General features: G+C 38.8%; 1 protein-coding gene across 5 annotated transcripts; it reads right to left on the bottom strand.

Moving 5' to 3' along the window:
- Positions 1-34,446: 34,446 nt before the first annotated feature.
- On the bottom strand, positions 34,447-138,936 carry LOC131039365 (serine--tRNA ligase, chloroplastic/mitochondrial). 5 transcript variants are annotated; one of them, XM_057972084.2, is made up of 10 exons: positions 138,582-138,936; positions 138,353-138,498; positions 80,145-80,238; positions 79,865-80,013; positions 79,692-79,784; positions 37,465-37,644; positions 37,089-37,255; positions 35,174-35,308; positions 34,997-35,090; positions 34,447-34,883 (listed from the first exon to the last, which is right to left on the bottom strand). In XM_057972084.2, the coding sequence occupies exons 1-10, from the start codon at positions 138,841-138,843 to the stop codon at positions 34,590-34,592; spliced, it is 1,614 nt and encodes a 537-aa protein (XP_057828067.2). In that variant the 5' UTR covers positions 138,844-138,936; the 3' UTR covers positions 34,447-34,589. The 5 variants fall into 5 exon arrangements, with proteins under 5 accessions (XP_057828067.2, XP_057828066.2, XP_057828070.2 ...); XM_057972083.2 differs by having other exon boundaries at positions 138,353-138,513; positions 138,582-138,923; XM_057972087.2 differs by having other exon boundaries at positions 80,145-80,245; positions 138,582-138,722.
- Between the last annotated feature and the right edge of the window lie 5,243 nt (positions 138,937-144,179).

The following is a 144,179-nucleotide window of genomic DNA, read 5'->3' as shown; positions in this document are numbered from 1 at the left end:
TACAAAATATGTTAGATGTTGGATTCATTAGTCCAATTGATTATCATAAGTGGGTCTCCAACATTGAACCTATTGGCAAGCCCACTAGGAGCATAAGGATTTGCACAGACTTCAGGGACCTCAACAAAGAAGGTACTAAAGATGATTTCCCCTTACCCAAAACAGACATGATTGTAGACCTAATAGCTGGACATGAGATGATTTCCTTAAGGAATGATTTCTCTAGATAAAATCGAATCAATATCACTAAAGAAGAGCAACATAAGATAGCATTCACCACCCCTAGTGGAACATTTTTTAATCATGTCATGCCCTTTGGGTTAAAGAATGCAGGTGGAACTTAGCAAAGAGCAATGATAACCATTTTCCATGACCTCCAACATGACATTATGGAAGACTATGTGGATGACCTCCTAGGCAAGTCTGTGACACATGAAGAACGTATCGTTATCTTGAGAAGATTCTTTGAAAGACTAGAGAAATACAAGCTACATCTTAACCCTAAGAAGTGTGTTTTTGGGGTCACGTCTAGAAAACTATTGGGATTCATAGTGTCTCGTAGAGGAATTCAAGTGGATCTAGCTAAAGTCAAAGCAATCATGGAAATGCCTCCCCCTAAGAGACTCGGGCAACCTCATAGTCTACAGGGTAAGCTTCAATCCATCTGCCAGTTTATAGCATAACTTGCAAACAAATGACATCCTTTTGCACATATCCTATGCAAATATACCAAATTTAAGTGGGGATTCATGTGTGTATGAAAAGTGGACCTGTATTTGTATCTGAAAACACAACACTTCAATTAAGTCATTAGATGCATGGTTGGTAAATCAATAATCAATGAATAATAAAACCATTGCAAAGCGACCTATTGCCTTCTAGTAGATGTGAGTTTTAGTCTTGCTCTTAGATTTCTTTATGCAATACCAATTAATAGACAACACCTAAACGAAGGATTTAATCTATATGAGTATGAAATTGAGCTAAATGGATGCAAGATTAAGCTAGATGAATGAATATTGAGCTAGATGAATTAAACTAATCATGATTAAACTAATATGCAATAAACTAAGATGTAATATTCTCAATGCACAAAATTTCTATGATCCTAAAGCAAAAACAGCATAATAACGATAAATCTCCAGGTTCTTCTGAATGAGAGATGAGAGCCTGAATTTATAGAAAATCCAGAGAGAGACCAACAGTCCAAATCGATCAATAATGAACGACAAAGATTCTCCAAAAGGAAGCACAATCTAGGTGAATTGATGTGATTGGTTGTTTTTCTCGGCTTTAAAGGAAATTGAACTAATTTTAAGATAAAAACAGAAAAATTGATTTATTTCATATTTTTTATATTTTTATTCAATTTTGATATTTAATTGATTTAATTGCTTTTCTGAGATTTTTCAATTTAATTCTTTTTTTATTTATTTTATCAATTTTAATTCTTTATCCAAATTAACTCTTTTTTTAATTATTTAATGGCAAATTGATTTATTTATTAAATATGCTATGATATTTAATTAAGTAAATAGGATAATTGATTAAAATGATTTTCTTGGAATGATTAATTAATTAAATAAATATTTAATTAATATAGAATGATTTATTTGCCATGTGACATTGATGACTAAGAATTAATTAATTAGGTGCTCACGATTGATTTAATTTGCCTTTGGTTAGGACCTTGGTGATGTAGTCGACATTAGGAGGCCCATGGTTTAGGTGACCATTTTTAGGGTATTATAGGGTAATCTCCATAGTCTACATACACAACACTTCAATCCATCCACCAGTTTATAGTCTACAGGGTAAGCTACAATCCATCCGCCAGTTTATAGCATAACTTGCAGAAAAGTGACATCCTTTTGCACATCTCTTATGAAAAGATACCAAATTTAAGTGGGGATGCCTGTGTCAGAAGACTTTTGACAAACTAAAAGAATATTTGGCCTCTCCTCTACTATTGATGCCACCTATACCAAGAAAAAACTTCTTTTGTACATATCAATAACGACAGTCGCTCTGGGGGCATCACTTGCACAAACTAATGACAAAGGAAAAGAGCATGCAATATATTATAGCAGTCGCACTCTTGTGACATATGAACTCAATTTTACTCCCATAGAGTGAGCTTGCCTTGCAGTGGTATTTACTAATTAGAAGCTTCGACACTACATTCTTAACAACAAGACTAAACTCATTGTAAAGATTGATCCTCTCAAGTACTTGGTGTCTAAAGTTATTCTCACAAGGCGCATAGCTAAATGGGTTATGCTACTCAGTGAGTTTGATATAGAGTATGTAGATAGGAAAGTAATATAAGAACAAATCATAGCTGATCAATTGGTTGGCACTCCCCTTCAAGGTGGTCACCCTCTCATAGCAAAATTCCTTGATGATTCCATCGTGTCTGTCACACAATCAACCCAATGGCAATTATATTTTGATGGTTCCTGCAAGTAGCATGGATCGGGAGCAAGTATATTGATGATTACCCCTCAAGGCAATTGCATTCCTAAATCCTACAAGATAGCCTTTGCATGCACAAAAAAACATAGCAAAGTATGAAGCTCTTATTGTTGGACTTCGTTTAGCTATTCAATGAAAGATTACAAAACTACAAGTCTATGGAGATTCCAAACTTGTCATTAAACAAGTTAATGATGAGTATTAGACAAAAGATGACAAGCTACTCTCTTATCATCGCATGGTTGAAGAGTTCAATCAACACTTCAATTTCATCCAATTTGAACAAGTTCATAGGACAAACAACAGAGATGTCAACGTAATGGCTACAATTGGTTCTCTCATGTAGATGCCCACAAATAGTCAAAAATGTGAATTCTTGGTCAAGCATCTTTTACTACCAACATATGATGTCCACGAATCAAACATGGTATGTGTCCTTGTTGGTCCTAATTCCCCAAGGTATCAAGAAACCTTCACCTATCTTTGATATAACACCATTCTCACTCACCTCACCAAAATCCAATGATAGGCATTCATTCATTGATCCACCCGATAAACCATCATTGGTGATACCCTATTTTGAAGGCACTTCGATGGTACCCTCCTAAGATGTTTAGAAAAAGAGGAGGCTAATGAGCACTACATGAAGTACATGAAGGTATCTGTGGAGCACATAGAAGTGACCTCACTTTGGCTAAAAATATCTTGCACACAAGATACTACTAGCCCGCAATGAAATGGGATGCCTACCGCTATGTGAAGGAATGTATCCCTTTTCAAAAGCATGGTGAAAAGATTCAAGTCCCTTCTCAGGATCAATAGCCATTCATTATACCATTGCCCTTTTTATAGTGGGGGCTCAATCTCATCAAAAAAATCCATCCCACCTCATCTAATGGCCACAAGTTCATCATAATAACCACTGAATACTTCACAAAGTGGGTGGAAGCCATACCACTCACCTTTACTATTGGCAAATAGATTTCCAAGTTTATCTTGAATTATTTAAGTTGTCTCTATGGAATCCATAAATTTATTATTACAGATAATGGTAAAACTTTCAAGAATCAAGACATTAAAGAATTATGCCAAAATTTTGCCATACAACATCGCTTCTCCACCTCATACTACTTTCAAGGTAATGGTCAAGCTCTTATCAAAATCCTGAAAAAAATAGTCAATGAAGTTGCACTTGCAACTCCATCCCACTCTTTGGGCCTATAGCACAAGAATTTTCACCCCACAAGAGCTACACCATACTCCACAGTCTTTGATTTTGAAGTCATCCTACCCCTTGAGGTCGAGATATCCCTCCAGAACATCCTCCTTGATGAAGGATATAGAGTGACTAGGCTACAAGAGCTATAATTATGAGATGAAATGTGTGTCAAGGCCTTAAATTACCTTGAGGTATACCAGAATCGCCTATGACTAAGCTACAACAAGAAAGTCAAGACCTAGGAATTTGACATTGCTAACCTTGTCCTTATGGAAAATCAAAGAAATCTCTAGAAACGTGAGAAGAAAGGCAAATTTGAGCCTAATTGGCTTGGACCTTATGTCATCACTACAAAGTATGGATCAAGAGCCTATCAGTTGGCTACACCTCAAGGAGATCCTTTGGATGAACCCATGAACATCATGCATCTAAAGAAATTCTACGCTTAGTCTTCAGAGATTATCAATTTTCAAAAATCAAGAAAAGATCCAAAAAAACCATAAAATCATAAAAAATAATAAAAGAAAAAAGTAAAGAAAAATAAATTTGTCCTTTAGTGAAAACCACTCTATGGCGCTATGGGAAAGTACCTTGGTGAAAACCTGTGTTTAGGCATCAAGGTAAAATAAGTCAGATCCATTGTCTCATTGGAAACTCATCACATCCACTTCCATCCATACTTCTTTAGTAATGTAAGCCTTTAATTTTCCACTTAGCTTGTCATACGCTTTCCTTATCTATGCAGGTACTTTTTCATCTTGATCACCCACATCATTTTCCTCACTTCCTTGCATCCACTCCTCCCTCGCTGAGATTATGAGCTTTCATCCAAGTCGTGAATAAGGATCGTCCCATCACATTGATCTTTACCCTACTTTATGAGCTTGTCTCGTTAAACTGAGCTTCTTCTTGACTTGCGCATCACCCAAGAACCCATCCACATTGTTCTAATCAAATCTCAGCGATGAGATTCCTTATTCAAATTCACTTTCACCTCCATCTATTCTATTAGCTAAAGCAATCCTATCAATTACCTTTGCCCACCAGGATGTATCCTTCCCATGTCAAGCATGTTATCCCAATCCCATTCCTACTCTTGGCAAGAGATGTCAATTATCCATGTGTATGGCATTTGCATGTTTGGTCTTTTCATTCCAATTTGCATTTTGTGTCCTATGACTACTCCTATCTAGGGCTACCATGATCATCCTATATCTTGGTATGTCCTTGGTTGGTGTATATTACGGTAGCATTTGTGGTATGGCATGTTTGATGGTTTCTCTTGAACGATCTTGCAGTCTTGCATTTACATCATCATGGTGTTTGTGAGTTCGTGTGTAGTAAGATACCTATTGTTTGAGAGTCTATTCCATGCCTTGGATATTCACAACATCAGATTCCTATAATCAGTGGTGTAGATAATCCTTGGCAATATCAAACTAGGTTTTCTCTCCACATCTACACAATAAGAAATCCAACCCACCCACCCCCATTCATTCATTCCATCCTGGAGACTCCAATTTATTCATTTATCTTCCTCTCTGTCATCTGTCTTATTCGTTGTATTATGGTTGGCTCATTACAAAAAATTGTCCATCCCTATTCGGTTGCATTTTCACATGCATTCATATTATCATTGCATGTCATATCAACATTCACCTTCTCATTATGTCATTTCATACAGTTTAGATGTTCATTATCATTTAGTTGCATATTGCATGATACATTAATTTCTTTTGTGCTATTATTCATTATATATCATAATTTCATAAGGTTTAGTTTAGGATCATTGGTTATAATATGTATTTGCATCTCATTTATGTGTGCTTTACATTCAAGATCACTCTTTAGGATTCATTGCATCTCATTTAGGAACCATTAGTAGTTCATTAATAGCCATCTCATTTTGCATATCATTATAGTCCTACATACATTTACATAGTCATTGCATATCATTTCACCTTATTGAATTCATTAGGTATCCACCACATATCATAATAGTGTACGCATATAGATCATACATAAATCCATCATATCAACATTATGTACATCATCCATGTCATATCTTGCATACATCATAGGTTAGCCATATTCATCGCATATCAAAATCATCATAGCATCAAAATTGCATATATCATATAAGCATCACACATACATCTCTCCTACATCCACAACATGTTAGGAACATGGCATATAAAACCATAAAACTAAACCAAAACATATGCATACATCATATAGCATGCATGCATTATGAATCAAAAACATGTCAAATAATCATCATCATAAGCATAAAACATCCATCATAATCCATCACTCATCACATAAAACCAAATTCCATAATAAAGTCCATCAATAAGAATGCATCATATAGATTGCCACCAAAAAGCATGACTCGTCTCATATATATCTCAAAAAATAATGTGTCTAGTCATAATACTATGAACAACCCCTGAAGGGTCCAAATGTCAAACACAGCCTGAGAGCTAGCTTGTGCTCTCCCTTTCACCTACACTTGGGCCTACACATCCACTAGAAGGACCTACTGGTGTTTCTCTCAGCACCCTCATCCCTATTGACTCCCCTGAAGTCTATGTTTGGGTCTGTCTAGACTATGTCCTCTCTACAAAAGATGGTGCTCACTTATCAGGAAGTACTACATCCTGATATAGGCCCCAATAGTATTGGGGCTCCCTCGGCCCTCTCTCATAAGACCTTTGTGCCTACATGGCCTCTGTAAAGAGGGTCGTCATCTAACCTGGATAGGGGCTTGTTGTGTTATGTTCGTCTCTCCCTGTAACTGGATAGCATATTCCTCTTCTTGGGATACTCTGGCCCTCGGTGCCTATATCTCATCATCCATCCTCTTCATCGCCTATGTCATAGCCCCTCCCCTAGCTACCTCTAGAATATTTGAAGTAGTCTCTACCTCAGTCCTATAGCTATCTCTCTCAGCTATGAAGGCCTTGAGATATGTCCTCAAGGCATCCCCCTCTTTCCTCGCTCTATCAAGCTTGACCTGCAAACTCTCTGCTCAGACCCACTCCTACTCTGCCCTCCCCCTCTCTACCACCACCTCATCCTATAGACTCTATGTCCAATCTCTTTGTAGGTATCTCTCCAAAATGGCCTAATCCAAAACGACCTGAGACACCTATCCCTATCCCTATGCTTCCAACACCTATATACCCACTGGATGTAGCTATGGTTGTACTGGTAGCAGAAGTCCCTATACTCATGGAGCATGTCATCCCTAATCATATACCTATATTGGTGGCAAAGATCCCTAAAACTATGGATCATGTCCTGCATGTCCTACCGAATCCTCAACCTGTACATGTACTGGTACATGTCCTTGTCCTTTCCTTCCCCTCTGTGGGATCTGTCGTCAAGCCCTGGCTCCTCCAGCCACTACTTCCTCCCCTGCCACATCCACCTACCCACCCTCTACCTCATCAATTGATAGTGTAATCTCATCTACCTCTAGAACACTCATATGGTCAACTGAACTAGTCTATGGGCCTCACACCAAGCTGTGTATGCTCTTGTGCACCCGAGATCCACAATCTTCGGTCACTCCTCCCACAAAATGGTCGCAGCTCCTGACCAACTAATACGAATCTCAAAAGGCTTGATGGAATCCCCCCATGTCGTGGTCTCTCATGTGACACAAGGATGGGTCCTCTCCTCGCCAACAATATCCTGTTGTACTCCAAACTACCATAACCCTATGTGGCAGGTACTCATCAATAATATATACATTTTACCCAAATAACCAACATTGAATCTAGGCCCAGGAAAGCAAGATGTCTCGACCCCGCCACTCACAATATCTGAATGGATGCCAAGTGAATTCCATCATCTCATCAAAAAAGTGGCACCAAAACCAAATAGCTCCTACTCGGGTGTAATGTAATAATCCCCCTGTATCTATCAACATAAGGATACCACCTCCTCCAAGCCTATACCCTGAGTGATGAGTCACTATTATATGCTCCCACGCCCATATGTGTAGGAGTGTAACACCTCTCTCGAGGTTCTTATAACCTTGATATACACACATATGAATGTCATGATATAATTGGCCCAAAATCATGGCATGCCATGCATAGCGGACACCATCCTCTAACATATAGTACAAACACCAAGACCATCCTATAAAAAAACCATACACACTCAGGTTGGGTATCATCCTACCACTAATCAGTTTGCAAATAAACAAAATAAGTTGTGGGATTTGTCGATGACGCTCCATCACTCACTCAAGAACCATCGACGTTTGGTCCATGCGGAGATCAACAGTGTCAAAAATGCTCTACATATACTAGTCAATGCCCTCCAGTATGTACCTTGGGATGATCCCATAGATAGGCACCTTTAGGATTTGCCAAAAATCAAGTAGTGTGATGTTGGCCTCAATCTATAGGTGGAATGTGCATGTCTTATTGTGCCAACACTCATCCAATATTGGCATCATGGCTACATGGCATCAAATCTGAGGCCACTATGATAAAAACCCTAGACCGCACCATGATAGAAGGGTCCACTCATCACCATTCAACTAACTCTAGAGTGCCATGGTGGGAGGCTAGTGCTCCTGTGATCCCAAAATAGCAAGATCCTCCTACAACCATTCAAACCATTTCATTAGCCCTTTCTTCTAGCCTATTTCTAGTCCTGGGGCATCTTATCGAAGCCCCTTCTTCCTTTTTTTCTTTCTATCTTTCCTCTTTTCCCTCCTAGGTAAAGATGGTGTTTCCCTAAATGAATACGCCAAAACCACACCCCCTGTGTTGTTCCACAAGGAAAAGATACTATTCTTTAATTTAACCCCTCACTTGTCCCTTCCCACAGCGCAGACATTGATCAATCATTCAACATCTCCATAGGCATTTTCATGCCTGCACATACAGGGATCGTCTCCATAGATGATGATCCCCAGGCACAGACGTTGATTCAGAAATCAACATCTGTGCCCCACCATCTTTTCCCCCTCATTAATTACACCTAATTAATGCTAATTTTCTAAATGACCAAGTCGAGACTAGGTTATATATCGGTGGTCCATGCTCTGGTGGGCTCTGGTACCTTCGAACCCTCTTGCCTCGGTGCTTGTGTCATGAAATGTGTGGCATGATATCTTTTCACTGTGATTGATAAGGAATTGATGAACTATGTGTGATAATGACCTCTCCTTGGGCCCTATGTGGCTTATATAGGCCCTTCCTTTGCCCCTTTATCGCCCTTACTCCGTCCTCTCTATCTCTTTCCTCCAAAATTTCTTATTGCCTCCCCTTTTTTATATCTTTCTCATATTTTCTTATTGTTTTCTTCTATTTCAAGAATTTTCTGATTAAATTCTCGAGGGGGCATACCTCACCCATGTCTTCACAATGGGGCATCTTTCTCCGTCTTTTTACCCACCGTCAAGACATCAAAAATTAATTAACTTCAATTCATTAATTTAAGCCTTTCCACATAATTAATTAATTTAATTATGTTGACCCCTCTCTTCTTAAGGCTAATTAAATAAAATTTAATTAATCTTATCACTATAGTCCAATAATTAATTCATCAATAAATAAATTATTGCCCCATTCTTCTAAAGTCACTTCAATCATTATTTCTTCCAAACCTCTCTTTGTTAATTAATTTTAATTAACTAAGCTAACAATGTGATTCCTACAAATCATCTTTTTTGATCCTGACATCTAGCCTAATTAATCACTCTTTAATCATGCTTATCATTATCCCCTAATTTTATATTCCTCCACTCATTATCTCTCCTTATGTCACATCCTCCTAATTTTCCCACTTGCACTCTAACCCCCATTAACCCACTTAATCACTCCTCCTAATCATTTGCACATCCCTAATCACGTTCATTAGGAATGGGTCAACTCTTTACCATAAATGGATTTCCCATCTCACCCTCCAAACCTTAAATACACCAACTTTGGTCATTTCAAGGAATTCAAAATTCCTTGAGTCTCCCCATGCCTCATTTTTCCAAGGAATTTTTAATTCCTTTATTCTTCCCACACAATCTCTTATTTAGAAAATTTTAATTCCTTTGTCCTCTTCGAAGGAATATCTAATTCTTTTTTATTCTTCAATGTACTTGGGGAGCTCTTTCCCATGTACTTGAGGAGTGTGGACACAATAAATGCCTTCATAGCAAATTTCTTGAATCCCACACCATGTCCTCTCAATCCACTCCCACTTTATTTCAATCTCAGCCCTTCATTCCAAATCAATCTTGGCCTTTCATTTTGGCCTCCTCTAATCTATAAACTGGAGTCTCCTCCCTTCACAAATCATCCATCCTTTGAGTATTATTTTTTATTAAGGAAAAAATAGGTTTTAAGGTGACCCAAAACTCTATACAACAAGTTTATGAAGGGAATTGAAACCCTTGGATTTTGCATGGATCTGGAACCAAAAGAACACTACTACAAGGATCATCAAAGACTACCAGCAGCCCACCCTCATCCTAACAAAGAATTAAATGAATAGCCAACTGAGAAGAGGAAGCCAAATCCATCCTACTTAACAATCAAAAACCAAAAGATGTCAAAACAAGAAGGTCCAAGGGTTTTATCAATACTCCCTTAACCTTCACCTGATACAAAGGGTTTTTCTAGGCACCCCTGACCTGAGCAATGAGTTTTGGCAAAGATCCCAAAACCTTAATGGCCAAAATCTTGAAGATATGCATCAAAGAACAATCTAGAACCTAGGGGTTATGAAAGGCTCCCCAAACCTTCATATTGGGTTTTTACTTGGCTCCCAAAACCAATAAATACCAAGGGTTTTTCCAAGTACCCATAACCTGAACATTAGCAAATAAAGTTCCCAACTTCATTACATCTAGATCTAGGAAGATAAGCACTAAGGAGTAGATTGGAACCAGGGTGTTTTGAAAGGCTCCCAAAACCATCAAGTTAGAACCAGCCAAGACAATCCATCTGCAAATTCGCACCCTTCCACCATAGCTCCTCTCCACCTCAATAGGACAAGTGCCCACCTCAATAGGGGCTGATAAGATGTACAGACCACCATCTGAAAAATGCAGGCTCCATTCAACCACACTAGATCCTACAACAAGGAAGCAAGACCACACCAATTTACAGGACCATTGGGATTTAGAAAGGCTCCCAAAACCTTAAGCAAAAAAAGAGGCAAAAACCAATCAAATTCCAGGCAAATAAGCTCAACCAAAGTCTCCACCTCCATAGGAAAGAAGTGATAGAGACCCAACAACCTTGAGATGAAAGCAAATAGATAACCGGCCTCATAAAACAAAGAAACAATGACTCCAAATATACTCCATCCAACTATTCCCAGCCAGCCATTCTTCCTCTCCATAGAAGAGTGATTCACCTCTATAGAATAGGCTAAGAGGAATAGAAGGATGAAATCCAAAGCCCCCACAAAGATCCTCTTGAGAAAAAATGAAACATTGAAGAGAATGGTCAACACTCCAACAGGAAATAAGTAGTGCAGACAACCCTCAAGAGGACCCCTAAAAAAATGAGAAAAGAGGGCCAAGAAAACCCCCAGCACACAAAAAAATAGGTTGTCAAAAGCTAAGAGTAAAGACCACGAGTATAAGGGGAAGCCATACACCAAAAACCCTAACTAGGGCTAAAGATAAATCTTCTATGCCTACACCACTCGGATCCCAAACTCCCCCATCGCTCCCACTCCTAAACAAAACAGTACCACTGTTAGGAAAAGCATGATGGCCCAAAGCCTCACCCCAAGACACATGGAACAAGGCATGCATGGCAGTCGTCGACGCATCTGAGAATCCATGAGCATAAACATATTCTCAAAAAGGAACTGAGAGGGTGTAAGCCACACCCACCTCAGTCCCCAATCCTTCATTTTCATCCTTGTCTGTCTCGGCAAGATCCACTTCATCCATCAAAACCCTCACCCCTGGTCCCCACCCGCTCCCACTCTCGCTCTCGTTCATTTCAAATTCCCATGCTTTGAGTATTGTTATGTTGTTTCATTGAGAACTAAAATCATCCATTACATCCTCATAATGCCCAATTCATGCCACACATACCCAAATCCATCCAACACAATCATCCTCTTAGTCAATCCCTTGTGTAGTGGAGAGCAATCCACAAATCATCTTTGAAGAGAAAATCAAATCAAGCGAAGTAAGGGCATGTTTCCACTTCATCTAGCTCAATTGAAGGAGGAAGAGGAAGGCATAAAGGTTATTTGGCATTTTGAGTGCTTTATTGATATTCTATGCTTTGTTTGTGCAACTCACCTTTTACCATTTTCTCATCTTCACACATATCTAAAAGATGGAAAATTGCTCAAATGTATAATATTCTTATTAATGGGAAGTAATTCATTAAGAAACATAATCTAAATCTCATTATCATCAAATTGGTGCTTTATTTTACCTTATTAATTTTCAAAATGGATAGCATAATCATTAATGGGCCCACTACTCCATTCAATACATTTAGTCAAATCATTTATAGTTATTTGCAAACTCCATATTATATGAAAATGTTTTAGTAATGTTATAACTAAATCATCAAAGTGTCATATAGATATTAAATAAAAAATATAAAACCATTGTATAGCATAGTTTATTAATATTATTGAAAATAATTTGGCTATGATGTCATTATCATATTCAAAATCATGAAATCTTGTAGATGCACACTTGGGTCTCCTTTTGCATGAGACAACTCTAATGTAGGGGCTACAAGAGAAATAAGAAATATACATGTAATAACTAAAATGTGAAATATACATGTAATAATTAAAATTTTAGTAGTGTGAAATGTAAAGGATTATGCATGAAGGAATCCTTCATATTGGGGTTAATTCCTTCTTGAGATCAACCACTTCATGTAATAGAGTATCAAAGGTGGAGGTAGAAACAAGGATAGTGCTATGGTTATATGGAAAACTAGAACTTTAGTAAGGTTGTAAGTTAAGGGGCGAACAAATGTTCATGGATGGATGGATAAAATCATGGGCTAAGATGGAAGGAAGTATGACATGGTACACATGGATGGAGAGCATAGTAATAGAGACTACGTGAGTGGAAGGATGTCATGGAAGAACTAAAAAGTGTGTGTGTGTGGAGCGGCCGGGGGAGGGGTGAGGAATGAAGCCAATGGGAAATGTGGAATGGGTGATAGTAGAGGTAAGAGCATATTAGTAGATAATTTGTGAGTGGAAGGATGTGATGGAAGCACTAGAAATGTGTGTGTGTGTGTGTGTGTGTGTGTGTGAGAGAGAGAGAGAGAGAGAGAGAGGAATGAATCCAATGGGAAATGTGTAAGGGGGGATAGTAGAGGTAAGAGTTATATTCAAGTAACAACAATGATTGTAGAAGTGGTAAGATTAGAGTTAGTATCAAAAGAAGAGGGTGGAGAGGAGGATACACCATTAGGATAAGTCGATAAATTTCCAAGATCGTGAAGAATGCATTTGTCAAATGAACACCTTGCAATGTTATATAAAAGGATGCATGAATTGATGAGGAAATTCAAGTTCTTTGAATGCATCAATGAGTTCTTTTCTAGTAAGTGAGAGATCTTGTTTAGCAAGTGTTCCTTGTCATCATAATGTTGTTAGTTGTTCACAACATGAGCATTTAAAAATATTAGATTGGTGTTAGAATGGAAATCCATTGTGGGGTTAAGATGAGCACTCCTAAAAAAGAATATTAGGGTCACACATAGCTCATTCATAAACAAAAGAAAATAACTATAGGGGACAGGAATATTTTTTTAAATGCATGATATATTAAATCTAAAATACAAAGCCTAATGAGATATCTGAGGGTGGGTAAGGTGGAAACAATGAGGCACAAACCTTAGAAGGAAATATATAGAAATGAAGTTTCAATAAATAGAAACACAAACTCTGATTAGTTCTAAAAAATAATAAAATAGTTAGAAATTTGAGAAAAAAAAAAAGATAAAATAGAGAAATTCTATATTGATCTTAGAGAAGAGACATGCAAGAGAAACTAAGATTCGATAGTTACATAAAAATAAAGCATGCACTCATCGACATACAATCAAATAGATTATACTACATAGTGATATACCTTGAGAAAGCCCTTCCAAGAAAAAACTTTAACACCAATCAGATCATCATTGTATTATTTAGTCACCAATGATATTGCGATTAAAATATAATATCAGTATCCACTTCCTTGTCACACCAACTCTATATAGAGAAATTATGGCAACATAAACTCCTTCAAAACAAATCTCAATATCTTCATCAAAGCAAACCCAAACTACAAGTGGTTTTACAAAACCACGGGAGAATACCATGCAATTAAATTTGGTGTAAAAATCCCCATGCATAATTCAATTCCCACATCCATGATGGTTCAACATACTAACAACAACATTAGTCCTAATTATAACCACCCACCAAACTTAAGTGCTCCACTTTGGACATATTATTTCTTTTCAAAGATATTCTATGACATATCATAAGTTGGTCAAAAATCATTTTCTACTATGTAAACTCCCTCTTACATTTTATTTTGTGCATCATAGAATCTCTTATGTATATTATAGTGTTAGATGATCTTGCACATCTTACATTATGTTACCTATTTCCTACACGCCATAATACAACAAACATGCAACATAGAGTGACACTTCATGTAGGATGCCCTTTTCCATGTGACCATAATAGATAATACAAAATAAATTATTAGAATCTATAAGGTTTCTAACATCGAATCCCAACAAATGATTTGAAACCTTTAAAAGCAATAAAGGTATAGCTCTAAGGTCAAACCGTTGTGTGTGTAAGAGTAGATGATTTGATTGAAATGTAAATGTATAAGTAACCTTTTTGGATTAACCTAAGCTAGTTAAATAAAAACAAGAATAAAAGGCACAACTAACCTACATAAATTAGAAGAGCTGAGAAATGACAAATTGAAAACTATTTCGGGAAATTAAATGTCAATAGGCATACTTAACTCTTGAACCAATGGAGGGATATGGATATTGATAATTTGCAAGACTAATTTACTATATTATATAAAATTAGTGTTATTGATGTGCTAAATGTTTCAAAACCTAGACACTCCTATAATCTTATGTGATTCAATCTCATAAAACAAAATTAATACATATAGTGTGGATTTGATCTCTAAGGTGTGATTCTAATCTAGTCAAACATAGACTTATCTGATCAAGTTTATTATGATTCCTGTCATCTACTAACATGTAAGTATTGGACCCAACCGTTGGATTATGAGGGCCTCCCCTTTCGCTGCAGAAGGTGCTTCTCAACCGATCACTTAGCTTCGAACTGTTCTCTCTCTCACCATAGAGGTGCTTCTACTTGGTAGAAGGATGCTACTGAAGATCACTTGACAATCAATTCTTCTCTCTATTTTGATTGAATCCTCTCAAGAGGATGATGTTGTTGTCCATGAGGATCCAACTCCTATGGCTCCTATATTTTGGATTCAACTCCTATCGCCTCCGACTTGCATCTCCGCTCTACATCTACTGCTCCTTCTCCTGAAGCCACTCCTCTGCAACAACTCGTTGTTATTCTTCAACAACCCTCTGATGTTCTGTAGCAGTCGGATACTGCCTCGCAGCTGCACTCCCTTGAATCTAATAATGATACCCAAGCAAGGACCTTAAAGCTTGATCACTCTCTTGATAGTCCCAATAACAGTATTGCTTGGACTGTTGTTTGTTGTAGGCAAAAGAGGAAATTTTCCCCACCCCCCCCAAACCCCTCCTGGCTCGGGTGTCCCTACCCCTTCTTGAGTTGGGCTTGGGTTGTTGTTGAATTGTAAGTTTTTTGTTGTTGTTAAAGTGATTTTGATAGTCTCTGACTATGTAAAGGGTCGACCCCCTAGTTAACGTTGCTTTTTTAATCAAAAACATGTAAGTATTGGAGGTATTTAAATTTCTAAAGCAAGTTGTTGGATCAAGAATATTGGACTCTCCCTAATCAACCCCCTTGAAAGATGAGCTTTACACCTTGGGCAAGTATTGGCAAATAGAAAACAAGCATGTGATGGCCCAGATGTGAATTTTGATGCAAGTGTTGATTCTTTTTATTGCTCCAAACTTAAATGTTCCTAAGAAAGGTCATTCAAATTACTTAGGAAGTTCAAATGATCTAGGATTATTCTTGGATGTGTTTAAATGTTCAAATGAAAGTATTTAAATATCAAGACATGATGAATAGTCACAGGAACCGGTTGAAGTCGACTCCTAACAACCACAAAGAAAGGCTAGATATAGTAAGTTAAATTTTAAATTTTGAATTAGGGTCCAATTCCTTGTCAATCATGATTGAACTGGCCTGCTATATAAATGACCTTGGATAGGGAATGTTGAACCATGAGGAAAGGATTAGGTGTATAGAAATGTGTGAAAATAAGTGCAAATGTACTTGGAATGAGATTGAATGTATGAAAATGTGTGAATTTAAGTGTAAATGGGGATGGATAAGGATTGGGGAAGGAGGAAAACTTAACACAAGAGTGTGCCACATGTCATTACATGATGATATTGAAAAATTCCATCAAAATGGGTCCAAAACTAAATGGAAACTAGCGTGGGTGTCAAAATATCATCATTACAATAATATATTAATCATATAATTATAAATTAATTAGTAATGTATAAATATTAAATATTTTAATAAATAAGTATACTTATAATTGGTAAGTGTGTATGTATGTATATTAATTTGATGTATAAATGATCATCCAAATTATATTAAGGTTTCTTTATGAACGTGTATGTATGTATGTATGTATGTATGTATGTATGTATGTTAACTTGGCATGTAAATGATTATCAAATTTATGTTAAAGATTCTTTGTGAACATATTCACTCCATTACAATCCATCTCTTCTTATAATTATAGGTATGCATCTTGATGTAATTTATTAATTATATAACTTGGATCAAATCCAATCCTAAGTCCTTTAATAACTTGGATCAAATCCGATCCTATGTCCTTCAATTACTAGCCTCTAAGATATATCTAACGTTGGGTCATCATCTCTATTCATGTTGGTTGGATGTTATTTAATTTTCAATGCCAACTTGAGCTTCCACGTTTCAATTTCTTCAAAACAACCCTAGTCGTTTTAATACAAATTATTAATTAGTGTTTCATTAAAATCGATTTGTTGACCCTACTATAATATTCATCCTTACTAAGATTCACAATTAATATCTAAATTGATCTAACTAGATGGATATTAATGCGATAGGTGCTACTTTATTAAATGTTTTTTTCTCATTACTATGCATACCTCGCTTCATGTTTAAATTTGTAGGTATGTAGCTTTAGTAGGTATGGTGATTTATCATGACAAAATACATTATTGGAAATATAATACTACTTAATCTTTTAGACAATATTCTTGATAAGCAAGATTTTGAAAATTTAAGAGTCGCCCAAAAAATATGAAAATTTTTGTAGAGATAATAAATGTACCAAGGCTCTTACCTAATGATGTCATAGAGGATGTTAAGCAAGATTATGTTGCAACTCTTAGACATGTGCTAGCCAAATACAACTTCTACAAAAATTAGTGGATCAATATAATAACACTATAATACTAGCCAAGGTGAATCGCATACATATTGAACAAGACCGCCTATCAAGTGAAGATTTTGTATGTTTTGACAAAATGAGAGAATTGAGTTCATAATCATCTTTGGACAATAGTATGTAGAAACTATTTACCTGCAATAAAGAAACTGTCCCAAGAATTTATGGTGCATAAAATACTCTCAATAAAAGGTCAAGGTCAATTGTGGACACTAGTAACTCACCTACATATGAATTAGCAATTTCCCTCACAAAAACATTCAAATATCATTATTGTGGTCGAATTGTCCATTTATCAAATCTTTATGTTCATTTTGTTTATTTCGTCATAGAGGAGAATGCAAGAGAAGAAATTTTAATGAGCTTTGTTGCATTAATGGATACTAAGGTACCAACTAAAAAGGTAATTGAGATTATAAAAGACCTATGGATAACATCTCTAATTGAATTGTTTTTTTAATTGATTTTTTATTTTCATGGGAGCTTTTCATGAATAATCATAAAGTATTGCAATGGGAATAATAGTAACAAAACTACTTATGGAATGGTTTGATAATCCTCAATTCGCTTCCTTTACAACCTTAAGATGTGGAAGCATTATGTCAATGGTATCAACATTGTAGCGACAAATTGAAGTTTCTCCATTTATATAAATATGTTGGCAAGAGACATTGTTTCAATGATGTTAGATGCATAAAGATTAGTTAGGGGTTGTCATTGATGGCAACTCGGCCTAGTAATCCTATACAGTACCTGTAGATTTGATCTACCGGAAGTCATATTGACTTTAGGTATAAGTCTGGTAGAGTGTAACCTCAGTGTACGGATTCAGTGAACACAACTCATTTTCGGTGATGCAGTTTTGGTTGTGGTGATTGGGATAGTCGATTGGTTGTTTAAGACAAATAAATTTGTAATTCTAGCCTTCAGTGTTGATTCCAGTGCATGATTCTTGATCCGGTATCTAGTGATTCTGGAAGAACAGTGCTATTGTGTGGACAGTTGGTTAACGTGTGTTGCAGAATTGTAGAGATAATTTTGGTGATTGGTGTTGTGTTTGAGGATTTTGTGTCGTTGCATGTGAAGCTTGAGATCGTATGATTTAAGTCAGGTTTGAGCCGACATGAGACTACACGTTTCATATTTTGCAATTTTGTGAAGCCGACTTGTTGCAGGGCTATTTTGGTGGTGCGGATATATAAGACCGACTTGGGTGATCATTTTCGTGTGAGTATATGTGAGTGAAACTATTTTGGGAGAGATTGAGCACAGTTTCACGTGCGCATCTTGAGTTTTGATGATCTGGAATTTGGTAGCAAAGTTGAATAGAGCAGTGGCAGTGGATCGTTTTAAGCTTAATCAAAACTGATTGCTGGCATTTGTAGATGCTTTATTCCAATTCACCCATTGTATTTTCTTTTAAATCTTATTTGTAGGATAGTGAGTCCTCCGGGGTTGCAGCCTGTTTGTAATTGAGTAGTGAGGTCTAGGCAATGTTCCTGAATGCAAGTGCATTCCACTTTTGGTAATATTGTTCTACTACTGGCCATAGTATAATAATATTGTGGGTTGAAATCTCACCATGGTTTTTCCCTTTTCGTGTTTCCACGTAAAAATTCTGATGTTATGGTTGTGTGGTTATTTGCTTTGAGTTTCTGCATTATAGTTTGTCTTTTGCATCAGTGGTTTAAGAATCAGTTTAATAAAAAAAAAATTGCAAAACACTAATTCATCCCCCCTCTCGGTGTTCATTGATTCCAACAATTGGTATCAGAGCCTAGTTCCTTCGAAGAAGCCTAACAGCTTGAGGAAGATCTGAAAGATTGAATCAATGGACTGCGGTTTGCAGAAACAGTTTACTATGCCACTTTAAGATCTTGATGAAGCGATGAAGGAAAAGAGTAGCCTGAAAAGAAATCTGAATGCAGCAGAAGACTTCATTGAGACATTGAAAGATCAATTGAACACTTCTAGAGAAAAGAGAAAGGAGTCGATGGATAAGCTGAAGGAGAAAGAAGAACAAAGTGTTGGCAATCAAACCCTACCAGATAAGACAGATGAATGTGAGAAGTTGGCAAGGGAGAATGCAGTTTTGAAGAATGAGATGCAATCTATTGTAATGAAGCTCACAAAGGAGATTGAAGGCTGGAAGAAGAATGAAAAAACACTGAATCAGTCATTGAAGGACAAATCTGATGAATGTTGCAGATTGACATATGAGAATGATCAGTTGAAGCTTGAATTGGTGCAAACAAAGAATGATGGAAAAGAACTTGAAAGGCAGATTATAATTCTGAGAGATGAGCTGACTACTGCTAATGAGTACAAAGAAAAATTCAAAGCTAGTTCAACCTGGTTGGATGAGATGCTGGAAAGTCAAATAAATGGCAAAGATACGCAAGGACTTGGATTTGAGAAAGGAGAATCCTCCAGTTCGGGTCAAGCCAATCATAAGAAGGACAAGAACCTTCGATAAGACAGCCTAATGCCTATTAATTCAATGGTATATGTTTTGTTTGTGATAAATTTGGTCATATGGCAAGTCAATGCAGAAGTAAGATGAATAATGGGATGATGAACAACATGATGAATAATGGTTCTACCTTTACCGGTCAATGTTTCATATGCAACAATTTGGTCATAAGTCAAACATGTGCAGAACAGTGATAAATAATTTTCAGAACAAGAGATGCTACGCTTGTGCGATGGTTGGACATATATCTAACAAATGAGGGATGAGACCAAATCAAATGAACTTCAAGCCTATGCAAAGGAATGTTGTCTATCATGCGTGCAACAAACTTGGTCATATTGCAAGTATTGCAGAAGCAAAAATGCTCTAGTCAACAAGAACAAATAAGATGAAAAAGGAAAAGCTAAAGTGGAAGAGATCAAAGATCAGCATAAGAAGATATGGGTGAAAAAGAAAGATTCAAATGTGCAAAATGGCTCCACACCTTAATTCAGTGATGGAACCTCATCCAGTAACTAGGGCATTTTTGCCTTAGGGGGCAGATTATCATGCAGATCTTTAGAACCCCCCTTGCGGAGATCTGTAACCGGTCAAGAATGGTTTCAGATGACGGAGATCAGTTATGCAGTTGATAACTGGAAGATTTCAAGGCGATCTGATAATCCGATGAAAGAATTCATGAAAAACAGTGTATCTGGAAAACTCTAGGGTTGTGCATTTATTACAACTTGAAATTAGGTTTTCAGCAGATAAAAAGGTGTTTCAATAGATCATTCTTCACAATGTGAATGAGAGAGAAGAGCAGAGAAGCAGAGTGAGAGAGTTTTAGCAGCAAAATTTGAGCTTGTAGCGACTAATCAGCGATTTCTTGCACCCAGTTGAGAATCAAAAGGTATTTTCCATTTGCAAAGTTATTTGTTCATACCCTTATTTCGAAATGGCATCTGCATCTACATCTGGTGTTGTGACTCCACTAGTTGTCAAAATTACTAAGAGGGAAAGGCATGTGTTCAAAAGGCACCCATTCAAATTTACTGAAGATGATCTAGAAGGTGCATTTTCTTCAGTCTCATATAGCGTACTTTACAACAAAGATAGTAGGGCATATATCCATTGCAACATTGAGGATCTTGGGAATACATATATGCTCTCAATTTACACCAAGCATATGATGGATAGTCTGGGAAATTTAAAGTCAAAATTCAAGTCACTGCACGACAAGGGTTTCGTCCAATTCATTCATTTCCCATTGTTTGACGAACCCGGATGGGTGCGATACATTCTGAGCAGAATCCATGATGAATTCATATGGCTAGACCGACCTCATAAGATTACCAAACAAGCCATTGAAGTGGTTACATGTTTACATGCAGCCGATGAGGTCCCCAGATTGAGGAAAGTACATAATACCATGGTAACAAAGGTTATCAGATATCAATTTGATAGCTAGTCGATGACTATCAATGATATCATAGAGCATGATATTAGATTTGCCTTGGTGGTTATTGGATGCAAGGTATATCAGTCGAGCAAGTAGAACTCTGTATCTGGCACTGCTATATTTGCATCTTATGAGATGCTAAAGGAAGGCAAGAGGTATGATCTTTGTTCAGTCCTACTCAGTGAGTTATTAAGCAACCTAAAGAAGATTAAGCAAGACAAGAAACATGTATTCAAGTTTGGTTCCTTGATTGTTTGCTTGGCACTATATTTCCTAAATGAGATCCCCGATATTGCGAAGATTCAGTGGGGATATGATCAACCAGTGGCAGTTCAAATAAAGGAAGGATTGCATGGTTTAGGTGACACTGTTGCACAAAAATCCACCTTGTGGGGATACTTCAAATCGTTTCAAGCCACAATGCAAAGTAGGGAAAGGATCCCTAAAGAAATTGTTGAGAAGTATGAGAAAACCATTTGCTTCATGGTAGATAAAGACCAATATCATATGGAGGCATTTGAGCCAAGAACTGTCTGGATCATGCTCATGGGGTATGAGGTGGATGCTACCACACTTGATGCATATGCTCAACATTTGTTGAGTCAACCAGTAGATGATAAGGAAGAAAGGTTTGGTACTTGTCAAGAAAAAGACCTTGATTTGCATAAGAAATTTACCAGACCTGCCAGGAAAAGGAAAGTAAGGAAAGAGGTAGAGGAGTTAGCAGAACAAATGGGCATGACTAAAGAAGTTGTGCAGAGGGCTCGTGAGCATAATATATTGAAGGAAGAGGACATGGTAAAGCCTCAGGCTAAACCGGTCTCTACTCCTCCCAAGCAAGCTAAAGCCAAGCAGAGTAAGTCTACACCTATCTCCGGTGAGCATAAGGTAGTCCCTCCACATAAGCCACATTCATCCTCTACCAGTGGAATTAAAAAGAAGATGGAGAAGCTCGTGAGAGTAATTTGTTGTGGAAGAAGAAACTGAATCAGACGAAGAGGTTAGAGAAGTAAAGAAGACTACCACATATGTCAGGGTAGTCTGGAAGCCCTTATCCGGTGAAGCTCCTCCTGCAAAGAAAGCTAAAACACTAGGTGAGCCATTTGGTAGAACGAGAGCAGGCAAGAAGAAATCAGAAATAGATGAAGCTCTCAAGTCGAGTAAGCTTGAAGGTCCCTACACTATTGTGCCTCTGTTACAAAATATTATAGACACAATAGTAAAAGAAGGCAATTTGACAAACCTTTGTGTATATTAAGAGCATTCTAATGAAAAAATTGAAGCAGTTGTACATTATATGAACTCTTTTAGTAAAGCATTGATTGAGTTGTCATCCATGATCCCAAAGTAGTTATATGATATTTTGGATGCCCGAAGACACACAACTAGTTTAAAAGATGAGAGGTTAAAACAATATACCTTAGTAAAGCTATGTCTTGATGTAGCAAAAGATGAAATACAAAGAATTTTGGGACTTGCTAAGGAAAACTTCCGGAGTAAACACAGAGTAAATAAAATAATGTTCAAAAGAGCCGATGAAGTAGTTAAAGATACAGAGGGTATTCTAAAAAAAATCTTGAAAGAAAATAACTATCAGGTCAATATGGAGCAGGATGATACCCTACCAAAAGAACAATTACCAAAAGACACTTCCATTCCGGAAGTATCAGCTGAAATTCTCGGTGATCAGAGGTATCAGTCATCTGAGCAAATTGATCCAGTAGAACAGGAAGCCGCAGATGATACTACTACTAATCTCTTAGTTGATGACTCTGGTGATGTTGTAACAGACCCTCCGATGATTGAGGTTAACATTGAGAAGACAGTTGAGGAGATAAGAAAAGCTACAAATGAACAGGAAGAATGAAATATTGAAAAGGATGTAGGGGTGAGCACAAATGCAGAGGTGATGAAAGAGAAAGGAGAAGAGCAGATTGACGAGCCTCTGGTGTCCATGGCAAGAGTTTTTGTTTCTGACAAAGGGAAGCAGATTACTACTGATGAAGATGACTTTTCTCATGGACCAATTGATTTGAATACTCTGTCTCTTATTCAAGCATTAAAATTAGCCACCCTTGCTCAAATCAAAGCGAGTGGGGACTTACTTAAGTTCGCATCTCTAGAAAATACAGTTCTGGAGAAAATTTTGCCTAACCTTATGCAGGATTCCAATGACACACCCTCTGGTAAGCTTAAGGGTATGTTAAAAAAAGTTGAATCGGATTTTGTATCATTGGAGAAAGCAGCGGATATAAAAGTTTTGAACAAATTTAATGAGATGAGACTCCAAACCTTTTTGAAAACAATTGAGGTTGATAGGGCGATTTTGAAATTTGCGGTAAAGATTGTTGAGGATGTTTTAGATGAAGGTGGTAGGATCTTTAAGTCCTGTCTCATTTTGCCTCAATTTGCAGTAGACATTGACCAGAAGATTAGGGAATATGAAGGGCAGTTAGCTACAATTTCACAATCTTTTGCCCCTCTCTCAATTTTTGCTAGCAGTCTTGAAGCCCAAATTATGAACCTAACAAACAAACTCAAGAGCTTGAGTACTAAGAAAGAGCGGATTATAAGCAAGGTAGGAGAATTGAGGAGTCTAATCACTCCTCGGTTGACACTTTGCTTGGAGCTCAACAGGATGCAGTAACTGCTTTAGGAAAGATGTACCATCAGAACTTTAGAGTGTAGAAGTTCATGAATACATGTTTAGTGCCTTAATCAATGTTTTGGATTGTTTTCTGAGAGGATGGAATGAGTATCTAAAATCTTTGAAGGTAACTTATGCAGATATTTTCAAGTTTTTGTAGATCATTGTATACATTCTTTTGTATATAAGTTTTGGCGGATTCCTACCTTTGTCATTGATGTCAAAGGGGGAGAAAAAAGCAGTGAAAAATGGTGCACATTCTTAGGGGGAGTCAATTGAGTTTACAGATTTTCGGATTGATTGCAGTTTTTGATTTTTGGAGCACTTGTCATTTTTCACAGTGTTGCCATCAATGCCAAAGGGGGAGATTGTTGGCAAGAGACACAATTTAGGTGATGTTAGATGCATGGAGATTACTTAGGGGTTGTCATTGATGGCAACTCAACCTAGTAATCATATTTGTTACCTGTAGATTTGATCTACCGGAAGTCATATTGACTTTAGGTATAAGTCTGGCATAGTGTAACGTCAGTGTACAGATTCAATGAGCACAACTCATTTATGGTGATGCAGTTTTGGATGCGGTGATTGGGATAGTTGATTGGTTGTTTAAGGCAGATCAATTTGTAATTCTAGCCTCTGGTGTTGATTCTAGTGCATGATTCTTGATCTGATATCCGGTGATTCCGGAAGAACGAAGCTATTGTGTGGACAGTTGTGTAACGTGTGTTGTGAAACTGTAGGGATGATTTTGGTGATTGGTGTTGTGTTTGAGGATTTTGTGTCATTGCATGTGAAGCTTGAGATCATATGTTTTAAGTCCGGTATATGGATTTGTGATGGATTGAGCCGACATGAGACTACACGTTTCATATTTTGCAGTTTTACGAAGCCGACTTGTTGGAGATCTATTTTGGTGGTGCAGATATATAAAACCAACTTGGGTGATCATTTTGGTGTGAATATATGTGAGCGAAATTGTTTTGGGAGCGATTGAACGCAGTTTCACGTGCGCATCTTGAGTTTTGATGATCCGGTATTTGGCAGCAGAGCAGAACAAAGCAATTTCTCAGAGCAATGGCAACGGATCATTTTGAGCTTAACTGGAACTGATTATTGGCATTTGTAGATGCTTTATTCCAGTTCACACATTGTATTTGCTTTTAAATCTTATTTGTAGGACAGTGAGTCCTCTGGGGTTGTAGCCTTGTTTTGTAATTGAGCAGTGAGCTCTAGGCAGTGCTTGAATGCAAGTGCATTCCACTTTTTGTAATATTGTTCTACTACTAGCCATAGTATAATAATATTGTGGCTTCAAATCCCACCGTGGTTTTTCCCTTTCCAAGTTTCCACGTAAAAATTCTGGTGTTATAGTTGTGTGGTTATTTGCTTGGAGTTCCAACAAAATATGCTTTTGGATAGCATAATGTTTTAAAAAGGAGTTATAAAACTGATCATAAGTTACATTTTCTTAATGTTTTAATGGCTTGTGTCAAGCGTGTAGAAAAGTGACTCGCGTTGATCTTTATCTACTTGCTTTATTATCACTACCCAACACAGATAGTGTCTTTAGTACAACTACTAGAGTCTTTCAGGTATTTGATAATAAACATTTTGTGCAGGCAATTGTGTATTTGACTTGGTTTTTAATCTAAGAATGAATACTTAGATAAGAAGATTATTGGTGCATTTAACACTTCTAAGACATTAGAAAAAGCATAGAGATATAAATGTCTCGTTGGAGTCTTGTAACATCCTTTCTATACAAGTTAAATTTCATACCTTGTGACTAAATAAGAAAACTGATCAAATCTGCAAAAGATCGAGAGGCTACTCAAAATTGTGTGTTATATCAAGTTGAATGTTCTGTGAATTAAAGAAATTGAACATTTCAATAATACAAGATTCAAAAAAAATATAATACTAACATTAAACATAAATAGATTAATAACTTGACTGTGACAAAATATTCTATAAAAAAATGCATCATTTGCATTGAATATTCAAAAGTCCTTACCCTCAAGGAAGGCTATCAAATTTGCTTTCTTTAGTGAAATCTTGGTAGAAATACGGGTTTAAGATTAACAAACCCATAAGAATCGATAATCAATTTATCAGATAAATCTCACTCATAGAGTTAAGTGTCATTTATTAAGTGTTATGAATGAGTAGTTCAAATTATTTAATGGTTATAGCAGCTAACTCATTTTCCTCTCCTTAGGCAGTTCTTATTTGGAATCGATGATACCAAATATAAAGCTATAATCCATTATCCTTGCCGATATAAACTCACCATCATAACAGATCATAAAGCATAATCTGAAATGTCAATATTAAGAATCTTCTATGCAATTTTATTCCAAAAGTTTTGTTCTCTTTAATTTCATGGATTGCAAAAACCTTATATTCTTAATTAATCTAAACGCTGATGTTACAAAACTTCTACACAGTTTTGTTCCAAAAGCCTTATTGTCTCTACTTTCATGGAGAAAAGGTTATGTTCTCAATTGATGGAAAGGCTGATGTTAAAAATCTTCTACACAGTTTTGTTCCAAAGTCTTCATTCTATTTATTCTGTGGACTGAAAACCTTAAGTTATTAATTGATCTAACCATTTTACTCTTATAAATATTGGCAGGTCACCAATTCACATGACTGTTATCAACTGGATCCTGTGAGCTCAGCACGTGCCCTTCTATATTAACCCTTGCATATTACAAGCATACTTTAGCAGCATTTTCTCTTATCTATGATATTAATACCATCCCAATCCACAAGCAAATATGGCAATGTTTAGAGCTGATTCTGTTGAATTGCCAAAAATATTATTTGAAAAATAAATGAGCAAGTGATGTCAAGCCAAAACCTACTGCTTCTTCAAGACAATCAAATCACAGGGCAGTCATGTCAGTGTGCTGCCCACATGCTGAAAGGGTGTTAACCATATCAAATGCCGGATTGATCAGCTATAATGGGCATACAACAGATGCCCTTGTTAAAAGTGTATTTTGGTCAGCAATCCATAACCACCATGCTTCACGATGCAAAAGTATATTGTATGGTTGCACACATGCATTGATATAAGGATCCTATCACAAGCTACCCATTTCAATCAAAATATTGAAGCTATACTCAATTATGAACAGCAAATGTTTACTGTGCCTTAATTGATCGTACATTTTATCTTCAGAATGAAAACAAATGTTCACACTTTCTATTGTATCTGTTGGATTTTGCCAAGATCAAGGGCACAATGAAAAGCATAAAAGAGACAATAGAATGACAAGAACAAACTGTATTCTCATCAATATAAAAATGATCAACTGGATTAACCAATACAATGAATAGAGGCCTGCTTATATAGGCAAGGCCATATGGATGTATGAGCACACAAATATGACAAGTGGCTCAATGAGAAACAAGGGTAGGTAGGAAATAGGTGTGGGTAGGTAGGAGAAATAATATAATATTCCACATGAGGTGGATCACCCACCGAAGGTGGAATTATCACTCCACAATAAGTGGATATGATAGTGTAATAACAAGATCAACACCATAAGAGGTGGAATTTCTCCTACACACACTATCCCAATGAGGCACAAACACCCAAGTGTCTCATATCCAAACTACTATGAAATGCATTATCCTAAGTAAACTTAAGTAAGTGTAATAATATCCATGATGAATAATTATTTACACCAACACCCCCCCTTAAGTGCAACTTAGGGAAATGTACTTAAGTCTACAATGCAACTAAGCAAGATGGGTCCCGGCTACGAGGCCATGATAGGTACCCATGTACAACATGCAAATGCAAGCAAAACAATGCAATGCAATCTCTCACAAACGGAGAAAGGGAGAAAACCCAGTGGGAAAAAACTCCCCCCCAAAAGAGAGATGAATGTACAAAAGAATCTCAAGGAAGAAGGACAATACCTCAAAGAGGAAAAAGTCCCCCCCATAAGATAGGAAGGAGAAGTCAGCTGACCCCCCCTAATGACACATCCCGCACCCCCAAGAGAGCTCGCAACTGCTGGAACTTACTCTCGGTGAAAGGTTTGGTGAATATGTCAGCAACCTGCTCTGCTGTAGAACAATACTGCAAATCAATGACCTGCTCCTGGATGAGCTCTCGGATATAGTGCATATGAATCTCGATGTGTTTGGTCCGCTGGTGCTGGACCGGGTTCTTCGAGATGGCAATGGCACTCTGATTGTCGCAATATAGGACTGTCGGCCGTGGAGTAGGAAATCCAAACTCTGTGAGAATCTGCTGGAGCCAAATGGTCTCAGTCGCTGCGTTAACAGCGCCTCGATACTCAGCCTCAGTCAAAGAGAGAGCAATAGCATGTTGCTTCTTGCTCTGCCAACAAATGGGGCCCGAACCAAGGTGAAAACTGTAACCAGAAGTAGACTTACGATCAACTAGATCACCAGCCCAATCGGAGTCTGTGTAACCAACCAAGCGAAGTCCTGTGCGTGCTGCATAGTGAATCCCATAGTGATGTGTACCCTGGATGTAATGTAGAATGCGTTTGGCAGCTTTCCAATGAAGCTCATGTGGTTCCTGCATGAAGCGGGAAACCATGCCAACTGCAAATGAAATATCAGGGCGTGTATGAGTCAAGTAGATGAGACTACCCACAAGCTGACGATACAAAGTGGCATCAACTAGTGGAGAAGTACACTGAGCCTCAAGCTTGACTCCTGAAAGAAAGGGAGTCGGGGCAGGCTTACAATCAGCCATATGAAAGCGTGCAAGTAGATCAAGAGCATACTTGGGCTGGGATAGAGTAATCCCGGAAGATGACTGTGAAATCTCAATCCCGAGAAAGTAGTGCAAAAGACCCAAGTCAGTCATAGAAAATCTGTCATGCAAAGCAGATTTGACCCTGCTAATGATGGATGAAGTACTCCCTGTAATGATCAAGTCATCAACATAGAGCACAAGTATCAAGTGAGAGTCATCCTGTCGCAAAATGTAGACATTCGGATCGGAATGACACCTGGTGAAACCTGCAGAGAGTAGAAAGGAATCCATCTTGGCATACCAAGCCCTGGGGGCCTGCTTAAGGCCATAGATAGATTTCCGTAATCTGCAAACCAAAGAAGTATCCTGGATGAAACCCTGTGGCTGCTCCATATAAATCTCCTCATCAAGATCACCATGAAGAAAGGCACTCTTCACATCCATCTGATGTACAGCCCAACCATGAGCTGCAGCTATAGCAAGTGTCAAACGAATGGAGTTCATCTTAGCTACGGGTGCAAAGGTCTCAGTATAGTCAACACCTGCAACCTGCGAGAAACCTTTGGCAACAAGCCGAGCCTTATACTTATCCACACTACCATCCGCTGCAAACTTGGTCCGATAGATCCACTTACATCGAACCATCTTTCTCCCCTTAGGGAGATGAACTAGATCCCATGTGTTGTTCCTCATCAAGGAACTATACTCTTCCTCCATAGCTTGGTCCCACTCAGGAACCCCTGATGCTTCCCTGAATGTCTGTGGATCGGAAGCGGTAGCAATAAATGCATGTGGATGATCCTGATGTTGTGATCGTGTTCTCCGTGTATCCAAAGGATCCCTAGCAAGAGAACCCGCGGACTCAAGTGTCTGTCGAGCCCAACGAGGTCTAGGTGGAGGTGGAGAATGAGGCACCTCAACTACAAATGGACCCTGCGGAGGTGTAACCCTGCGAGTCGGAGTTGAGGGAGTCTCATCATCGGAATCACTAACATCACCATCCACAATGGAGGAAGGTGGAGGAGGTAGAGAGGCTAAGCTAGGAGAGCTTTCCTCAAAGTGAACACTCCTCTCAATGAATACCTCATGTGTCTCTGGATCCATCAATCTGTATGCCTTAACACCCTCAGGATAGCCAACAAATATGCAAGGCCGACTCTGTGGTTCCAATGCCTTGTGTTTCTGTGGAGGTATGCGAGCCCATGCTGGACACCCAAAGACTCTGAAATGTCTCACAATCGGTTTCCTACCAACCCAAGCTTCAAAAGGAGTAATACCTTGTAAAGCTTTGTGAGGAACCCGATTCTGGATGTGTGTGGCACAACTGATAGCCTCTGCCCAAAAGGCGGGATCAAGAGAACGTGCATGAATCATACAGCTAGCCATTTCTTTTAGAGTTCGATTCTTGCATTCTGCAACCCCATTCTGCTGTGGAGTGTATGCAACAGAATGCTGAAGATCAATCCCCTCAAATGTACAAAAGTCCTCAAGTCTCTTGTTCACATATTCCCTGCCATTATCTGTTCGAAGAATCTTGATCACTTTCCTTGATTGTTTTTCCACACGAGCCTTGAAGTCCTGAAATCTGTCAAATACTTCACTCTTATGAATGAGAAAGTAGACCCAAGTGAAGCGGGAGTAGTCATCAATGAAGGTAAGAACATAGCGGGCCTTACTAAATGAAGGTGCTGGAAATGGACCTGCTACATCACTGTGAACAAGTTGAAGAACTTCCATAGCTCTCCAAGTTTTCTCTTTATCAAATTTCTCTTCGGGATGCTTGCCCATGGAACAACCTGAACATACACCCTCTGAAAAGCTGATTCGAGGAAGACCTGTGACCATGTCTTTAGTGCTGAGCTGCTGAAGATAGCGGTAGTTGAGGAGACCAAACCGCTCATGCCATAGCTTACTTTCTGAATTTGAATGAGTAAGCAAGGCCCTAGAAGGTGAATGTGGCACAAAATGGGAAAATGAGTAAAGCCTTGAGTTGTCATTGACTTGTCCCACTGCTACCAAGGCATCATCATCAAGTTCCTTTACCACAACTGAATCTGGTGTAAACTCAACCTTTTTCCCATTCCCATAGTGAGTGATTTGGTAGATGGAGAGAAGGTTGGTAGACAAGTTAGGAACATAGAGAACATTCTCAAATGTTCCATCATCCATGTCAACTGAACCTTTCCCTTCAACCTCTACTTGTGTATCATCACCTATGTAAATGTGAGGTACCTTGGATGGCTCTAATGTAGAAAACTGCTCCTTTCTAGAACCCATGTGATATGAGGCACCCGAGTCAAGTATCCATTGCTGTGAAGAACCTGTTTTAGCCACAAATGCTTGCCCTTTTCCTTTTGACTGTGAGGAAGAAGAAGATGAATCCTTCTTTGTGTAGGCGGATGGCAAGTTGATGTTGTTTTTCTTGAGAAAATTGGTTAACTCATCAACTTGCTTTGCGTGGCATCGATGCTCATCATGACCATACTTTTTGCAATATGCACAAGTTGGTTTTTCCTTCTTAAGTGGTGTCCCCTTCTTGGAAGAGGATTGTTGATTGCCTTGTGATGGAGAGGATGATTGTCCCTTTTCCTGTTGTGGTTGAGACTTAGATTGCTTCTTCTTCTTGTTGGAATTTTTGCCTTGACTTCCTTGATTTCCTTGATTTGCTACCAAAGCCTTGGACTTTGAAGACTTGAGAAGCCCCATGTTCAACAACTTGGATTGTTCCAATATCAACATTTCTGTGAAAGCTTCAAAAGAAGGCATAACATAAGAACTCCCCACTGTCAAACGATGAGTTTGGAAGCTAGATACAAATGCTGCATACTCTGGTGCAAGCTTGTCCAACAAGTTGAATATCAATTGAGCATCCTTTTTGTCTATTCCACAATCCTTTAGCTTTGCTCTTAGCTCATTTGCTTTGGTTACATAATCTTGGATTGTATCAAAATTCTTGGGATCTAAGTTGGTGAGCTCATTATCAATCTGGTAGCCTCTGATTTCATCAACTTGTCCATACAATTTCTGAAACATATCCCAAGCCTCTTTAATTGTTTTACACTTCTCAATGTGGAAAATGAGGTCATCTGATACATACTTGCGTAAGGTTCCAAGAGCCATGCAATTCTTAGTGAGCCATTCTAAGTGAGCATTTGGATCAGCCTTAGGATCAGGTGGTGCTGTTATTGTTCCATCTATGTAGTGTGTGAGACCCTTTTCCATTAGTTTACTCCATACTTTAATTTTCCATGATGCATAATTATGTGGAGTTAATGGTGGAAACTTATTAGGACTCATTGCAACAAGAATGGAAAGAGCACAAAAGAGGCACAATCACACAAGACACCCCCCCAAATTCACTCAATCAAAGAACCCCCCCAAATGTGATGATTTTGGCACTTTATAAGTAGTGCGTATACAATGGGCCACTTGCAAAAAATGGCAAAGTGGACTTCTGATTTACAATTTTACAACTGCCTCAAGAAGGCCAAAAGAGACTCAACTGATAATGCAAGAGATCTAACTAAGATCCAAGCAATTTACAAGTACCTAATAGGCCAAATAAGACCAATATCTGAAAGTACAATTTTCACTCAAAATCTCTGAAATCTGATCATAGATTCTGAAAGTAGACGAAAAAAAAGCACTTTCAAAAAAAACGGCACCTGAAAAGGAGGTCGTATGAGCTCAAACGAGGCCTTTGAAGTTGCAGAATTGAGGATTGGACAGGTACAGCTGAGAGAATCCGAAAATTCCGAAAAACCTGTGCATCAAAATCAGAAAATAACCACACCACTGCGAAGATCACGAAATTTTAGCCCATTTCAAAAAAATTGCACCAAAAAAGGAGCAAAAATGAGCAAGATATGGCCTTCCAAAGTTGGACTGCAAAACTAAAAAGCCCAATGGAGAGGGGTTTAAAAATTTTCAAAAAATGCTGATGTGGCACTGACGTCAGCAAAACACTGTTAAATTTGACGGCCGTATGACCGTCACGAAAACTTCGCTGCCTGGCTGACTGGGCGTCCGTACTGTACGGACGGATGACTCGGACTGCTGACTGTGCAGTCCGTACTGTACGGAATGCTGACTGTGCAGGGTGATGTGGCTGTCCGTACTGCTGACTGTGCGTACGGTGATCTGCGTGTCGTACGGATGTGTTTATCCACGGGCCAGTGGCCGCCTGCCACGTGGCGGGCGTGGTCCACCTGTCTCTGTCCGCGTGGCTGGCTGTGGGCCCCTGCAGGTGGGCCGAGGAGAAGCGGAGCGCTGCCGGAGGGATGCAGGCTCGGAGCGGCGCCGGTGGTGGAGGCGGGCGCCGAAGGAGAAGCCAAGGCCGGGAGGTGGCGGAAGCTGCCGGGAGGCGGAGCGGCACGGGCCGGGAGAAGGGACACGGCGGCGGCGCGGAGGACTTGCGGTGAGCTGCCGGGAGGCGGGGCTGGAGACGGTGGCGCTCGGGCGGTGGAAACACAGCGCGGGCGCGGAAACCGGAACCGACAGGTGCTGCAGAGCAGGGTACGGATCTGCGTCCGGGGAGCAGGTACAATCTGCCAGAAGGTACGTCTTCAGACCTGCGCGCACAGAAGCACGGGTGTACGGGGGGGGGGGGTCTGCGGACCCCCCAAAATTTGATTTTTCTTTTTTTTTTTTGATCTTTTCAAATCTTTTCCAATTTTTCAATTTTTTTGATTTTTTTTTTTTGATTTTCAAAGACAATTTTCAGAAAATGAAAAAAAAAAAAATTTGAAAAATATGTAAAAATTCGAAAATCCGTACGATATAGCCAAATTGGGGAAAAAAAATTTCCTCACCAAAATAGGTCGACTTTATAGTCAAAATTTATGGAAATGGCCTCCCGGATTCAACGGTGATGTCCAAATCGCTGTATGATGCCTCCAAAAAATGAAGATCCCCAAATCCGAAAATAGAAGCCTTCCAAGATGTCTCCAAAAACTAATCAACGAAGCCCCAATAGCTCTGATACCATGTTGGATTTTGCCAAGATCAAGGGCACAATGAAAAGCATAAAAGAGACAATAGAATGACAAGAACAAACTGTATTCTCATCAATATAAAAATGATCAACTGGATTAACCAATACAATGAATAGAGGCCTGCTTATATAGGCAAGGCCATATGGATGTATGAGCACACAAATATGACAAGTGGCTCAATGAGAAACAAGGGTAGGTAGGAAATAGGTGTGGGTAGGTAGGAGAAATAATATAATATTCCACATGAGGTGGATCACCCACCGAAGGTGGAATTATCACTCCACAATAAGTGGATATGATAGTGTAATAACAAGATCAACACCATAAGAGGTGGAATTTCTCCTACACACACTATCCCAATGAGGCACAAACACCCAAGTGTCTCATATCCAAACTACTATGAAATGCATTATCCTAAGTAAACTTAAGTAAGTGTAATAATATCCATGATGAATAATTATTTACACCAACAGTATCATATGTGGAGCTTATTAGGGAATTGAATTCTGCAGACCGTACTCTGAGGACAATCTTGCATACAGAACTTGTTAGTTGTAATGGCATGGAGGTCTAATCAACCAAGAATAGACACAAAAAAAAACTATCAACAAGGTAATCTTTTTCTTACACACAAGCATCTGCCACGGTATTCGAACAATGTCCCCTCTTAACTTCATTTGAACATTATGGATGTTCAAACCCCTGTTTTATATTTTTTTGGAACTTAAAATTACCGAGGGATCAAATAAGCAATCCACAAAAGCATGTAATACACCTATAAATTATCCCAACAAAAGCATGCAATCGATCTACCATTGGAGGATGACTACAAAGGTCAAGAAAGATAAGTACTAAGATTTATAGGGTGGAAAACATTTCATACACTCAGAAGCTAAATCTGAAGTGAAGCTCAGAAAATGGTTCAAAAAACTGTCACAAAATTATCTTTATTATATTCTCTTTATAGGAAAACATGCTTTATTGTTTCGACTTTGGATATATGACTTCAACACCACCCATGAATGGTTTCAAAACTTCTGGAACAATTACAGACCCATCTTCCTGCTGAAAATTTTCAAGTATGGATATGATCATTCTAGGTACCGCACAAGCTGTCGCGTTTAATGTATGTACAAACTGTAATGGCGGCAATGGGATTTTCCTTTTCTTGGGCTTGACCGCCATTGAAAGAGTTGATTCTTCACTTACAGGTCGATACCGAATATTAAGTCGACGACTTTGGTAATCTGTGCAGTTTGATGCACTGGATATCTGCAAATAAGAAAATTTGCATAATTATTACATGGATATTAGTGGAGGCATATAATTTTTTCCTATCTACCAATCAAATCCCCTCCTGTATGACATTACAGTTTAGGGTATACCTCACCATACCGCCCTAGACCTGGCATCCATGCCTCCACATCATACTTGCGGTATGCAGGTGCACCTAAGTCTTCAGAAGGCATGTCTAGAGTCCTGCAACAAAATCAAAGATTGTAAAACAAAATTAAAAAATTATGCTGTACAATAAATTAAACAGACAAAGGAGTCCAACTCACTTGAAGTGTAATCCAAGTGAAGAAAAGAGATCTTCCTCAATGCTAATAAGCTCCTCATGAAATAAATCACTTTCCTCTGGATGACATATCACAAACATTTCAACCTTACTGAACTGATGGACACGGTACAAGCCCCTGCCCAACAACCCAGAAAAAACAGCTATTGTTTAGGCAATAGAAATTCAGAAAAAAATTCCAGTTCACTAGTCACTCACTAGATAGAGCTGAAGAATCTATAACACAGATCTATTGTTATCCATCATAAAGCATTCCAAACAACAAAGCAGTGTGCAGCCATAGTATGCTTCCATCATTATGGCTTGGTGTCTCAATCATCTCTGTGACACCAATATTCTATTTGTGGGCACAACTAAATATATAAAGAAATCAAAATAAGGCCAGAAAACATATGCATGTCTAATTGCAAGAATAGCAATTCACTAAAATAGAATTACTCATTCATCCAGACAGCTTAAGCGAAAGTGATGAATGATGAAATCCTCTTGCACCTTAAAGTAGCAATGGTTGCACTAGAGGATCAGTTTTAAACTAAATGAATGCACCCACTATGTAAACTTATTAGAGAGCTGGAACACACTGGTGTTCTCCTCCAAGAACTACCATTTTAGTTTAGTGGAGTAGGGGCAAGTGATGAGAATCAAGAAATTTCACTTCACAAGATAAGGATCCATTTCCATTGGTTTTGCCCACATTGAAGAAGCCACAGGGATTGAGCTCATAACAATGTGTGCATCCACCATGTAACCATCAAAAATCCAACACCACTACAAGACAGTAAGTGGAAGTACAAAATAAGAAAAACAATTCAGACTAAAATGATTGCAGGAGAATGTAACAATTAATGATTTATTCCATACGTGTTCATTTACAATGCAAGCAATACAGGGAGGACCTCTCATAAATCTGTGCCCTTTCTGTGACAGCATAAGTACTATTTTAAGGACCAACAGTCATCAATTAAAACTCAACCATTGCATTTACCTATGTATAATCATCTAATAACTTAAACTGCCTTAGCCAACAATTCAAAAAATAGATTTAGTCAGCACAACATGCATTAACATAACAAAGGTCAGTCTTGAGATTGAGTGAATTTCTTGGACAACTTTGATGAGCAATGAAATGCCTACATAGGAAGGATGTATGCCCCAAATAATGAGCCCAAAGCTTAACTTGAAAAAAAAAAGATTACTGACACTCATCCAAAAGTATTGCCAACCTCCACAAAAGTATACATGCAAGGGTTCATGATGAGGGAATCAAGACCCTTACAGGAACTAGGGGGCTCAACCTCTCCTGCCGAGAGATATCAGACCTCCAATGAGAGAGAGGTTTCTTGACATACAATGACTGGAAAGCATGTTCTATTTTCCACAATGAAATAAAGTTTCTTTTGAACGTGCATTTATCTTCAATTTGATTTAGTTACCAGATATTGGTATAATATCAACTGACCATAAATTTTATGTGGCATTCTACAGATCAAAACACTATGAAGAAATTGTTGATTTTACATGTTCAATGGTCACCATTATGCAGGTGATGGTGGTTTTACCAAACATTTTGCAGACCATTCTACACACCACTATCAATCCTAAGCTGCATTACTTAATGCCTTGTAAGTTCCTGATTCTAAACATTGGGCCCCTCCAAGAGCCTCATACCACATTTTATATAGGATGGAGTATATACAATATACAGGCATTTTGTTCAGTAGAACAATTTTTTCATATTCCAAGAAATGTATGTTGCATGTACTAGATTACCTTCATTTTAAATTGCAACCACAGTTTCCAATGTTAATGTATTGCAATAAAAATAATTTAGCAGAAAACATGCAAACTTCCATTTACTCAAGAATGTGACATGGCCATAAGTAAATATGGAATCAGACCTTGTTGCATAGCCTGCAGCACCAGCCTCTGTGCGAAAGCAATGTGAAAAGGCAACATGTTTTATTGGCAAGAGGGTGTCAGCTATAATGCGATCCATGTACATTCCCCCTACTGGAATCTCTGAGGTCCCTGCTAGACACTGGTCTGTTCCATTTATAGAATATACCTGCTCATAACAAAAGAAGAAAATTATGGTGCTTCAAATTTTCAAATGTACAATCATTACACCAACCAGACCTTTGATATTCTTTTAACTTCAACAATGTATAACCTGAACCTTGGAACATTAAAAAATGAAAACTAGGACAGTCCACAAGTTATTAATGATTAAAATTGTTCTGTCAATCAAATTTCAATCATAAGAGAATTTAACACCTGAGTATTCTCTGCCCGGGGTTGAAAGCCACACTTTTCAAGAACAGATGATCGAACAATATCTGGGGTGCTCAAAGGTACGTATCCTCTTCTTGTGAGTTCTGACAAAGTCCAATTAATGAGTCCCATCTCCAATAAAACAGCCTCATTTTTTAGGTAATAGAACTTTGAACCACTAACCTGCACCATAAATACATGATCAGAAAAGTTCTATTTTCTTTCTGAGCTATTGAAAGACATTTGAGCGATCTGAAAATTACAAGCACAAAAAACCACCTACTTGTTAATGAATGAGCTGAGAAACTCTACAATCAATGTTTCGTAAGGCACAACACTTTCAGAAGGTTTGCAAATGGGGTAGCAAGCTAAGTTGGCTTGATCTTGGGGAACACTTCAAAGTTTAAGTGCGCTTGAATCGGAGTAATACTGTGATGGGTGAGCTCCGAAGAAGTCCCAATACTTCACTCCTATGAGCATCACCTAGATGCAGAGAGTGCTAAGTGGACTATTCATGTCCATGAAAGATGGGCTGTTCTTAACCATTACTCATGAAATAAAGATCAATGAGTTTGTCTTAGAAACTACATGGTTAAACTTGATAAATCATCACAAAATTACAAATTGGTTCAAGCAATCTTTTTCAGAACTCTTATTAAATGTAGCTTAAGGTACCAAATGGCAAGTTTTCAAGCTGATTTCAGGTACAATTTGTCCAAAATCAGAATCTGATTCAAATTGTCTATGGATCCAAAGAAGGATTGACCTTTTCTCTTTTGAAACATTTGGAATTGTCACCCAACAAATTCAGACAATTCTAGAGCACACAATTCCAGACTTCAACGATGATTTTGAAGCATCTGTTTGATTTTTTGAGTCTTTGACCCTTGTAAAACCCTAAACAACAGCATTGTTTGATATCTTGTGTTTTTCTCCAATAGTGATGGCCAACATAGGGAAAACAACAAACACCGACAACTCAAAATGCATAATATACCACCTTCTCTAAGCTTTGATTCACCTTTGGCCTATAACGATGCCATATCCTATTGCCCATTACACCCCTCCACAGTTGAGACACAAATCTTCTGTGCCACGCCAACAATCACCTTCCCTAGAGAAAGTTTCAGTGTTCAACATCAGAATGTCTCTGAAATCTCAATCTACTGTATATAATCTTCCAGATCAGGACAAGAGGATGATGCTTTCTAAAGAAATTGCACAATGGAGTGTAATTTTGATAATGTTTCACACTAGCCAAAGGAGACACTAAAGCAGAGAATAAGTACAAAGAGAGCTTTCCAAAATCTTAAAAGACAAGGTTTAAAGCAAGATCCAAAGCAGGGGGATTCATTTATCGACACAGATTCCTCAGTTCAACCAGGATTTACTTTGAGATTAAGATTGACATCCAATAATGTTGCAGAATCATATACCATATGGACGGCCATGGAAGTGGCTTAGAGGCAAGGATTATAGAAACTACTTTGTATAAGGAACACTGCCATAAAACAATCATAATTCAAAAATTATGCAAGGACATAAGAACCTCTCCCGCATCATTCTTCCAACAATATCTGCTAGGATTAAGAGCTTACCAGAATCCATTTCATTAAATGGGGTCTCAAATACAGGGGTGCAAAGGGATCATTAGGTATCGATGCTCATTAAAATAAGGCCACAAATAAGAAAAGTGAATTATTTGGGATAAGAACCTAAGAGCATCCAAAAAAATACTTTACATTGCCTGACAGTTTTTTTGAAAATGTTGTACTAGGACAGGATATGGGTCATAATGAACAAATGCATGTTGCTAACTTTGTAAGTTTGACATCAATTTAAAAACCACCTTTTGCTAGTATCTAAAGGACATCAACTGTCTTCCAGTCCTGTCTCAAAGGTATTCTCATATTTATAATCATTGGACAATAAAATTCAGATATGCATTTGGATTGCTATCAACCCCAGCAACCAACAGTCATGAGGAGATCCCTACTTCACTAGGGGCTTACGCGCATTTTGTTCAATTGTCGCAGGCATTGATAACTGGGTTATTGTTTACATACTACAACTGAAATTTAAGGGCTTAATTTAGTTCCAGAGTCATATTGGAGTAAAGTGTAATAAAGGTTTCTTTGTATTAAACTTAAGTTTATGATAACATCTTGCAGATTAGATATAAATTCATTATAAAAACTTGCCTTCTGTATGTTATTAGAGAAACCACAAAGATAAGATTGAATAAGCTGGGTGCACAAATAAGTTGCCGCTTATGCAGATGATTTTATTAATAAACTACATTAGAGTATAGACTAAGTCCCTATGGCTATGGGTATGTACGGAGGTGATAATCGTTTTACCCAATGCAATAAATAGCATGATTATTGGCTGTATAACCTAGGTATAACAAGAACAAGAAACGTACACCTAGATAAAACAAATAAATATATGATATATGAATGGTGTAAGCTCGCTTTGCTCCACTTCCCCTCAAAAAAATTCCATGTGGAGCCTATATATCTGCTAAATTGGCTAACTCTTGCCAAGAATGATGCTACACTATAATTGGTGCTGAACTAACACATGTTAAAAAAAAATCTACTAAAGCCAAAGAATGAGCATAATTTTCAAACCAAGTAAGAATATTCTTTGCTAGTATTAATCTAGCAAAAGAAATTTGTTGTTCTTCACTAATCTAACACGTTGAAATATACCTATGTTACCAGATTTTGTATTTTGGGATCCATCATAGTACCTAATGGAACAGATCCAGGTATGGGCAGCCCAAATATGTCGTAGGCAAGGCCCTACCATCCTGGGTACCCTGTGGATACATCTGGGGCATTGCCACAGAGTAGCAAGATGACAGGGCTGTGCCCTGGCCATACCCATGTGAACCCACATGCATAAACTTTTTAAAAGCACCCAGAATTTTGTTAAACACGTTTATCAATTATCAAAATAGATGGGGCCCTAAGCAAGTTCTCTTTTTGTTAAACATGTTTATCAATTATCAAAATAGATGGGCCCCTAAGCAAGTTCTCTTTTTGTTAAACATGTTTATCAATTATCAAAATAGATGGGCCCCTAAGCAAGTTCTCTTTTTGTCTCCTATCATCAAGCCATGTCTGATACAGATAATTCATGTCACCAAATTCTTGTCATTGGTTCTTTGTGACCGTGTGGATCATTTTCCATCACTGTGTATGCAGTCAATCATTATCGTTAAATTCTGAAGGTACTGTGGCTGGCAATAGGATAAATAGTGGCTTACACATTTTGTAGTTTTCAAAACTTTATATCATTGCAAATGGGTTCAACATGTTTTAGAGATGTAGATCGATTGTTCAAGGAATGATTTTTAAACGTTGCATGATATTTATATAAAATTTGTGAGTAGTTTATAAGAAGTCAAAAAAGAAATAAAATAAAAAAAAGGAAAGGGGCAGTTGCAATTTAGAGAGGCTAATTATAATTTAAGTTTTTTTTAAATGTATTATTGAATGAGCAATATCAAAGCAGGGGGATAGATATTTTAAAAGGGTGTTTCACGTAAGAGGGTTATATTTTTTTAATTTGTAAATCTTTATGGTTTTGAGCATAATTTCTTGTTTTAAGGGACCACTAAAATCAGGACTTTTCAAAATTCACCACATTTTATCAGTTATGCAAATAAAACAATCAAAAATTCAAAGACAACATAATCTAATGATTTATACCAGAGTTCCCAGACTCGCCGTGAGTCAGGCGAGTTCGCCGAGTTGGCGAGTCAAGACAAGCTCGGCAAGTTTTGCTGACTCTGGACTCAGACTCGGTGGGTTTTGACCATAACTCGCCTGACTCGCGAGTCAAGCGAGTTATGGCAAAACTCACCGAGTCCGAGCTCCAGGACTCGACTGCAGCATGTGCAGATTTCGACTTCAAAAACCAAAAAAAATAAAAGCTTTTTGACATGTTTTTTTTTTAATTTCTTTTTCATTTAACCCTAAAAGGTCTTCTAATTGCTAGTTGTGAGAAGAAGAGAGGAAAAGTGAGAGAGAGGAAGGAAAACAAGAGGCCATAGGTTTGCAACCAGCAGGGAAGAAGAGCATCAAGGTGTTGACGTGTATTTTGTACACTATCAAACACAGAATAAAATACCTAAAGGTACCTTATCCTCTCTTGAGTAAAGCCTCTGATTGCTGAAGATGTCGCGAAAAAGGATCAATCAGGATGACTCCAAGGTTCTTCGATGTAGGGTCTCTACGTGTGGATAAGCTCTCTGTGGTATGATGTGATTTGCTGGAATCACAAGGGGACTTTCACTTGATGCCTGAACTTCTGATTTGCTTTGAATATTGCTGGAACACAGGCTCTTACTAGCTTTGACTTGAAAAAAGGAAAAAAGATGAGGGCGAGGAAAAGATCTAATCCTAACACTAAGAATGTAAGAGCAATGAATGATCTTTGATGAAATTCTAACTAAGTCTTGTTTTGACATCCCAGGACCATCTCCACAAGGTTAGTGCGATCTTCGAAGGAAAGCTTTATGATGTTCAAATCATCCCTGCAGGCATAGACACCATCAGGTTGATGCAGATCAATGAAGAAGCGACAATTGAAGTTAAGCTTAAGCTGAATGATTCCAGTTGACTACACAAGGCAAGTCTGCAATCAACACAATGCTAGTAGTATGGATATACGAATTCCACCATCAATCAAGCACATTTCTTCCACTCATCTAATCATAAAATCAAACATGAGAAGTATAAAGACCATGCAAATTGTCGAATCGACCCATAAATTTCACCATTTATTCAATGAAGTTACAAGTCTTTTACAACAACATCTTGGCAACAATCTTTGCCTTCTCTCTCTACTCTACTCCAATTGCTATTCTATCAACTAGCTAATCACCTTCTAACTACTCTCTATCTGTCTTCTAACTGCTTCCAACTATATTCTAACTGCCTTTACAAAATGAAATGCCAGGGCTTATATAGTGCCCTCAATACAATTCGATGGCTTAGATCAATTCGAGATCAATGGCCAAGATTCAACAATGAAAACCCTAATTAGGGTTTGTTACAACCATTACATAACATTTAATGCTTGACCAATGATAAAATTGTATTGCTCGGACACATGTCCTCTCTAGAAAATTCCACCAATGGATAGCTGGGGTAGGTACATCGGAGTTTGTGCCACCTTCCATGAGTTAGGTACATTGAATCTGGAAATGCTGAGGTGGACCACACTGACTGGAGAAGTGATGACTAGGATGCCACCTCATCTGACACTTGTAACTTAGTAAATATTCAACTTGATGTTGTTGAGAAGCTAGCTTTAATTAATTCATCTAGAACTATCTGCATCTTCAACGAACCCTTGTTCTAACTTCTTGTGTCCTTGATGTTCAGGATGATTGTTGTACCTCGCCCTGGAATACTGGATTGGAGAAGTCGCCCTTGATGACGTTAGTCCAAAGAAGGCCGTCCTTGTCGATGCTAGGCTGGAGGAGGTCGCCCTTGTCCTTGCTTGATCGTCCTTGATGAGAACCTGCCGACTTGTAGATCCTCCGGGCTTTGGAGTCGCCATCTTGATACCTACACAACATTTCAAAATTAGTAATATATTTTGAAATCTAAAAATTAAACTTTAAAAGGAAGACTCAAGATTTTAATTAGGAAACTTCATGATAAATCTTGAGTTATCATTTCCTAATTAACTACGCAATACTTAGATTTTCCAAAACAAATGTCAAACCTTGAACAAGGGTGTCAAGATGATTTCGCCATACCTCCTCTTGAGTTTTAAACTCTAAGAAATGATGTAAAAAAAAAAAAAATAGATTTCGCTAGGCAAAGTGTAGATCAAAGCCTTCTCTTGAACAAATTGCGCCAATTCTTGATCATATCAACCTCAAGGCATTTTAAACATCATTTCAAATTCGCGCCTTGGCTTAGATTTGTCCAAACTTGGCGAGAAGGACTGGATATTAGGCTTTTCGCCCTGGTCCCTTGTAGAGGGACAGGAGCGATTTTGCAAATCCAAGCTTATCCGTCCTTTGTTAGCCTTCCAAATTATATTCAATGGATAAATCATGTTTTCCTTGGTCTCTTCAAATCATAAAATTGTCTTGATCTTGCAAGAACAGTGCAAATTTGAAATTCAAGCTCCGGTCCTTCAGTGAGGGACAGGAGCGAATTTTGTCTTCTAGGCCAAAATGCTTCACTTTTCACCATGAAATGTCTTGGCTAAGGAAGATATCATCTTGTTACACACCATGAATAAGAGTTCAAGTCTAAGAAAGGTCTAAAAATGTGTGTATAAAGAAAATCGCTCTGGTCCCTTGGTGAGGGACAGGAGCGCTTTTACCTTTGTAGACAAAAACTCCATCATTTCATTGTCTTTGATCAAGTCTGGATGCTCTATCATGCTCATTTTGTCCTTCACCATGCCTTTGATGTTCCAATTTGGCCAAACAAGGTCAGGAATGGCTCAAATAAGCTTTTTCGCCCTGGACCCTTGGTGAGGGACAGGAGCGCTTTGCCTTGGTCCCTTGGAGAGGGACAGGAGCGAAATTCGCTCTGGATCCTCAGTGAAGGACAGGAGCGAAATTTGACTTTTTGAACTCTCTATCAGGATAATTTTTATGGAATATAACATTTAAGTATAAGAAATAAGTTATATTCCATATATACTTTCAGGATGTTTGAGAGTGGTTTCAGACCTCCAGGAGTTATATAGCAAAATCTAGTTTTTGGAGGTTTTTCAGTTTCCAGACTTAGTCAAATTTCAGGATCAGGACATTCCAGACTTAGCCAATTTTCAGGATCAGGACTTGCTAGACTTAGTCAAATTTCAGGATCAGGACTTTCAGACTTAGCCAGATTTTCAGGATCAGGACTTCACTCCAGCAGGACCTACTATCCTATTGATCTCTCCGACAGCACTCAAAAATGCAAAGGCCAACCGACAAAACCCTAAAAGACCTAAAAAAAACAAACCCTAAAAAGCAAAAAACAGGGGTCCCCATTTGCAATGGGGCGATGTGTGAAAACGTCACAACACAAGGAGACCACAAATCACATTGGGGAGGCCATACGCTTGCATTGAGAGCATCAAGGAGTCCATAGCAAGACTTCTCAACTCATTTGAAAGAGGTAAGTGTTAAACTTTGTAGATTTTGTTGGTTTTTTTTGGTATGTTAATGGATTTTTTTCATTTGTTTGTTAAATTTTTTTAGTTTAACAATTAACTTTTTCCAAATCTTGAATGAATTTATTTTTTTAGTTTAACTTCAATGAGATAAGTAGATAATAGTGCAAACCCTACATTTTTTTAGAAAAAATTTGTAAACATGTATTTACAATTTTTTCTTTAAAAAAAGTAGGGTTTGCTGATTTTTTCTATTAGTTTATGTAAATGCTATTCAAATTTATGTTCAAATCTAAGTTGTAGATGTTCAGAAAATTCTTTTATTATTTTATTGACTGTTGCTTCTTATTTGTAGGTTGTTGTAGATTACATTAATTGATTTCGATGATCTACAGCATTTCACAAGGCATATACTTATATGTAATGCCTACCGATCAAGGCATGCCTTGACCGGGCATGTCTCTTGACATGCCCGATCAAGACATGTCTTGATCGGTTTCATAGGCACCGTTTCATTAAACTGCTTTACCAATAATTATCGGGGTAAGACACATGCAATATAATTATTGACAACCGATAACAAATCGGCATGGGATTAATATGATAACTATAGTTATCCGATCTGTTCTATTTCAATTATAGCATATGAAATCTGATCATAGCATGATCGATAATGATGTGCAAGTATCGAACTGTGTAATCTGATGTGAAATGCATATAAGTTTATTCATTCAATCATTAAGTCTACCATTAGTTTGTAGTTATATCGATAAGGTAGATGATTGAATGAGAGATAAATGAAGTCTCTCATTCAATCATTTATCTTACCGAAGCTACTTAGTTTTAACACTCCCTCTTAGCTAGGGAAGATAACTGGAGACCTATGTAAATATTGAAATAAGCATCACATTTCTCATAATAGAATGTATTACATGACCTCGTAATACAAGGGATCATATCACATATGCTTGTGACATGATGTATCACATAATAAATGACAGAGGAATATATCACAACATCTCGTGATATAGATATCACATAACACGTGATATCAGTATCGCATAACACGCGATACCTTGGATATACAATATTAAGAATGTTGAATTCCCTTATATCCAAGTTATGGTATGTGCACTGACATTACATCACATAATGTCTACCATAACATATCATGGCACATCCATGAGTCAGCATGATATCAACATTACAAGATCGTCACTTTATAATGTTTAATACAAGTGTTCATTGTCTAAAAGATTATCACCTTTTAGAAATGTACACAAGGGGTGGAGCCCATAAATTCATAACACGACAAAAGAAGTTTACATTAAACATCTCATATATTAGTACAGATTACAAAGCTAATTATAACTCAATCATACCAAGACCTTTCCTGAAGTGTTCAACTTTCACTCTGGATAGAGGCTTGGTCAGTATGTCTGTTGTCTGGTCTCCTGTACTGATATACTGCAACTGAATCACATTCCTATCCACCATATCTCTCACATAGTGATAAGGAATCTCTATGTGTTTGGATCTATCATGAAATACAGGGTTCACGGAGAGTTTTATACAACTCTGATTATCACAATGAATTATAGTAGGCTTCAATGGTTCTCCAAATAATCCTACAACTAGTTTCCGTAGCCATACAGCTTCTCGTGCAGCCATGGAAGCTGCGATATATTCGGCCTCTGTAGAACTCTGAACTACTGAAGACTGTTTCCTGCTAATCCAAGATATCATGGCTGAACCCAAGCTGAAGCAGCACCCTGAGGTGCTTTTTCTGTCAGTCACACTTCCAGCCCAATCTGAATCAGTGAACCCGTGAAGATCCAAACCAACATTCTCATACTTGAGTCCATAGTTAAGAGTGCCTTGAAGGTATCTCGTGATATGTTTTACAGCCATAAGATGAATCTCCTTAGGTTCACACATGAACTGACTCAAGGCATTTACTGGATAACAGATATCAGGTCTAATATTGACCAGGTACATTAATGATCCAATCATCTGTCTGTAGAGAGTGGGACCTACCAATGGGGAATCTACTGCTGCCTCCTTTAGTTTGTGAAGATTAGTTTCCATAGGAGAAGTCATGGGTCTGCAATTCATCATACCAAATGTCTTCAATATGTCTAAGGTGTATTTGTTAGAGTTTTGCCAAACTTCCAATCCAAGAAAGTAATGTGGAAGGCCTAAATCCTTCATATCAAACTCGTTTTCAAGGTCTTTCTTACATTGACCAATAAGGTGATCTTCTCCTATAATCAAAAGATCATCAACATATAAGATCAATATCAGCATATCACCTTTGACTTTCTTGAAGTAAAGATTTAGATTTGCATCATTCTTTGAGAATCCCAATCTCAGGAGATAGCTGTCAATTCTTTCAAACCAAGCCTTGGGAGCCTATTTTAGACCATATAAAGCTTTCTTTAATCTACACACGTGTCTCTGCATTGTGGATCTCAAACCCTTCTGGTTGTTCTAAGTAGACTTCCTCCTCAATTTTACCATTCAAGAAAGCAGTTTTCACATCCATCTAATGGACTTCCCAACCTTTGGCTGCTGCAATGGCCAGTACTGTTCTGACAAAGGTGTATCTAGCAACTGGAGCAAATGTCTCATCATAGTCTATTCCTTCTTTCTGTAAGAACCCTCGGGCAACAAATCTGGCTTTATGTTTCTCTATGCTACCATGTGCAGCAAGTTTGATTTTGAATAGCCACTTGGATGAGACAATGGATTTCCCTTTTGGCCTAGGAACAATTTCCCACACATCATTGTTTAGGATGGATTTATATTCTTCCGACATGGCATCTTTCCAAACTTGAAGTTTAAGAGCTTCTGGTACACTAGAGGGTTCTGATTTGGAGAGGTCATTCATTAGGGCTACATAGCTAGTGAATCTTCAGAGCCTCTTACTTTCTCTAAAAGTCCCTGAAGGAGCTGCAAAATCCCTTGCATCTTCCATTGTTTTGTGAACCCATGGAGGTCTTTTCTTAGGAATTTCTTTGGGAGGAATTTGTACTTCATTTTCTTCTAAACACTCCCTCTGAATCTTAGAAGTGGGATCCTCTTCTATGTCTGAAGATGGAGCATAGATTTATGACTCAATAGAGTATTTAGCCCTTTTGAAGGCTATGTCCTCTTCAAATATTACATCTCTACTAAGTTCAATATTGCTATGTCCAGACACAAATATTCTGTAGGCTTTAGAGGTTTCACTATATCCAACAAAGATTCATTTTCTTCCAGAGGGTTCTAGTTTTGTTCTTTTCTCTTTAGGTATATGAAAGTAGACAGGGCATCCAAATATCCTAAAGTGAGTGATATCGGGTTTTATCCCTATGAAAACTTCTTCAGGAGTTTTATCTTCAATGTGGGAGTGAGGACATCTATTTTGTATGTATACAGCAGTGTTGGAGGCTTCTGCCCAAAGATGAGTTTCTAAGTTTTGATCAAGAAGAATGGCTTTGGCTACTTCTACAATGGTTATATTTTTCCTCTCAACAACCCCATTTTGTTGGGAGTTGTAAGGGGCAGTGAACTCCCTCTTAATCCCAGCTTCTTTACAAAATTCCCTAAAAATGTCTGAGGTATATTCCCTCCCATTATCAGTCCTTAGGATTTTTATTTTCTTTCCGGAAGAGTTTTTAGAGAGAGATTTGAATTCCTTAAATCTCTTGCGGATCTCTTCAAATTCTTTACGTTTAAGAAAGTAGATCCAGGTCTTCCTGGAGAAGTCATCAATGAATATTACATAATAAAGGAACCCTCCTAATGATGGTACAGACATTGGCCCACATAGGTCAAAGTGAACTAGTTCTAAAACATTGCTTGTTTTCCTAGAACTATTCTGAAAGGAACTCTTAGTATTTTTGCCTAGGGCACACCCCTTACATGTACCAGAATGGTATTGTTTTAACTTAGGCAAACCAATTACTAATTTTTCCATTGAACATAAAGCATGAAAGTTTAAATGACCTAATCTTCTATGCCAAATTTCATTAGAATCTGCAATCTCATGAAGTAGGGCTAGGTTAGATTCAGTACATACCTCGTACAAATAGCCTTTTCTATGTCCTAGGGTTATAGCCTTCTTGATGGAAGAATTTTGTGGCCATACTAGAACTTTACCATTCATGAAGGTTATTTTGTACCCATCATCTTCAAGTGCAGATATGGAGATTAAGTTCCTCTTGATGCCAGGAACGAATAGGACTCCGGTGAGTTGGAGAGACATGCTTGTCTTCAACTTAATGGTGCAGGTACCGACGCCTTTCACTGGATGTGCAGAGTCATCACCAATGGTTACTTCTTCATCAATTTCTTCTAACATGGAATCCAATAATTCTCTATACCCAGTGATGTGTCGTGAAGACCCACTGTCAATGATCCAGGTGTTAGATTTATTGGATACTTGGCTAGAGAGGGCAGAGTAGAATACATGCTTCTCGAAGTCATATTCTTCCCTTTTTACTTTTGCAAATGTAGCTTGTTGTTTGATTCTATACGGACATCTTGCTGCATAGTGTCCATATTGATCACACCTAAAGCACTGAATGTGAGAGTTGTCTTTCTTAGATGACCTTTTCTCATGTCGGTTCTTTCTCTTCTTGAAATGTTTCTTCTTGCTTTTCTTGTTGGAGTTGGTATTTAGAACATGGAGATCTTCATCTATGTTATTTTGCTTGATCCCCTTCTTATTTAACCTTGACTCCTCTTGAAGACAATCTGCTCTTAGCCTATCAAATTTCGGATATTTAGCCCTTGCACTAATGCCTTGGACAAATGTTTCCCATGTACTAGGCAAATCATCTAGAGCAATGAGCATTAGCTCTTTGCTTTGGATCTCATATCCAAGCGTTGCCAGTTCATCCCTTAGAGCTGATATTCGCATAAAGTATGCATTGATTGACTCTCCTTTGTTCATACTTATATGATTTATTTCCCTTTTTAGAGCCAAGGTTCTGCTTGCGTTGTTTATCTCGAATGCACTTTTGAGTGCTTTAAACATATGGTAGGCAGTCTCATGCTTTGTTATTATTGGCATAATGTGATTTCTCACTCCATCGACTATGATCTTCATAGCTTTTTCATTTCCCTCAATCCATGTTGATTTATCAGGTTCATTCTCTGGTTCTTTAGATTCAATTCTTACAAATGATTCAACTTTATTCTCTTTTAGAATCATTTTAATTCTGAATTTCCATGCTGAGAAATTATCGCCTCCTTCAAGTCTGTCCTCAAATCTGATAGCATTAGCCATGCAAAATGTGATGTTTATATCTTCGATTTGAACTTCTCAAATTTGAATGCCTTAGGTTCGATCAATTTGGATCTGATACCATGTAAATGTTATTCAAATTTATGTTCAAATCTAAGTTGTAGATGTTCAGAAAATTCTTTTATTATTTTATTGACTGTTGCTTCTTATTTGCAGGTTGTTGTAGATTACATTAATTGATTTCGATGATCTACAGCATTTCACAAGGCATTTACTTATATGTAATGCCTCCCGATCAAGGCATGCCTTGACCTGGCATGTCTCTTGACATGCCCGATCAAGACATGTCTTGATCGGTTTCATAGGCACCGTTTCATTAAACCGCTTTACCGATAATTATCGGGCTAAGAAACATGCAATATAATTATTGACAACCGATAACAAATCGGTATGGGATTAATACGATAACAATGGTTATCCGATCTGTTTTATTTCAATTATAGCATATGAAATCTGATCATAGCATGATCGATAATGATGTGCAAGTATCGAACTGTGTAATCTGATGTGAAATGCATATAAGTTTATTCATTCAATCATGAAGTCTACCATTGGTTTGTAGTTATATCGATAAGGTAGATGATTGAATGAGAGATAAATGAAGTCTCTCATTCAATCATTTATCTTACCGAAGCTACTTAGTTTTAACTGTTTATAACTTTATAAAATTTTCTTATTGCAGCAGCCTTCACGTTTTAAAAACATTCATTTTCCACATTGCCTAAAAAGGATGAGGATTGGAAATATACTGAAGAGTTTCCTGGCAGACAAAAAAATCAAACAAAATGTTTTTTACTTTTTTTTGTAGAGAAATTATTTTTGGTGGCATCATTTAAATACCATATTGTCGGCATACCTGGCCATGATATTGAGGTATGCAAATTACAAACCCCTGAGGCAAAACGTTTATGTTATGTCCAATTAGAAACACATGAACAAGAAAAGTTAACTAAGAAGAGGCAACTGGAAGAGTTAAGTGCTATTGGCTCAGCCTCCCATGCACCCACATCCGCATCCGCATCCACATCCGCAGGCTGTGTTGGAGAGGGTTCTTCCATGCCTCCCTTTCGTCCAAATGCTTTTGCTAGTGCTAGTGCTTCTACTTCTACTCCTCCTAGTGGCACTATTACCTTTGGCCCTAGAGTTCGGAAATCCAGGTTGGATAGTTATTTTGTGCCACGCAGTACTCCTTGGGCACAACCCTCGCTTGAGAGCATGGCTTGGAACAAGGAGGTTCATGATGCTGCAAGAAAACAAATTTGCAAGTTTTGGTACTTTTGCAACATTCCATTTATTGCAACCAGGTAATTCTTTTCGATTTGATTGCTTTAAGTTTAAATGTAAATTTATAGTTTGAAGTTGAACTCTACTTTGTCTAATCATAATCTATTTGTGACAGGTCTCCTTATTGGCAAGGCATGGTAGATGCCATAACCATTTGTGGTGCAGGGTTTAAAGCCCCTACTGATGCTGAGTTAAGTGGCCCCCTCTTGTTTGAAATGGTTGAGGATATGAAAGTTGAGGTAGAGGACCACCGACAGTCTTGGAGCCAAAAGGGTTGCACCATCATGACAGATGGTTGGACGGATAGGAGGAATAGAACACTCCTAAATTTTCTTGTTTCCTGTGGAGGTGATTGATCATGATTCATTCTAATTTGTACTTCCCTAAATGCATTGAATAAATTAAATTTTGATTTGTTGAAACTCTATTTTCAGGATCCACCATGTTTTTGAAGTCTATTGATGCTTCCTCACATGTGAAAAATGCCACATACTTATGTGAACCTATTGAGGAAGTCATACAAGAGGTGGGGGAAGAAAATGTGGTGCAGGTGGTGACAAATAATGCAGCAAGTTATGTTGCTGCAGGTAAACTTTGAACTTTTCAAGTCTTGATGGAGAGGCATCTATGATTATTTAAAATTTTCTTAACACATCAAAATTTCTAATTAATTTAAAATTGTTGCAGGTAAACTTTTGATGGAGAGTCACCCGAAAAAATTTTGGTCTCCATGTGCGGCCCATTGCCTTGACCTCATGTTGGAGGATATTGGTAAGCTTGAATGGGTGAAATCAATAGTTGAAAGGGCCAAAAATATCAGCAAGTTTATCTACAATCATGCATTGGACCTTAGCATTATGAGGCAATACACGGGGCAAAAGGAGTTGGCTCGTCCTGGTATCACAAGGTTTGCCTCAAACTTCCTCACACTGAAATCCTTAATGAAATCAAAGGCGGCTTTGAGGCGTATGTTTGTTGGTGAGGAGTGGACTTCCTCATCCTATGCTACAACCACTGCAGGGATAGATGTGGTAAATTGCATTTTTGATGAGCCAAGTTTTTGGACCCCCTGTGGAGAAATCGTGCAGGTAAATTTATTACAATTTAACATTTAGTATCTAGTATCTACTATTTAGTAATTTAATTTTAATTTATTAACAATTTAACTTTGCAATTTTGCTTTTCTTTTATTTAATTTGTGACTTGATTGTTTTTGTTTAACATTATGTGTAGGTCACTGAGCCCCTTGTAGTTCTCCTACGAGTTGTTGATGGGGAGAAGCCCTCTATGGGCTATATATACGAGGGTATGGATAGGGCCAAGGAAGCCATTAGGTCCATATATGCAGGAGATGAGGTAAGTATGGCCCCATTTGGGAGATTATTGATAGGAGATGGCAGAACCAACTTCACAGGCCCATCCATGCAGCAGCCTATCACCTCAATCCAGCATTTCGATTCCATGATGACTTCAAGGCGGATGAGGAGGTTCTTAGTGGCCTGTATACAGTGGTACAGAAGTTGTGTACTGATGGCACAGCCTCAAGTACAACGCTCCAGCTGGAAAAATATAATAATCAAGAAGGGGCAATCTTCGCAAGCAGCATGTGCATAGAGGCTCGGACACAATTGCAGCCAGGTAGAAATATACGTAAACTTAAGATTCTTAAGTTTATGGCTTATGCATTTTAATTTTTGATTTTATAACCTAGCCTTAAAGTTGGAAATGAGATTGATTTTTTTTCTTTTCGTTATTTCAGATAGATGGTGGCAAATGTTTGGGCACTCAACCCCAAACCTTCAAAAAATTGCCATCCGTATTTTGATTCAGCCATGCAGCGCTTCTAGAAGTGAGCGCAATTGGTCCATGTTCGAGCACATCCACTCGAAGAGGCGTAATAGATTATCTGTGCAGAGGTTGAATGATCTTGTTTTTGTTCATTACAACCTCCATCTTAGGACTAGACAGATTTTGGACACTGACTCCTCTCTGATCACTTTAGCAGAGATCGATCCAGAGTTTGAGTGGATCACTGAGTCTATCGATCCCGTCGTCACTGAGGAGGACCATGAGTGGGTTGACCAGGCAGACAGAGAGGCTGAGGTTGTGGCTATGGCAAAGGAGGAGGATAGAGCACGATCCGGCACAGACACAACTGATGTAGATCATTGTGGCACCCTCACAGGCGGAGACTATGGCTACTCAGTCATTCAGGACCTACCTTAGATGCATTTCTAGGAGGCGGACAGACTACTCTAAGGCTGAGGATGAGCTAGAGCTTGAGCCATAGACTTCTTTTTGTTTACAATTACATATATGTTTGGGAACATTTGATGTCATGGATTTTATATACATTTGACAACATTTATAACTCTATATATCTATGTTTTCTATTTCCTTCAGCTACAATTTACATTTCTACGCATGTGATGGATGTATGTTTATGTATGTGATCAAATTAGCTTCTATTTGATGATGTTATAGAGTCTTTAAACATTATTCAATAATGGGTGCATGAAACAAGTTTTAAATCGTTAAAAATCTCTAAATTTCAAGGGTTTTTTTATTTTGCCGAGTCATTGTTGAGTCGTTGCCGAGTCACGAGTCGAGTCGGCCTTGCCGAGTCCGAGACTGGGAACTTTGATTTATACCATTACTTAAGTAGATTCTATTTATAATTTATGATATAACATTTGAATTATCAATCATCTTCATCACTATCAATTGTGTTTCCAATTCTTAATTTGTTTAACAAATTACGAGTATACATATAGTATGGTTGTAACCAGCCATAACAAACCCAGAGAATAAAACCAGCAAATTAGAAATATACCTAAAACTGTGCCAACCAATAATAAAGCTTCTCAGCATCTACCTCTCCTTCATAAGGCAGAATTTCTATCTTTGCCTTACTTTAAATAGAGGTGTTATTGGTAGATTTTGCTAAATATGGAGCTGTGCTTTCTCATAAGAAACTATCTGTTCCTCAGCTTAGGATCCTCTAATGAACCCCCATTTTCTCCATGACATTTCTAGCTTCCCCATAAAGCAAGAAATTCTTGCAACATCTTCTTACAAATTGAGAAATCTTTCTTCTCCATCTAGAGATTTTGCATAATTAAACCCTCTCACTCTTATCGAATCTCTAGGCTCTCTTGCTGCAAAAGAAATAACTCTACCGTATGGTAATGCACACGAATCTGCAAAACTGATCACACAAACAAATAACCACATAATCCAAGAAAACCTGCTGGAGTGCCAATCCAATCAGCAATTAATGTAGATATTCCACCACACAATTCATCAAAATGAATCTTACTCGTCCTTTATGTGTAATGATTGGTTAAGTTCTTGCTCCTTATGCAAAATGTAGGAAAAATACTGTGTACTCTTGTCTAATGTTGTTAAGTGCAAAATAACATGAAAGGAAGATTGTATACACAAAGTAGGAGAGCATACAATACACCTAAGAACGTATAAGACAATAGCAATCAAACTGGAAAATCCAATGATAGAAAATTCCAAAAGAGTGAGGAATCTCCTTCTCAAGCCATTATCTCATGAGCTACTTGTTGGTGTGTTTTTTATGACGGCGTCCAACACAGAATAAAGTTGCCCAACGGTCACTTCACTCTCTCTTGATCAAAGTACGATTGCATGCTGATATAGTAGGAGAAACAGACAACCGACTCCAAGGTTCCTTTTATGCTGCGGATGTGACTCAGTTGGTCGATGTGATTGCCGGTAACACGCGGATGATTTGCAATGAAGCTCTAAGTTTTAGATTTTCGGATTATGAAATATGCAAAAAGTAAATAGGAATAGGGTAGAGGGAAACTAAACTAAAGGTAATCTAATCCTAGGAACAAGGAGACGGGATAAACTTGTGCAAAATCCAACCGCGCTTCGCTTCGCCAGCAAAGCACAACTTACACGAAGGCAGTGCAATCTTCAGGGGGAGTGTTAAAGATTTTCAAATCGTCGAAAGAAACCACCAGATAGAACAATCTCTTCTAACAATTGAAGTTGAACATACACTTATAACGAGGCTCAGACTAACTTTGCACGGCATGCAACAATCAGCTGCACACCAAAAGTATGAGCAGGAATTTGGCAACAAGCAATCCTATCAAATCCAGTTCATCTAATTGCATGAAAACAAATCTAATCTATGAAGAGAACGAGACCATGCGAGTTCCGAAACAACACAAGAACACACCAACAATTGAACAATGTATTAAGTGTTTGCTTCAAAAACTCTTAGCAACAATCTCTGACTATAGTCTCTCCTCATTACAAATGAGGGGGTCACCCCTTTATATAGGCCTCAAGCCCAGATTACATGCAAAACCCTAATTAGGGTTTGCCCAAAAGATTCTCCACACATGATGCAACAAGGTGGGAATCTGCATTAAATAACCCACTATGCCCACTTACAATGAATTTAAAAGGGCCCAAAATAGCGCCCATGATGATGATCATGCCCGGAATATAACTGACGTCGTCATAAATACTCATCACTCTTCAAGCGACGGCGACATGCAAAAGAATCCGTCACAAAACCATTATGAGGGGACGACATGCAAGAAGATTCCCTTATCCTGTGGTGGCATGCGTTGACCGGTCCCACGCCTAGTCAATGTTCTCTTCAACCATAAATACGACATCATGGTTCAGTCAAAAGACTTTCGTCCAAAAACAGACGACCATTATCTCGCTCATTAATGGCGTAAGTAATGAACCTACCAACAACGGCTTCCAATTCTCCGATGGAGACACTTGGCACATTCTCGATGTTGAATTCCATCAAGGCAATCTCCTCTTCACTTCTGGAAAAGAAACTTTCCCAATCCGCCATAGCTTCCTGTGTTTTCTTCATTATACCGGAGAATGAAGAAACATTTGCAAAATGTTCTTTGGGAAACGAACCGACGAAGAAGAAATCATGCAACTGGGATTTCAAAGAATTCACTGTTATTCCCCCGTCGCTGAGTTTCCTCAAAAATAAAGCTTCCATGGCACTGAGGATTTCTTCCTGTATCCCTCTGATGGATTCCTTCAAGGTGACGGAATCAATGCTGAATTTATCAAGGGTGTTCTTCCCTGAACAGATGGCATAGAACCATCGGGGAAAGTCGTAGGCTTCATTCTCCTGGATTACTTTCCCGTCTACCAGTGTTTGCCTTGGAGTCCTCATCAGAGCCCTGAGTCGGGAAATGGTTAAGTCTTGGTAGACATCAACGTCTTCCCATAGTCCTTCCGCCATTTCCAATCTACTTAGGAGGGCCACGAACCTTGAATGGAGCTGAGCTAGATCTTCTACAAATTTCCCTGCCTCAGCATAAACATCCTCTATCCATTCTCGGGAATTCTGTGCCATTGCCTTTGTAAGTTCCGCATTGTCAATTACTTCCTTAGGAAGGAAGGGAGGGGGAGTGGATGAAGGACCTGCTTCCCTGAGGGGTTTCTTGAAACTCCTGACATACTCGCATAGAAGTTCGTTCTCCTCCTTCAGCCGTTTACACTTTGCTTTTGTTTTCAGCAATTTCTCCTTCATGGCAAAGGAAGAATTGTCGAAATCTCCCATTACTTGACTGGTGGAAGCATGGCCAAGATCCACCTATCTGATGACGTAATCTTCCTGCCTAATCTCACTCCTATCCCTATCCACAGCAGGTTCAGCAATGTGCAAGGTCCGGGCTCCGAATTCTTCCATGACTACCTTGGAAAACTTCCGGGGGGGCTTCCTTTCCGGTGGCTGATCCATCCTCTTCAATAATTCTTCTAATTCCTGAGCAGGATTAGGCTCCCCTCTTGCTTCATTTCCCAATCTGCCTACCAACCAATCTAGCGCGGGGATGGAATGGCTGTACTCCCCTGCATGCTCCCGCTCTTGAGATTCCTCTTCCATTTTGCCAGGGATAGTCTCTATGAAATTATCCTGGCGAACTTCTTCCAGGCACGGGGAAACCTCTTGCCTTGACTTCTTGGCTGATGACGGCCCTATGAAGCATTGATGCTGAGTATATCAGGTGCTGGAACGTTTCCTGGAAGTGGGCCCGCGGGATGTGGGAACATGTCTACTTCTTGTACGCTCGCGGAGCTGACTGGTGAATGTTCCCTTCCTGTCCTCATTCTCTTTTGTGGAGGCTCCTCTTGCTGGGCTTCCTATTGAACCTCGCGCGGGATTTCCTGTTGGCCATCCTTCGTCTTTGTTATCCTTGGCCTCTTTGGGGCACTTTTTCCTTTGTCTATCCGGGCCTCTCTTCCTGCCTGACCCTGCGAAGAATCTTCAGTTGCCTTGCTGTGAGAATCCAGAATTCCCATCAGCTGGTATGTCAGAGGGACATGGTTTTCAACCAACTTTCTTGTCTGCCTGTCAATCCAGTGCTTAGTGAATTTTAGCACTAGCCTAGCCAAAGTGTTCAAATCATCTACCTCAGGCTCCGACCAATCTGGCAACAGGATAGGTTGATCTTTTATTCTCTCAAATTCGGGTTGCATCAAATCTGAGTCTTCCTTCACCTGATCTGGCACCTGATGGATCTCACTTATTCTGATGGTGTCGAGGGGCAGTCTGGAGTGCATTCTTCTCCGGACTTCAAAGTCATCCTCGGCACCGGCCCAGTAATCCTCCAAGTGAAATCTGTGTATGAATTTGACACCGGCAACCTTCCTGATCTGGCTGTAAGGATCATATTGGGCCCTGGAAGTGTAAAATGGTAGTCGGTAGAATGCCAACTCGCTTGCGGTACTTTCAGCGGCCTCCAATCCTGGGCATATCTCCATGAAATCTCCCAAAACAATTGGGAATTCAATAGACTGCTTCTTCTTCTTCTTCTTCTTCTGCAGCTGATCGTAGGCAGTCAATTGCCTCATGAGCTCGAGCAATATAAGCTTATCTGACGGATATCTAGGCAATTTGTAAGATTGGAAGGAGAAACCCTGTGTCCTGATGTAGGTGAACTTGGGGAACTGCAGGAACGCGGCGCCATACTTCTGGACCAAAGCACTTGCTTGCGGAGACAACCTCATGTGCAACTTATTTTGCATAAGTCGTGTCAGGTACATGGTGAAGGTGTCATTCGCCAACTTGTAAGAATTCACGTTGTGGAGATGTAGCTGAGGATAACATTCATGCACCTTTAGCTGAGCTGGCCCGCAACCCATGATTCCTCTTGCTGGCAGCCCATCGAATCCACCCCTTCGTGCCAGCATATAGAATAGGTAGGAACTCATGAAAAAGGACTGAGACCTTTTCTCCTGCAGGTTCTTCAATTGTTCGTGCAAGTAGTGGCTGATCAATCTAGCCCAATCAATCAATGTATTAGAATTCATGATCTCGCCAATGTAGAAGAACATCCAAGGCTCGAAGTTCACCGTGTGCGAGCATCCCATTACTCTGCTCAGCATTTTTATCATGTCCACATATTCCTGCTTGAACTTGAAGATTGTGAGAGTTTTGGGTATCTTGGACACATGTACTCTAGGTTTCAGCAGCCATTGCTTGTTGATCAAATCAGCACACCTGGTGGGGCCTGCTTCATAGACTGCTTGGGCTCTGCTGCTAGTCCTGTATGTCATGGAGTAATGTGAAGGGATTCTGAAGGCTTCACCAATCGCCTCTGGAGTCAATGTTGCCAATAACTTGCCATCTGGTGTTGAGATCGTCTTCCGCTCCAGATTGTAACGTGCTGCACATTCCAAGACTAGATCTGGGCATTGAATGGTGGGAGGAAAGCCAGCTGCTGCAACTATTCCGCTTCTCACAATCTTGACAGCTGTTGGAGATGGATTGTGTCCTGCAGTTCTGAACATTCTTATCTTGAATGCAGCCCAGTTGAACGTGCCGAAGTTGGTATCACTGATCTCTTCCCATCTTGAATTCAACCGAGAATGGGGGAGAAAACCCTTTGTCTCTACTTTGATCATTGCTTGCCTGGAGATAGTAGCTGTCCTGCTAGGTTCCGCCATCCTGGGAATATTTCAAAATGATGAAATAGAGACTAAGTATAAAAAACTTTTCACTTCTTCACTCTTCCTTTCCCGAATCTCGCACGTGAAAAATGAAATGTTTTTTCCAACTTATATAAAATTCTCAAGAGCCGTCAAATTAGTAACTGCATTTATGGCACGTCATACTTTCCTTAATTATTATGGCATGCAAGGCAGTTTCCCATGCATGTGAGTTCGAATTTAGAACCTTCCTTAAATGCTCCCAGTCACGCGTCATGTTTTGGAAGATTCCTCCTGCCAACTCGTTGATTCCATACTTTCCAATTTTGGAGGGAGATTGCAAGATCTTTTCTCGGGATTTGCTCAATTCCACTCTAACTTGTCATCTCATGCCGTTGAAGGAACTTTCCCGGCTTTTCTCCATATCCCTATTTTTTAGGGATCTTCCTAATTTTTAGGAGTCAGGTTCATTGGATGGGGAATTTCGTCCCGATTCGGAATCCATAAAAATTTCCATATTTGGCCGGGATTTGATGCCTAAAAATAGCATAACTGAAAATTCGTACGAGGGGAATTTCTACTTTTTACTCTTTCCCGACTCCTTGGATTCCGTGCCTTAGGCAAAATTTCAAATTTTTTGTTTGGGTGAAATTTTACCATGCCAAGGATTCATGAATTTTCCACTTGTGAATGCCTTCATGATCTCAGCACCCCAGACCAGACTTGGGCGCATTTTCACTCTATCCATGGAGAGGCGGAAAATTGTGCTTGTGAATGACTTCTTGATTTTAGCGCCCCAGGCCTGACCTGGGCGCATTTTTGCTCTGTCCATGGAGAGGCGGAAAATTGCACTTGTGAATGCCTCCTTGGTTTCAATGCCCCAGGCCTGACCTGGGCGTATTTTCACTTTGTCCATGGAGAGGCAGAAAATTGTGCTTGTGAATGCTTTCCAGACTTAGAATATTTTGACCTTCCACTTCAGGGATGATTCTTCAGATTTAGCCATTTTAGACCCCTACCTGTCTGCTTTCAACTTTCCAGATTTAGAAGTGATTGTGCATGTTGACTCTCTGTTGCCTGCTAGCCTGATCCTGCCACAAATAGACTTTCCTGAAATAGAAACTTTCCAAAATTCAGAGTTAGAGCCCAAGACAGGGCGCAAGATGACTTACTAAAAATAGAAATTTACTAAAAATAGAAATTACTAAAAATAGTAAGTTTGATTTTTGGCAAAATGGCGACATTCTGGGACTCGGAAAAATCCCTAAAAAATAGGGACTTTCTAAAAATAGAAAGTTACTCCGTTTGGGCTCAAATTTTGCTGGGAGGTCCCCTGAAGGATCCTGACTCCAGTCGTATGCTTAGTTTTTCCAAAACCCTAACAGGAACCCCTAAAATCTAGGACAGAAGGCAAAACCCTAGAAAAAGGACAAAACAAGCCCTAGACCTCACAGAATTTGCTTGACAGAGAAGCAGATTAACCTCAACTGACTCCCAAACACCTGTAACGCGGAGAGATTGAAGAGATTGCCACTAACACGCACAAAACGAAAGCCAAACGACCAAAAAGGGCCTAAAAGCAAAGGGGGGGGCCCTATCCGGGATTGGGTGATGTGTGATTAGGTCACAACACTACTACAGTGGTTTACTGCCTTAAAGAGGCCTTCATGGACATCTCTTCAATAAATAACCATGCCCAAACATCACACAAGCCTTGTAATAGCTCTCACACTTCCCTATTTACAATACAACTTATCTTAGACTCATGGGCTGAAGCCACAAAAGCTCAATTCAACCAAATTGCTAAGAAAACACTAAGGAAAATTTCTTTACAGTGATTTCTCTTGGAGGTATCTGTTGGTTCTCCAACCTGCTTCGAGCAAATCCTAATAAGTTGTGAATTTCTAAGCTCAAAGTTGCTAGAAGGATGGCCAACAAACAAGAGAATAAAGTTTTCTCTCCTCCACTTTAGGTTTTGCAAGACCTAGGGGGGCTAGCCCTGCTAATGCATAAAGTTTTCTCTCCTCCACTTTAGGTTTTGCAAGACCTAGGGGGCCTAGCCCTGCTAATGCACACTAGATTCTATATGAAATGCAATAGTATTATCATGGTGTAAAGCAGCTAAAATATTCATACAAATTTGGCAAGGATTTACCATATTCTTCAAGATATTTAAACATTCCATGTACCCTTAATGCTCAAGATATAAATTATAAAAACAGATTATTTAACTAATTTTTCACTCTTTAAGTATGAGTGGGCTGGGAGGGTTTATACTGACTAACTGGTGCCTATTCAGGGAATTTGCCTCTACTTTGCATTGACAGCAACATTTCTAGTGGTTTAAAACACATACCACAGCCTTATCGTAATAGAACCTGTGGTTTGTGGCTTGACCTAATACTGTTTTACTCAATAATCCATTGTGAATACTATATTCCTCATTACCATTCATGAAAGAGTTACAACACTCCTGGATTATTGACAAACACAAATTGGCAATTCAAAAAAGCAAATATATATGACAAGCTTTGTAACCCTTAGCTATTCATCTCAAAGAAAAATAACATCACAAAGGAGACAAAGTAGAAGCAAGCATTCATTGATATCATTTAGCTAGAAATAAGTATCAAAACAAAATGGGCAGACAACACTAATTTCTTTTAATAAGTGTGGTATACAGTACAGAGATTTTTCCCTCACTATTCCAATCCTTTTTTAATAGATGAAAGATCCATCCCATATATAGAAAAGATTACAAAATAGTCCCCACAGATGGGTGACACTTGTCACAAGACAAAATGCCAAAAAACAACCAACCTCATATGCCAAATGCCAAGGAAAATCCCATGGGATCTACTGAAATGGAGGTTGTGAAGACCATGCTGCATTAATGGTTGTGTGGACCATTTCCCTCTTCCACCATTGCATGTGAATCTGTGCCTTTATGACGAATTGTTGCTTCCGGGCAGAAAAATCCAATTAGGTAGTTGCAGGGCCTAAACAAATCATTAATGGTGCTCTAGTTGTGCGGGAGTGGTGCAAGCACTAAATGTTCCTTTCGCACCATGTTCTACAGTTTTTTTCTCAATTAATAGCATGACTTCTAACTCCTTCAAAGTTTGCTTGAATGCTAGCCATTGATGTATTTAAATGACAAAGATCAATGTATATCACACAATGCAGTCTTGCGTACAATACATCCCTTTAAAATCACAATGTAAAAAGCCTTGGTGATGGAAAAGACCTGCTAGAATTCAAATTTATGCTCTCGATTTACGCCTAGTGCCACTAGAGAGGCATGCTGGACACTTCGACCAATAGGAGCATTGCATTTGTTGGGGTGATTCATATGTGGCCCAACAATATCACAAAATCTCGCCATGTGCACTAACAAATAAGCCACTGTACACATTTATATTTAACCTTTATATTCCATCACAAATCACACATATGGAAGTAGGATCCACATTCAAAACCAAACGCAATAATAATCTGCCATTTGTTTACCACCAAATATAATACTGTCAAACTGGAAACCACATCAACATTCTCTCCCAAAAGAGACAGCCATGCATCGCAAAAACGGTGGGTGCATATTCACAAACAAAGGAGCTATGTGATGAAATGCCCAAGCCAACAAAACTTTTGTACTTACTCCGTGAAGTGCACATCTCAGCATTAACAAACCAACCATAAGCCATCAACTTAGTGCAGAGACAACAAAACGTTGTATGAACTAGTAGGTATGACTCTGCACTCCAGGACACATGGCATGATATTGCTAGCTTGCAGTTTTAGCAAAATATTTCAAATGCAAACCACAATGTTGTTGAGAATGGCTGTCTCAAACTTACTGGTTGAAATCTCGATTAGGTGGCATTTGATTTCTGCAGTAAGCAGTTCGGTGTGGAAAACTTTCGTATTGTCGACTAGCTCCAAAGACAGCTGAATACCTTTCGTGATTTACACATAGCTGAAGATGCAGCGAGTTTGAGTAGACTTGAATAAGTCTTGGCGATATCGGGTGTAGAAGGCTTTTTCAAAGTAACCTTAAAGTTCGATAAGTCACTTTTCTCTCTGATGAGATCTTTGCGATAAGTTTGTTTAGTGTCGAGCAAAAGGGTTATCGATAGAACTTGAGTTTTTGGAAAAGCCATTTTAATGCCAATTTCCAATTCTATGCCGATAAACGATAATCTTGGTGGGGACCATGGCTAACTCATGTTATTGGTATAACTTGAGTTTTCAGAAAAGCCATTTTAATAGTGTAATTGGCTGATATGAGACTTGTGAGGGGCCCATTGACACAACACTATCGGGGATCGGAGATTGGGTGGAACAAAGCTTGATGACAATGAGAACTAATGAGTTACACTTCCATCGAGTAGCAATAAGTCGATAAGATTTGAAATGGTCTTGGTGGGGAGCACGGCTAACTTGGTTTCATCTATTGAGTTGGAAGCCGGTGATTGGTCGATGTTGGAACATTTGCCGATAGCCTTTAAGACTTAGTGGGGACCACGTGTGGCTCGGTTTGACCTGCTGGGTTGGATGCCGATAATTGGTCCAAGCTAGAGTCTGTGGAGCGCGGTTGGAATTTGGTGTAGATTACACACCATGTTTTCAACAACTGAAGAGTTTGACAGTTGGAGTCATAAGGAAATTGAACCGAACCCTTTTTTGAGCAGAGATAAAACGTCTAAAGAAACGTTAGAGAGTGGTTGGAAGTGGATCAATCAGTTGTAGAAGTTGGTTTGTTGGCTGGTTGATGGTTTTGTTGATTGCCAAATTGCAAAACGTTGTGCATGTAATCTAGGTGGATCTAATTCGATCTAGAATGTGTATGCTGCCTAAACAGAGACTGATTCAAAGCAACTAATCTATAACTTGTATGTAAATTTGATTTACTGTAATACAAGTGATTACTGCTTTGGTGTGTGGGTTTTTCACCCGTAAGGGTTTTCCCACGTGAAAATCTGGTGTTAACTCTGTGTTTGTGAATCTTGTTTTGTTATGCTTTTTTATTCTGGAAATGTGCATCTTAATTACTGCAATCTAAAGTTAAAAGTCACCCCTTCTTTTCTCCTCTTTGAATTTAACACTATGGAAGGCATTTCCGTGTTGTGCTTTCCTTACAAGTGGTATCAGAGCCTAGCCAGTTGTGTTATCTTTGTGTGTAGGACAAGTTTTTTGTGTTAATTATGTTATGGGAGTTTTGCAGAGTACTGGTAATCGAGATTGCAGATTGAAGATGGCAAGCACATCAGGGAGAGTAGACATTGAGAAATTCAAGGGTGGCAATTATGATTTATGGAAACTCAAGATGGAAGACCTGTTGGTGGACAAAGACCTTTGGGTTGCATTGTCTGGAAGTTTGGAACTAAGCCTACAAGCATGAAACAAGAGGATTGGGATCTCACAGATAGGAAAGCCAAAGGGCTTATTAGACTGTCTTGCAGATTCTGTTTTGTTGAATGTTCATGAGGAGAAGACAACAGCTACTTTGTTGAAGAAGCTTGGTGACATTTATCAAGGAAAGTCTCTGGTAAATAAGTTATTCCTGAGGAAAAAGATGTACTCCTTGAAGATGAGCGAGGGTACATCTGTAGCAAACCATCTAAATACTTTCAACATGATTGTTGCACAGTTGACTTCTGTGGGTGTAACAATCAGTGACAAGGCTCGTTGTATGCTTTTGTTGTGTTCCTTGCCTAACACATGGGGTCATCTAGCGATGGCCATTGGAAGTACAACAACCACTTTCAAAATGGAAGATGTGGTTGCTTCATTGTTGTCAAAGGAAGCACGGAGGAGGTCTTCTGAGATGGTCAAGGATGCTCTGGTTGTGCAGGGCAAATCAAAGGAAAAAGGCAAGCAGAAGGACAAGAAGTCCACATCCAAGTCACAGGGGAGATCAAAGTCTCTGGGAAAGAAGTCCAAGGCCAGATCCGAAAGGATTGTGAGAAGGAGAAGAAGAACACTTCTGACACTGAGTCTTCTCAAAGCGATGCTAGTGCCTGCAGTGCTGCCTTGGCAAGATGACATCTCAATATAGGTGAGTCTTGGTATTGAGTACTTTGGTCATTTGCATGGAGAGCTTCATGATGGTGCAGTGCTGCATTTTGGAGCTTAGCATGGATTGATCATAGAGGTGCTCTGGAATACCAAGAGATTTGTGGATTTGCTGAAGAGTTATTTTCTAGGTCTTGTTCCTTTGGGGTGTTACTAGATGAGATAGTTGTAGTTCTATATGCATGCTTTATGCATGGTGAGACGAGGTGAGATGCTTTCTCTACTTGCAGATGTTGATAATGATTAGTCACTCAGCATTTCTGTGGTGGTGCTTGATGGATTCCTAGACTATGGTGCTCGATGTGGACATGACTGGCAAATCGGATTTGTGCTTGATTCGGTGCTTAAGTCATGCTATTTGCATGAATACTCTTTTTGAGATCTCATTTTCGCATGTAGCTAATGTGATAGTCATTTTGCATGTAGCTGCTTGGATCTATGAGCTATGCAGTTGTGTGGGCTGATCACCTATTCAGTTGCAGAGGGATAACTTGGATGTGGACTGTCTATATCCACAAGGTTTGATTCAGTGCTTATGCAAACTTGTTAGTTGGCCTTGTCTGTGTCACTTGTGTATTGGTGTGATTGCTTTGAGATAAGAGAATGGATGATAAGTGAGTACCTGGATAGTCGGTTATGGGGTCTTGTAGCATGGTGCATTTACTTGGTTTGGAGATCTTGGTTTCACTTGGTGTGACTAGCAGTACACCTATGTGTGTGGACCTAGAAGATTTTCAGATTTGGGAGATGGCGTGTCATGATGCTTGGAGAGCTCAGTACCATGGATCAGTGGGAGCTTTAGCAATGACTGCGTATTCACCATTGGATGGCGGATGATCTTCTTAGTGTGTAGATGTTTGGAGGACACCTTAGATCCTATTGCTGCACAAGGGTCTTTCGCATTTGTGAATACACTTGTAGGAGATGGTGATCTTCATGATATGTTGACATCTTGAGGCCTCAAGCAGTCCTTGATTGAGGTGTTAGTTATGCTTGACAGGTGATGTTGGTTTAGAGTATGTTGGTGTTATGTCATGGTACACTTTTGATACTAGTTTAGAGTCTGGCATGATGCATTGCTCTTGAGACCATGGTATGTTCACTTGAAGCATGTGATCTCCTAAGAGGGGATGGTAAGATCACAATGTCATGATGGGTTCCTGATTCTACAGATTGGTGCTTTGACAGTGGTCTGGTGAGTTCTCTTTGTATTGGGTGTGTTGGTCATGTGCCGGAGAACTTCATGGGAATCTAGAGATATATTTGGAGTTTGGCATGGATTGATCAATTGCTTGTACTGATAGATACATTGAGACTTAGGTGAGGCTATAATTCTCTTCGAATGAGAGATGTATGCTAAGATGGTTACTCTTGATGAGATTTCAGCTGGAAGTCTGAGGAGCCTACATCTTGGTTGGATGCGAATTCAACATAGACCTATGAGGAGATTGCTCTTGGATGAGTCATGATGACTTGGAAGTCTTGGAGGGGCATTCTCGTTCCCCACTCTTGGTCTACTCGGCAGTTTATCACTTGAGAGATATTGCCCATTGTTTCTTAGGCGCTTTATGTTTTTCTTTCATACTCGTGGATCTTGAGCTAAAGTTAGATAGTTCTGGAGGATTCATTGTGAGAGATGGATAGTATGTTTATCTCCTTAACATAGGGGATGGTAGTGGGCTGATTTCCTGAAATAGGAAATGGAATAGTTTGATTTTCTCTTGGGGTTGTAAAGGAGATCTTACTTGTCACAGCTGACACTTAGAGGTGTATGTAGAAGGACATGCTACATGTTTATGGTTTGCAGCTTTCTCTCTTTGGTTTTTTAGTGACCTTTCTGGATGTTCAGATTCACTTGGCATTGGATGTGAGGTTCCATATGGAGCTGAAGTGATCACTAGTTTATGGTCATATGTTGTCACTTGGGTGATGACATGGAGGTTCTTGTATCTCTTTCTTCTGTCAGATGTGGAGAACTTGGAAGAGCTATGTGAGACTTGTTGAGAGAGGTGTTTCTTGTAGCAATGTTGTTTGCAGGATGTGCTTATCTTTGTGAATGGATCTTGGTACTACATGGTTATTTTTTTGTGTTGTGATTGGTAGACTCTATATGTTTTTTATTCTTTTTAAATTCGGCATTACCCATGCAGTGGGAGTTTCTAAATGTGTTTGGTCTTCATTGACTGGTTTGCACATGGAGCTATGGTTGCGGATTATGGGTTGGTTATGCTGGAGGCATGAGTTTACTGATGGTGGATACCTCTGTGGTATGTGAGATTGGATGGTTAGCACTTGATGTGGGTGCTATTTTTCAATCCCATGGATTTATTAGTTGGATGAGAGCAGTCATTTTAGCTGTTGTTCTAGCTAATGTTCAGTCTTGAATGTTTTGGAGATATCAGTAAGTTCTTCGTCAAGTGGGAGAATGTTGAGAATGGGTGTCTCAAACTTACTGGTTGAAATCTCGATTAGATAGCATTTGGTTTCTGCAATAAGTAGTTCGGTGTAGAAAACTTTTGTGTTGTCGACATAACCTTAGAGTTCGATAAGTCACTTTTCTCTCCGATCAAATCTTTGCGATAAGACAGTTCACGAGCAAAAGTGTTACCGGTAAAACTTGAGTTTTTGGAAAAGCCATTTTAATGCTGATTTCCGATTCTATGCCGATAAGCGATAGTCTTGGTGGGGACCACGGCCGACTCATGTTATCGATATAACTTGAGTTTTCGAAAAAGCCATTTTAAAAGTGCGATCGACCGACATGAGACTTGTGAGGGGCACATTGACACAGCACTATCGGAGATCGAAGATCAGGTGTAACAAAGCTTGATGACAATGAGAACTAATGAGTTACACTTCCATCGGGTAGCAAAAAGCCGATAAGCTTTGAGATGGTCTTGGTGGAGACCACGGCTAACTTGGTTTCATCTACTGAGTTGGAAGACGGTGGTTGGTCAGTGTTGGAACATTTGTCGATAGCCTTTGAGACTTAGTAGGGACCACATGTGACTCGATTGACCCGCTGGGTTGGACGCCGATAATTGGTCCAAGCTGGAGTTTGTGGAGCGCAGTTGGAATTCTATGTAGATTACACACCATGTTTTCAACAACTGAAGAGTCTGACAGTTGGAGTCATAAGAAAACTGAACCGAACCCTTTTCTAAGAAGATATAAAACGTTTGAAGAAATGGTTGCAGAGTGGTTGGAAGTGGATCAATCAGTTGCAGAAGTTGGTTTGTTGGCTGGTTGATGGTTCTATTGATTGCCGAATTGCAGAACGTTGTGCCTATAATCTGGGTGGATCTAATCCAATTTGGAATGTGTATGCTACCTAAACAGAGACTGATTCTGAGCGATTAATTTGTAACTTGTATGTAAATTTGATTTACTGTAATACAAGTGATTATTGCTTCAGTGTGTGGGTTTTTCACCCGTAAGGGTTTTCCCACATGAAAATCCGATGTTAACTCTGTGTTTGTGAATCTTGTTCTGTTATGCTCTATTATTCTAGAAATGTGCATCTTAATGACTGTAATCTAAAGTTAAAAGTCACCCCTGCTTTTCTCCTCTTTGAATTTAACACTGTGGAAGGTGTTTCCGCGTTGTGCATTCCTTACAAATATGAAGGACCCTCACAATGCAATAGGAAATTGGCACATGGAACACCAACAGGGACTTAAAGCTGCAAAACAACCATGACTAGAAATTAAAAGCTAATGCATGCACAGGCAAACACTGGTAAGCAAATTAAACCTAGAAAACCAGTCAACATTTAAATAGAAGAATACAGAAGCAACATGTTCAAAGGGCTAAAACACAAAAAAAATAAGTTTTTAGTCATTAAATAAGAAATAAAAATCCTTGTGAACTAGAAAGGCCAAAACCATAAGGACGTCACTAAAAAAATTGAAACATTCTAACAATATTTATTAGCATGAGTTACAATAAACATCAACAAGAAGCTCAAGAGCCTTCAAAAACTGAAACACTTGAAGTTGGAACACTCAGCTATTTCAGTTTTTTAAGGCTTTGTTTTTTTTTAATTTTATCCTGTCTACGACAGTTTAAGCAGCAGTTAGATCCATCTCTGATGATCTGCAGCATAGTGATGAATTTGGTACCTAGAAAAAATCTTTCTCAAGATTGACTTGGAAAACCAAAAGATGAATAGATTTTCAATTAATCATAATTTGATTGGGAAAGAATCTGGGAGTTAAAAACTGCTAATAATTTCATTAAAACAGAGAAAAAAAATCTGTTTTCTAATTTCATGCCAATTTGGGATTAAATTGTGATTTCTGATAAAATCACAGTTTTGCAAATAAAATCAGCATTATATCACAATTTCTGATCAAATCAAGATATATTCATGATTTTCTTGCGCCTCAGGATTCATGCCCGAATCTACAAAAAATGAGCAATCTGAATCAGATCACATTGCCAACCAGTCCGAAGCATAATTACACAAATAACGCTCTTCACTAGTTAGTCAGTAGAAACCCTCCCAAATAATTGAACCATTGTCAATGTAGAGGCAAAACACTAAGGTCTTCTCTGTAACAAAATATAGGAGATCCTGAACAGAGAGTCATAGCAAAAAGAAAGCCAACCAAACACAGAAACAGAGAAGACAGGAGCATCAATTAGCCATCACAACTACAGGAGCTCAGTCCAGTGAATGGAAGCAAAATGAAGAGGGGCATCAAGAAATGCTCCCTTTGGTGAAAAAAGGCATAGAAACTTTAGTGAAGACATATTCTTAAGAACCAATAGATGGTATTGACGACTAATGCTATAATCATGAAAAGAAGAGCTCGATTATATTCCCCTTAACCCCTTTTGGATGTTATCGAACTGCAAACCACTTTAGTTGATTATGTTACTGACAATATTAAACTTTTATCAGTTAAGTTATTTTAACCATTACTGATCCATATCGATTGTTTGATAAAATTTAAATCCAAGCATATCATCCTTTAAAATCTTTGTGTATCTCAGTTGGTACCATATCATATCTAAAGTATGAATAGAACTTAAAACACTTACAATTAAAAAATATATATTATTAAACAAGATTTTTGCAAGGCTCTGCATTTTTTCGTAGCTTCTAGTGCTCTTCACTTTCCGGTGGAAAATGCCAAGGTGTTGTGACCTTTTCACACATCGCCCCATTGCTAATGGGGACCCCCTCTTTGCCAGCTTCCTGCGTTGTTAGGTTAGGATTTTGGCTGCTTAAAGGGCAATTTTGCGTTTCCCGTGCCCGAGTCTCGGAATTTTGATCATGCCTAGTGCCGTCTAGGGTTTTTGAAGTGCTAGGATCAAGTTGCAAAAGATGATATTTTAATGATCCTAAGTTTTGCTAAGTGTTAGACCTATTGAACGTTAACGTGTTTTTAAACACGCGCATCAATGATTTTAAAGTGCCAAGGTATTCACAGACCTTTTGGAGTTGTTTTCTCGCTCCTAAGGTAATATTTAAGTTGGTTTCGCACTTTATTCCAATATTTTCCAAGCGTTTCACTCATATTTTTGGAAAATTAGTCTAAGTCTAGTTAAATTTAAAGTCGCTGAGTGATTTTGAGTGGTTAAAATGTTAAAATCCTAAGGGAAATCCTTATTCCAAGGGTTAAAGGGTCAAAATCCATGCTAGAGGTGTTTTTCCCCTCACATTCCAGACTACCCAACCCATTCCCCCACTCAAAATCCATACTACACATGGGTTTCCCCTGGAATCCATACTGGCCACTAATTTCCCCCACTGTTTATCCACACCTAGGTCGAATTTCCCCTAGAAGTGTTAAAATTTGGCTAAGTGTCAGGATTTATCCAGACTGCCATCGAATTTCCCCTGGGAGTGCGGACTGGAAGTGTGGACTGGAATGCAAGGATAATTCCATGCCTAGGTCGATTTTCCACCAAGATTTTTGTGACAACTAAGTGAGGATTTTTGTTTGGATTTTTATCCAGACAGAGGTCGATTTTCCCTTGAGCATTTTTGTAAGGATTTTTGTCCAGATTTTCATCCAGACAGGGATCGATTTTCCACTGGGAACATTATGAAGAGTTTTGAGTCGGATTTTCATCCAGACTGAGGTCGAATTTCCACCAGGGAGATTTTTTTTTCCAAGTTAAGTGAGTTTTGAGTGTGGATTTTTGTTCAGACACACATCGAATTTCCCCTAGGGGTGATTTTTGCAAAATGAGTGCATTTTTTTATGGATTTTTGTCCAAACTCACATCGAATTTCCCCTAGGAGGTTTTTTTGTGCATTTTGATGAAATTGATAATGGATTTTTATCCAAGCATGGGTCGAATTTCCCTTATGGGGCAAATTTTGACACTTACGTGATTTTTGAAGGGATTTCTCAACCCCAGCTGATATCGATTTTCCCTTGGAGGCTTTATTTTGGATTTAAATTGCAATATTTTAATAAATAAGCCCCATTTTGATTGCTTTTAAATAATTATTAATGATTATTTAAAATTTAAAAGCAAATTTAATAACTTGCAATAATTATTAAATGTTTGAACCTTCTAGAAGCAAGTTAGGGTTTCACCAAGCAAGTATTTATACAAGTGTTTTTTATCCCACATTGCTTGTGTGGTGAAAGTTGGAGGTGAAAGCAAGTATATGAGAGGAACTTCAGCATTATTTTATTATTATTTCTGCCAAGTGTCTCCATGAAAGCGATTTTTCTCCAAGTTGGGCGAATTTTTTAGCAAGGCGTTTTTGTGAAGTGTGGGATTGAGGATTTATTTTCCTCCATTTTTTCCAGCTTGCTGATTTATTCCTCTTGGCTGCCATTAAAGACCAGTTTCAGATTTTTCGATTTTGCTAAGTTTGGCGATTTTTTCCAAATTTAGCATTTTTTGTAAAAGTTGGCAAATTCATGTTTGGAGACTTGGGCGATTTTTCCTCCACCATTTTTGCTGTTGTTCAGACCTTCATTGTTGCAGATTGTTGCCATTAACAACATTTTTCAGAATTCCGAAAATTTCGATTTTTTGCTAAGGCAGGCAAATTTTTGTGTTTGGGTATCCAACCCCAACTTGGGCGATTTTTTCCAGATTGCTGCCATCCTTCATTGCTGCAGATCAGAGCTACCATTGGCATCAATTTTCAGATTTCCATTTTGGCGCTAGACTTGGGAGAAATTCGATTTTGCTTGGAAGGTGTTTTGGTGCCATATTTTGATGATTTTCATGCATGTTTGGTGGCTGCCATCACTTCCAGCCTACTGATTCACTTCAGATCTGAGGTTTGCTTCAGATTTTGACCTCCATTAATGGCTGCCATTAATTTTCAGACTAAGTTTTTTATTGCCCAGCCAATTCCAACTTGAACATTTAGCATTCGGAGGTGTTTTATGGAGTTTTTTGTACATTTTTTAGACCATTTTATCGCTGTTGCAGGTCTGAAACTCCATTGTTAGGTGGTTGTCCTCAGAAATTTTCATTTCCAGCCACCTAACCAATTTTGGCGAATTTGCTTGGGGCTGTTTCCTTAGCAATTTTTCATCATTTTCAGGGATTTAAACCACCTTGCAAGGTGTTGGTAAGTCTGAAGTGTTCGATTTTCAGACTTGTCCTCAGAAAACTAAATTTTTACCAGCCATACTTACATTCCAGAAAATGATTGTTTTCATCAATAAAACTGACTTTTATTGATTTTATGCACATTTTGAAGACTACAACATGTTTTAAAAGTCTGAATTTTCAGGTTGTCTTCAGAATTTTGACCTCCATTGTTGACTGCGGAAGGTGTCTTCAGACATTCATTGTGTGAAAACACAACCTTTCACACTTTTCCTTAGTCACCACTTATCCGGTATGCTCCTTTGCATTCTTTGCTTGCATATTTTCTAAGCATAAGGAGGTATAAATGAATTTTATGGAAGGTTTTCATGCCTTAGTGTTGTCACACTTTGAACTTAATTGCTAAAATTTACCAAGTGTATAGATTATTTTCCTGACTCCATGCTCTGAATTAACTAAATCTTTAGAAAGTCAGGAATTTTATTACGAATATTTTCCTAAGTCTAACTTCGAGCTTCGTACAGGTGCGATGTCAAAGTCAGGATTACAAAGAAAGAAAAGAACTGCTGAAGACGCTGGAGACTGGATTTTATCCAGAGTTTAAGATTTCATCCAAATGGAAGGAGATCGTTGATACAAACATGCATTTCTTGGACTTCGACCAAATGCAGCGTCAGATGTTCGGAGTAGGAGATTAGGTTCCTTCCCCAGCATATGCAAATATTATGAAGAGTGGCATTTTCCATGCCGCTGGGTTTCCACAATCCATACAGTGCAGTGAGTTGATCCTGGAGCGTGCACGATGTTACGATCCGCTCACGAGAATGATCAAGACTCCCAAGGGCATTGTCATCGCCTACCTTGCTGAGGATGCCATTGCTGAGGTGTTCAGAATTCCATGCGGAACAGACATGAAGGATGTGACCAAGGAAGATTATGCAGACAAATACACGAAGAAGATGGGTGTATGTAAGAATTTAATTAACAAAGAGTGGATGATTGAGCCTAGGTCTCATCATTCCAAGGCTCCCAAGACACTTATGTGCATAGATTTTAAGGAGGAATATAGTGATTTGATATTCCTACTCAACAGAGTGATGGGGATGCCGCAGAGAGCAATATTTCATGGATGGATGTTCTACTTCATCCAGGATTGTCTTAGAGGAACACTGGTGAATTGGTCCAAGATCATAAGCAACAATCTGGATTTCCAGTTGAGGAATGTAGAGCGGTCCAAGTCATTCGCCATGACTTCTTACCTGGTGTATCTGCTTGCACGATTTGTTTCATACAAAGGATTAATATGCAAGGGTGAAGTCGGGAATGGGCAAGGACAATTTAAGAGTTATGAATGCTACCCCCAGCTGAGCATGCATAGAATTGAAGACTACAAGAAAGTGAATGATGCATTCACTATGTACATCAAGCGGATGTTGCAGGGCGGAATCCACAGAAGATTGTCCAAGGAGGCAACAGAGTTAATAGAAAAATATGGATCGTGGTATATACAGTTCCCCACTTTCACATACCTCAGGATTCATGGGTTTCAATCTGAACCCTACAGACTTCCTAGGTATCCTACCGACAGAATGATATTGTTGGAAGTGGTAAGACAGCTTCTAGAGTTTGATGTTATCCAGAGAGAGAAGCACGGGACAGGAATGACATTCCCTATTTCAGTTGGGAAGACATCAGAGGTTTGCCAATCCGCCATAGCTGCCAGCACTACAAGTGAGGAGATTGCATTCTACAAATTTGCTACCTACAAGAAAAGAGAAAGATTTGATCCAGACAAGAAGGTCAGAAGGATTAGAGGAGAGAAGTTCGCTCATAAGGTTGACATAGAGGATTATTGGGCTAACTTGATGGACAAACAAGCAGTGAAGAGAAGAATGTGGTCCAGAATGTCAATGGATTTCATGAGGAAGTGTAGACTTTTCCTCATTCCTGATCAGGTATTAGATGATAGAGATCATACACGCCCACATTATGAGAATGAAATGAAGAAGGCAATCCTATTGCCAAATTGTTCAGAGTCAGAAGAGATTGACCTGAATATATTGATGAGAGAGGTCTTGAATTTCTCCCGCACATGGGTAGATATCCAGATGAACAGATTAGTTGACATGGGTGTTCCCTTCACTTATGAAAGGATGAAGCCGGAAGAATCTACTTTCGAGGATGATCAGAGGACTGTCAGTGATGTCAGGATTCATGCAGACAAAGAGAGTCAAGCTCCCAAGAGAAGGAAGAACATGCCTGGAGAAGTCAAGGCCAGAGGGAAGAAGATTGAGGATGTGAAGAAGAAACAGAAGACTATCACTCCACTTATCCTTCCTTCACCCCCTCCCAGTGTCTCATCAATCGAAGTGACTAAAGTAACAGAACAGAATAAGGAGACTCAGCAGTGTTCCAACACAGTGATACTACCAGAGAATATTCAGGAGTTCCATGCCATAGCGACATCTGCACCTCCTGATGAGAATAATGATCAGCCGGAATCCCCTACTGTCCTTTTGGAAGTTAGCTTGGGAAATGAAGTATATGATTGGACTAAGGATAATCCTGATGATAATGAGGATGTTATCTCGGCATTGAAAGAACTTGATCGAGAAGTATGTTTCGATGATGGTATGGAGATAACCGCTATTCCTGAATGGCTGAGGAGAAGCATGGAAAAAAGTAAACAAATGATAGAGGTACAGCCTATTGATGATATTGATGACTACCTAGCTAAGAGTGCTAAGAAGGAGGAGCCCAAGAGAGCGGAGATTTTGTCGCACATAGCTAGAGATGAGATAGGAATACAGATTGCGCAGATTGTTGTTCCTAGAGCCGGCGTGACAGCGGACACTGCTACTCCCATGGATTTCCAGATCACTTCAGTCGCCCTTGGTCGTCCATCCGCAGGGCAGGAATTTCAGGAGATTGGTGACAACCTCCCAGCAATCAATGCAAGGTTAGACACAGCGATTGCGGAGAATGAAAGGTACAAAGAAGAAAATATTAGACTCAGAGAGTATATTGCAGGGACAAGGCGTGGAGATCCCACCCTTATTTCCCCTATTGCAATTGACCATGGAATACATTCACACTGCGAGGTAGCGAGAGGTACACACTCAGAGGTGGAAAAGTGGATTGAAAGCACAAGAAAGCAGGCAGATGATTTCCTTACTCAGTTTGTCCAAGCATATGATAAGACAACAACGCTCGTATTCAGAATCCAGTATTTGGAGGGAGTTTGGGAAGAATTCTGGCCTATCCAAGAGAAGACTATTCCACGCCTCCTAGCATTGAAGAAGGTTCCTAATTCCACCTTGGTCAGCGAGAATATTGTGCACAGTGGAGATAGATACGATTTCCATGGCTGGTATTGTGCATTTGCCTTGAAGAAATCAGCTTATGAGAACGCCCAATCGAGTTGTATGGAGATGGAAGGATTAATTCCGGACATTCAGATGAAGATCCTTGCCTCGATTGAGGAATTATTGGGTGTTGATGTTAGTGATGCTAGTGGTTTACACTTAGCCGAATTAAGAGACAAGATGAAATTTATGTATTTTTGTCAGTTGGACTCTTTGAAGAAGAGTCAGATTGATGACTTGGCCTCTTTGTTGATTCATGTTCATAATTCGCAGAAGCTCATGCCTGAATGGGAGAATACTTTGAATGCTTGCTTGGATTCATTGGATGTGATTGATTTACAGCAGGATACCTTGCCTAGCATTTCCATGGAGGAGTTAGATTCAGTATTGGCTAGATTCTTGGAGTATGCTAGGAGAGAGAGAGTGATGCAGGAAGGAATCTTCTAGAAGATTCTTTATATGATGACTAGGTATCTTTTCATTGGGCCATATGTTGGTGGCGCCATTTTTGATGTAACCCTAATTAGGGCAATTCTAGGGTTTTGTTGGCATGATCTCGGTCGTTGATCTTAGATCAATCTGGGCCATCCATTTTTGTAAGAGACTCTATATATGCCCCTTTGTCTCTCATTTGTAAGAGAGAGTTTTCGTAGAATTGTTGGTATATGCTACAGCTATTTGAATCCTAATCATTGTTCAATTGTTGGTGATTTTGCTCTTCAAGTGTTGTATTTGCATTCATGGTTCTCAATTCCTCCAAGTTAGATTAGATTTTAGATTAGAATTTATTTTCATGTATGTTAGATTGAGTGGAAGAATTGTTGAATTCATTTGTGTGGAATCCTTAATCCATACCACTAGCCTCTTTCCGCTGGTAAGTGCGCCTTGTGTGGTCAACTGGAATTTGAGTAAGCATAACTTCAACTATTATGCGTCCGTTGACAAGCATCAACTTGGATGGTGTCTACGTTTGATGGTAATAGTCTGAAAATCATTAAGTATACCTTAGATGATTGCACTAAGCTTGTGTCAATACCTGATTGTGAGACCTTGCCTGGTTTGATTCCATTAAATCCATTCATCATTTCCTACATTCCTAGGATTAGAATAGATTTCCTGAACCCTATTCTTTTTCCCCTTTTTTTAGTAAGAAGTAAATCCAGAGCCTTATTGATAAATCTTAAGCTGTCAGCACACCTATTCCGCATCATTCATGATAATCCAAACATTTGCATAAGCCCCCAAGTGAAACACAGCAATTCACAGCAACCATGAACTTACCCACTCGTCAAGACCTGACATGTAGAAACCTTGGAATCATTTTAGTTGATCTCATTCTTAGCATCTGAGGTGATTTTGTTCAAGAGAGGGTAAATTACTTTGGTAATTTATTCTGTATTGTTATATGCATAAAAAACACATCAACACAAGGCAAGGGTGATTCTAGCCACAATCAGTTCAATCAGAGGACTTGAAACAGTTGCCCAGGGATGGGGTGCCTTTACCTATGGGTGACGAAGGTGTTGTTAAGCCTAATGATGGGGGCATCTATGATTCGGACTTTTTCTCTCCACAATTAAGGGGTGTGCGCAACTTCCATGAGGCACTTGATGAGGGCGTCCATGGGTTTGGTGGCAGGAGCAGGAATGTTCAAACTTCAAACATCAATCCCCCCTATCGTCTATTTCTTCCTCTGCTTCTCCTTTGCCTAGTGCAGCTTCTCTCCAACACAACCCTCTCCCCTCTCAGTGACTGAACCATGTTTCGAAGGTCTATTTAGGTGGAGCAATTGGAGATGGGGAAGAATTCTTGAAGGAGCATGCCCTTATTTGCAGGTTTACATAAACTTGACCTAAATTAAGCAACTTACATTCGTGGATATCCGAATATTGGAAAGAGGGCATCAAGGAAGCTTCATCCTCGAATTTGATTCTCTCAATGACAGAAAAGGTGTTGGAAAATGGCTCGTTGTTCCCAACAGAGATTTCTTATTTTTAAAGTCTTGGTTCCTGTCCTTTGATTCAAGATCTGAAACTTTCTCAATTGCGTATCTGTGGGTGCGTCTACCATATCTCCTACTGCAATTTTGGGAACTTGAGAGCCTACAGGCCATTGGTAATGGTTTAGGCAGGTATTATTGCACTTCCAAGGAAGCAATATATTATAAAAGCTCCACATGTGCATGTTTGTGTGTTGAGATGGATTTATCCAAAGTTGTTCTTGCAGAGATCTCTTTGAAGGTAGGCAACAGATACTGGAAGCAACCAGTGGATTATGAAAAAATCCCTTTCAGATGCAGGAAATGTTTCTTGACAGATCATGCTACCCACAATTGCCAAAAGATGATAGCGCATGATTGAGGTGCACAAGCCTCTTTTGGTAGGCCCACATGGTGGATCGAGATGGAGCCACATCATTATGTTATTGCTCCAGATAAACAGAATGATGCAGCAGCTTTTCACATTCAGCCAGAAGATGTTCGAAAGCCAATTCCACTACTTTCTCACAATTCCAAAGACTCAGCTTTCGGGGTCCCTCATGACAGTCCCATTAAAGGTGAGGCCACAGAGGCTTCATCAACTATATTGGAGAATTATCTCAAAAACTGAGGCTACTTTTGTGGGTTCCTCAAGGTCACATGACTCTCAAGAGCTTGAGATTGAGAGCGACAGGGAAAAGTCAAACAAAACATAGAGGCTCAACAGCAGACTGAGTCAGAATGGATTGAAGTTAAAAGGAAGAAGACCCCCCTCACAAACCCCAAGCATCAAATGACATTCAGGTCATCTATGAAAGGGATTTGAGGAGTTTTTTGCAGCATCCCTGATGCGAAATTTGGTATTTATCTGGAAATCAACTGAAACAACAATATAAATAAAATAGAATGGTTAGTATAGCTTAGCATAGGCTATGTTACTGTAAGTGGCAACAGTAACCATTATTTATTTGATTTAGAATGGCCCATTTTGTAAAACAGATGTAACCTCCTTTTTCAATATTTATTATTAATATAAACTCTGCATCTTACAAATCAAAAAAAAATGCTTACAATAAGAGAAGGTGATAATCACCTGCACACAAACATGCACAAAATTAGCTCTCACAAATAAGAAAATCATCTACAAATGAATGATAAATCATCCACAAGAAAGACACCCCTGAAAAGTCCAGCAGAAGAATGAAAACAACCTACCAAAATACACACAAAATTGCCTTTTCAAATATTCGTAAATTCAGCTAGAAAACTCACATTCAACAGTCCTTGAGCATGCATGGGAAGGAGATAATTCAAAGTAAAAAATTTAGAAAACATACACGTAAGGTTACCAAATCATTGTTAATAGTCAGAGATTTCACAACATACTATATACCTTTTTGCTTGTATATGGAATGATTTAGGGGAAGGGGCATATATTTTCACTTTAGGCCAGATACATGGCATACTTCCCAACTATGCAAAGAGCCAACCAAATTCATATATTACAAAGAAATCTAATAAGATATGCCAATATTCTATTGCAACTGGAAAGCTGTCTGAATTTCACAATGCCAATGACATATATAAAGTTCTCAGATCATACCTCTGCAGCTGATTCAAAATCAAAGAGATCGAGTTCTTGCCCTAACTCCACATGGTCCTTCACAGGAAACTGGAATTCATATTTCCTTCCTATCTGCACATAGATCATAGCATTTTAGCATCTTGTGTTACAATATTTCAACCATGTCAGTGAAACCAGACAAGTGGTTGCACCATTTTTCTCACTGAAGCCGCGTCCTCTCCTCCAATTGGAACATCTGGATGAGTAAGGTTTGGTATCAATTGTGCTTCTTGCTGAAGTTTATCCATAAGTTTTGCAAGATCATCTTCTAGTGCTGCAAGGCTATCCTTCAGGCGCTTTCCTGCAGATAAGCACTCTGTAAATCAAAACTGCGAAGCTATCTCATGCTTAAATGCCATAGAGCTATAGTTGGCCCACAAACAAAAAACAGTTAATAGTCTATTATGTGAACAGCAATACATATCCACATACCTTCTTCTATTAGTTTTGTACGGTCTGAAGGATCAAGTTTGCCTTTCATTTTATTTGCAACTACATTCCTCTCAGCTCGCAGGCTTTCTACTTCCTGCCATCTGCTACCGAAAATAAGTATTTTGTTTCTCGATAAAATGCCTAGTTAGATCTATGCTCCTTCCTATGAATATTTACTCTATGCTTTCAGGTGAAACCTATATGTTTAAAAGTGGCACATATCATGGGTAAAGTAAATCTATGTTCTACTTTTATGTTTGCAAAATATAAAGACTGCATCGGGTTATACCGGTGGTTTTGGGCAACTTGCTAGCACTATAAAACAAAATGAGCGAAGATTCACTAGTATAGCTGATGAGGACATCTTGTGAAGATAGAAATTACCTATACTCCATACACAAGTGGGTTGATTAAGGCAAAGTAAAAATAAATGAAACAGTCATAGAGGTAGTTAGAAACAAGTAGTTGGCAGCTGTAACAGATGTAAATGACAGATAAAACTAAAACAAAAAGTAGAAGAACAGCTAGAACAACTGTAAAGGGTAGAAGAATGCAATAAATTGAAAATTGATGTACAGTTGGAATGAATGTTAAAAATACTAAAATAGACAGAAATAAGTAAAAATAGACAAGCAGCTAGGAACATTTAAGGTTGTGGTAATATTTTTGGCTTGTATACATATACTTCTCCCATATATATGTTTTTTTTATGGAGGATATTTCATCCACAAAATTGTTTTAGCTACCCGATACAGGAGCAAAAGCCTTGAGCTGAAACCTCTTCGGCTAAGAGCCAAGGACTGAGGGGTAGCCATTCCACCAAATTTGCCGAGGTATGATCCCAGCCTCATCCCTTATGATGTCGAAGCCTTACACTCAGCAAGACTTGATCACTAATGGACTCATTAAGAACCATTCAACTTCACCAGCAGACCAAAGGGCCCATTGGCATATATGTCGACATAGAAACGCACAGAAACAGAATCATATCAAATGTTATCAGAGTGTAGTGATCAGGCCTTCCCATATCTTTTTTTTTTTTCTAATTCAGTCTATTTGGCCTTTGATATGCTCCTTCAATATATCCAGCACACCATCTAACAATCAGGCCCTTTCCATTTCTCAACTTTTTTGTTTGTTCTGAAATTTTACACTTAAGCTCAGAAATTTGGGTCCTCTTCCTAGAGAGAAAGCATACATCTATTGGGCCGTGCATCAGATTTCAGATTACTCATAGAGGCCTTTCTGATTGAACCTGTCAAATTTTGAGACCAGTATTCATTTGAAAACAAAATTTCTGTGGTCAGTTTTCTGCTTACAAAATTCTGCTGTCAAAATATGCGGACAATTTTCTGGTATCAAAATCTGCATGCAATTTTCTGCTGCCAATGCGGATTGCTCTTCTATAGAAAGCTCATTGGTAACTTCTCTTATATTGCCCATCCTCTTTATCAGCTCACTAGTGAAATGGATCTTACATGGAGCCCATAGGCTGCTCAAGTATTTTGCCAAAAGGTTATTTGCTCTGCTCCAATCTAACTCTTCCCAACTTGCAAAAAACATGTAGGCCTAAGACTGATGCTTCCCAATAGGCAATAGGCATGGTAGATAAGCAACAAGAGCATCCAGTGGCATATCATTTTGAAGCATTGTTACAATGCAAGCTAAATTACACTATGACTAAGAATTCAATGCCTAGGTCCAAGTACTAAAGCAGTGGTGTCACTATCTATGCAGTGAGGAGGTATTTATGCATACCAATCACCAGCACCTCCAGTTAGTGAGCTCTCAGTCTAAGATTCAAGAACATTGTCATCTAAAGGGGCCATATTACATTGACATTCAATAATTTTCAATTAATAATAAAATATAAGGGGTTTATCACTGGCAAAGTGGCAGATCTTAATCCTACTCCTCAATTACTCTTCGCATTTTGAATACTCAATATGCAGCATATAATGAGTGGAGATCTCTCCACTGCATGGATAGTCAAATTCTATTAATTATCCTAGCTTTATGACATCTTAGAGGGAACCAAACACCTTTTCTTGAATATAATTTTTGGGATGGGCTGTTATATAAATTCAGTCAGCTTTGTGTCACCACAGATTATTCTTGCAAACTTTAGATATAGGAAGTTCACCATCCTCTTATAGTGCCATTTGGTGTCCAGAAGACCTTCCAGCATCTTCAATGGATCCGCCTTTAAAGCACAAATAGATTCGGGATTACATCTGCTTTTGCTCTCTTTGTGGTCAATCTAAACCTTCCACTCTAAGGCTTGGATTATATCAACCATTGCCAGTAGCTTCTGGACAATGGTAAACTATTTCAGTTGAGTTCATTAGTGATTTATTTGACCAACCCCAGCAACAATATAATCGTATATTTGTGGTTGTTTGCCAGTTTTCAAAATAGCGATCTTTATGCTATTAACCAAGACAATGCATGCTTCACAAACTGCAAACTTGTCCTTCGAGCATGTTCAAAATAATTTCAGGCTGTCAATCACTATCATTTCCAGATTGTGACTCATATCTCTTAGGTCAGTTTTGACAATCATTGTCGAAGCTTCTGGATTGTCAATTGTGCTCCTTTGCTTCCTTCCATTCACAGACTGATGAAGAAACTGAGGATCTTAATTGCACTTTAGTCCATGATCTCCACATTTCTTACCATAAAATTAGGCAATGAGACACCTATTTGCATGACATTTGGCATAGCTGCAATCCTGCAACTAATTAACCCATGTTTCTACATGGCATTCTCCTTTGAAGTCATTTATGGCTTCCAACCTTTGATGCACCATGAAATTCCAATTTCTTGCCAGTTCTAAATACATCCCACCATCAAAAGTAGCAAGACAAAGTTTCTACCTCTGTGCAGAATTTGGCTAAGCTGCATAGAAAGACTCAAGACAATCTTCAATACATGCCAGCCCAATTCGAGGCATTTAATGACCTACATTGAGTTCCTTGCTTGTTTTGAGTTGACCATATCTAGCTTCACTTGGATATGTAGTTAGCACAAAATGACTTTGTAAAGTTTCATTAAGTTGTTTGCATCTGACTATGTTTATTTACTTGTCAGCTTGTGGGTAGTTATTAAGTGGCATTTGTTAGCAGTTGTCAACGGTCGTGTTCTACTAGGACAATTGTTGTGTTGTTTAAATAGACTTTGTGTAGTCAAGGAAAGTAGTCTAATCATTGGTTGATCATCCCTAGTCTACTTTTGTGTAAGCACTACATTAGTAAAGATATGCTAATGTTACTCTATCTGATATGCATTCTTATTTATATTCATTTATGCAAGTACTAATCTTTTCAAATAAAGGAGTAAACATTGGCACTATTGCCTTAAAGAAGTGGGCTCTGATTTAAGACATCGATGCCATTAGACCCCAACAAAGGCAGGAAACGACCACAACATGGTCAAGACCAAGAGATCAAACAATCTTTAATGCTGTTGGAGCAAAGAGAGCGGAGAAGATAACTTAGGGAAGTAGCCAAAGAGACTCCATAAGTGCAAATTCAAAGCCAAAGGCTACATCCAAGCAAAAGCTGAAGTAGGTGTGCATGTTGGAGTCATAGTAAGCAGCAAAAAAATCAAAGCATTCAAACTGCTATGAACAACCATAGGCAGGAAGAGTGGGTGAAGATAGATAACATCTTCCCTCATGTGAAGAAGTGTGCATCAATCTTACAAACCAAGTTCAATTGGAGGAAATACATAAATCCCTCAAGTGTTAAACAGAGTCAAATGACCTCTTGGTAGACAAGGATCAAGAAGCACATGAGAAAAACCTTTTAAGGCATCAAAGAATTGCTTATCGAAGACAAAAACAAGCCTAAGACACTTGGATTGAAAGTGGAACTAGTGGTGTCCAAACTACCAAGGACTTTCAAAGGGTCGAGGGTTTGGACATTTCTAAAAGTGCCCAAGGAGCAAGGGAATGTCTTCACCTGAATTTCCAAAGGAGGTGCTTTCAAGCACTGCACACATCAAACAATGGTGACCCCTCCAACACGTCCCAATGTTGATTGCCAAAATTTAGTGGAGATGGATCTGAAGATACTCAATGACATAAATAGGCAAATGGATCAAAGATATTGGTTAAATTTCTTTACAACCACACTAGGGGCAGTGGCAATAGATTTGTATATAGAACTTCCTCATAATATGGAAGTTACATAAGAGAGACTTCATAAAGTATTTGAACAAGAATTTAAATCATTATATGATGATAATGAAATCCTTGCAGAAATCTATGCTCCTCCACAAGGTGAGCACAAAAATATTCAAGCCTGTAATAGGAGCTCAAGGGTTTAATCAACTGTTTTAAATGGAAACCAATGGATGGACTAAAGAAATGATGGCTTCTTTAGAGATTGATATGTAATGTCCCCACTTTGAAATAGAATTTAATGGTAAATATTAATAGTTTAAATTTAAATTAAAAATAATTAAAAATAATTCAAATGAAAATGTAAAATAATATAATTAAAAATTTAATTAAGTTAATGAATGGACAAAAGTCATGAAATGATAAGTTGTGACTCTCTCAAATATGAGGTATAAAAGGGAGAAGAGGGCCCCATTTGAGAGGGGATAATTTTGGGGAATCAGAAGTGCAGAACTGACTTAAATAAGAAGTGCAGATCTGATTGTGAAAGGTTGTGTCCCTTTCAAAGGGCAGAAATAATGAAGAGTTATGGTGAAAGGGTGTGTCTCTTGCCAAAGGGCATACATGATGAAGAGGTGTGACCTCTCCCTCACATTAAGAAATATAAAGGAAAGGAATCAAAGCATCCAGTAACATCACCATCGATCAGTTCAGATCAGAACTGTTATTAAGTTACATGCAGTAACATCTTTGTTCTTGGTGGCTTGAGAAAGGTAACAAAAAAAGAATTTAGAGCTTTGGCGGAAAGAATAGAAGAAGAAAAAGACGTCGGAAAGGGGAGAAACACAGGCACTTCAAATAGATTGAGGGTTTGAAGAATCCCTCCGTCCATCAATAACAAGCAAAGATAAACACTTCCAGATCAGAATAAACAGATAGGATATTAAGCTCTTCCAAAATCCAGTGAGTAAAAACGAACGGTATGCATCCCCGTGTACACACACATAGAATCCTGTAGCAATATTTATGATGAAGTTTCTGCATACAGCATATATATATTTCTGATCATCATGTAGACATTCTGCATATTTATACTGATTAATATTCTTAAAATACACCATTATCAATCTACTGGGCCTGAATCATATATTCTAAGTCGGGAGAGGAGTTACAGTTAAGATAAAGGTGATGGGGTTATCTCATATAGACATACCACCTCATGGTTTAAGACCGGGGAGTCCCATGAGGCCAAGGGGGTACAAGGGTGCTGCCCTTGGGCCTGTGAAGTATAGACTTCCTGAGCACCTTACTGTGACAATCCTCCTCCCTCTGTCATACTGAAAGGAAGATGTAAATGCGGAACATAGGATAGGTGTGGCAAGTAGAGAACGGTAATAGGACACTCCACTAGGTAGGCCACCTCATTGATGGCATGGGCCACATTGGGTCAAGGGGGCTTAGTTCGCCCTTGAGCTTAGATGGGGGAGTCTCTTGGACACCACACCTGTCAAATCTAGCCTATGTTCATTACATGAATAAATCTTTAGAATTAACATATGTCTTACTTAGCACAGCTATTAGAATCTGTTATAATCATGTATGCAACACTGTATATATATTTCATCTCTCCTAACCTGTTTGCAGGACTTCACTCCAGATCTCCAGGTATTCCTAAACTCATTCCACTCTACTTAGAGCATATGATAGGTATTCATTTATATGATCTTATGAAAGTTGTTATCTAACATTATTTCCTATAAATGTAGGTGTTATTATGCTAGCCTACCCTTCTAAATGATAATTAGTGCTACAGCTTTACATAATTTTGGTAATGTTAATATTAATTTTCCCTTATACTTAGATAGGACTGTTATTTTCTGGGCAATCACAGGAAGGGACACTACATGATAACTTCAATTCAAAAGAAAATGAAGATGGTTCCTCCAGGCATACAATCAAACCATGAACATAAAGCATGAAAGTAAGCCATCTGGTCCTTCAAAGGGAAGTGAAGAGGATCCCAATTCGACTGATAATGAATTTGGATCCCTCCAAACCCTTCAAAGAGACATGTATAGAATGATGAAAGAACGAAAGGAGACACAAGAAGAAGGTAAAGACCTCTACTGTACTAATTGTAAACTTAAAAAGCCATGCCAAAACTGATTGTCCTAAATAGCCATTTTGTGATATATGCAAAGTGACTAGTCTCTAAACTAAAGATTGTCCGTATAATTTGAGAAGAGTACACATGTACTCTTTACATAAGGAGAGCAATCCACTCCACCAAAGCCACAAAATAACAAGAACACGTCTCAATGGCTATCAAAATCAAAGAGGAGGACAGAGGCGGATATAGTATGAATCTAAAGATCACCTCACAATACAATGACAATAATGTAGTGAATGGGGACACTTCGCAAGGGACTACCACAAAAACTAGAATAAAATGGAACTAAATGTAAATGGTGCATTCCTAGACATAATGATGATGCTAGTTGTTCAAAACCAAAGGCAAACATCAATAAAATTGATGTAGAGAGAAATAACTTAGTATTGACCATTACTCAAGGCCACAAATAAGGTTGTGTATTTAGACCCAATTATCAAAAAAGAAAGACCTCACAAAGCAAGAGTCAAGGAGGAGCATGCTATGGATGATGAATGTAACCACTTAAACACAAATGTAAGTATGATTATAAATCAATTCTAATTAAATAAAATAATTGCAAAGCATGTACTTCAAACCAAAGAAGCATTAATCGTTTGGGGAATTAATCGGCAAACCAAAAGTTAAGATTTTTTGAAAAAATCGGAAAAAAAAATGGATTTACAAAAAAAACATAAAAAATTGATGAAAAATAATCAAAAATTACTTTTTCTTAAAAACATTTAAAGGCATTGTAATAGCATAGAGATATTGTAAAGATTTCAACACGAGTTACTATGTTGCATGGACATGGCTACAGGTACTTGATAAGAATATGGCTATTTTTCAAAACTCCCTAATATGGATACGGCTGGTATATATATATATATATAACTCTTACATCATTAATCATTGTTATTCTTAACAATTAATCATCTTTAATATATTAAATATAATTAAAAGATATACTAACAATGATCAATAGTTAAGAGTTATATTTATATAACATATTTTATTTTACATTTATATTTAAATATTAAATTTTTTCATTACTATTTATTGTTAATATTTAATTATATTATATTTAATTATATTTAATTATATTATATTTAATTTATTTTAATTTTTAATTTAAATGTAAGGGTGATTTTATTAACTAGTTTTAAAATATTGAAATTTATATTAATGTTAATATTATAACAAGCTAAGTATAATGTTAATAAAATTATAAATATTAATCGAAAAATTAAAAGCAGAAACTATAATTCTAGTTGCAAATAGATCGAACTTTGTTTCTTGCGATATGGCTTCACTGGTATTCATTCCTAGCTTTCGTTTCCTTGGAATGTGCGTTTCTGGGTAGGTTTTGACACTTAAACGCAAAATAAAAAACATTGGAAAACGATGCTGTTATTAACCTGAAACCCCACACGCAAACTCTTTTGTACACATTTTTCGTGCGTTTTAGGGTTTCGCGGTGGGTTTCTTATCTGCGTTTTTTTACTGGATTAATCCTACGATTTTTTCATGATTTATCGAGAAAAAAATGTTGAAAAACGTTAGAAAACTGTTGACCGATTTTATACGATTTTTGGGGGGAAAAAATCGTGAACCTTCCCGATCCCCAATTAATCGCGACTGGTCGTGATTTTTTCCAGATGTTTGCTTCTTTGCTTCAAACCATAGTTGGAAAACTTATAAAGTACTTGTGAGTTCTATTTTTTAATGAGTGATCTTTTTAACAAAAGATATACTATGCAAAAATTTTGGCAAGTTTTGCTACTAAAACTATCAAGTACCTTCCGACTTGTAGGATGCAATAAAGTGGCACAATTTTGACGCATTATTAACTTCAAAAACACTCGTTTTTCCCCATTTTAACCCCCCACACCATCAGTAAATATCATACACAAATTGTGCATTTCAAAGGATTTTTAGTGGATTTGAAAAGAAGATTTGAGGAAATTCAATTTCCAATTTAGTATTTTTTTTCTTTTCTCTTTTTTTTTTTTTTGAATGCAAATCACTTCTAGAATGTTAATAATAGAATTGTAAGCATTATTTATAATTTTACTTACAATGAATTCAATTTTTTAATTTATTTTTGTTGATTTATACTAGCTTTTTGAATGAAATTTCAACTTTTTCACTAAACAAAGAGTTTTACACATATGAGTTGAAAAATTTTGGGTTTTTTTTTCGATTAACAGATTACTAGCAAGTCACATCGGTAATCAATTACCATATTATATATGAATTTTATTTGATTATTCATATTCAAATCACTATTTTTCAAAAGTGTTATTTTTACTCCATCAAGCTCAACATTAGTTATTGGTAGTCCTCTTGCTAAGAGAAAATATCCTACATGGAAATATGTCATAATGGGACCAATACAAGGGAGTGAAATTTACATCTTATGCACAACAAAGCTTAATTGAGGCATAAATCACCTCAAATACCATATTGCGCATTCCTAGATGCAATGCCAAGGCATGTCCAAAAGCTAAAGAAGAGGAAAAACAAGTGATGCAATTACTCCTTGCATTGTTAGATGAGAAGGAACTAGAGAGGGTGAGAATACAAATAGCCATAGCAACAACCATTAATCCTAGCATGCAAGTAAAAAGGGAAGAAGTTATTGTTTGCCACATACGGGTAAACGATTAAATGCAAAAAGTAAATGCACAGAACATAATGGAAATATATTAAATAACCAGTCTCTGTATTAATTCAACAGTCCATGTACATCAAGTGCTTATAACATTAAACCCAAATACGACTATCATGATCCTACTAAGAAGGAATGGTATGCAATATATAATACCCGAAGGGGTGCGACCAACCGTCACGTCCAATTGCCCTTTAGGATGACTAACTAACTGACCGTCGTAACTCATTATTACCGACGACAACATAAACATAACATAATGATTATTCTCGGCAACATCATCCCCCCCCAGAAAAGAAGTCGTCTTCGGACGACTTAATACAAAATAGAGATGACATTAAACAGAACCAAGGTAGAGAACTACAGAAACGGTCGACGCCACTCGAGCTCGGAACTTATACACCTGCTGCGTCCTCGCCTGAAAACCCTTTTTTGCTACCATCTGATGCTCAAGTACGGATTTCACCATTAGTGCTTCCTTTGACATCACAATCCTCTTGTGCCTAAACCAAACTTGTCTGCAAAACACACTTTTCAGTCTCAGCCTCCATCAACTGCTACTCAAATGATATTGTCTCCCTAGCCAATTTGTCCTCGATAGCCACCCGTGCTGCCCTCTCGGCATCCAACTCCTGGGTACGCTGAACTAAGTCTCACGCTACTCCTGCCTCCAACCTGGTGGTCAGCTCCTCCCAAACCCTCTGTGCATCCACCAAGGCAACCTCTCATCCAACCGAGACATACTCCGAGTTCCTCAAAGCGTACCATTCATGCCTGGAAGTGGCCACAACCTTCGGGCACAAAGGCTACGAGACACCTCAAATCCTCCATCACACTCCCCAAAGTTTGATAACTGAACTGAATAACTCCCTCGTGTTGTACGACTTCACATTCTTGCAATGCCTTCCCTCAAACTCCGTCCTCCAAATCCGTCTCCCTCTACGGCTTATGGCTTCCCCGCCAATGCTTAGCTTCAGGCTTCTTTCTCACAGTACGGAACAACCCCAACACTTACTGTGACTTCTCTGATGCCCTTCGCCCAACTCCAAAAAGTGTTTTGTAGCTCAAAAATAAACTGGGGGTCTGGGGCAGCGCCCCAACGGGGTCGAGGGGCAGCGCCCCAGGTGTGCTCCCTGTCGCAATATAGGGCGGGGTCGAGGGGCAGCATCCCCGCCGCCAACACCAATTTACAACCCTCAGAACCACATGAAAGTCCATGGCGCGCATCATTTCTGTGATATTTTAAGATGTCAAAACCCTTCTTCTCCACTCTAATATTTTCAGCATCCTAGCTCCAGATGTCATCGAATGATTTTTCAATCTAGTCGTCGTCGTTTTTTTTTTTGTTTTTGTTTTTTTTCTCATTGTAATGTCCCCAATGGCACCCCGGCCATACAACCTCCCCGTACGGTCAACAATAACACTGACACCTCCAATTGTACAACCACCTTCCCGTGCGGTCAACACCCCTCCACCGTACGGATCACCCCATACGGAATACACGATCAACCGTCTACCGTACGCGCCTCCTTCTACACACCGAACGCTTAACTACCTCTTGGATGGTTGTGTATGGTTGTGTATGCCTTCCTTGTGCTTGTGTGTTGCGTTGTTCGGTGGAGGGTGTGTTTGTGTGTCTGTGCGTTCGGGCGGGGGCTATTGCGTGTGCGCGTGTTTATGTCTTCGACTGTGCTTTATGCCTTGCGGCGGCGGTGGTATCCACCACACGGTGGTCCACCGTCGGTGGTCCCACCGTCAATGTTGCCACCGCAAGGTGGTCCATCATCGGTGTTGCCACCGCACGGTGGTTCCACCGCCGGTGGCCCCACCATCAATGTTGCCACCGCAAAGTGGTCCACTGTCGTTCCTTTTTTTTTTTTAATGCCGTACGGATTTTATTTTTATTTTTTCTTTTCTTCTATTTTTTTTTTTTTTCTAAGTGTCCAGATTCGGCTCGGGTTTCGTGCCTCTGGGATCGCCCTTTCTCGGTTTGCCTCACCCGAGCGTCTCCCACTTTGGTCCCATGCCTCTCGAGTCGCCTGCCCGACCTCTCAGGTCCCCTTCCACCCTATCGGGTTCCCCTCCGGACTCTCGGATGTCCTTCCAACCTCTCGGGTCCCCTGCGCGCTTCTCGTGGTAGGGTTTCAATTTGGACCTGTTGGTGGCAAGTCTATTTTCAATGGCCATCCGAAGACCTGGAACCACAAATTCTATAGAGACCACGGTCTCCTTCCCATACATAAGAAGAAGAAGAATAATAAAGATTTTGAAGGCTGCGGCCTTCCACACAGGGTTCTAATTGTTGCCGACACAAATGATTTTGGGATTATCTACGTCACCGAGGTTTGGGGCGCCTCCCTTCCAATATTCTCTGTATTCTGGCAGGTACACCTCCTTTGTTACTTGCTCTAGTTCCTCTACTTCGAGCCTGTAGCTCTGGAACATTTCGTAATCCTCCATCTGCCAGTGGAAGAGCCCGTTCAATGACCCCGTCTCATCCTCTGAGCACTCTCCTAGTTTGAGAATCCCTTCGTCATTGGGCTCCCTGCAGCCCCGTCCTTCGTTCCTCAGGTCGCCTTCTCCTTCACCCTCTAATTCCGAAGATGATACAAGTTCCTCACTAACCAACCGTGTCCCAAGGTCTATGATAAACTTCCTTCCTCCATTCTCCATAGACAGAGTGTTCTTCTTTCAGTTGTGGGTGGCCTTGGCTGCCACCAGCCACCCTCTGCCTAAGATCGCATCGTACCCTTTTTTCTTTAGTGGGATTACCACGAAGTCCAATATGAAGGGTTGTGCCCCGATGGTAACTTGTTGGCCCATCAGTGTCTCGATGGGTTTGATTCCATGTTGATCTGCTCCCAGCAAATTGAATGTAGATGGCCACAACGTCGGCTTCCCCAGCTTCCGCCAGGATTCTTCTGGAAGAACATTCACTCCTGATCCACCATTGACGATGGTATCGGTTAGAACGGTGCCAAGGATACCCATCTCCACAATGGTCGAGTTCCTTCCAATGTTAACTGCCAGCAACATGGGGTCTATTGCAGACCCCCCAGGAACATCTATGCGGTGATTGGTATTGGTGTGTGGTTGGGAGAGATTATTCAGCAACGCCATTCGTAATTGAGGCATCATCTGGAGGAGGTCGTGAACCTTCACAGGCACCTCCAGTTTTAATTTTAAAATTTGATTTAGTATAGCATCCTCCGCCTCCGATCGGTTGGAAGTACCCGTCGTACCCTTCGCCTTCACCCTTTCTCGTATCTCTTTCTCAATTTCTTCCCGTGCTTCCCGTACCCTTCGCTTCTCCGTCTCCGGGTCTAGGCACATTGCATGTCTGGCTTGGGCGCGGGTTACGACCAGCACTTCCTCTTCTTTGGTTTCCTCGATATTGAGCAAGTTGACGCCGGACTTCAGGCAAGTGGCGTCTTCGTGGTCTCCCGGTCCGCACCATTTGCACAAATATTGTGTGGCCTCTCCCTTCAGGTAGTCTCGGGCGAAGTGCCCCCACTAGTTGCACGCTCTGCATTGTACCATCGATCGATCTTTGGAGTCGTATTGGATCTGGCTCCTTGTATTGTTATTGTTGTTTCGTCCTCCCCACTAGTTATCTCGATAGCCTCCCGATGTTGCATTGTTGTTTGCCTGGGAGCTGTCGATACCGCCCAATGTAGTTGGTTGTTCCTGCGTAAGCAATACTTGTTGGTTCTGTGTTTTCATGTTGTAGGGGCATTCCCTGGTGGGATGCCCCATCAACTGGCATATATCACAATAGGCCTTCTTTTGGCAGGAGCCTTTCGTGTGGCCGTCCGTCTTACATTCCGTGCACCAAAGCTCCCCTTTGTCGGTCTTGCTCGGACCTCCCTTCATAACCTTCAGCTCTTTCATCATCCTCAGCATGTCCTTCTACAGGGCTTGCACCTTTTTGTCGGACTCGCCATCGCTGTTGGTTCCCTCGGAAGAGTCATCATCCTCGGACGAGCTATCCTTCTTTTTCTTCTTGGATGTCTTGGTCTCGCTCTCGAGATCCATCACTCTATTATATGCATCTTCGTACGAGGTTGGTGGAACAATTTTCATCTTCTTCCGGATGGAGTGTTTCAGTCCCTCCACGAACCATCTCTTTTTCAACCCATCCGCTGGTTGACTCCATTTTCCCCAACAGTTCCTTGAGCCGTCGACTATAGGCTCGAACCGTCTCATTCTTGTTCTGCTTTGTGCCATAGATTTCGGTGACTATTTCATTGTCGTCTCTAAGTAGGCAAAACTCTATCCCGAACTCCTTCTTCAAGTCGGGCCATGTGCCAACTTTGGTCTTATCCGTATCGAAGTACCAAACGATGGCCACTCCCCTTAAGGTTGTTGGAAATTGTGTTACCCATTCGTCCTGGTCGGTAACACCGTTCGCTAACCATATGGTTTCGCAAGTGCGGCAATGGCAGACGGGATCTTCCTTCCCCTCGTCGTTGAACTTCTGCAACTTCTGTTTACTAGCCATCCCACCGCTGGGTCTCGCTCCTCTGGTGTCTTGTGTGCTTGTACCTGGTGATCCTCCGCCTCCTGCACCTGACCCTCCACTCGTGAGTCCTCCGGAGAAGGTTGTTGACCCCGAACCGAACAAATTGCCTCCTGTACGCTACCCTTGTGCTCTCTCGGCACCGTCCACCATACCGTCACCTTCGGTCGTCTCCCTCCGGTTGTCCTCCGAAATGGACAAGTTCTTTAGTAGGTCTCTGGTAGCGTCGATCAAGTTTAGACTTCACCTTATTTGTTCCACCAACTCTTCACGACTTCTTACCCTACGGTGGTATTCTGGCGAACTGTAGAGTTCTCCTTCGGCACCCTCCGTGACTCCTAGGTTCCCTTCGGGCAACCCTACGACAATGTAGAGAGTGTAATTCTCTCCGTCTATCTCTGCCTCCGCAACCTCCGTGACACCTCCTGGGTTCCCTTCGAGCAACCCCTCGGTCGGTCATCCCTCGGCAAGCTGCCTTAGCCTACACCTTCGTTCTATTTGTTGTCTAAGATTCAACAGTCTTTGTGCCACTTCCCATTCGTCACTTTGTATCTTTTTATTTTTGTCCTTATTTAGTATATTTGGCATAAATCACTTACATACATAGCAAGCACACACCAGGTACACAAAAAAAACTTCTTTTTTTTTATTATTTTGCCTTTCGGCCACGATTTATATCAACAGTGTGTCGGGATTATTACAGGGTTCAATTTCCCCTTCACCTCTTGCCATTGCGCGGCGTCAACCTCTGGGTTAATCTCACCGACGGGTAGGCCCATCATGTCCGTACGCCATCCGCTCCTTCCTTTCCCGAGTATGTCTAGGCAACGGCGCCAAATGTTTGCCACATACGGGTAAACGATTAAATGCAAAAAGTAAATGCACAGAACATAATGGAAATATATTAAATAACCAGTCTCTGTATTAATTCAACAATCCATGTACATCAAGTGCTTATTAAATTAAACCCAGATACGACTATCATGATCCTACTAAGAAGGAATGGTATGCAGTATATAATACCCGAAGGGGTGCGACCAACCGTCGCGTCCAATTGCCCTTCGGGATGACTAACTAACTGACCGCCGTAACTCATTATTACCGACGACAACATAAACATAACATAATGATTATTCTCGGCAACAGATATGGCACACGTTGTGGGCTCTAGTCATGGTCCATGCAAATGAAACACATCCAATTTGAGCAGAACATAGACACAAAGCTCTTTTGTACCCAAAAAAATACTTGGAGCACAACCTTCATTACAAGTACCACATGGAACAAGAAGATGCACCAAGAGGAAGATGAGGCATGTGCAAGTTTCTAGTTTTACAACCATCTTCTTTTCAATGTGGCAAAGATCCCATACTAGGAGAATTTGGTGACAACATTGACAATTATAGGGAAAGGATACAAGGCACCCTCTCCAAAAGACTTAGTTAAAAGTTGCTCCATAATGTTGTTGAAGATACAAAGTTAATTTTGGATGAACAAAAAAGGTCGTGGCAAAAGTTTGGATGCATTATTCTTTCAAATGGTTGGACAAATGGAAAGAACCACACTCTTTATCAGCTTTTTGGCATCTTGAAATGTTGAGATGGTTTTCTTGAAGTCAATCGATGCCTCTAACAAAGTAAAAAATGTAGAAGCTTTAAAACTAATGTTGGAGCAATCCATCTAAGATATGGGCATTGAAAATGCGATGCAAATTATCACTGACAAAGCAGCAACAAGCATGGCAACAAAGAGATTGCTTTAGCAGAGACATTCCTCACTCTTTTGGACCCTTTGTGCAACGCATTGCCTTGACCTTCTTTTAGAGTACATAGGCAAAATTGATTGGATGACACTAGTTGTAAAGAATGCAAGTAACATTACAAAAATATATTTATAATCACCCTTGGAATCTTAGCTTGATGAGAGAAAGCACAAAGAAGAATAAGCTTGTGTAGTTGAGTGTCACAAGGTTTGCAACCAAATTCCATACATTGCAAAGCATTACTAGTTTGTTGACATCGTTGAAGCAAATGTTTGTGAGTCAAACATGGCTAGACTCGCCATTTTCAAAGAAGGCTGATGGAGAGAGAACAGCAAAGAAGTTTTTAAAAATGTCTTTACAAAAAGAGCTACAGAGATCGTCAAGGTAACCTCGAACTTTAATTTTAATTTGAAATTGAATCCTCTATTTTTACACTCCATAAGTATTTACTTTCATTGTTGCTCCACTTTATTCTGTGACCATTGTTGCAAATGTCAAATAATAACCTAGTTCTTCCACAAAGGGTGCAATCTGAAGTTCTCTAAGCAGGTGTTATTGCTAGGAAAATTTCAAAGCATTTTCTAGTTAAACAGTCCCCATAAAACTGCATTGTTTTCCATGTAAAAAAGGCTCTCTATGCTAAAAGACTAGAAAATTAGTTTAAAAGGCGTATCACTAATGGCACACCAATCTTTATGAGGATTTTCTACAAATTTTGAGTGACCCGTGCAAAGCTTCTATTTACTGGCCTCTATCAGCAGCTAATATTCACCTTTCTAAAATGTAGTTGCTTGTAGTTCTCAATAAAATATTATAAAAATTTCAAATTTGTTGGGGCCACTTGAAGCATATCCTCAAAGCTGATTGATCTAACCAGATGGAGTCAAATGTGCCAGGTTTTGTGGATGTGAACAGCAGACATGAATGACAAGTGACAATATGACACTTTGTTTCGCTGTTTTTGCCTGCCTGAAAATACCCATCTGGATTAAATAAATGCGGAGACAGTAATGGAGTACTGGCTCTGACTATTCCCAAAATAGCACACTATTAGGTGGGCAGCAGGCAGCATTCGCAACAGAGCATACCCCAATGTTTTGAGGGCCCTGTGTTGTGTGGGAAGTTGTTGCGACTTGCAAGCATAGCTCACAGGCAAACAAGGGGGATTTGTAAGGGCCCCAGTGTTTTGTGGGGTAAACAAAGGTGGAACTCCTTTTATGTAGGCAAGTGGGTTCAACTATAGCAAATAGAAGCTCAGTGGGTCATTGGTCAATGAGAAAATTTATTTCTTTTATTTAAAATTAGGATTTTTATTTGTGCTGCAAGAACTCTGCACATCTTTTTTTGATCCCTCAAATGGATAGCATGCAACAACCATGTTTAAAACATTGAAAATGAAAAGGTTGGAGTTGGGGGAACAAATCATTAAGGCAAATGAAAATTGCTCTTTCAGACAAAACTGGAAAATGGGTGTGGATAAATGCAAAATAGTATAGGGGAATTCTAAAGCACAGAATATCTCCCTTGAAGCTGGAACATTAAAAAAGAAAACAGAGACAAAAATGGAAAACTACAGCTAACACACAACGAACAAACAGCTCAGGAAGTCAAGAAAATGGCAAAAAAAACAAATGGGCAAGATGGTAAAGACCTTGGAGAAGAAGAAAGTGGCATTTATAGCCCCATCTCAACTCCTCTTACCTGGTTTGCACATTTAAAGTGGGAGAACTGTCAAATGTTAAAAGCAGGTTAGAACGTTAGGAAAGAAAAGATCAAGAAACGGAAAGCAAGATCAACAGGAACATGGCAGCTAGCCAACCTTTAGTGGAAGAAAATAGGGTGCTAAAAGAACTTGTGGCAGCATTACAGAAGGTTATAAAAACAGGGCAGCTTGATTGGCAGGCCATGAAGCAAGCTTGACAATCCTTACAACAAACAATAAAAGCTAACTCAAACATGATAAGCTCAAAAATGGAAAATGACGGTACTTAGTCCTCGCAGCAAGAAAGTGTTCAAATTCTTGACAATAAAAAGTGATAAGGAAATCCACTCAAAAGGCTTCAATTCATGGACTCAAGTAGTTAAAAGCCCAACCAGTGGGGTGGCAAGGGCAATGGCTAAGGATAAAAAAGCGCAAGCCAGAGAGAATAGAGAAAGATGGGAAAGGTGTAAAAAACATAACCATTAGGGGAGTAAGATAATGTGGCATGAATGTGAGCACATACAATCTTAAAGTGACTTTTTTAGGGAGAAGCTGTAGTGGAGTGGTCAAATTTATCAAGCAAGAAGAGTTGAAAAATTAAGAGAAGAGAGTTTTAGGCCTATCAAAGTTACCTTGAGGAGTTTAGAAGACAAATATCAGCTGCTAAGCCAAAAAAAGCTTTCGAAGGGATCCTATTTCTTCTTAAATGAAGATTTAACCTCTTTGCAAGAGGAAGCAAGAAGAGAGGTAATAGCCAAAATAAGAACAGCTAGAGAAGGCAAAAGTGGCTATGAATTGAAAAAGCAATCATTACCAACAACATATGACAAAACAACACAATGCAACAGGAGAATAACAAAGAGAAAGCAAGGATAGCAATGGCAACAACAGATGGGGCTGAAAATGAAAGGTTGAAAAAAACTAAAATTCAGACTTGAGCCTTTGGACTCAAGGCAAATAAATAGCAAGTCCCCCCAGGAACAATCAAAGCTAGTATGTTGCAATTGTAGAGTTTATCTATGGAGATGAGGACCTGGGTTAGAGCCTATCACTGTTGGGAGAGACAAAATATGTCTTGTAGAAACACATGAGCATGATGGCAATTGGAAGAGCTCTGAAAATTTCACATGCAAAAACTATAATGGGGCAAGTGTGATTGATTATGTTATTTGCTCACAAAGCCTGGCTGGCAAAATAACTGTTCTTGTTATTGAGGAATTCTTGGATGATTTAAATTCTGATCATAACCCAGTTGTCCTTTGCTATCTTGGCCCAAAAACTACCAATTTATGATACAAAAGCAGCCTGCTCATCAAACTCCTACAAAGGGAATATTTCTTAACCCAAGAAAACATCAATATCTTTAAAAAATCTCCAAGGCACCTAATGCAGAATGAAAGGAAAGAGCCACAAGATCTACAAAGTAATGAGCTAACATACATATTTCAAGAAGCTCTTGAGGGCTGCAAAAGGGCAAAGAATAAGAAGAAGAAAGTAAAACGGTTCCCAGAAAATGCATGGTTTGATGAGCAGTGTAAAGCTGCAAGGAAAGGTAGCAAGCAGCTAGGTAAAGAAAAAGAGAACACAAGGTTATACAACCAAATGGTTAATGTAAAAAAATAGTATTCATGAAAAATAGGAGAGAATAATTGATATACCAAGGGAAGAATAACCAAAAGCTTTTTTGGAGGGAGCTTCAATCAAGGAAAGAGGAATCAAAGAATAGTATCATATCTACTCAATGGTTTAAATATGCAAAACGATTGTATGAGCAAGATTCAGGGATTCAAGAGCCTCCAAAACATGACAACAAAGCTTTTCAATCTACAAGAGGTCAAGGAAGGCATCAAGAAGTTGAGAGCAGGAAAATCTAGGGATGTGATTGAGCTTCAGCCTGAATATCTATAATGGGGGATGAAAATCCTTGCTCCTCACATTATGAAAATATTCAATAACATCATCCAACGTGGATTTACAAAAGATTAGACTACTAGCTTAGCCATGCCCCTTTTTAAGAATGGGGATGTTAAAAATCCCTCTAAGTATTGAACAATCATAGTCGATCCTTTGTTTGCAAAGCTGTTTGGCGGCATGGTTGAGCACACAATCAGCAAATGGGCAAAAGAAAAAAATAAGAGAGCCAAAGGGCAGGTGGGTTTTAGACCAAAAAACTCAATAATTGATCATGGCATCACTTTGAGACATATCATTGAAAAAGTTTGGGGTGAGAAAGAGGAAGCTTTTTGTTGCTTTGTTGATTTCAAGAAGGCTTTTGGCACAATTCCTAGTTAAAAGTTATGGCATAGAATAAGGATCTCGGCATTCTAAAGTAATTTAGAGTGGCTGCCTATAGGCTTTATCAAGAGGTTCAGATAAAAATTAGAATTCATGCAGGTACTGCAGAAAGCTTTAAGAGCGACATTGAGGTTAAACAAGCCTACCCTTTATCTCCTCTCTTTGGCCTTCATATTGACAAATTTGAGGGGTGGTTGAATTTTAAGGGTGGGGAAGAGGCTCCCTTGGGAAAGTATGTGATTGGGCTTCTATTGTACACAGATGATCTGATCTTGATTGCTAGATCAGCTCAACGGTTACAAGTGCATTTGGCTACACTTGAGCACTTTTGCAAAGATGTGGCTATGCAAGTTTATATTAGTAGGACCAAGACCATGACCTTCTCCAATAAAAGGAGAAAGGATCAGTTCGATTTCTATTTTGAAGGTAGTATCCTAGAAGAAGTAACAAAGTATAAAGACCAAGGGATTGACTTCAACAACAAGCTCAATTGGGAAACTTACAAAAGGAAAAGAACTTTGGGAGATTGGAAAGCACTTTTTTCTCTTCTAAACAAGATGTAAAGAGGCAAGGTTTGGGATTGAGAAAATATTCACATATTATTTGGGCTTTTAGTAATTCCAGTGGTGCTTTATGGGTGTGAAATTTGGGCTCGTTGTACTTGTGAGTACCAAAATGGCCACATATAGAGAGGATTCAAAAACATTTGATCACAAGAAAATTCAAAGTAAAAGCTTTGGTTCCTTACGAAATTCTTCTAGCTCAAACAGGGGCAATTCCTATTGAGGGTGTCGCTATGGTGCATCTTTTGAGATATCTAAAAAAAATTGCGCAAATGGAAACACATCATTGGCCCAATATCATTTTTTTAAGATGTCTTGGGTGAAAAGAAGAAGAAATGGATGAACTGTTACAATGGTAATTGCTTGATTTTATTGAAAGAATGAAATGTACATATATAGGCAATTACATTGTCGATGTTTCCTAAAGAAACAATTGATAATTGAAAAATAAATTAGAAAGAATCTAATCTACCTAAATTACATTATTGACCATTGAATAAGATATGCAAATATTATTCTAATACCTTCCCTTAATGGTCAATCTGTCAACTACACCAAGTTGCCCCCTATATTTTACAAACTTGTCCTGGCTCAGAGACTTGGTGAGAATGTTTGCAGTCTGATCTGTAGTTGGAACTAACTGCAACTGTATCGATTTGTCTTCTACAAGCTGGCAAATGAAATGGCAATGAAGCTCCACATGCTTGGTTCTTTCATGGAAGACTGGATTTTTGGCAAGTTTGAGCACCCCTTGATTGTCACAAAAGAGGGGTGAAGGCCCTGATTGAGACATTTGCATGTCAAAAAGTATCCTTCGAAGCCAAACTGCCTCACAAGCTGCTTTAACAGTTCCTTGATATTTTGCTTCAATTGAGGAAAGAGCTACCGCTTGATGCATCTTGTTGGTCCATGCGAGTGCACCTATTCCCAGACTAAAGACCTACCCAGATGTAGACTTCTTGTCATCAATAGAACCTGCGCAATTCGAGTCTCTGAAACCAATAAGTCTAGGCTATTTGTTTCTGCCATACAGAATGCCAAAGTCAGAAGTGCCCTTCACATATCTCAGCGCACACTTGGCTGCAACCCAGCATTCAGCTTTAAAAGTTGTCAAGAAGCGAGAGATGTAGCTCATTGCATAACTGAGGCCAGGTCTAGTGGCGGTGAGATAGATGAGACTCCCCACTAGTTGCTTGAACGAAGATTCATCCACCACAGGTGAATTTGAATTGGCTGACAACTTGAGCCCTTTTTCCATAGGTGTGGATGCAGGTTTACAATCTTGCATCTGAAACTTATCTAGCACTCCTGGCATACTTCGACTGGGAGATAAAGATACTGCTATCTGTATGCCAAACCTCAACACCTAAGTAGTAATGCAGAAGTCCCAAGTCTGTCATGTCAAAGGACTGGCACAAACTCTGTTTGATCTACTCGATCAAAAGTGTCAAACTACCAATGATAATCAGATCATCAACATAGATGACAAGTAGAAGAATATCACCACCAGTAGTTTTGACATACAAATTGGAATTGGAAGGACTCCTCTAAAAGCCTTGATCATTGAGGTACTTATCAATTTTTATGTACCGAGCCAGAGGAGCCTATTTTAGGCCATAGAGTGCTTTCACAAGTCTGCATACCTGGTGTTCTTTACTGGCAACCTTGAATCCTAGAGGTTGCGTCATATAGACTTCTTCCTACAACTCACCATTGAGGAATGCACTCTTGACATCCATTTGATGGACTTTCCAACCAAGCTGGGCTGATATGACAATGATGAGCCAAATTGTACTCATTTTGGCTGTAGGAGCAGAAGTCTCCTCAATCAATGCCTTCTTTCTATGGGAACCCCCTAGCAACTAGTCGAGCCTTGTACTTATCAAAGGTTCCATCAACCTTATACTTAACTTTATACACCCATTTGTAGCCAATGGGCTTCTTCCCACGTGGAAGATCAAATAGGACCCAAGTGTTGTTTTTCAAAAGACTATGGTGTTCAACTTCCATAGCCTGTTCCCACTCAGGTATACCTTTAGCCTCTACATATGTCCAAGGATCATAAACACTATGAATGTTGGCCATGAGAGCAAAATTAACTGTATGTTGTTTTTTGCTCTTATTTCTAGACGATCTACCCTCAATGAGCTCATCATCATGAAGATCACCTATGGTCTTGGCCCACCATTTTGGCCGGAGAGTAGAAGTACCAACATCTGAATCAGGAATGGCTAGAATAGGTTCATCGGGATGAAGATCAACATTTTCCTGAGAAAAGTCCAGTGGTGCAATAACATGCCTGGGAGACTCCACAACTTCAGAGTCAAAGTCTGCTAAATCCCTCCCATCAGGTGAACATAAAGGAAGACGAGCACCCAAATCTTTAGCCTTCAGAGGCTGATCCTTAGGGCTCAAAACAGGAGAAGTGAGCTGAAAAGGACCTCATTCTTTATCAAAGACAGCATCTCAATTAAATATAAGATGATCAGTGTCTACATCAATCAATCGTTGTGTTGTGGTTTTCACTGTATCCTATGAACATGAGTTTCTAGCTCTTGGAATCCAATTTTGTGTGCTTAGCATCTAGAATCCAAACATAAGCTCTAGAGACAAAGACTTTCAAGTGACTGATTTTGGGATTCCTGCCAGACCAGGCTTCCCCTAGAGTCTTCTTCTTCACGGCCTATGTGGGAGACCAATTTAGAAGATAGACAGCAGTGTAAACTACTTCAACCCAAAATTTCTTTAGAACACTTCTATGTTCCAACATAGACCGAGCCATTTCGGTGATTGTGCAATTTCTCCGACCAACAACACCATTCCGTTGAGGGGTGTAAGGTGTGGTAAGCTGACGCTTGATGCCTTGATGTGCACAAAAGTTGGAGAAATTGGAAGAACAAAATTCCACCCCCATTGTCTGACCTAAGAGTATTATTTGTTGACCAAACTCATTTTCTACTAAGGCCATAAACTTCTGAAACATGCTAAACACCTCAAATTTTTGTTTAAGAAAATACACCCACATTTTGCAACTAAAATCATCAACAAATAACAGAAAATGCTTGGACCCAGTAACTGAAGGAGTGTTTATTGGTCCACAAACATCAGCATGAACCAATCGTAATAACTTGGAAGCTTGCCATGTATCACCATCCGAAAATGGAGTCGGATGCTACATTCTAGCCTGACAAGCTCTGCAAGCTCCATGATTTTGAGTCTGAATCTCAGGTAAGCCAACAACCAAACCCTCCCGAACTACTAGCTGAGAGAGGTAGTGTATGCTCAGATGCCCATACCGCCGATGCCAGCTGATGGAAGAACTTTTGGCTTCATGGCGTGCTCCTGAGAATCACCAGTGTCAACAAGTCTATAAAGAACACGATCCTCAATACCCATAGCAACTATAGTGCAAGTCTCCCAATCAACAATACTACATTTGTGCGAACTAAAAACATCCAGCTGAGGAGAGTGTCTCATAATCTGACTGACAAAGAGAAGATTGAGTTTCATGCCTGGAACAAAGTATACATTGAGGAAAATTAAATTTCTCCCACTAGATTGAATTTGCACGTTGCCCTTGCCGACAACAATATACTCTTCCCCTCTTCCAAAGATCACGAAATCAATGAAAGGCATGTAATCTGTGAACCAATCCCTCCGATGAGTGAAGTGTCGAGAAGCCCCTGAATCAATGTACCAGGCAGAGGACTTAACATGATCTGCAGGTCTTTTAGCCATAAAGGCGTAAAAGGCAAATTCCTTCTGCTCTGTGTGCTTTGCAACATTAGCTTTCAGTTGAGACCCTCCCTGCCTATTTTGTTCAGAAGCCAAGCATTGCCTACAGTCTTTCTTCATATGACCATACTTGTGGCAATAGTTGCACTGAATGTTCTTCTTCTTGGAGTTGTCCAAGGAGTGACCTAGACCTTTCTATTGAGAGGACTGACTTTTCCCTTTATCCTTAGCAAAGGATTTAGCTGAGAAGGCCTATTCTGTGGAGGACAAACACCGCTACCAAACCGCTATCTCCAACGATCTTGCTACAGAAATTTGTTGGAAAGATCTGGAAACTTCAAGTCAACATTACTCGAGGTAATGTTGAGCGGCTCAATAAAGTGCTCATAAGACTTTGGTAGACTTTTCAGAATGATGACTACCATGTCTTCTTCCTCCATCTTCCAACCAATCGCTTCCAACTGATCACAGATGTCCTTGATGTTCGTGAGATGCTCCTGCAAAGACATATTTTCAAGCATCATTATGGAGAACACTTGGTTCTTTAGAAAGAATGCACGGCTCTTGTTTGATGTTTCAAGGAGATCCTTCAGATGAGTCCAGATCTTTGTAGCTGTCTTGCTTGGTGGCACTTGAGGCAACTAATGATTAGTGATTGAAAGTTTGATAAGCATCACGACTTCTTGGTTGCGCTCAACAAATTTGTCCTGGGCCTATCTAGCTGTTGTAGGATGAGTTTTCGTACCCAGAATGAGCATATCAAGATAAAGATATTCAAATATGGTCATCATTCATTGCTTCCGAGTGTTGTAGTTGCGGCCATTAGATTTTTGACTGCCTTCCAACATTATGTTAGTCAAAGAGGCCATCTTTCATGCTTTCCGAGGCACAAAAATGAGGTAAACAAAAGAGGCTGAAAAACTGGTGAAAATATGATTGCACAAAACTCGAGGCACGAATCCCAATGCACAAAAAACAAAGGCATATTTTGAAGCACAAATTCTGAGGCAAAAAAATTATTTTGACGCATGGATTCCAAGGCACTAAAGACAAAACAAATACCACTAAGTTTTTAAAAAAACTAAGGCAGACATGAAAATCTAAAAGTTTGAGTAAACCCTAGGCCGCAAAAACAGCTAAGAACCCACAAAAAAATTTCTACAAATTTGAACGATCTAAAAAAGTCTAAGAAACCCTAGGTCGGGTTTGAGAAAAAAACAACACGTTAGCAAAAAAGTGTCTCAGAAACTCATCAAAACAAAAGTCATTCACATAAGCCACATATCATGAGGAGCAAAGAGCCAGCGGGGCAGGAAACCGTGGACGAGGGTTGAGGAAAGACGACTCTCAAAAAAGAGAGAACTCAAAAAACAGGGGAGCAAAACTCAGAAACTCGCATGTAGAAATAAGTCGCAAAATACCCTTTCACGTTGCTTGCAGACGGAGATCACGTCATGCAATTAGCAGTTGCTAAGGCACAAAAAAACCAACAAGAAATGGGTTGAAAATTCCCACTGGAAACCCTCACGCAATTAGCACAGGAAAAAGACACGACCTTCAAGCCACAAACCCACGAGTCGAAACCACGCGAACACAAACACAAACCCATTCCAAGGAGATCACGCAGGAATAACAATTCGCAAGCAAAACACCTTTGACACGAACAGAGAAATCACAATGATTACCAGTGCAATAAAAAACGAACAACCCTTTGTAGTTGTAAGAAGTCACGAACAATCTCACGTGCTCGTCATTTGCAACCCACAAAAAAATTCTTGCGCGGGAGAAACAAGAATCTACCCAAAAAATTGACCTACAAAAATCATTTTAAAAAACTTCAAATTATATCTATGTATGAGCCCACGAAATTTTTCTCACCAAAAAGATTTTTCAAAATTTAAAGAAAAAATTTTAAAACTCTATCCCGCTCTGATACCATGTTACAATGTTAATTGCTTGATTTTATTGAAAGAATGAAATGTACATATATAGGCAATTACAATGTTGATTTTTCCTAAAGAAACAATAGATAATTAAAGACTAAATCAGAAAGAATCTAATCTACCTAAAATACATTATTGACCATTAAATAAGATATGCGAATATTATTCTAATATGAACAAGTAGCATGTTCACTTTAATGTGTGTCCTAATAATAGTGAAGATATGAAAGCTTATGTGGTTGAGAAAATCGCAATGCTATGTGGACAAAGGTGGTTGGAGAAAGAAGTATTACCTCGATGAATTTAACTCCAAATTGGATCACCAACAAAAGGCCTATATAGAGGCTAGTATCCCTTAGAGAGCAAACATTCTCATTGCTCAGTTGACGACTAACTCACATCGTCTTCAATGTGAAATATAAAGGTGTAAAAGGGCAAAAGAGGTTTGCAAAGAGAGGGTTTGTATCTTGTATGCAGCAAGGAGTGTGGAAACAAAAAAGCATTTTATCTTAAATTGCAAGGCATACAGTGATATCAAAGACAACTACATAAGTGAATTAACAGCAGCTTCTTTTCAAGAGTTATTCAGCATTGAATGGGTGGTGAGAATGGGAGAGCTCATTATCAGACCAAATTGAAGATGATCAGCACCTCATAATGCCATATTAACAAGGTCTATTGTCGCATAAGCTTTATTTGGCCTTGTCGATGTTAAAAGTCTTCTATTCTATTCTATTGTAAATTTGCAACTTCAATCTGTTTGTGCTTGTAAGTGTTGGAGCCCGTGAAAGTTTTTCACTTGGTAGATGGGGATCAAAACCCAATGGAGTACATTTGGGATGCCTTAGATAAGGCTAAAGATGCCATCTAAAACTATTACATCAAGGGTAGAGACAAAATTGAACCCATTTTGTATATCACTAATCAAAGGTGGAACAATCAACTCCACCAACATGCAGCGGGGCACTACCTCAATCCCAAGTTTTCCTTCTCCAAAAGCTTTGTTGATCCTTATGGTGAGGTCATGAAGAGCCTCTCAACATGCATTAAGAGGATGACATCTGCAGTTGACATGAGAATTCTTGCTATTTAATAATTGCAAAATTACAAGCAAGCTAGGGGAGGGCACTTTTCCTCAACACTAGTTATTCAAGGGAGATCCATCCAAAACACTAGGTAAAAAATGAAGTCCTTATATCTTACAAGTTACAAATTACAATTATAAATTACAAGGTAAACATTTCTTGCTTACAAACTTTTGAATATCTTCTTTGCAGGTTCTTGGTGGGAAAATTTAGGTGGATTACAGCAATCATAATCAATTGTATTGTGTTTCTTCATGTTGAAAGCATAGACTAACATGTTGCAGGACTTCATCATATCAAGCCTTGTATGAAATTCTATGAAAGGGTTCCTACTTGAGGTAATATATTGTCAATTCAGCATTTCATTACTTGTTTAGCCTCTGCCCTAGTGAGGGCATGCACTCAGATTTCATCATCAGCCATTGTGAAAGTGGAAACACTAACACAAGAATTGACTTAGGCAAGCCCCTAAACAACACAACACTTTTCCCTGTTTTCCATGTGTGCAGGTGCAGATCCGACAGCAGGAGAGTTAAAGAAGTGCAGAGCAGACAGTGACAGACTACAACAGACTTTGAATGGACAAAAAGATCCAAACTAGGGTGCCCAATGCCCCTATCCTGCTATTCTGAAGCAAATTTTCTGGAGACAGTTGTAAACAACCTCTTAATTGCATTTTCAGTCGTCTTCTGAAGCCCCCAACATCTCTAGACTAGGGCACCCAATGCCCCTATCCTGTACAGTCTACTCCAGATTTCAGATCCACATTCCAATCTGTGTCTCTCTTACAAATCTGCCTTACTGTTTCAGTTATTCATTTTGCATCTGTTGTTTACTATTATATTCCTTCATTTTGTCATCATTAACCTAGATCACATACACACACTTCACTATCTCATTTCTCATCATCACAACAAAAAGGGAGCTAGAACCACCAGCACGTAGCTCTCCTTTGTGGACAGCAGTTAGGCCTATTCTTGTTCCCCAATGTTATGATAAAGGAATTGAGATCTTCAAATTGCATTGTTTCTCTTAGGATCTCATTTCCAATCATTTCACTAACTACAATATTATTGAAGCTAAAAAGATTAATGAAGAGAAACAAGGGTTACAAAGACAACATGAAGCAGCCATTTAATGTTGCAAAAACCCAGGCAAGTGATTGCAAAAAGTTGAATAGTTCATGTATGTCAGATGAAACAAATGGTTTGTTGTCAACAAATTATTCTCAAAGGCCAAAAAAATATAAAATAAGACTGGCTTTGATGTTCAGCAACTGTAAGAACCCTTACTAACTTTGCCCTTAAATCATTGATTTCTACCCTTGGGAATTTTGTCAAACACTTGTCTTGCAAAGTCTGTACTTGCTGTTATGAGTTTTCTGTTTGTATTGTTTGGGTCTTGTACACTGCAATTAATGTTTTGAATGCCTCTAACCATGAAAGATTGACTAACAATGTCATAGAAATGATATGCCAATTGATTTTGATGCATATAAGTAACTAAAAAATAACGACTACAGCTGCTTGACAAATCATCAAACACTTGGCATGCAAACTAGAAATTATGTGGCAGCAGCATAATGAAGTTTTTATTAGTTATTCTCACACCAAATAGTTACAAAGGTATAACATGTAATTTCCAAAACTTATGACAGCAAGATTAGAGAACCTGATATGTAAAATGCTTGCTGCAAATGATGGTCTCCACTCTTCAATGGACTGCCAATTAAACACGTTCCTGCTGTAGCTACGAATAATTTGCCAATTAAATGCCTGATTTCTTAGTACTGTAGCACGTCACTATTCACGCCACTGTAGTGTTTCACTATTCACGGATTACTGTAGCGCGAGTACTGTAGCATCTACTGTAGCACGGTTACTGTAGCGTCTACTGTAGCGCGGGTACTGTAGCAGCAATTGTATCTTGAAATGATTGCTTCAATTCTGATTTTTAATGGCTGCCAAATGAAACTGTAGGTCTGCAATTGATATATATTCGAAAATCTGCATACCCTAGATGTCTTCCCTTCTTTTTAAAGCCCAAATAGAACTCCAGAATGAAGCTCTCCTGAAATGCCAAATTCAGTGGATATTTCACCACCTCAAATGGTTGCAACACTGAAGAATTGTCGCTCTCCAATGGCTGACTGAATCAGAAACCCTTGGCTTCTTCTCCCAAGTTCATAACAAACAAATATCAATTCTCTGGATGGATGATATAAAATGAGCTCTTAAGTCCCTTTTTATTCTTTCTTATGAGAGCTCGAACACTTTCTTGGCCAATGTGGGATTAAAGACATCTTCACACATTATAATATTAAAGTGACTTTATTATTATAAAGTTACTTTATAACTTTATAATAACATTAAAATATTTAAATAAATCACTTAAGTCACTTTTAATTAAATTAATTAAATATAAAGTCACCTTTTTTTATTTTATTTTATTTAATGACTTAATAAGAAATTAATTTAATCAATTTCTCCTTATTTCTCCACTTAGCCTTCGGAGAATGTAAAGGCTAAGAACTCCACTGAGATGCTAAAAAGGTGGGGACATTACAGTCCGCCCTTCCTGAAATTGCTTGTCCTCAAGCAACTTCAACTCCGGATGCTGCAAAATCTCCTCATTCTCCCATGTCGCATCCTCTACTGGCAGGTCCTTCCATTTCACCAAGTACTCTCTTTTAGTATGCCGCCTCAGGTTCCTTTCTCTGAAATCAATGATAGCCTCTGGCACCAATACCAATTTTCCCTCATCATCCAAGGGTGGTAGTACCGTAGAAGGCACAATGTGATGTCCTAGCGCCTTCTTGAGGCGTGACACATGAAAAACGTTGTGCACCTTGCTCTCCGCCGGCAAATCTAACTCATAAGCCACCTCTCCCACTTTCCTGATAATCCTAAATGGACCATAATATCGTGGCTTAAGTTTCTCGGCACCACTCTTCTTGAGAGAGGATTGACGGTAAGGCTGCAGCATAAGATACACCATATCTCCAACCTCAAAAGTCCGCTCAGTCCTCTTTTGATCTGCATACTGCTTCTGCTGATTTTGTGCCTTAGTTATATTATCCTTGAGAGTCTTAACAATGTCTTGACTCTCCTGTAATAAATCACCTGCACTGGGCACTCTACTGTCACTCAAAAGCAGATCCATAAAATTGGGTGCCTCATACCCATACAGGGCCATAAATGGTGACATCTGAATAGACATGTGATAAGTGGTATTGTAGCAATACTCACAGAGATAAATCCACTTTACCCATGCCTTCTGTTGCCCTGCTATATAATTTCTGAGATATCCCTCCACCCATTTGTTCACTATCTCCGTCTGACCATCTGTTTGAGGGTGGTAGCTAGTACTCGGGGTGAGCTCTGTCGCACACAACCTGAATAGCTCCTGCCAAAAGTGACTCATAAACCTGCTATCTCTGTCGCTCACAATGCTCCGAGGTAAGCCATGTAAGTTGAATATCTCCTTGAAGAACAACTCTGCCACCTGTGTAGCAGTGTATGTAGCAGTGATCGGAAAGAAGTGTGCAAACTTCGTAAGGCGATCCACAACCACATATATGCAGTCCCTGCCTTGGGCTCTAGGCAGTCCTGTGATGAAGTCCATAGACAAACACTCCCACTTCCTATCAGGAATCGGAAGTGGCTGAAGTAAACCAGCTGGATAGGAGTGTTCTTGCTTATTCTGGTGGCAGGTGGGACACTCCCTAACATACTGAAGTACCTCAGCTTTGAGCCCTTTCCATGTGAAGCGCTCTCTAATCTGCCGGTATGTCTTGTAGAAACCAGGATATCCTGCCACAGGTGAATCATGAAAAGATTTCAGAACCATCCTCCTCACTGCTGATCCTGGAACCAAAAATATTCGCCCTTTGTAAATGATGAGCTCATTCACAAGGGTGTATCTGCTGTCCTGAATAGTCCCATCTATGAACCCAGCTGCCCAAATATCCTTTGCATACTCTGCAAGGATCAAGTGTCTCCAATCCTCCGATATGTCTGTCAATAAGCTCAAATGGGGCCTACGTGATAAGGCATCAGCAACTACATTCTGTGTCCCCTTAAAATATGTAATGTCAAAGTCATAGGATTGTAACTTGCTCACCCACTTCTGCTGCCTATCATTGAGATCTCGCTGCCCCAAAAAGTGTTTTAGGCTATTATGGTCGGTCTTGATACAAAATTTGCTACCTACCAAATATTGCCTGAATTTAGCCAAAGCATGCATAATGGCTAACATCTCCTTATCATATATGCTGAAGCTCCGCTCTGGCCCTCTCAATTTCCTGCTCTCATAAGCAATAGGGTGCTTCTCCTGCATAAGCCCCGCTCCAATGCCCTCTCCGGAAGCATCACAGTGTAGCTCAAAAGGTTTGCTGAAATCTGGTAATGCTAACACTGGACAAGAAGTCATCAACTCCTTAAATTTCTCGAAGCACTCCTGTGCCTCAAGAGTCCACAAGAAAGCTCCCTTTCTCATCAAATCTGTCAAGGGTGCTGCATGCCTGGAATATCCCTCCACAAACCTCCTGTAGAAACCACATAACCCCAGAAAGCCCCTCAACTGTGTAAGGTTCACCGGTGAAGGCCACTCCACAATGGCACGAATCTTTTCAGGATCCATGCGTACGCCCTCTGCACTAATGATGTGACCCAAGTACAACAACTCTGTCATGCCCAAATCACACTTCGACTCCTTTGCATACAAGGACTCTCTGCCCAATATATCCAACACCGTGTCAAGGTGAACCAAGTGCTCCTCCCAAGATCTACTGTACACCAAGATATCATCAAAGAAGACAAGTACAAATTTCCTCAACTGAGTATGGAAAACCCTATTCATTGTTGCTTGAAAAGTAGCAGGTGCGTTAGTTAGCCCAAATGGCATAACTACAAACTCAAAATGGCCACAATGACATCTAAAGGCTGTCTTCTCGATGTCCTGCTCTCTAACTCTGATCTGGTGATAACCTGATCTCAAATCTATCTTTGAGAAGAAGCAAGCTCCATGAAGCTCATCTATCAACTCATCGATCCTGGGAATGGGGTACCTGTTTTTAATTGTCTTCCTATTAAGCACCCTGTAATCAATGCACATTCTCAATGTCCCATCCTTCTTCTTCACTAACACCACTGAAGAAGCGAAAGGAGACTTACTTGGTCTAATGTGGCCCATAGCAAGTAACTCCTTTATGGTTTTCTCAATTTCGTCCTTCAACCTCTTCGGATGGCTATAAGGTGTAATCATGATGGGCTTAGCCCCCTCCTCTAACTCAATGATGTGCTCAATACCCCTGTCTGGTGGTCTACCTGGTGGAATGTCATTGAACACCTTAGAGTGCTTAACTCTAAGCTCCTGAATATCAGGAGGGTATTCAATCTTCTGCTGTCCCTCCTGTAATGGCATCAACATGCACTCTGCTACCCACTCTACCTGATCATGGCGAATCAATCTAGCCATCCTCTGGAAAGAGACCATCCTGAGATCACTGTCCCTGATTGCCTTAAGAATATGTGTCTTCCCATTCACTTTGAACCTCATCTCCATCTCCTTGAGGTTAAGAGTGAACTCCCCAATATCATGCAACCAACTCATCCCAAGGACTATATCTGTATCTCCCATAGGCACAACATAGAAATCTGCCTTAAAGTCATAATTATTAACTTTCAATGGGAGTCCAGTGATCTTACGATCACATTTGAGGACATAGCCATCAGCTACCCTCACTCTAATTCCCCCAAACTCCTCTGTTTGTATGCCACGCTTCTCCACCATCCTAGCATCAATGAAATTATGAGTGGCACCTGTATCAACCAAAGTTATGACTCGCTATCCAGCAAGCACTCCTCTCATCCAGAATGACCCTTCCTGCCTAATACTTGTGAGACGAGCTTCCCTAAGTTGCCCATCTCCTTCCCCATCCTTGGACTCCATTTTAGACAAGTTTTCAGCCTTGTCTTCCTCTTTTTCACCATCTATTTCCTCTATATCAGACTGCTGGTCTGAATTATCTGATTCTGATTCCTCATAGTATGCCCACATAACTCTGTTAGCTTTGCCCTTTGGTCTAAGAGGACAATCATGGTTTGCATCATAGGGTCCTTTACAGTAGAAACATAATTTTTTCTTCCTCAAATCATTTAATGTTTCCCTGTCAAAAGGTGTTGGAGTTTTATCTTTAGAATCATTTTTAAAATCAGTCCTCTCTGGTTTTTTATAAAATGGTTTGTTATCCTTACTAGAAGATGCTTCTTTGGACTGAAATTTGTTTGTTGGGACTGCATGTTCCATACTTCTTGCCTTTTTCATAGCTTCCTGTAAAGAAATAGGATCAAATGCCTTTATCCAACCTCTCAGTGGTTCGGATAGGCCCTCAATGAAAAGAACTATCAATCTACGCTCTGAAATGTTTGGCACCATGACTGCCAACCGCTGAAATTCACCAATGAAATACTCCAAGTTGCCTGTTTGTTTCAGTTGTGCTAAGTCCCGGAAGTAAACCTCTGGATCTTTCTTGTCAAATCTTTCAACCAACCTTTCCACGAAGTCCTGGTACTCTGTCACCTGATTATGCTGAAGTGTTACCATACCATGGTACCACCAATCATGTGCTACTCCCTCCAAATGCAAAGTGGCGTATTTGATAGCTTCAATCTCTGTCATTGGCCTCAGTGCCAAAAATGTGTCAAGCTTATGAATCCAAGCTTGAGCTGTCATCTTACCACTCCCATCAAATGTAGGCATAGTAAGCTTGCCTGTAACTCTATTTAGCTCACTATTTTGACCTCTAGGCCTCCTATCCTGTCTGAGTGACCTGTAATGCTCTCTCCTCTGATTAACAAATCTCTCGAATGTCATCCTCTCTCGCACCTGTGGAGTTAATAAATCCCATTCGTCATTCGCAGCCATGAGGATATCTGCGAACATCTCCTCTCCTGGTTCTCCTGTAGGTGCTACCTCAGGCTCATCTCTAATGAAGGTAGGACGTGTAGGCATGTCTGCTGTCCTGGAATGAGTCCTATGAGCTCTAGGTGACCCCACTGCACTCCTGTTATCCCCTTGCTCCTGATTTTGTCTGTCTTGTGGGTTCATGTGCTCAATCATGGTGGTGAGTGCCTGCAAGGCCTGAGCCATCTGCTGCTGTCCTGTAGCCATTACTCTGAAAATTCCCTTGTTTCTTGCTCCTCATTCCTATCGCCTCTGGGTGGGCTACCCCCTTGCCTGTCACCCATGGTGCCCGGCTGCCTGTCAAATTCTTGTTCCCTGTCAAACAAAGCTCGCCTGCGAGTGTAATATCTGTGAGAGCCAACCTCAGGCGGCTGCATGTGATTGCTAAACCCTCAGGATGGCAGGATTTAACTCTGATACCAATGTAAGAACCCTTACTAACTTTGCCCTTAAATCATTGATTTCTACCCTTGGGAATTTTGTCAAACACTTGTCTTGCAAAGTCTGTACTTGCTGTTATGAGTTTTCTGTTTGTATTGTTTGGGTCTTGTACACTGCAATTAATGTTTTGAATGCCTCTAACCATGAAAGATTGACTAACAATGTCATAGAAATGATATGCCAATTGATTTTGATGCATATAAGTAACTAAAAAATAACAACTACAGCTGCTTGACAAATCATCAAACACTTGGCATGCAAACTAGAAATTATGTGGCAGCAGCATAATGAAGTTTTTATTAGTTATTCTCACACCAAATAGTTACAAAGGTATAACATGTAATTTCCAAAACTTATGACAGCAAAATTAGAGAACCTGATATGTAAAATGCTTGCTGCAAATGATGGTCTCCACTCTTCAATGGACTGCCAATTAAACACGTTCCTGCTGTAGCTACGAATAATTTGCCAATTAAATGCCTGATTTCTTAGTACTGTAGCACGTCACTATTCATGCCACTGTAGCGTTTCACTATTCACGGATTACTGTAGCGCGAGTACTGTAGCATCTACTGTAGCGTGGTTACTGTAGCGTCTACTGTAGCGCGGGTACTGTAGCAGCAATTGTATCTTGAAATGATTGCTTCAATTCTGATTTTTAATGGCTGCCAAATGAAACTGTAGGTCTGCAATTGATATATATTCGAAAATCTGCATACCCTAGATGTCTTCCCTTCTTTTTAAAGCCCAAATAGAACTCCAGAATGAAGCTCTCCTGAAATGCCAAATTCAGTGGATATTTCACCACCTCAAATGGTTGCAACACTGAAGAATTGTCGCTCTCCAATGGCTGACTGAATCAAAAACCCTTGGCTTCTTCTCCCAAGTTCATAACAAACAAATATCAATTCTCTGGATGGATGATATAAAATGAGCTCTTAAGTCCCTTTTTATTCTTTCTTATGAGAGCTCGAACACTTTCTTGGCCAATGTGGGATTAAAGACATATTCACACGTTATAATATTAAAGTGACTTTATTATTATAAAGTTACTTTATAACTTTATAATAACATTAAAATATTTAAATAAATCACTTAAGTCACTTTTAATTAAATTAATTAAATATAAAGTCACCTTTTTTTATTTTATTTTATTTAATGACTTAATAAGAAATTAATTTAATCAATTTCTCCTTATTTCTCCACTTAGCCTTCGGAGAATGTAAAGGCTAAGAACTCCACTGAGATGCTAAAAAGGTGGGGACATTACAGCAACAGAATGAGACTCAACTAAAGATTACAAAATTAATGAAGGTATGTTTTAAAGTAATAATATTAAACAAATATTCAATTAGGATCCTATGAAAACTTATCTTAATGAATGTTAAAAGGGAACCTATCCGTGTTATATATTTCAGCATGACATCAAAGTAAGATCAAAGTAGAATTCACAAGAAAACAACGACAGAGAAAAATATCGTACAATGGGTTGGAAAGCAAAGTCATGAGGTTGAAAAGGAAAATAATTAATGGGCCCCACATTGAAAAAATGGAAAATAGAAGCATTGCAATATATGGAAAATGTTAAATTTAGTCAAATTCTGTGATCAATATAATTTCAATCAAAATTCAGAGTTCTAACTCCAACAATCTAATTCTAATGATTATTGTTTCAGGTATTCCTTATGCTGATCAAGAGGATAGAAGAGATGAAGATATAATCTGAAATCAAATCCAAACTGCTGCAGTTTGAAGGGAAGGATGCACAACACTTATTGATTGTTGTATTGTTTTTCCTCCTCACCGTATGAATTTGATATATGTGAATAAGAGGGTACGTAGTGAAGATATATGTCTTCCCACGTGGGAAGACACATCTCTTCCCTACGTACCACTAATGATAACACGGCACTTAACAAACACTAAGATCAGATCGGCTGCTTGACTGATCGCAAGGAATGTGATTTACCTGTTAACATGAAATGGTGCGATCGGCGGCAAATACCATAACTCATTTGATTTATCTATCATTTAATGTTAACGTATATAATAATAGTTTATCTATTATTATATATGTTAACATTCAGATTTCATGTAATCAATTATCATGCATAGGAATTATGGAATTGTACGACCGACGCTACAAGACTTAACATTCCCTCTTAGCTAGGGAGGACAAATTTCATGTTAGAGAAAACATCACAATTCATCCATTGATTGTGAAGGGAAGAGATATCACACCATAGTGATATTCAGAGATATGGTTCAACAATGAATATCAAGTCTCATGATACTCACCATAACTCATAGTTATCAAATAAGGTATGTGCATTGGCATCAAGTCACATGACGCCTACCATACTGATAACGATTCATGGCATGTCCACGAATATTATATCCATAATATTCACCATGAAGATCTCTATCATAATTATGGTTTATTTAATGATATCAACTAACTAATATCTACCATAATGTCTCAGAGATATATACTATCATGATATGTCCACAGATATCAAGTCACATGATATCCATCAAGATAGATAAATTGATAATTGTAAAGTCGTCACCTTACAATATCAATTTGATACAAGTGTTCATTATTGAAAAGTCGTCACCCTTCAATAATGTTCACAGGGGGCCCATGAAGTCATGGAGTCACACACATGACAAATAAAAGAGTTTACACATTAAACATCTTAAATATATTAGTATATCAAAATAAATGAGACTATCTCTCAAAATTAAATTACATTTTCAACCATACCAAGTTTATCTCTAAAGTGTTCAATCTTGATACTGGAGAGAGGCTTGGTAAGAATGTCTACAATCTGATCACCTGTACTAATATAATCCAGTCGGATCACATTCCTTTCCACCATATCTCGAACATAGTGATAAGGAATCTCAATGTGTTTAGACCTGTCATGAAATACTGGATTCATTGAAAGCTTGATGCAACTCTGATTGTCGCAATAGATGACAGTAGGATTTAAGGGCTGATCAAACAGTCCTACAAGCAATTTCCAGAGCCATACTGCTTCTCTTGCTCCCATGGAGGCTGCAATGTATTCAGCTTTTGTAGAACTCTAAGCAATTGAAGACTGTTTTCTACATATCCATGAGATCATTGCTGATCCTAAACTGAAGCAACATCTTGATGTGCTTTTCCTGTCAACTACGCTTCCAACCCAATCAGAATCAGTGAATCCATGTGGGTCAAGGTCTACATGTTTATATTTCAGGCCAAAACCAATAGTTCCTTGGAGATATCTCAGAATATGCTTTGCAGCAACAAGATGTATTTCCCTAGGTTCACACATGAACTGACTTAGTGTATAAACAGCATAACATATATCAGGTCTTGTGTTTACCAAATACATCAGAGATCCAATAATTTGTCTGTAGAGGGTAGGATCTGCAAACTCTGATTCTGCAGCTGCTTCCTTTAGCTTGTGCAGATTTGTCTCCATAGGTGTGGTCATAGATCTACAATCCATCATTCCAAATCTCTTAAGTATATCAATGGTGTATTTTCCTTGATTAAGGATTATACCATCTGCCTGCTGCCAAACTTCCAATCCAAGGAAGTAGTGAAGAATTCCTAAATCCTTCATATCAAACTCAGAGGCTAATTCTTTCTTACACCAAGAAAGAAGATGATCCTCTCCTGAGATTAGTAGATCATCAACATAAAGAATAAGAATTAATAATTCACCATTGATTACCTTGTAGTAGAGATTTGGATCTGCTTCATTCTTGGAAAACCCTAATCCCAAGAGATAGTGATCCATTTTTTCATACCATGCTCTGGGGGCCTGTTTCAGTCCATATAGGGCTTTCTTTAATCTGCAAATATGTGAGTCAGCCTTATGAATCACAAAACCTTCAGGTTGCTCCAAATAAACTTCTTCAATCTTGCCATTCAGAAAAACAGTCTTAACATCCATTTGATGGACTTTCCATCCTGTGGATGTTACAATAGCCAAAACTGCTCGAACAAAAGTGTATCTGGCAACAGGAGCAAATGTCTTTTCATAGTCAATACCTTATTTCTGTGAGAAACCTCTGGCAACAAACCTTGCTTTGTGCTTCTCAATGCTACCATCTGCTACATGTTTGATTTTGAAGAGCCATTTAGAAGATACCACAAATTTGCCTTTAGGCCTAGGCACAATATCCCAGACATCATTTTTCAGAATTGACCGATACTCTTCTGACATAGCATCTTTCCAAACTTGATGCTCGAGAGCATCTCCAACACAGGAAGGTTCTACATCAATGATCTCACTCATCAAGGCAGCATAACTGGAAAATGTGTTAGGTCTCTTACTTTCTCTGAAGGTCCCCTTTGGAGCAGCATAATTTTCAGCTTCTTGAAGCATCTTTCTAGCCCAAAGTGGTCTCTTCCTAGTTTCAGGATAAGGTTCTTCTAAAGGTAAGTCTTGAACTTCATGCTCAACGTTTTCAGGGGTCTCCCTCTGAATCTCAGGGGTGGGATCCTCATCCATGCTTGTAGGAGGATCTTGGTGTTCTAATTCATTAGAGCTTTTGGACCTCCTGAATGCTATGTCTTCTTCAAAGATGACATCTCTGCTTAGTTCAATTTGCCTTTGTCCAGGTATGTATACTCTGTATGCCTTAGAGGTTTCACTGTACCCAACAAATGCCCCTTTCTTTCGAGAAGGTTCTAACTTTGATCTCTTTCCTTTGGGAACATGGATATAGACTGGACACCCAAAGATCCAGAGATGACTTATGTCAGGTTTGTTACCAGTAAAGGCTTCTTCAGGGGTTTTATTATCAAGAAGAGAATGAGGACATCTATTTTGAATGTACACAGCTGTCCTGGATGCTTCAGCCCAAAATGAGGTTTCTATATTTTGGTCAAACAACATAGCCCTAGCAGCTTCTACTATAGTCCTATTCTTTCTTTCAGCTACCCCATTTTGTTGTGGGTTATAAGGTACAGTTAACTCCCTCTTAATCCCAGCATTTATATAATAATCTTTAAACATATCAGAAGTTTATTCCCCCCCATTGTTTGTTCTTAAGGTTATGATTTTCTTACCTGTCATGTTTTCTGCAAGAGCTTTGAGTTCCTTAAATTTAGAAAAGATTTCTTCAGACTCTTTGTACCTCAGAAAATATATCCAGGTCTTCCTAGAATAATCATCTACAAATATTACATAATATAAAATCCCCCTAAGGAGGGTACAGACATGGGTCCACATAAATCAGAATGAACTAATTCTAATACATTTTTGGATTTACTATTGCTAGAATTGAAAGACCCTTTAGTATTCTTTCCCAAGGCACACCCCTTGCAAGCTCCTTCAAAACTGTGACTTAGCTTGGGTAAGCCAATCACCATCTTCTCTATCTTAGGTAGGGCATGGAAATGAAGGTTCCCTAATCTTCTATGCCAAAGTTCATTCGAATCTGGAGTCTCATGAATCAAGGCTTGAGATGGAGTGGTGCAAAGTCTGTAGAGGCTCCCTTGTCTTACTCCAATGGTGTGGGCTTTCTTGATGGTGGAGTTATTTGGCCAAGCAAGTGCCTTTCCTTCCATAAAGGTTAATCTGTAACCCTTATCTTCAAGTGCAGAAACTGAAACAAGGTTTCTCTTTATACCAAGTACAAATAGAACTCCAGTCAGCTGTAGGGATATGCCTGACTTTAGGTTGATATTGCAGGTTCCTATTCCCATAACTTGATAATTTGAGTCATCACCAATTGTCACCTCTTCATTTGAATTTTCCACAAGTGTATCTAGGTGCTCACAAAATCCAGTGATGTGTCGAGATGCTCCGGTGTCAATCACCCATGTGTCGAAACTGGAGGTGACTTGACTAGAGAGGGCTGAGTAGAAGACTAGTTTCTCGGAATCACTCCCTTTCTTAACTTTTACCATTGAAGCATGTTGCTTGATCTTGTCTAGACACTTCATTGCATAGTGCCCATATTGGTCACATCTGAAACATTGTACTTCAGAAATGTCTCTCTTCTTCTTTGAAGACCCCTTTCCATTTGAGCCTTTGTCCCTCTTTCTCTTAAAGTTCTTCTTCTTTCCTTTCTTGTGGGAATTAGAATTTAGAACTTGAATGTCCTCATTACCATTGTTTTGTTTTACTCCTCCTGTGACAAGCCGAGATTCCTCTTGAATGCAATCGGTTTTCAATCTATCAAACTTAGGAAATTTAGAACGAGCACTAATTCCTTGAATGAACGATTCCCATGAGGTAGGAAGTCCATTTAGGGCCATCATAGCAAGTTCTTTGTTGTCTACGAGATGTCCAATAGTGGATAGTTGATCCCTAAGCTCAATGATCCTCAAGAAATAGGATGTAATTGTCTCTCCTTTATTCATCTTTATATGGTGTAGTTGATTCTTCAAGGTGAGAGCCCTGCTAGTGTTGTTGATTTCATAAATGTCAGCTAGGGCTTTGAACATCTGAAAAGTCGTCTCATATTTAGAAATAACTGGCACAATGTGATCTCTAACTGAATCCACAATTATCTTAAGAGCCTTTTCACTGTCCTTGCTCAACTGAATTTTCTCCGTATCATCAAAGGGTTCAGAAATTTCACTTTTGACATAGGAGTCAATTTTATTTTCTTTCAAAACAAGCATGATCCTGAATTTCCAAGATACAAAATTGGATGTTCCATCTAGTCGATCTTCAAACCTAACTCCGGTTGCCATTAGGATAATAGGAATGTGATCTACTAAGAGCCGGGTGAAAGTCTATATAATCGTTACAGAATTTAATTTGATCTTAACCTGGCTCTAATACCACATTAAATTTAGTCAAATTCTGTGATCAATATAGTTTCAATCAAAATTCAGAGTTCTAACTCCAACAATCTAATTCTAATGATTATTGTTTCAGGTATTCCTTATGCTGATCAAGAGGATAGAAGAGATGAAGATATAATCTGAAATCAAATCCAAACTGCTGCAGTGTGAAGGGAAGGATGCACAACACTTATCGATTGCTGTATTGTTTTTCCTCCTCACCGTATGAATGTTATATATGTGAATAAGAGGGTACGTAGTGAAGAGATATGTCTTCCCACGTGGGAAGACACATCTCTTCCCTACGTACCACTCATGATAACACAGCACTTAACAAACACTAAGATCAGATCGCTTGCTTGACTGATTGCAAGGAATGCGATTTAGCATGAATCGCTACTCACGGCCTTTGTTAACTCGTTAATATGAAATGGTGCAATCGGTGGCAAATACCATAGCTCATATTTGATTTATCTATCATTTAATGTTAACGTATATAATAATAGTAAACTATTATTATATACGTTAACATTAAATGATAGATAAATCAAATATGAGCTATGGTATTTGGTGCGATCCTAATATTATATACGTTAACATTAAATGATAGATAAATCAAATATGAGCTATGGTATTTGCCACCGATCGCACCATTTCATATTAACGAGTTACTATTATTATATACGTTAACATTAAATGATAGATAAATCAAATATGAGCTATGGTATTTGCCACCGATCGCACCATTTCATATTAACGAGTTAACAAAGGCAGTGAGTAGCGATTCATGGTAAATCGCATTCTTTGCGATCAGTCAAGCAAGCGATCTGATCTTAGTGTTTGTATATATGTTAACATTCAGATTTCATGTAATCAATTATCATGCATCGGAATTATGGAATTGTAAGACCGACGCTACAAGAATTAACAGAAAAGGAAAACATTTTTAGAATCGATAATATTCCTAGTATTTTTAGAATCGTACAACCACGCATGAAAGGGAAATAGAAAATTAGATTAAAACGTTCCTGCCTTTACAATTATATAGCAAGTTGACAAGGACCCAACCATACAACATTCAAAGGGAGAAGTCAATTAAAATTTATAATAAATTATTTTCTCTTCAACCATATTGCCTCCCTCTCCCACCATACACTCAGCCTTGTCTTGTATTGCATGCACTTTCGTCTTAGACAATATGACCCATGCTAGCAATTTACACTATGACTTCCTTAAGAAGTTCTATCTATACAATTGCTGCTTCTCTTGCTTACAAGGCCCTTTAGCACTTTTTCCACCAATGTTCAATCTCTTCCACTATAATGAAATAACTTTCACATAGAAGCATATAACAGTAAACATGTTGTGAATACTTGAAAATAATAAACCACCCTGAGGGGGCCAACCTGTAATGTTCACCCCTGATTTTTTTTTCATCTTTTCTGTTGAAGAGTTTGATAAACAATGCTTTGCCAATACAAAGGAATACCAGCAATAATCTGATCTGATTTAATTTCATTCATTCAAAACAGAGTACATATCTTGCATAACATCATTTATAACTTCTAAACTAAAACAACAATACTGTACTTCATTGCTTAAAAGTTTCAGTCATTACAACAAATAAATACCTCGTGAATGTAATTAGATCAGTCTTCTCAGGTCTGATTTAGAGAGCAGATTTGGAATGGTCACTAACAATGCATTAGCAAGGTCTTCTAGTGACTGAAACCATACTCCAGGTGGCTACTATTAAGTCAAAATCACCTCCAAACTTGCCAAAGGGTTCATAGGACTGCTCAGAAATGTGTAAACAGCATGTAGACACCTTTCTTGATTGATAATAGACACCTTTCTTGATTGATTAATACTCAGAAACTCCCTCAGTTATACTGTTGTAGTTGATTTGCTGCACTTGTTCATTAACGACTAGCTTGTAGACACCTTCAAACTCTCTTCAAAACACCACCACACACCTCCAAACTCCTATAACTTCTCCCCCAACACTAGATGCCTCAGCTGGGATTGTTTCAAATCCCCAGAAAGCACAATGAACACATCAAACACCACACGTGCCAATACCAAGTTGGACAATACCTCCTTGAGGAGCGATTTCAACTATAGAATCAATCCTTCACCATATAATGGATATGCCATACTGAAATTGAGCACCCATCTGCAAGGAATCCATTGGTTCAAAGATATGAACAGAAAGATGATTCTCTGAATAGCTGGAATGGTATGGCCAGCACTAGGAGAAGTCTTCAAAACCCCTTGAAACTCAAACAGCACTCCAAAAAGAAATCGAACACACCAAAAACTGAATGCCCAAATCAAAACACGTCATAAATCTTCATTTGCATCAAACCCCACCGAACTTCAAGCAAAACTGAAAACTCAAACCAAAAACAACAACCAGCTAGGGTGGAGTTGATGTGTTTTTGTGCACCTCAAACACAGAACAAAATATCAAGGTATTCTATCCTCTCTTGAACAAAGAAACCTCATATGCTAAGTAACATGATCAAATGAGATAACTCCAAGGTTTACAATGCAAACTATGCGACTTCAATGCTGTGGATAGACTCAGTGATATGATGTCATTTTGCTGGAATCACAAAGGGACTTACGTTTTGCTTGAACTCTCCTGGAACTTTAGATCTTGCTAACTTAACTACATGGGAAATAAAGGCAAACAAGATAAAGGGTTACAAACTCTGTTCTTATCCTAAGAACAATGACAATAAAGGATGATGCTTTGATAGATGGATTCCATAATCAAGCTTTGCTTCGCCATGCAGAAACAACTACCCAAAACTGATGCAATCTTCTAAGGAATAACGAAGGGTTTTCATATCACGAACATTCATTCAAATACCTAAGACTGATGCAATTCAAGTGAACATTCACAACCAAACTTATCCTTAATGAAGTTCAAACTAACCATGCACTACAATTTACAATCTGCAAATTACAAATGGTATGAACGAGAATTCCATCAAGATATCATCACATTTCTTCATTACAATCAATGAACTTTATCTAAACTTTGAGAAGTAACAAGAAACCATGCAACATGTAGAAACAACACAGAGAAATCCACCATGCTTCAATGAAAATCATGTATTAACTCCAACAAGTCCTAGCAACAATCTTTGGCTTCCTCCTCCTACTCTACTACTACTTTTTATTCACTAATTAGGGTTTCATTTTGTAATCATGGCCATTGATTTGAGAATCAACCTAAGCCGTTGAATTGTAACGAGTCCTCTATATAAGGCATTACCTTTACAAATGAGAAGGTAATGCCTTATATAGAGGACTCATTACAATTCAACGGCTTAGGTTGATTCTCAAATCAATGGCCATGATTACAAAATGAAACCCTAATTAGGGTTTGTTACAATTAACTCCCTCTTGACCAATAAAGTAATTACAATATGATGGACACGTGTCCTCTAAATTCTAACCAATGCATGAGGAGGTTAGTTACATAAAATAATATTTAATGAAGCGTCATGTGTCACATGTGTGATTGTCTTACTTGAGATGAGTCAGGTTCAATGCATCTGGACATGCTGACTTGGAAAAGCTTGATTTGAGTTGATGATGACTAAGATGCCACCTCATCGTGCACAACATGTAGATCATTACAAAGTGTTTGAGATTCAGACATCTCTTGATACTCAACATTATCCAAGCCTAGTGGATGTGATGATGATGGGGCATGTTGGGACTGTCAAAATTTGCATAAAATTCTGCCAGGTAGTTGCCTTGTTTCCCCTTGAGTGTGTTAGGGTTGTTAAAATTTTGCCTAAGTATCAAAGTTCTAGCCCTTAGTTGGTTCTCGTTACCTTTTGTTATATTTGCTCAGTGACTGGTTGAACAAGTCATCAATGCCATAAGTTACATCTTAAAGCCCATCGTAAAATTGGTTGACCGGCCCACAATGTTACGATTTATGTATTGTCACCAGCAGATTATTTTTCGTTTTACTTAATGTTTTTGATGGCTTAAATTTAAATAAGTCCTAGCCTACGACCACCCTCACCCTTCATTATGTTACAACCTAGGTGCACGTGCAAAATTGAATAACTTAACTGACCTTGTTCCCCCGCACCCCCATAGATGAAAAGTAAAAATTTGTTTAAGAGACTTGCAGGGTGCTAAAAGGTAAAGGAGATCATGTGCAAAGTGTTCACCCCACGCTTCCACAAATAAAATGAATTTTTTGTAACGGCATTTGCGAACATGCGGGGTGGCAAAAGTGTGTGCAATTCTTTACCCCGCATTCCCACACATAGAAACTGAATATTGTAATGACATCTACGAAGATGCAAGGCAGTAAAGAACAAAGGGTACAAAGCGCAACGGCGCTTACCCCACACCCCCACAATTGAAAAGATTACATGAGCATTGAACCTGCAAACACGCAAGGGAAGAAGGATGCAAGTGAGGTAAAGCTAAATCAGGACCCCGCGCCCCTGCACATGATAACAAGAAAATGATGTGAATGTGAGACTTGTGAAGACGCGAGGCATGCAGGAAATAAAGGCTAAGGATGGTGTTTCTACCCCGTGCCCCCACAAGCAAGATGAGCTGCCAAGGATTTTAACTACGAAGATGCAGGCATTCATTGTGTAAGGAAAATGGGCCAAAGGTTGTCGAGGTGGCGATGCCACAAGGACACAGGTGTAACGGCCAAGGTGTGACTGCCACAATGGATGTGGTCTTTTCAACTAGTTGAAGCCAAAATGGGTGTGACCAATCCTAGCCACCTGTGATGTATGCATGGCAAAATCCACGACTTAGATTCAAAAAAGAGCACGGCTACCAAATTCAAACGATTGGCATGAATTTCATTAATGAGGACAAGATTGAAGATGAATTGCAGCTCAGCTAAAATTAATTTGATGGTTCAGAAATCACTTTTCACTCTGCATTTGAGAATTCCAAGGCAAAGAAGAGCTCTGCAACAACATTGTGAAGTCAAGGCGACTGTGTTGCTAGGGTTTTTATTTAACGATCAAACCAGTAAGTGTTCTTATCCTCCCCATGTTGAAATTGTGGTAGTATATTATTGCTTTTGTGCTTTGTGCTTTGGATTTTCGAAGATAATAAAATTACAGTAGAACCCTACTATGTTACAATTATCACAATGCCGAAGAGGGAAGAGTCATCGAGTAAGAAGGAGAAGAGAGCACCTAAGGTTATAGAAATTCCCTTCGAGCCTAGTGTAGGGCCTATTGCAGAGGCAAAAGTAGGGCCAAGCGCAGCCCCAAGTGCCAGTCAGGTTGAACAAAAACCTAAAAAACCTAGGGCACCCAGAAAGAGGAAGGACCTGGCCTCTAGCTCTCAAGAGCCAATACCTAAGAAGCCTTGGGCTCCTTGCAAGAAAAAAGAAGCCACCCCTGCACAAGAAACACAAACCCCTGCAGAACAACAACCATCAACTGGTGCAGTAAGGGAAGATCCCACTGCCGCTGTACAGCAACCCACAGAGGAGAAAGATAAGAGATCTTACTACCAAGATATCATGGATGTCTTGCCTGAGTCAAGTGCTGATTGGAGGGAAAAGGGACTGTTTACATATAGGTGTGCACACTGTGGCAGTGCCCAAATCCCAATCACAAGATGGGATCTTTTAACCTATTTCTATAGGAGGAGAATTGAGCCTATCCCATTATCAAACCCCTGGTCTCTTGACCTAGCCAAATTAATTGCATCTGATCACTGATGTATTCATAGAGCCGGATTTGATCAGGTTTTTGGCTGCAAACTATGATTATGCAACCAAAACTGTCAAAAAACATGATGGTACAACTTTGGTGGACATTAATAGGATGGCCATTGTGCATTGTTTTGGCCTAAATACACAAGCACTCACTAGGATAGACCTTGACAGATTTCAAGGTGATTATGAAAGGAGAAAGAGGACTCTTAGGGTAGATGAGGTGCCTCCATTCAGGCTAAAGGGTTGGGGCAATAGAAAGGTGTCCATATTTGATTCAGAGAAAGAGCCCTTTTTGGTCGAAAAATTTGAAAACTATTTCATCAAAACAAACTATGCTTTATGTCAAGTTTTGGGAAAGGATCCGGAGAAAACCATGCCAATTGGAATGATGATGATGGCAATGAGGATCCAGCATAAGTATGTAATTAGAGAATATGATTTTGCTTCTTACATTGAGGAATGGATCCACCAAGGCCTGATTAAATTCAGAGAAGATGGTGCAATGATTGTTTTCAAATACTATGCCCTCATGTGCCATAGGATCCTACACCAAACAAATATGAATGGGATAGCAGAATGAGGCTGAAGTTTATTGATGATGATGGGAAAGCAATACATATGCAGAGATGGTGAGCCTTGCAGGACAGTCAATGCAAAATACCTAACTTCCTCACTTTTCATGAATGTTTCTTCATCAAGGTAACCACATGGTGTGGCTACATCCTAGACAAACTGCCTAAAAGGATGATGCAACTACTAAGGCCAAAGCCAAAGAGGATAGTTGAGGTCGGAGAATACAACCATGGTGATTGGTTTTTCTTCTCCAATTACACTCTTATTAGGATCTATAGCTTCCCACAGGCACCACATCAACTACCTGTTTTTGTGTCTCCCAAACTTGCCCTTTTGGAGTTTATGTGGCAATTCATGTGGAGAGAGAAGGTTTACATGCAAAGACAAAAAAAAGGAACCTTCCTGCCAAAATGTGTAAAGTATTATGACTTTGCTATTGGTTCTGACACTCTTGAACAAGTGCAAAATTATATAGACAGCAGGTATGCATTGAAACTTGGGCAGAGGAGAGATTATGACCCTGAAGGCCTCATAAATTGGTTAAAAGATAAACATTTAAACAAGGGAAAATACCTCTATCAATTGTGTTGTGGAGAGGACATAATTAGAAATTGTTATGATTCTGGAGAAATAGTTCAAAGGAGGAAAAAGTGGCCCATTTTGCTGAGCATTAAAATAGAAAGAAAGCATTGCGACCCTACTTTTATACGCTTCTATCCATCAGAAAAGAATGAGGTCAAGAGAATTGAACTCATGATCCAGAATTTTGAGAGTATTTACTATTTATACAGGAGAGGTTATCCAAAAGGGTAAAAGACCCATGGCAATAATAGAGAAACATGTTGAAAAGGAACCAAAGAGAGCATAAAATGAGCCACAAGAGGTAGCACAAGAGCCCCCACATGTGCTCATTCAGGAGGAAGCCAGGTCTGAATATGTGCCACCTACGTTGGAGGAGTTGATGGCCCAAAGAAGGGAAATACTACTCCCAAACGAGCCTATAACACAACTGCCACAACAAGGACCCGGTGCCCATTGTAACATATGAGGTCACTGAGCAAACCAAGGACACTGATGATGCTTCCCAAGCATTGAAAAATTTTACTGTTGGTGAAGAGGTAGATCAGCCCTTAAGGTCTCCTACTCCAAGGGGAATTACTTACGATGAGGAACCACAAGATAGAGCAGAAGTGGAAGCCCCACTCTTTTGATCAGATTGATGGTGAGAGGGCGGTAGCCTCAACAAAATTCTTGTTAGATGATGAATACATTAAGACCCTGGAATTCAAAGGTTTATGGTTGAGGATGAAGGGGCAAGCTACAAGTATGGGGCTGGATGATTTAGTCACCCTTGATGAATTCAACCTTGACCATGTAACTCCTGAGGAAACAAGATAAATGGTTAAGGAAAGTGGCATGCTACTGGTTCCATCTTGGAACCTAGAAGAAATATTTTTATTAGATCAAATAAGGCAGCAACAGGACCCATTATTTGTGGCTGAGTTTGATAGCGAAAGGGGTGTTAGTGGAACAAGGTACCATCCGACCCTAAAGGCATTATCTCAATGGGTCAAAGCCCCTAGAACCAAGAAGCCACAGTTACTCATTGGGGTAGAGGGGAATACCGGTGATGGTGGCATCATTAGAACATTGAAAGATACAACTGCCTTAGAAGCTGCCACAATTACTATGCACTCAGCAATCTTTGAGAGAGATGCAGCAGAGCATCAACTGAAAATGTTTGAAAGGCTGATTGCTGAAAGAGTAGATATGAATGCATCCTATAACAAATTAATCGAAGAGAATGTGAGGTTGAAGACTACCTTGGGAGTTAAAGCTCCTCTCCCTCTGCCACAGGATGCATCAATTCAAAACCTCCTCCTTCAACCAAGGATGCTAGTGTTGTATCATCACAGGAGGTTGAGCAAATAAAAGAGCAGTTGAAGGTTGTTGAACAAGAATTGAAGAGAAAGGATGAATTGTTGACAAAAGCCAAAGCTATTGCAAAGGATAGGGCTTTAGATGTGATGAAGGGAACAATTTTGCATTTGTTAAAAGCGGTTTTCAATAAATTGGATGAAGTTTATACTGCATACCAAACCCTCTCACAAGCCTTGCAACAATGTAAGGGTTTTGTAGAAATCCTAAAACCATTGACACTTGGCAGCCTCAAGCTAGTACTCTTAGGGATCTGAATATGGTCACAAGAAATCTCCCGACAGCTCCTTCAGTTATTAGTGCCGCTGGGAAAATGTTCATTATACTAGTAAAGTTTGTTCAATATTTGGAAAGCAAGAAGTAGGTAATCAGAGAGAAAATTGATTCCTTCCACACACTCCAACACTGGACAATCCCAGAGATATTAAATGAGGATGGAGAAATGAAAACCCTAGAGGAATGAAGAAGGATTTTGATGAAATGACCCAAGTAGCACTCAAAAAAATTGATGAGGGAGATCAATTGCAGATGTCAACATATCACATTGTGATTGATAAAATCATTGCCACAGACATTTTGTATGGGAAATTCATAGCGGAAGCCAAAAACACAGTAGATAACAGATACAGAGCGGCTCCTGCTAGGGTAAAAAAATTCAAGGGTTTAAGTGGCCATTCAATTTCCAAATAGCACAATGGCACCAACAATATTGCACCATTGAAGAAGATTGAGAAGAAGGGTGCCATGCAAGGAGGGATAGACTATATTCCAAAAGCAATTCACCTATGCATATGGGACCTTGCCAGATCATGCAGATCACAGGTACCTCACGCAAACTCAGAGCAGCAAATTGTCTTTGGAATATAGAATTTTCGGTCAAGCAAATTCCAATGCCTTGGTCATTTCACAAGGCTTAATGTCAATTGTTACCTGTTTCTTTCATTTTAGTTTATGCAATTCCCACTTCAGCACCAACCACATCATTAGCAACAACTTTTGTCTCCAGCAAAGCATCCGACTGATACAACACATAAGCATGTGTGCCAACAAAGCAATGCAGCGGCAATTTTGAATTAAAAAACGGTTATATTGGCATTTCCCTCCTCATGATTGCAAATATATCTTGTCACATATGAAATGTAAAGGTACCATGGAATATTCTTGTATAATCAAACTAAAATTCGACACATAAGCAAATGATGCGAAGCTTGATTGGCTCCCTTCATTTCTATAAAAGGGAATTCAAGATCATTTGCAAGGGGTTCTGGAATTCTGAATATTTGTAATTGGGCAAGTAGAGTAGAGAGTCTTAGTCTGAGTAATAGAGTGTCAATTACTGGCAAGAACTGAGTATTTTCATGGAATGTATCAACTATTTTGCATGAATTAATGAAAATTTGCCCCAAATAGTCTCCCATTTTGCGTACTCTTAATGTGTATGAATTGTCTCTATTAAGAATGGAGTAATTTGTCTCTGCAATTTTAGTTGTAGATGTCAAATATGTTTGCAGGTTCTTTTCAAGGAAGAGATTAATGTCTAAGTGTGTTTCAACAGTTTGGAGTGAGTGATGGCGATCAGTAAGCAAAGTTTGGAGTGATTTGCAGGCTCACATTTATGTCAAGCATGAAAGTGTAAGGTCTAAGTAGTAGAATTATTAAATATCCATGAAATATTTGAAGTTGTTACAATTGTGACTCTGTTACCATGGATTAGGCACCAATCATTAGCAATTTAAGTGAATTTCAAATACCATTTCAATTATGTTAAATCCATTTTCCCTTTTTTTGTTTGTAGGTGTAGGAGAAAATTAAAAATTCACTCTTGATTGTGCAAAGTTGTGTTAAATAACAATGGACCTAGCCAGTTCAAGGTTTAATACAGGCAATCTAGTTAATTTTTTTTAGAGTCATCTGCATTTCTGCAACATTTGCCACAATTTGATTTGCATCTTTAAATATTGCAAAGGGTCACCCCCTAGGTCCTGCAAAGCCTGAAGAGCAGGAGATCTTTCAACCTTTAGGGTGAAATCACGTTTGTTGGCCACTGATCTAAAGATTTGTTCATTGAATCAGGCTAATTCATAGGAAATCTTCAGGCAATCAGTTGGAAACACCAACAAGGCATATTCCCAAATTGTATCCGGGAATCCACCTCCTAGTGATGCACTATATCCTTCATCTTGAATTTCTTCTCTTGGATTGTTTCCTTGTTGTACTAGCAGTGATCTTGGATTTTCGGAGGAAATTCAAGATGATTGTAACATTGTGCCTTGTTGTCTCTTTCTTAAACATGTTGTCTTATTTCTTCACAATGTTGATCCTTCTCACATGGTTGTAGCATCACTGAAGTTCTGATGGCCTTCCTTGTTATCACCTTACATCTTTGTCTTGTTGAATCTTCCACCATCAATCTCCTTACATGATTTGATCTTTCTATGTGAAGTGTCTCTTCTTCATCATAATCCATGTTGTAGAGCTATCCTTGAATTCCTCTTCATAGCATTGTTTGAGTTCCTCCAAGTGGTGAAGTCCCTCATTCCACGTTCCATGTGCTTCATTCTTTGCATCAACCCTGAAGAGACAAAGAAAACACTTTGAATCAATATTGTAAATGAAATCCTATGCTAGTGGAATACAAGAAATTGGTGATAAAACAATGAGAATTGAACATCTTGCATTCTAAAGTCAGCTTTTCATGAGAATTAGCCTTCAAGAATGCTATGAAACAAATTATACTTAAAATATCCTAGATTTCACCTCATGGGTCCTTCGAAACCTTTTCCATTCACTATTTTCCAGTAAATTAGACCTTAATATAGTCTGATTTTCATCCTCAGAAATCTGGAAATAGCACTTTCAGTCTTGGAAAATGAAGCCTTCAGGTCTCTATATACATGATTTTGCTGTAACTAATGAATAATAATATCCTCCAATAGCTATCTCTTTGCAACCTCAACCATCAACACCATTGTTATCATGAAGGCCTACTCTGGTTCAAGACTTGCTGCTGGTAATCTGCCTTGGAAATCACCTTTATTTCGTGGATTTATGAGACTCGAGGATAAACTTTGTTCGTCCAGCTCTCACCCGACTTGAGCATCAAGTCCCTTTTGTCGCGGATTTTTGAAGGTCATGGATTTTCCTTGGTCGCAGATTTTGTCAATGCGTGGAAAAATAATTATTCATCCACAAAGGTCATGGATTTTGAGAGCTTGAGGAAAAATTCTCCCTTCATCAACTTTTGCATGGAGAAATTAACACTCTTCTTCCATCTTCACTTTTCCTCCATTTTCATGACTCTCAATCTTAGACTTTTCCTTGAAATTCCTAACTTCAAATCTGGAATTTTCATCCCTTCAACTTCATTTCATGAAATCCTCAAGAAAAAAATACGCTTGATATCTCTCTTCACTCTTGACAATGACCTCACCTAGGCTTCAACATCTATCCTTTAAATCTTCTCTCAAGATCATCCAACATCAACTCAAATAATTCCTTATGAAATGGACAACTCTTACTCAGCCACATCAAGGATTGATCAAAGCTCTCTTCCGGATTGACAAGACACTAAAACCTGATAAACAAGACATTTGTAATGTCCCCTACCTGATCTATTTCAATATATTAAAATTGATTGATATTCTTCAATTAGTTATTAATAGGTGCTTATCTATTTTCCTCATTAGATGATTAATATCATTATTAATATAGATATTAGACCCTGCTACTACTTCAGTTTTAAGGGAGAAAAGTTTACGTATGTTACCAAAGCGCTTAGAGACCAACTACAATAGGCTCCCTCAAAGTTTACAGATCCAAGCCCTTACCTATCTTGGGTCTATACCCTCAAGGCTTATGGGTCGCTGATCCCCACCCTATCTTGGGACTTAACCTATTGCTTGGATTTAGACTGCCCCTCTTTGGAACATCTCATCCCCGTCTTCTTAGATACTGACAGTACTAACATGATTTACTCTATAAGTACACTAACTTCTCATGTATTATGGATATATATGATATTAAGTATGACTGTCATACATATTGCAGTTTATAACAATATTATTACTAGATTCTGCATAACAACTTTATCAGGCTTCATATACTAAGCATGCATATTAAGCACATCCCCATGCATACCACCAAGAACAAGGATGTTACTGCCTGTAACTTGATAACAATTCTGATCTGATCTGATCAATGGTGATGTCGCTAGATGCTTTTGATTCCTTACCTTTATATCTCTCAATTTGAGGGAGAGGTCACACCTCTTCATCATGTATGCCCTTTGGCAAGAGACATACCCTTTCACCATTAGCACCCTTTGAAAGAGTGCAACTCTTCATTATTTCTACCCTTTGAAAGGGACACAGCCTTTCGTAATCAGATCTGCACTTATTATTTAAATCAGATCTGCACTTCTCATTTCCAAATTATCCCCCCCTCTCAAATTAGGTTCTCTTCTCCCTTTTATATCTCATTGTTAAGAGAGTCACAACTTTTCCTTTCATGTCTTTTGACTTTTCATTAACTAAATTAATTTTTAATTAATCATATTTAATTATATTATTTTATATTTTAATTTAATTTTTAATGTTTTAATTTTATTATTATCATTTATTATTAAATTCTATTTCGAAGTGGGGACATTACAACATCACCCCTCCTTAAGAGCTGGGAGACAAAAACCACCACCAACCTAACCAAACTACGCAAAACACCTAATCTAGCCAGCGAAAAGTGTGGGTCCCCATTTGCAATGGGGTGATGTGTGAAAACGTCACAACGGGTGGACCTTGCACCACCAAAACTAGGCAAACTGAAGAGGGTTTTTGTCCTCAACAATCCAAAGAGGAACTCTCCAAGTTCATTCCAACAACATCTTGATATGTGTGAACAAGCAGAATGAAAGAATGATAGCCAAAACTCTAATTAATAGAGTTGGAGGGAAAGATTAGGGCAACACAAATTCAAAATATAATATGTTCCCTCAAAAGTCTCTCAACTTTTAAATCACTCTATGTCTCCCCCCCTTGCCTAGCTGTCCCCTTTTGAAGAAATTTTATAAAAACATTTATCACTTAAGTTATAAGTTGAAAATCACTTTTTGGTCACTTAAGTGAAAATTATTAAATAGTATTCTCATCAACGTAGAAACTTTGCCAAGGCATTGAAATCAGGAAGAAACTAAGATTGAGACCAAATGCCCAAAATAGCACTTACTAAAAATAGCATATGATAGAAATGTTGTTGACACTATAACTGTAGGCTCAAACTCTCCACAAAACTCTGAGTCCCTTAACCAACTCCGAAAAGCCTATGGGAACCCGGTAATAGGCTAACAGGAAACACAACTGACTAGGAGCAAAAAGGGGACATTACACAACCTCCAATTGTCCATAATAAGAACACAATTCGTGATATGATGATCATTAACTAACCACTAGTTCCTATATATATCATACTTTTGTTGTTTCAATAACATTTGTTTATATGGTTATAATTGCACAAATATCCAGTCTCCTACTTCAAAATTCCTTTCATTACGATGTTGATCCACCTGTTGCTTCAATTTATTCTATTTCATTGCCAAGTTCTCCTTGAGACAAGCAAGTACCTCTTGTTGTTGTTGGATTTGACTTAAGTTTTCTACTAGTGAGTGAGTGTGTGTTTGTATGCCAAATTAAAATGTGTGCTACCTTTAGTGGATTGGATTGACGATGCATCTCTACTTGTGCGTATTGTTGTTAGAAATGATGGCAATAATGGTGTGTATGCATGCAAAATTACACTCCTGTGTTGCTATTGTCAACACAAAAAATTTGTCAATCTTATTTTCACCCTTTTTTGTCATTAGTATTTTTTGGCTTTATAAGAGACAAGAAAATTATTTGGAAAAAAGCAAAGTGTAGGCCTCCTTCATGAGGATCTCTTAAACTTAACTTTGACAGCACAATAAGTGGGCAATTCTAGACAAACAATACTAGTTGTTTGGTGAGGGATTAGAATGAGATCTTTTTTAAAGGGGTTTCTTTCTTACTGCCCATTTCTACCAACCACAAGGTAGAAACTATGGCATTGGTTGAGAATCTCGAATTTGTAAGCGCCTAAAACTTAACTCCTTGGAGACTTAAGTCAATTCTCCAATGCTGATTGATAGTCTAATCAAAGATAGCACCCATAGTTGGAAGTTGGATTAATTACTTAAGGAGGCTTGATTTCTTTTGGGGAAGGTCTCCTTCCACCACTATTTCAAAGAGGCTAATTCAATGGCAAACTTCCTGGCTAATGTGAAGATAGATTGATCTCCGTTTTTTCTTTCACCGCCATGGAGGATTCCACTTGGCGCAATCTCCAGTGTATTTTGAATTCAGATTGCCCTAGCGGCTCTCCTAAGACCTTGGAAGTGGAGTTCATATGGGTAGAGAAAAAAATAAATGAAATTAGAAAAGGGAGAAAATATGAAATTGAGAAAGTTAATTCAAGAAATAATTTTTCATTCATGTGTATTTTAGGAAATTTGTTTTGAATTTCTTGTGCTTTGGGGTTGGAGCAAATCCAACAAATTTCAGCTATATGGATTCCAATTGCAAAATTAGAGAAGGATTAAGCACGCAATTGCTTGCAAGGTGGAAGAAATGTGATGTGTACATATTTATTGCGAAAGCCATGTGTCAGAATGCTTAGTTGTGTAAGGGTTTGAAATTCAAATTGATGCTTTGTTTGAAAACAAAAATCTTTCTCTTATTTATTTCTCCAAAATGTTGCATATTTAGGTGAGGAAATATTTGATGGGCAAAACACGGATTTTCTTCAATGTGCTAGGGTTTGAAAGAATTGAGAACACTAGGGCTGGGACTTGGGTGTCAATAGAACAAGACTTCAAGCTCAAGTTGAAGAATAAAATCACAGATATAAAGCTGTTGGAGGAATTCCAAGAGTTAGTTTTGAAAGTAAAGAGGTGGAAGCTATGATGGAAGAAAGAAGATGAAAGATGAAGAAGAAAAGTTGTCAAAGGGAGGACAACGAGGGATGAAATCTAGGACATACACTAAGAAATCCAAGCAGCCAGCAAGAAGGAAAAGTTGGTTGCTTTCTGCAAGGGCCAAGGTAAATATGTTAAACACCATCATATAGTGCAATAAGAAGGGAGGTTGGGCATCCTTAGTGTCTTTACCATGTTGGGGCTGACAAAGTAAGGTTTCAAAGCTTCCCAAATGAGGCATTTGAGGCCAACTATGGTGTTGCTTAAGTGTATCCTAATAGTTCGAATAGATAAAGGCACAAATGAAAGCTCTCCTAAGTCTAGTAAGAGCCCTTCATCACCTAAGTGGTCTTCAAGTGGTCGAGAAGGAAAGCAAGTTTTGTTACATCAATGGAGATGCTCAAGATTCCAATCAAATGGCCTTAATAATGGCACCTTCATCCCTATTCCTACTCAACATTCTTTGTGTTGGTTGGCCGAAATATATAAATACATAATATGTATGTGTATGTGTATGTGTATGTGTATGTGTATGTGTATGTATGTTATACATAAACTTTCTTGTTTCTATATGTGTGTGTGTGTGTATGTATATAGAAAGAAAATAGTTTTTGAGGTTCTTAAAATATCTAGTTTTATGGCTTTAGTGGATTTGATCTTATTGTTGGTGAATTGTAGATGGCTCTGAAAGCCTTTTGTATTTGAATGTATTTTGCAACTTGGTATTTCTCAAATGTGAACCCCAATAGAAACCATAGTAACATATCCCAAAATAAAAGACATTCTAAAATATGCTTCTATTAAAGAGACACAATTTTTATTCTTAGGGCTGACTCTCTTCAGAAGACCTAAAAAACCTATTGCAGCATGCATTTTAGAACAATGAAAGAAATCAAAAAACATATCTTTGCTCAAATATTTCCTTAACAAGTCATGAAGGAAATTTCAAATGTTAGAAACAATATACGTTACAAATGGTATCCAAACAAATCATATTATGTTAAAATATAAAAATATTACACAGCTAATGCCTTTCAACTTGATCTTTCAGCTCAGCACAAAATTCGTGATTTTGTCAATGGGAGCAAGCTCCAGTTGTATGAACCATCTTACTTGGAGAAGGAGGTTTTATTACTCATCCTTAGGCTACCATTACCAATTTTCAACAATATTTTTGCCAAAGATGTTTTGCTTGATGTCAACGCCCACACCAATCACAAGGGGAAAACCATCACATACCTTGTTAGCCAGGAAAAGAACTCTTCCAACATGTAAAATGGTTCTCTGAATCAGCTTTCCCAACAAATTTCATATAGGAATTGGCAACAATTTCCTATGTGCGGTAGGAAATGATGATAACATCCCATGTAGTTAGAAAGTTAAGTTTGAACTAAAGTTCATATACAAATATGCTGATAGAAATACAGAAAAACTAAATGTGAAGATAGCTAAAAATCACGTAGTTGACAAGCTGAAACGGCTGTAAATGGCAGACATCTAAGTAAATCAAAAAATAGGTTGACAGCTCGAACAACTGTCAAAGGTGGAATGCAATGAAAGTAGATGAAAGGCTGTAAAGGGTAGATGGAAATAAATAAAAGATGATTGACTGCTACGAATGTTAAATGTCATTGTAAGAATTTTGGTCTTTATAAGGTTTCTCCGACATAAACATTGACTTAGAAATGCGTTTATCAATATAAAACAGTCATGGTTGTACCTCTGTCGACTTATGATGGATCAAAGAAGCAGGAATGACCCAGCAGTTTCTTTTAGTACTCAATATTTGCAGGTGAATTAATAGAAGGAAATGACTCGGAAGGTCCTGCTCTCGTGGAGTTTTGTTATTAAAAATATTACACATACCTTGTCCAGAAGTCCAAATGGTTTTAAAATGTCCCTAGTAACGTAAGTGCAAATGACATTAGAAGAGTTTAGCAACATAGATGATCATTGCCATAACCTTACATCTTGAAAAGCATGAGAATAACACTAAGTTTCTAATCTTGTAAACCCAACCGCTACTAGATATATTCCCTTTCCTCGTTTCTTGTATTTTTTTAAGTTTTAGTTAAACTATTTTTTCCATATTTAAAGGCCACAGTATAAAAGGCTCCCTACCAAAGTGGCAATCTTGCTGTCTAATGAAGCTCAATTTTAAGATAGACTCCATTTTTCTTCTCCCACATTATATTTGGAATAAATAATGTAAGGGACATTTGTCTTACGGTTTGGAGATTGGAAAACTGGTCATATAGAGCAACTACAAGCTCCACATTGGCACTGGACTTTCTGTTGTGGACATTCAGAGCAACGGCCTCTTTATTATCCCGAATCCACTTGAAGTCTATGCTTGCCCTCCAAGACGGCCTATCTGCAACAATGGTGTCTGCCAATAGCTGACTTTTTACAATAATAATTCCTCACAAAAGCCCAAAAGAAAATGTACATGCATACCTTTGTTTTCTTCCTTAAAAGGAGATGGAGCATGCTGGGTTTCCAGAGCAGCCATGGGGCAGCGCAAAAACCGGTTACTCTTGGGCAAACCCACGTCACATCCTCTCCTCCGTAGATTGGGAATGCTTCTGAACAGAAATTGTGAAGCGAAAACAGGAGATGGATTGTGGGCTACTGAGCTTGGTACCAGTGGAAGACTCATTCTTCCAGTACCAATGTTCGAATTGTTTAATGATTGATGACTTCCAAGCATGCAGACCATATAGCAACTTCACCCACGACACCAATATCCGCCCGTGGCTGAAATTGTCCCGCTCTAAAACTTAAAAAGCCTATCCATATGCCCCTAATCTCGTCTATGTAAAATTCAAACCCTTCTCACAAGCATTTTATATTTGATAAGGATAAAAATTGCATAATCCTCTCGCATTTTTTTTCTTTTTTTTCCTTTTTCATTTTATTTTGACTGTAATGATTAGCGTATTATAATCACATATTTTAAGGGTTTGGATCTAATGTGTAGTTTATCTATTCTTTATCATGAGTTAAAATTGTAATTGAAAAATGATTCCAACTCAAATTTAAGATGTTAAAAAATTTTAAATTTAAATATAGACTTAAGCAAACTTTCTTTTTATTGGTCATTACTTGATTATTTGAGCTTGAAATATGTGATTTGAATATTAAGATGTATAAAAGACAAAATCATAATTCACTTTTAAGGAGGGGAATCCAAGCTACACTATCTTAATTTGAGAATTGAATCGTCCTTTAGAGATCATCATAACATCATCAACTAGCATCATCATTGCAAGGAATTTTAGCAACAAACTAGATATCCTATAAGGTTGTTTGGCATGTCTTTGATCATTGTTCAATTTGTTAATTCATATCTATGGATTTGACAAAGGAAAATATCTTCAAAAAATCAAGCTATTATTAACACCACTAATGTCAAACACATGTCCAACTATTGAGTTGAATTGTTTATGCTATTGTAAATAGAGTCACTATCAGTCTACTTAGCTAATCACCTTCGTAGTTAGTAACCTATTCACACTTAGCTTAAGTTTACTTAGGTTATTTTATGCTTTTGTCTCATCTCATGTGGTTGAGACATGCGTCGTCACTTTGTGAGACACCTAGTGCATTCATATTTGACACTTGCTCACACACTTGTCAAGTGAGCTCACAAGTGTTGCATTTCTGGAGGGGCAATTAGAGTTTTACTCCTACTTTCTCACCTCCTCATCCCTGCCTATATATGGAAGGTTGCTCATTGAATTGTACAATTTTCATTTGTATATGATAGACATACTATTGTGCTCATCTTAGTTCACTTGTGAAAGATTATGAATTCTCACTTGAATCTAATCTTGGCTAATTCTAACAATTTAAATATCACAAGACACATAAATAATTTTTCTAAGTACTATCCTTGCTTTCATTTAAGGTGAAAACAAGATAACCCCCCTATGAATTTTTATTTGAATTCGTTCTCATTTCTCTAAGAGTTAGTTTTTACGAGGAATTTTGGTTGCCTCAGTGGTCTTTGAATACTTTGTATTCATTTTCAAAATCTTATTTTGTTAAAAATTCAAAATTTTAAACTTAAAATGAGTTTTTGATGTTTTGGTGCAAACTCGGATTCTAAACCTGATTTTACGCCATCTTTGGCTTCCTAGGTGTAAAGTCAAGTTAATAGTAAGGACATACACCAAGCTAGCTTTAGATGTATGTCATTATGATTGACCCGCCTTACACTATCTCTTTATTTCCTTACATGTCCTTTGCTTAGGTGTTTGGTGGGATGTAAGCCCCAACATGCATCTTTTTGTCAATGCCCTAGCAATTGGTGTACGTCGGGGTTGTAAACCAGGCACACATTGAAGCCCTAGCTTTCAATGTGCGTCGATTTTACCCCCGACTCACATCACCTTTTTTCAAACATATCACCCAACAATGGATGGCGGAGTCATGACCCCGCCATGCACCGAAGCCTTACCTAATGGTGCATGTCAGGGCCTTGGCTCTGCCATACACCATTCTTTGAATCATTTCCTTTCACTACATTTTTGTATAAGTACTTGATGTGGGTGCTAATCAAGTTTGTAAACCCGACTCACACCATGGTACTTTCTTAGGTGTAAGTCGAGGTTACAACCCCAATTAGCACCTAAGATAGTTTTTACTTCCTATGTGCTTTTAACACGGGTGCATATCAGACTTGTAAGTCCAACATTCACTTATGATTGTCAACCCTTTCCAAGTGTATATCGGACTTACAATCTCTATATGCACCTTTGTAATTTTTTATCTCCCCCAAGTGTAAATCGGACTTGTAAGTCCGATATGCACTTTGTTTGTGCTTTTCACTAGTTTTTAGTGAAAATCAGACTTATAAGTCCGATTTACACTAAATACACACACTTGCAAATTGGAAATATAAATTCAATTTATGCTCAATAAGAGATTTTTGTTCTATCAACTGGGATTTTTGAAATCCTCATAAGGAGTCTAATTGGCTTAAATGCAGTGATGACCTTTTTCAAATGTTGTAGTGCAATCATACTCAAATGGCGGAGTCATCACCAAGCAAAAGAACAATGAAGTTCAAGAAGCAAGACCCACATCAGTACTTTCCTCCTTTATATGTATCATCTAACATTGACAACATAAGAGATACAAAGATAGGGCACGTTGATCTTGAGGATTTCTTCAAAAGAGTCAAAGAACCACCACAATACTACAAAATGGAGGTAGCAATCAACAGTGGTATTCATTTGGTTGCGGCCTTCCCTATGTCAGCACATAACCCTGAGTTTGTGCTAGATTTAGCTAGCAAATATGACCCAATGAGCAGGTCAGTTAAGTATGCGGAGGGAAAGAAGACTCTCATAAAAATGGATGAGGATTTCTTTGATACAATTTTCAAATGTCCTCATATAGATCAATATACCAATATTGATATTTAATTAGTGATAACTTCCTATGACAATAATTAAAACAAATGCAAGAGAAACATCAATGAGAATTGGTTGAAGACTCAAGGCCCACAATTGCAAGGTGGCTTGAGACTATTCATCGAAGTGACTTCATTGAGGAGGTAAATGATTTGATTACTCTTTTTAGTAGAGTAAAAGTACTTCTAGTATCAGACACTTATCATAAGTGGATGTATCAATACATCCATATAACCCAGCAAAATAAGAAGAAAATCTATTGGGGTAAACAAATTGTTGATGTGTTGTGTGAATAATTGACCAAAGTTCCTACCACCTTGAATTTTTGCATGACTTCATATCTTGTATATGCAACTGCCTCAATGAGGCATTTTCCAAGATTATCTATGATGGGAGACAAGAGTCAAGTTTATGTTTATCAATATTTCACACAGTAGATTCTCAAAGAGAGTTTGCATCATTTCAAGAGAGTCAATGATGTTTTTGTTGCTCACAACATGTGCATGTTTGATAAAGATCTTCAGAGGAAGAGAGTATCAAAAGAAGCCTAGAATGTGGTAAATTAATATGGATGTATCTTCTTGCAATTCCCAACATTCACATATCTCAAGATTGCATGCTTCGATGGTGAGCCTTTCATGCTTCCTAGGTATCTGTCGGATAAAATTGTTCTCATGGAGTTGGCTCGTCAAATGGTGGTTGTGCGTGAACGCCAATCCGGTGCTCACAAGACTAGTCTCAAGTTCTCCATTACCATTGGGAGATACTCGATCAATTCTATCTACAAGGCCTGAGCCATGGAAGAAGAAATTACAAGAGTGAGAATGAAATTCTCTAAGGTGAGGAAATACCTTGATTATAGAGGAATGAAGAACAAATTAAAGAAAAGTTATACTCATGTTCATCAGGTAGAGGATGTGTGGATTGATTGTAGGACCAAAGAGGATATCAAGAGGCTTGACCACTATCGTTTGATAGTAGAACAAATTGAGAACTTGAATCTTGTTGATATCCCTGAGGATGTTGAGGATGATGATGACATTTTAGATCCTGCATATGAACAAAGCAAAGTTTCTAATTCACCTTTGTCTTTGATTCAATGGTTCCAAAAGGAAAACACTTCAATAAGGGATAGGTTTCAAAAAATTCTTGCTAATACCAACATTTGTTTGGTTAACTCAGAAGGATATTCAGTTGAAGCCTTTCTAGACCAGATTTGAAGATGATATTGCAGGGCTTGTGGGAAAGACATGAATTAAGAACAAATAATAGGACAAGACATAGCAGCCCCAAAGGCTCGCAAATTCAAGTTCACAGTTGGGAAAGGTAAGAGTCAAGGGGAATCCTCAACCCAAGAGACTCAAGCCCATGACGGAGCTAAAGGAGAACCGCTTGACGAAGAAGGTGAGCAAGAACAAGAAGAAGAGATAGAGAAGGAACAAGAGGAATATGATGAAGATAGATTACCAGAAATTCCTAGTACTTCTCAATCTGAAGAGACACAAGAACCATCCCTCCTACATCACATGATGCTCCAGGTACAAATCCTCCTACGGTGCTAGTTTCTACCCCTGTTCATTTTGGCTCTACCTTTTCATATGCATATGAGGCTCCTAGTGTGGTATTCTATACCATTCCATAAACAACAACTAGTGTGTTGGCTATTGACAAACCCAAGACAACATTGAAAGTGTATTGCTTCCTAATCTATCTGAAGTAACTTCTTCTATGTTGGAAGATTCTGATAAGTTTATATCAGAAACTCAGCTTCCTCCTAAAGTTTTGGTTGCTCGAAATCCACCTACCATTGTTACTTCTACTCCACTTATAGTTACCACAAGCATCCAGTCTCAAGAACTTACATCTCAAGTATTGGCTACCCAAGTGGAAGATGATACACCTTTGCCACCTTGGCTAGTATCTAATACCCCCAAAAGAAAAAAGCAAGCCATTTCCCCATATGACTTTGACTTTAGTCAGTTGATTCTTGTCAAGCCTAAGGGTACAAAGAAAGCCAAAACTTTATCTAGGATAAAGGTGGATAAATCAAAGAATAAATATGTTGAGATGGCAATTCCTCCTCCATATACAAATTTAGATAAAGTACAACCTACAGACTATGTTATCAATAGGATTGACATGGGTAAGCGAACACATGAAGGAGCAGTGGAAGATGCTCAAACATCTTTTTATTATCTTGTGACAATGTTTAATGAAGAAAAGATCAAGAAAGATGAGTTGAAGAAACAAGTGGATTAGCTCACCAACGTCTCGATCAAAATAACAAAGTCATCAAAGGTAATTGAACCAATCACCTCATCAGTGGATAAACATATCATCAAGCAAACTGAATAGATCTAGGGGAGATCAATTAGTGAGTGGATGGATAGGTCACTAAGACAAGGGACTCATCTTATAAGTTTTGTATTTGTTTTGATAAATAATTTGGAAGGAGTCAAGTATGAAATTAACAAAACATTGGATCTTTTCTCACAAGAATTTGAAACATAGGAGAAGAACTTTGACTCATGGTTGAAGTTAGAAGATTTTTCAGTTATATGTTCTAGTTGATAATGGAGTATTGTTCTCAAGGGACATGTATATTGAATAGAGAGAGGCACTGTAACATCAAATG

Source organism: Cryptomeria japonica, chromosome 10 (assembly GCF_030272615.1).
Source record: "Cryptomeria japonica chromosome 10, Sugi_1.0, whole genome shotgun sequence".
Taxonomy (NCBI): domain Eukaryota; kingdom Viridiplantae; phylum Streptophyta; class Pinopsida; order Cupressales; family Cupressaceae; genus Cryptomeria; species Cryptomeria japonica.
Note: the sequence above shows the minus strand (reverse complement) of the source record. Positions and strands in the feature narration are given on the sequence as shown.

What these genes read in the sequence shown, in the direction of transcription:
- LOC131039365 (XM_057972083.2), bottom strand. Translation starts at nt 138,843, where the DNA reads ATGGTCTGCATGCTTGGAAGTCATCAATCATTAAACAATTCGAACATT. An exon ending in CGGCTTCAGTGAGAAAAATG is followed by an intron (nt 79,785 to 79,864) that starts GTGCAACCACTT and finishes ATCTATGTGCAG; the next exon opens with ATAGGAAGGAAATATGAATT. An exon ending in GTCTAGGGCGGTATGGTGAG is followed by an intron (nt 34,884 to 34,996) that starts GTATACCCTAAA and finishes TCTTATTTGCAG; the next exon opens with ATATCCAGTGCATCAAACTG.